General features: G+C 50.0%; 7 protein-coding genes across 7 annotated transcripts; 4 read left to right on the forward strand and 3 right to left on the reverse strand.

The window, feature by feature from the left end:
* Nucleotides 1-5,252: 5,252 nt before the first annotated feature.
* On the forward strand, nucleotides 5,253-6,757 carry LOC128728883 (E3 ubiquitin-protein ligase ZNRF2). Its single transcript, XM_053822534.1, has 5 exons — nucleotides 5,253-5,352; nucleotides 5,664-5,801; nucleotides 5,982-6,077; nucleotides 6,160-6,265; nucleotides 6,354-6,757. Exons 1-5 carry the CDS (start codon nucleotides 5,253-5,255, stop codon nucleotides 6,409-6,411), a joined length of 498 nt encoding a protein of 165 aa, XP_053678509.1. The 3' UTR covers nucleotides 6,412-6,757.
* Nucleotides 6,758-14,963: 8,206 nt separating this feature from the next.
* Nucleotides 14,964-16,516, reverse strand: LOC128728463 (E3 ubiquitin-protein ligase makorin-2-like). Its single transcript, XM_053822090.1, has 3 exons — nucleotides 15,534-16,516; nucleotides 15,180-15,465; nucleotides 14,964-15,104 (listed from the first exon to the last, which is right to left on the reverse strand). The coding sequence occupies exons 1-3, from the start codon at nucleotides 16,514-16,516 to the stop codon at nucleotides 14,964-14,966; spliced, it is 1,410 nt and encodes a 469-aa protein (XP_053678065.1).
* A 4,891-nt stretch (nucleotides 16,517-21,407) lies between these two features.
* On the forward strand, nucleotides 21,408-22,596 carry LOC128728464 (antigen 5 like allergen Cul n 1-like). Its single transcript, XM_053822091.1, has 3 exons — nucleotides 21,408-21,953; nucleotides 22,023-22,258; nucleotides 22,326-22,596. The coding sequence occupies exons 1-3, from the start codon at nucleotides 21,408-21,410 to the stop codon at nucleotides 22,594-22,596; spliced, it is 1,053 nt and encodes a 350-aa protein (XP_053678066.1).
* Nucleotides 22,543-23,516, reverse strand: LOC128728465 (antigen 5 like allergen Cul n 1-like). The gene is made up of 2 exons (XM_053822092.1): nucleotides 22,963-23,516; nucleotides 22,543-22,896 (listed from the first exon to the last, which is right to left on the reverse strand). The coding sequence occupies exons 1-2, from the start codon at nucleotides 23,514-23,516 to the stop codon at nucleotides 22,653-22,655; spliced, it is 798 nt and encodes a 265-aa protein (XP_053678067.1). The 3' UTR covers nucleotides 22,543-22,652.
* Nucleotides 23,517-24,178: 662 nt separating this feature from the next.
* Nucleotides 24,179-25,218, forward strand: LOC128728741 (selenoprotein K-like). The gene is made up of 3 exons (XM_053822385.1): nucleotides 24,179-24,296; nucleotides 24,367-24,451; nucleotides 24,517-25,218. The coding sequence occupies exons 1-3, from the start codon at nucleotides 24,278-24,280 to the stop codon at nucleotides 24,683-24,685; spliced, it is 273 nt and encodes a 90-aa protein (XP_053678360.1). The 5' UTR covers nucleotides 24,179-24,277; the 3' UTR covers nucleotides 24,686-25,218.
* A 340-nt stretch (nucleotides 25,219-25,558) lies between these two features.
* Nucleotides 25,559-45,114, reverse strand: LOC128729309 (chitin deacetylase 1). The gene is made up of 7 exons (XM_053822980.1): nucleotides 44,987-45,114; nucleotides 33,407-33,501; nucleotides 30,302-30,413; nucleotides 30,065-30,192; nucleotides 29,014-29,156; nucleotides 26,390-26,995; nucleotides 25,559-26,301 (listed from the first exon to the last, which is right to left on the reverse strand). The coding sequence occupies exons 1-7, from the start codon at nucleotides 45,036-45,038 to the stop codon at nucleotides 25,953-25,955; spliced, it is 1,485 nt and encodes a 494-aa protein (XP_053678955.1). The 5' UTR covers nucleotides 45,039-45,114; the 3' UTR covers nucleotides 25,559-25,952.
* Nucleotides 45,115-111,352: 66,238 nt separating this feature from the next.
* On the forward strand, nucleotides 111,353-119,425 carry LOC128728468 (protein artichoke). The gene is made up of 5 exons (XM_053822094.1): nucleotides 111,353-111,620; nucleotides 113,352-113,662; nucleotides 113,735-116,705; nucleotides 117,984-118,273; nucleotides 118,706-119,425. Exons 1-5 carry the CDS (start codon nucleotides 111,353-111,355, stop codon nucleotides 119,423-119,425), a joined length of 4,560 nt encoding a protein of 1,519 aa, XP_053678069.1.
* The last annotated feature ends 21,903 nt before the right edge of the window (nucleotides 119,426-141,328 follow it).

Genomic DNA, 141,328 nt, shown 5'->3' on the forward strand with positions numbered 1-141,328 from the left:
AATATTTACCTTTATTTTCATTTTGAATGAGGACAATTTATATTAAAAAAATATGGTTCCATTATTTGACCATTACTATCGTATCAGTAGCGCTGATGTGTACCTTAACTGCTTGTGGTTGTGGCTTGGTTTGTTTTGCTGTTACAACATAAACGGTAAATTGATCGATTGATTGATGCTTCGGAACAAAAAAAATTATTCATCGGATGATCAAAAAAGTTTTGATGTGTCTTTTCAATTACTCGATAAGAAACAAGGCACGAATGAGCTCGATGGTATTTCTTTATTTAGCAGTAGCTTTATTTGATAAATGAAAGTTCATTCCAATTTTTGAATAGAGAACTACAAAATAAATGGCTTTAAATCTATTTTATTCAAATATTTTTATTTAATTATTTATGCAATGAATGTTGTGTAAAGGATTCCCGTAAGGAAGTTATAAAATTAGTCTCAGAACAGCAAAGATATTTCGCAATTGGAGCAAATAAGTTTCTACACCACCTCTTCTCGTTCTGATTGCGTGCGAGTGAACACATGACAGCTGTCACGGCGCACGGCGTAATGAATGAACCACTCATGAGTGTTCGTGCCCTGCGCAGCTACCGAAATGAACCCACCAGCAACAACAACAAAAGCGCCCACCACGGCAGTCAAGCACCACTCAAAGTCATCGCCTCGCGCACACAAACGCCACTCAATCGCTGTTAGTTGGGGCTGCGTCTGCTTCTCTACACCCGTGCAGGAGCGCGAAGAATAGCAGCACCGCAGGGCTGAACGCAAGTGTGTGGTGTGTGGCGAACGAGACAAACCGTCGTTGGGCGACAGGAAAAAGGCGACTCCATTCAACGGCATCAGTGAACCTGGAAGGTAAGTCAGGGCTCGGGCGCAACACCCGTGATCCTTTGGGCCGCGTTCAGAACAACACAAAAAAAGCCCTCCCACACGCTACACGGATATTCTTTCGCAAGTAGCGACCAACCTCAGCAGGGTGTGCGCGCGCGTGTGTGTGTGTGTGTATGACTTGGTTTCATCCCCTCGCCCTTCCTGGGGGTGTTGGTTCGTTTCCTTGCCTCCACGCTGCCTATCGCGCACCGTCGCTTTGTTCGTCCATCAGCGCCATCGAGACGACGGCGACGTCGAGGGATTTCAGCAAAAACGCAATAGTAAGTGGCGCTGCGCTCCGATTCTTCGCCTTCGGTGGCGTCGTGTACGCGGAAACCCGTCAAAAGTGATACCGTGTGTGAGTGCGTGCGTTGCGGGCGCGTGTGTGCAGGGTTGCGCGCATCCACCAGCGGAACCACGGCCGTTCGCAATAACGTGAAGGAAAGGCAAAAAAAGAAAAAAAAACTCACCCCCTCCCTTCCCAAACACACACACACACACTCAGCTAGGGAGCTGAGAACAAAAAAAAATCCGTAGGTCGTCAGGAAACAGCCAACAGGGTAAGAAAAACCACAACCACTCGAAGCCAGTTTAGTGTAGGAGTAGGTACAGGGGAAGCAGAAGAACGCACGCACAAAGCAACACTTCGGACATCGGCGAACGCCGCGTACGTGTGTGTTTGTCCCCGCTGTACGTGTGACCGAGTAGGGGTCGTTTCATCCCCACCCTGTGAAAAGATCGTCTGGTGCGTGATCTGCTTCATTGTTGTTCTTCTCAATACCGTGGGGCTTTGGGCTCGATTTCTGTGTGGGTGCGTGTTAGTGGGCTTTTCGTTCATCCCCACGGGTCTGAAGCTTTCTTCTGTCCTTACGAAGGGCCATGCGTCTTGAGTCATGCCCGCTGGTAGCCAGCTTTCGTGTGGCTCAGTTTCCCAATCGACAACACACGCATACACACGCGCTGGGCACTGGATTTTGTGTTGAAATCCTGTTGTTCTCCCCCACCACCCCGTGGGGGAAGAGGGGTGCCGGGGGGGGGGGGGGGTATGGCACAAAAAATGCAAAGCTGAAATGAGATTACAGCCCCCAGGAACGAGATGTTCCACGAAATTGAGTCTAATAAAGCCGCTCGAAGGACCGGAAGGACAACCGGGTTGTGTTGCAAAGGTCCTAACCCAACATGCCCATGGGCGCAAAGCTCAAACGAAAGCCCCCTCCGGGAAAGGAAACCTCGCTTTTTTGCGGGTTTCCCCTGCCATCTCATGGGCCGACACAAACAACAAGAAACGCACACCACCAACACCGCGACTGGGACGGGCATTCGTAATTGTGTGCCTTCTGATTTGGACGGTGATTATTTAGAGCTTCCGCAAAATAGCCAATCGTCGGCCAACAACAGGCGGACCGTGAAGTGGTTGTTGCCTCAAGTTGTGGGCGGGATGGGGTGGAGGGGGGGGGGGGGGGAGCATCTTTATCTTCCGCCAACGCGCCCCACATCCGTCGGCTGCGACATTATCAAGAGCAAACAAAAACATCAACATGGTTGTTTGGCCCAAGGGACGAGGGGCATGGGAGTGTTGGGAGGAGGAGGAGACGATTGAATGGCGTAACATTATCAGCACCGGGATGAAGGGGCGGGTGGGGGGGACACCCCTCACCGCCTGCTGCAATTGAGAGCAAGAAAAGCAAGACCTGAGAAGAACTGCGCTTCAGATGACGAAAGCGCATCAAGTGCGGAACCAAGGCCTATAAACAAAGCTAATTAAACACAAAACCCGCTGACCCGTAGGACCGTGTTTGCTCGCTCCGGATACGGTCGGTCGATTCGATCGATTCGGTTTGGCTGGCGACACGCGCGAGACCGCAATACTCCCTCCCCAACCCCTCTCCCGATCTCCACCATCACGTTCCCGGCCGTGTCCTGGCCCGAGCTGTCATCCCGGTGCACCAGCTGTCAAATCCCGGTGCGGTTGGCTTTTGTCCAGCAGGCCTACATTCGGTCTGGTTTCCTGCAACGGCCCTTACACAGAAGAAGGGGGGGGGGGGGCGGGGAGAAGGGATTCCGAGGGACGAGGACAGGATCGTAACCGGATCAAGGCGCCCACATCCGGCGATCGCGGCCGCATAATCCTCAACCGCATCTTATAATTAGAACAGCTTGTTTTGCCACAAAAGGAAAAAGGGGGAGATGGAGGGGGCTGTCGACACCATATCCCGAATATAGTGGGTGTGCGTGTGTGTGGGGAGCTGATATGAGCCGCCCAGCAGTCAGTGATTAGGGTGGGTTTGAGTGGTTTGTTTTGGTGGTTTTCGTTTGGCCTGCTCGTCCGTGTTTGTTGATGACCTCTCGGTGAAGGCGAACTTGACATTTCCGCGGATGACGGAGCGATTTCGTTTCTGGTGTCGTTGTTTTTCTTTTCGAACACACACGCACACACCGCAAGGCCGGGGGTGGACGAGGCGACTTAACGGGGTTCCTGTTGTGCTTTAAATATGTCTTTCCGCTGGTAAACAAAGCAACAATTAATCTATTTTCCTTTCCCGTTCTCTCTCACTCTCTCTCTCTCTCTCTCTCTCTCTTTCTGTCTCTGTCTGTCTGTCTCTTTGTTTCTTTCGTTCAACTGTCCTGCCAACATGCACAGCCGCCTCTCGAACCCTTCGTTGTTGGCACATCTTCCGCACGCCGAGAGCTGAGCGAAACAAAACCCTTCAAGGCAACAGCGGCAGCAGCAGCAGTAGTAGCAGCTAGTGTGTGTGTCCCTCCCCCCCATTGCGGGCGTGTGTTTGCGCCGCCTGTATGTGAGCACTTTGCTCCCATATTGGACCCGCGTGCGCCTGTCAGTCGACCCATCGAGTCGCCGTTTTGCCCGCGAGCGATGCGAAATTTGCACTTAATCTGACCAGATCGCATCGCCGGCTGTGTGTTGCGTGGGTTTTTGTACGTGTGCCAGCTCACACGGTGCGTGTGCGTGCATTCGTCCTCCAGGCTCGTTCGCTCTGGGGTGGTGTGTCACAGGGACGTGAGAAGAACGGACGATGGCAACCGCAGTGGCTCACTAGTGCGAGCTCGAGGACCTACCACCCGGGAGTCCTAGTGGTGAGTGAGCGTGTGTGTGGGTGTGTCTATGTGGACAGGAACACGGTGGTGTATGTGTAAAGTTTGTGTGCCGAAACCAGTGCATGAAAGCGGCCACTGTTGTTCGTGAGACAAAAGTGAGCCGTTACCGTGAGAGCGAGCTTTTTCTATTCGGTCAGTGGTGAGCAGTGAGCAGTGAGTGGCCCAAAACGTCAGCTCGTCGCATTTTACGTGCTGTCAGTGTTTGCGAGTCCCGTCAGCGTACACACAAAAACGCACTCGGAGCATTTCTTTTTTTTGGGTGAGCTTCTTGTGAAATCGTTTCGTTAAGGGCTTTTCAGGCGCCCTTTTGGCCCAGCCCAGCCTGCTCGCTCGCTTCCCTTCCGTACCTGTGCGCTCCCATCAACGCTTTCTCCCCCATCGGTGAGACCGATCAACATCAACATATCGACACAACAACGTTCAACCTCTCGGTGGCGCAGAAACCCATCGTTCAACCGAGTCCCTTTAGGGGGGGGGATGGGAAATTGACTTCCACCCCACGTCATGGCCTGTCGTCCGTTTTAGCAGGGCTCAGGATCCATCCCGCGAGAAGGTGTTGAAGGGCCAACCCACCCCCAGTGAGAGGGGTGTGTATGGTTTTATGGCAGTACCAGTTTGCTCTGGTCTGGTAGCTCGCGCCCGCCAGATATCGTCGTTGTACGGATTTATATATATACACACGTATAAAGACGGCGTTGGTGTCAAGGCAAACTGCGCTTTCGTACACCCTCGCGTTGATCAGCAGCTGCATCTTGCGCGATAGTCTGCAAATCGCGACAACGGGAGAGGGTTGTTTGCCCTACGAAGACGTACGAGCGCGCCCTTTGTTGTCTAGGGGTAGCTGGTTCGCCGTCCGACCTTGGGTGGTGAAATTGCATCTCCACCCGGCTCAGGAGCTGCCGGCAATTTTCAAACACCCTCAACGATTCCTTCACCTTTCGGTTCACCAATGAAACAGCGTCACTCCTCCATCAACACTTCCCGTGGGAGCGAGAAGGAGCCGCACAGAAAGAGAGACAGAGAGCGATCCTTTTGCAACGAGTCATTCCCCGATGAGCTTCTGATTGGCGGGGGGATTTTTCTCTAATTAGTTTATTTTAACCTCCTCTTTCCGTTTTGCAGATTGGCACGCGAAACCCTTCTTCGGCATCCGAACCCCCCGCACAGGGCAAAGAAGCGCGAAACCAGCCGCGGGGGCAGGCGCAGAGCGATCACCAGATTCGTCCAACTTCCGCTTTGAATGAACAAAGGCAATGGGAATAAAAGCGAGCACCGCGAATGGAGGACAGCAGAGTCCTAGAGCACGCACCTTCTCCACCAGCAGTAGCAGCGATGTAGTCTCCGGTACCGCAGGTAAGGTGGCCAACATCCTCGGACGGCCTGCGGGATGTTTGAGAATGGCTTTTCGCGATGGGAAAAAATGCTTTCTCGCGGTGTAATGCTCGACGTTTTCCACCACGGTGACGGTCCACGAGCTTCCGCAGCTGTTGGGGGGGGTTTTTATTCGTTCATCGCTAAGGGTTTTTCTTCCCCTGCTTGGTTGCTTCATTTCCTCGCTACCTCCATCCAGCATCCCGTGTGGAGCTGTCCCTCCTTCCTACCTACGTTCACAAATGCTCCGCTCCGTGTATCATATGCGTACCAACTATGTTTGTTTCTCGCAGGCGCACCGTACGAAATCTCGTCCGCTAGTCCCGATCCCGATAGTAGCTCGGCGGAAGAAAATGCCGCGGCTAGTGCTTCACTTGCTTTGGGAAGAGTTTACGCAACATCACTACCTACTCATATCTGGACGTTGAATGGTGAGTGCGCATCCTTTACGTAGGGATGCGTGTTAAGGGTTGGCGGGAAAATCTCGCTTCCAAGCGCCCGATACCGATACCGCGTGGTCGGGACATGTGCGATGTCCTTGCAAGCTCCGGGACCCATCGAGACTGTGGTACAAATATCCCATTTTCTTCTTTTCCTCCAAACCCGCACAGGTATCAAATGCCCAGTATGTAGCAAATTCGTGAGTTCTGACGACATTGAGTGTCATTTAGTAATGTGCCTAACGAAGCCTCGTTTATCATACAACGGTTAGTAGCAGTAGGTCTTCACCCCATACCCGAAGTGGTTCTGATATGCGTTTTCTCGTTTTTCTCTTCACATTTACCACAGAGGACTGTTTAGCCGACGCGAAAGGCGAGTGTGTCATTTGCTTAGATGATCTACGTCCTGGTGATATAATTGCTAGATTACCATGTTTATGCATCTACCACAAAGGGTGCGTACGGGGCCGTTCCGGGCTGACAGGACGGGAGCTTCTTTAATTGATTAATTTCACGCTTTCCTTATTCGCTCGCCTTTTGCAGGTGCATCGACAAATGGTTTGAGGTGAATCGTAGCTGTCCCGAGCACCCCGGTGATTAGTGGCATTCGAAGTAGCGTGCATAAGAGTAAACTTAAACGAAAACAAAAAAAACACCTTAGAAGCATCGCTTTAGGATCGCGCAGAAGGAGAGCGAGGCTTGGAAGCAGAAGGAAGCATGGCCATACGATGATTGGTAGCGGAGTCGGGGTGGCAGGCGGCGGAACGGCGAACGACTGGACTGAAATCGATTTGAGCCTGCACACGTGGAGATGGGAGTGTTTAGTTTTAGGCCATCGGCGACCTGATCCTGACCCACCGCCTGCGAGAGTGAGGATCTCGTTGCCTTTGGCGTCTTTTACGTCTACGTCTGCGTATTATAGCTAAGTCTGGGCGCTGTTGCATAGGTCAACCGAAGAAGCAGGCGCCGATAAAAGTGGTGCCTAGTCCGCGAAGCGAACAGGCACGCCTACCCTTTTATAAACTTAGAATACTTCTTTCGATCACTCCTGCCATCACTACCAGCGACCGACGCTTGCAACCCGTTTGCTGCGAAATCCTGGATATCATTTTCACTTATGCATGTAATTTGTTTATTTTATTTTACTTTCTTGATTATTATATTGTTATCCATTTTATTGATTCGACAATACGTTGCTTTCATTCAGCTTTCTAAATTATACAGAACGAGTTTTTATAAAACACTGACAGTTTTCCTTTTTCTACATTAAAATATGCATAACTTTTTTTATGATTATTACTGTTTGAGCAACAAGTGCGAGAGGCTCCACGGGGGTGTGTTGCACTGAGTGTCTTTTGCTAGAAGCGCGCGCAGCTGTTTCAAACTTTAGAAAGGGCATCAGAAGAAGAAAAATAGCCAGAATTAGGACAAGATCTCTTCTTTGTAATAGAGCTAATCAATGGAGAGAAGAAAACAAAAAACAAAAGTGAAAACAAACAAAAAATAACGCTACTTGTACACGAGAAGATGCTCACGAGAGTGCAGGGGAGCAAAATCGGTAAAACATGGAGGAAAACAAAACATAGCACTATAAAAGGGAATCAGAATAGTTAGTGACATATGTCAAAACCTCTTTATAAATGTATATAAGGCTAATTAAAATATGCAAAGCCAGGAAACAACAGGCAGGGTGTTGTGGCGCCTTTACACCCATCAGCAAAGGCACATTCACCCACACATGCAGGTACACACCGATGGAGACCGAAACAGTGTTGCGTTGGATGATAAATTGTAGCAAACGTGCCTCACAGAGCGATTGGCTGAATTTATCACAGAGTGAAACAGAATAGCTAAACGCAAGTTTACGCGGCAGTTAGGTACGCAGAAAAGGTGAAACCAGTTCACAAGCTACAACAATAAAAAAAGAAATAATATTAAAACTAAAAAGGGTTGAAATGGGTAGCACAGGGTGTGAAACGCAGATGAAACGCTCCGCCGTGCTGCGGAAATGCTATATTAGAGATTCGAGTACGGTACGCCAAGAAGAGAGCGACGGAAAACAAGGGTGTAAGGCTCAACGAACAGCCCGGGCCATGTACATAGTTGTTAGTGGGAAATTGCGGCGGACGGAAAAACCCGGAGAAGGTGCTAAAACAAACGAATACACAGAACACTCACGGCTGTTGGGGGAACTAACGCATATAGCAATACAATAGCAGGGACAAGATGAAACCAAGCAAACGGAGCTAGAGGCAGGCAACAGAACTGTTTTTGTTTGCTGAATGTTTTTGGCGCTAAGTGTGATACCGAAGGCTCGAACGCAGGCTGCCCAATCGCGAATATACCTACCTTGTTTTGTGTTTGTGGCTACAAACATATTTCAGTAACTAGCGGAAACAAGGCGCTCCGGACCTCCACCTGAGCTAACGCTGGAGGAGCCGTTCAGGAGCTGGGTGATGCATGTATGGCAATCTGAAAATTATAATCAAACCGCGTGTTTAGCGTACCCGAGATATATAGCTTTAGTGACCCGCCGGAAAGGAACGACCGAGCCTGCAGCGTTGGGTCGACGATTAGGCAACGAGCTAGGAGAGCCTTCGTCGAGAAATGCTCCAGGCGCTCCCGGTTTGTAGGACCCGCCAAGTTCCACCTTAGCAAAATTGTCGTACTCCAGTTTGACGACACTGCTGAGTACCGGATACTGAACGTAACACAGAACTACGTACACTTTACTACACGTTTGCTTAAATAGAGGGAGAGTGTGGAAATTAACTTTCTGCTAGCAGCGAACTGCGGAAGACAACCTTTTTTTAGCGTAATTTAAATCGAGACCCCCTCAAAATTGTGACTGGATGTGCAAAGTGGTCTGTAGTTTAATTTTCGAAGGAGTCGCGACTACCGAAAAGGGATGTTGTTTATTTGAATTGTTTCTGAAAGAGAGAGATAGAGAGAATGATGAAAGCGCGGGAAAAATCGGATATGATACAGTGACGGAGGGAACGGAGCGAGAGTAAAGAGTATACAGGAAGAAAGGATGACGAGATCTGCTGTAAATAAACATTAAAAGTTGGAGCTAAAACATGTTACGTTGTCGTGTTTTTGCATAACACAAAAACCCACACCCGCGAAGCAGGAAGTAGAGGGTAGATGAGCATGTTTTATAAAAGTTGAGGAAAGGAAGTTGAGCCAGACCAGGGAACCCGCGAATAAGGAACAGAATATTTCAGGGTGACGTGAGCTTCAGCTCGATAAGGAAATGTCGTCCCGATTGCGGGAACGCTTGATAGGGCAGGATTAATCAAGCTTGCGGTAATCCAAACACACACTCACCCACACACAAAACCACAGCTCATTAATTACCACGTATAGTTAAAACGAATTAGGAGCAAACAACGAAACTGGGAAGGTGAGACGGCGTCAAGCAACACTAGGGACGGCACCCAAGGCAGGCGCTAGACAGAGGTAGGTTTGGGAGCGCCAAAAACAAAAATAAGAAACATTAGACGTTAAGTAACCATAGCTAATTATGAACACTAATGGTAATAGTAGCGGTAGTTAATGAAAACCCGAGCGTAAGAGGGAAGGAATAGAAGAAGATAAAAAGAAAAAAATACTGTGTAGCTTGCGGCGAAGCAAACACGTAGCTATTATACCTAGCGAATAGGAGATTTATGAATATGGTGAAGTTGTAAAGGAGAAAACACGAAGAGCTGAGAGGATGAAACAAAAAGAGGGAAGCGGAAATCATTCATTAGTTGCAGAAAACAAGTGAATGGTAAACGGGACACGTGTGCCCTTCGTTATAAACGAAAAGTAAAACACATTAAAGGTGTTAGCAAAATAGGAGTGGGCACAGGAGGTTGCAACACCTTAAATGAAAAGTCAGCCCACTAGGAGGCCCCAGGGTTTAGGATCCGACAGGGCAGCGAGGCACATTCAGCGGGAAGGGTGATGCGATAGTGTGTATGCAATGAATCGTGGGTGGGGAGGGGGAGGGTGGGAAGGGGAAGGAGAGTGAAGAAATCTTTAACTGTGATTACTATTGAGACAATTTAATGATGAAGAAGGTGAAGAAAAAAACGAGAAAATCGTGCAGGTTATGCGAAATAACGAGATAAATAGGGAAATAGAGCAGAGAGGGAGAGAGAGAGACAGAGAGAGGGGGGAGAGAGAGAGAGAGAGAGAGGAAGTGGACGAAACTGGAACCGGAACCCATTTTGTTAAGCCGTCAAAAGATGGCAGAGATGGAGCTGAGTATTGCTTTTCTTTCTGTATCAATCCAATCTTCTAAACGTCGTCGGTGTGTCGCTGTTTTCTTATCCTTGCCAGGCTGCTTGCCGACTTTCAACACTTCCCTGTCTCTTGCCCTTTCTTTGGAACAGTGCTTGCGGGTAGATGAAGCGTAGGTCACCGAGGAGGGGACAGAAAAGAGAACAGTGAAAAGGAAAACGAACCGCAGCAGCTAGTGTCCCAGGCTCGACATATCTTGTTCGTTTTGCAGTTAGCAGAGCTCATCGGCGCACCCATGGTGAAGGGGAAGGGTGGGCACGAAAACTTTAGAGTACGCAAAAATGCAGCATACGAAAAAAAAAACAAAAAAAATTTGAAAAAGCAAACAAAAAAACTACTAGTGAAAACAAGATTTGAAAATAAAACCTTACAAAAGGAATGGGCAAAAAGCAGCAAAAAAAAAAAAGAAACACATGAGCAACAGAACACGACAAAACCCGCAAAATTGTAAACTAAGAAAAATACAAAAAAAGAATGTCACGGAAAGTAGCAAGTTTGGTGTATATGAGAAGAGAAAACAAACATGAAAATCAAACAAAAAAAGAACAAAATGGAACAATGCAACAGATACTGTGTAGCAAAAAAGAGACAAGATCAAGGAGCAAAGTAAGAAGAGAATGTGAAAAGAACCCCCTCCCCTACACAAACACACAGCAACACATCAATTATCCATGTATGTATATGTATGTAAACATATAAAATTTTACCAATAACCGAAAATAAACCAGTCGAAAATTTGAAAGTGATGTGTGACGAATATTCTTTGAATGATAGCTATTTTAGGCAATTCGTGAGGTTGCCAAGAATTTCACATTGAGACGGTAACCATATAAGTGATATCCGAATTGATTTACCAAATAGGGACCCTAGAATTTCTAGTATATTTCGGGCGGAGTGGTACTCAGAGTTGTTTCTTTAAACGAGGCGAAATCTGGAACAAGTCATGCAGAAACAAAGTGAACATTTTCCACGAACACCATAGCCAGCAGAGAAACAATTCAGATATGTCAACACAGTTTTATGTATATAGGTTTATTTCGTTTTTTTACGACTGGTTTTTCGCTCCACCTCTTTGTATCCTGCAACTGCTTCGGTTCTGTTAGTACTGTGCCGAAGTTTCAGGTTCGGCGCTGTTTTGGAGAGCGCATGAATGTGAGTTAGTGACCGCCTACGGGAACCGGAAGCTTTATTCCTGCTCCTGCCGAACTGACGTACGTGTACAGAGGCTCTGGCCCACGAATCCCCACCTCAACGACGCCTCGTTTTAGCTTGCTTTTGTGTGTGTGAGTGTAAATAGACAACTATTACTCAGATATACGATAGGATAATTTCTACACCGCAAACGGGGATGCGAGGAGCCGTAACAATTGCAAGGAACATAGAACAGAGTGGGAAAAGCGACAAAGGGAGGGAAAATGGCCATTTTCCATCGTTCGCCAAACTCCCTAATTCTCTTCTCGCTTTTAAAAGCCATGGGTTCTCTTTTCCTTCGCCACTCCACGTTACGGTGTTGTAGTATGTTTTTACTGCTGCTCTGTTCGTTTTTATGTATCCTTTTCTGTGTTCTCCCTTTCTCTCTCTTGTTTTACTCTTTTCATATAATCTCCCACATTCATGTTTCGTGAATTCCTTTGGATTTTGTTATATACTGCTTTTTCTTTGTGTTCTTAAGTTCGTTTTATGCCAGAGGGTACAGCGCGGGAACAGAACGTACAAGTTAAACGCAAACCGATTCAAAGATTCGCGATGTATGGTGCGCTGGGCACGATTACCCAACGACATTTTGCAGTTTGTTTGCTCGCTTGCGCTTTGGCTCACACTCTAAAGTCAGTTGCAGCCCCTTACGTCGAGGTTGTGTGTTTTTTCTTCCATCTTTTCCCCCACACCGTACGTGCTCTCCTGCTTAATTGCTCCGTTTTACTCTTAAACATAAACCTTAAGGCATCTATGCTCTCCGCTTTCTTCCCACGTGCACGCATCTAGCCACATGGACCACCGCATAGATCTGATCTCGCAGAGTGAACCACTTCCCAACGTAGTACCGATCAGAAAAGAAGGGAAAACCGAAAGCGGCGACAGTCGATGTGTGGTTGTTGCATTTGTCCGTGTGTCTTCGTGCGTCTCCTAAAACACCTTCCGTGTGCCAGCCCACCCACACGACCCAAAACTGTCGCTTTGTATCTCTTTTTTTTCGTGTTCCCTGTAAAGAGTGATTTTGAAAATTTTGCAGCGACTCTACAACGGTCAACATAACTTCCTAACTCTCACTCTTAAACTCCTTCCTCTGACTTCATCCTTCTTTAACCGCCACACGCAAATCACAATCATTATATCCCTCCCGGCGTTCCTGCCCTAAAATGCGTGTGGGTGAGCTCTCCCCCTTTCGTCCTTAATCCCTTATACTGCTTTTTGATGAAGCTTCGTACGTATATGTATATATACTTTTCTCTGCGCATTCAGCCCAACGCGAACGGTGCTCTCTAGCGCTCAATATCTTATTCTTATTGGTAGGATCTATGTATATATATAAACTTTTTTTTCTATCATAAACGCGAGTGTACCAAGGGTTGGCCTAATCGAACGAATCAAACGTAACAGGCGCGCGCATGTGTGTATGTGTGTGAAATGTAACAGGTTTTTGATTTTATTTTTTAATCATCTTCCTCCCAACCCTGGTTGTGATGCTTTTTCCGAAACCATAACGACACAGGAACGGAGGGGGAAAATGAGGCACATTTTTTCAGGAGAATAACAACAAAAAAAACGAAATTTTATCTGACACATCGTCGTTGGAGTAAAAAAAACAGGCATCATAGGCCCAGTGGTTTGAAGGTTTCTCTTCGCTACCACTCTATCACTCTACCGTTTGTACGTATAAAAAAACGAAGTACTTATAATAAAGAGGCAAATATATGTATATATATGTATCGCATACAGTAAACAATATATAGAAGAATCCGTATAATTGTATCACAAAAAAAGAGAACAAAAATAATTGTATTTAGATATTATAGTATGATTATGAATCAAATTTGGTGGGCCGCGATGGCTAATCTTTGTTTCTTGCTACTCTCGGCGCCTGGCAATACTTCAGACAAACGCGGTTGTTCAGCTCTACCTGCATCTGAATAGCAAAAAACCACTTTACGGCTTAACGATACGCTACCGCTCCCGGGAGGGTTGTGTGTACGAGACGGAGATTACGCTCCTTGCAGCCTAGTGCTAGGAAATGTCTTAAAGAGTATCGTAACGCACGCGGTTTCCTGTTCCTACCGCCGTGTGGCGTGCCTTCACGTATACTAAACACGCCTATCTACCATGCCTGACTGTCTAAATTCCATTTCTTGGCCTACTGCAGCTGGGCATCCGATTGCGAAAAATTCCAAAACCAAAAGAGAACCCGCGAAAAGGGGAATCAAAGTAAGCGGCTTCGTTCGCCGTTTTTTTTTGTTGCTAATTGAGAAAATTCGAAATTCGAGTCCAAATAGAAATCGATGTTCATTTCTGCGATTGCTAAAACATTCAAAGGTGAAATATAATTGATTCCCGCGTGAGTATGCAGGTGGTGAGTGTTATTGTAGCGATTTTTTTTGCGTTTCCCTCCGAAAAGTACACTTTTGTACGATGAAAAGCAGTACCGGAAAGAGTCCGTGTTGTTTTTTTTTTAAAGAAAAAAGTAAATTTGAAAAATAGTAATATAAATAAAGAAAAAAATGAGCTTTGGTTTTCTAGCTCGCATGCGCTTTTGCATAAACAAAGAGAATTCGCTCCGGCACCGCTACATGGAAAGGAGGAGAAGGGAAGGGAGGAGGAGGAGGAAATGTATCGCCAATACGTGTATGTGTGGGATTATGAGTGTGTCTGTGCATACGCAATGAGGTAGATTAGTTGATGCAAAAGCAACGATCGAAAGACTATCTTTCGATCGCGTTTCCATCGAAATTTCCTAATGAAAGCAATCTTCAGCCCTCTGCCTTTTCCCCTATTCCACATACTTCCGTCTTCTATCTGCTAACCTCTTACCGCATGCCTAACCACTTATGGCTTGCCTTTTCCGGAAGCTTCCATACTAGGACGTTGGCTAAACTAAAACGAACAGCATAAGACAAATGTGAGTGTTTTCTCGCAGGGCGCACAAACGATGCGCTTGGGTTGCGATCGTTTGGGTTGCTTCCGTTTCCGATCCCCTCAGCATCTCCGCTCCATCGTCCTTTTCCATCCTGCGAGTTGTTGCGTTTGACATACGAGCGCTGCAGCGAATGGTGACCACCGGTGAGGTTGAGGATGGCAGGCGCCTGGTTTCGGGTTGATTGACAGACACCAACACGTGGCTGGATTGTGTGGGCATGCGTGTATGTGTGTATGCTGGCGTTGATTGGTTGATGTAGCCGGAAGTGACGACTGATGAGATGCCCTCCATTTGGGGCAACACGTTGGATGGAATGCATTTTCCCTTCGCGACCATCTCTCCGTCCAGGTCATAACAGTTCCTCTTGCTTTTCTGCCTTCCCTCCTTCCGCAATTCATCACCCTTACTCGCTTACTTGCAGTGTGCAGAACGTTTTCCTCTTCCTATGGCATCCGCTCCCTCGACCGGTGAAGCAGTTCAGCAGCGGAACCCTTCCTCATGCTTCCATCGGTCTCTTAAGCGCTCCCTTCTCTGTTCCGACTTCCGTGGCTTCAACAACACCTTCAAACTTCGGAGCTTGCCCCCGCGTCCAGTCACACAAACAGATCAACACTAACTTTAATATAATGAACTAAACCAAGCCAGGAGCCGGAAGGAAAAGCAAACGGATGTAACAGGCTTCTCCGGAAGGGCGCCAGAGGGGCGGAATGGTGCGCTTTGGGTTCGCGCCGAACTTAGAACAAATTGTCGTCACTGCCGTCGGTCGAGTACTCGATGTGTAAGCCGTACTCATGCATGAACAAGTTGGCTTCGTCCTCCGAATCACCGTCGAAATCGGAGTGCACCGAGCTCATCAGCAGGGCGTCGACGATGGACTGTGAGGGTGACCAGAAAATAGGCAAAGACTACAGCGTGCGTGATAATAACCTGTTAGGTTTCGTGCGACGTACCTGGATCACCTGCACCCGCTCTTCGTACTCGCGGTTGCGCCGTCCCAGATTGCGGCGCCGGGAAGGTGCTCCCAGATCGACCAGCTCGCCGGAAGGCAGCGCGTGGCGATAGAAGCACTTGTTGCCGAATGGACACGAGGCGGCACCGCGCTTGAAGTGCATGCAGTCGGTGTTGTTGCACGCCTTCTTGTAGTTCTCGATCAGCTGGTCTTTCTCCGCACCGCATTCGACCCATACGAAGCTTGGGCACACAAAATCCGACGGTACACGGCACGTCGGACAGCCTCTGGAAGAGAGAAACAAAAAGAACATATGAAAAAAAAAAGCCACTCCAACTCCCCAGCCGTATCCTACCGTTTGATTTTGTTGGCAAAGTTAGTGGCCTTACGCCAGGTGCGGATGCAACTGAGACAGAAGGTGTGCTTGCAGTTGGGCAGAATGCCGAAGCGCTGCTCGCGAACTCGCTTTTCCATCACCACCTCGAGGCAGATGCCGCAGGTCTTGTCGGTCGACCGCTGAACCGCGAACGCGTGCTCCATCTCGCGCTCATGCTGCTTGATGCAATCGGCGTGATGCTGCCGCTGCTGTTCTCTGTCGCTTGGAAGCAGACAGTACTTGTGGCACAGCTCGCACAGTTCCCCGTGCAGGTACACGCAGTTCTCGTGCGGGCACTGACCATGTATCTCATAGTATGAGCAGAGACACGCAAAACATTGCGTTCGATCTCCCAAAGGATCAGGCTCTCCCTCATGCCCGTTGTGGTTGTTGTTCATCGTGACAACGTTGGCGTATGAGAGTGGCGATGCCACGTGCCCAACTGCACCCGCCTCCTCTCCATCTTCATCATTTGCCTCGTTGTTCTGATCATCGTCTTCTTCATCGTCCGCCTCGTTTGCCTCATCCGCCTCATCTGCCTCTTCCGCTTCGTCTGCCTCATCCGCTTCGTCATCTTCGTCCTCCGGCATCCCATCATCGAACTGGGCCGGAATGTTCGGCTTATCGACCAACCGAGACTGGGGCACGAAAACGGGCGCATTGACGCACTTGGACAGGTCGAATACGGATGGCTCCAGCCCAGGCGCCATGTCGTTGATTGGGTCCTTTACCCGAACTAGCTCACAGCCACCGCCGCCACCACCACCATCATCACCATCATCGTCTAGCGGGTTGCTGCCGTGACTACTGCCACCCGTTTCATCGCCCGGCGAGGCGTTTGGATGAATGAATCGGCAGGCATTGCCGAACCGGCACACACCGAGGCGGTAAAACCGGCAGACGATCTGTGCAGCGGTCGCATTGTCCAGTGGTGCGACCGGTGTTGCCTTGCCCAACTCCATGGCGGGCAGGATTTGGGGCGCGTGGGAGCCTATTTTGCTCAGCGGTAAAGATCTCGAAGCAGGGAATAACAACACTAGCCAAAACCGGCACAATGAACACTCCGCGTGGATTGCTTTTTTTAGTGTATGCTTTTCGTTTTCAACGACCGGCTGCAAAGAGACAAAAGAGAAGGACACGATTAGGTCTTGAATATTTATCCGTTAGGAGGTGACACTTCCAACCAGTGCGATTGTATTGACACTTGGTTTGACGCCTGTTGCGCGTACCGGAACTGCCCTTCCGTCGTCCGTAATTCACATGCACTAAAAGGCCCTTACAACCTCACAAATCAAGAAGCAACCATGAAATGAAGCCCTTAACGACCTGGCAACCGAATCCTATTGTTCAATCAAGCACCAGCTGGAAGTTGACGTTGAGCACGCGTAACTGACGTTTGTCTGACAGACTGCAATGGAATGTCATGCAGCAATGAAAAAAAAAATAACACACATCTACATTCTGCATTTTTCGCACATCGTCGCCATGCATTTCGCTGATTCATTTTCTCTTTTTTTTTATCTCCGTCCCTCAAGCGTGGGCTTACGCGAGCATAACTGATGAACGGCGTATTGCTTTCGTTATTGCAACACCCGGCAAAACATGGCGTCGTTAGCCCTTCCACTGCAGCAACAGGGCGCACTTATATGCACCCACCAACACGCAGACGGCATGAGACACCCATTTATTGACATTCGCACAACCCCGTTGTAAATCCTTCGCTGGCCTACTTCCGTGGAAGGTACCTAAATTTTGCATTTGCTCGCGTGATAGAGCAGTTACAAAATGGCGAATATACGTTGCATTGCGACAAATGCGACATAATTTTATCAACCTTTCGCTTTTGCCATACAAAGTGCAATTGCGCTGAAGGGACGACCGGGACGTGAAGAAAAGAGCACGAGACGCAGACAGTATCACGCCGAATTGCGACGCATCAAAACGCGATGCTAACAATAACAAAAAACAGACCCTTTGGAAATGTTCTGTCCTAAAAAGGGTGTTCACAAACCAGGAGCAACTTACGCACTCACCATGGAACAGGATGCCAATGAACACTAGCCCTGCGGAACTGAACCTTTCTCCCTTATAAGCTATCTTTCGCTCACTTCCGCCTTGCTGCTTAAAAGACCAAATATTCCACTTAAGCTCATGAGATGCTGTGACGGTTTTTTTTATCTCCAAACGCTTTATCACCCGGAGGTTTGATAGAAGAAAACAAATATGTTTCGTTTGGGGCCCCTATCGTTTGCCGGAGGCGAGTATTTTTTTCATCGTATGCACTTTTCATCCTTTAGAAGCGTCGCGTGTCGTATGACCGGAAGGAAATGATTCACGCCGGGCAAGACACTCAACTGGCAACAGTGTAACCCGACGCGCATTTTCCATCAGCGAAATCGTAAATTGGTAATACGTAGCAACTGACAGCAGATGTTCCGGGAAAAAGGAGAGGAATACGACATACAGAAGTAAAACACCACCAGTCACTATCGCTAGGAACGCGATTCTTTTTCCTCACTTTCATTATCCATCCCCAACACATCCATCTAGGGTTCCGGTTTCGTGAAGGGCTCGCTTACACCAACAACGAACAAGGGTTGCGCGTCACAGAACGACTTTCTCAAGAATTTGGCAAGAAAATGTGCGTTTCGTTCGCGCAACTATGGAAATTTACCAAAGAAAAGGGCAAAACCAGGCGCCCAGCACTTTTGTGTTCCACGAATGGCATTATTAATGTTAAACCAGCAAAATCTTCCCCCCTCCGGATGAATTCAATACCTGACGCTTAACCAGGTACGGATTGCTGTAATTCGGCGGAGAACAAAGAAAAGCACGCGTCGTGCTATTACTCACCACTTACAGGCAATGCTGACACTGGTCACCAATTATGCGACCGGGGAGATTTTTGGCCACTCTTTCTAACGGACAAAACACACAATTTCACTTTCTAACGACTGCACAGCACTTCCGCAACAAGGAAAATGGCACAACGAAGCTGTTCGCACACTGATCGTGCCGACCTTTTTCTTGCTATTGTTGCTCTTTTTTCCCTGTCAAGGGATTTTGACTCACAACAATGGATGCTGTTTCTTGAAACTTCCTTTGACACTTGGTGGAATTCGCAAGATTACAGCTTCCGGCACACCACTATTGGTAGAAAAATCCCGACAGTTAAACTAAAACTAGAAATTTTCAAGAAATTTCCATCATCTTCCGTAAATACAAACCGAAACAATCCAGCACGTAAACACGTTTGACTGCAAAACCGTCACTTGCGATTTTATTCGTATTTAGCTGTCAAATTCATGAGAGAGCTCTCAATGAACCCTAGATTCAAAATGCATGAACATTAAGCTTACTTTATGCTGGCTAATACCTGAACAATAAAAGTATTTAGTTTACGTTTAATCACAGAGCCTACCGTGTAAGCATAAAATGTGAGAACATTACAACATATATTTCATTTTTTTTACCTAAAACTTCAAACGATTGATCAGTATGAACATTGATTTTAGTATCTAGAAATATGACCGAAATGGCTATCCATCCAACATTTGAGCTTTTTTTTGAATAATACATATTTCAAAGCATTTTGTCCAGTAATTGATTGAATTCCAGTAATTGATTTGGTAAACTAATTACAGGCTCAATTGAAAGTTTGATACGTATTCTCATTAAAAAATATATGAAATCTTATTTTAGTTCATGAATGACCATCACTGTGTCACGTAATTCATTACACTTTATTGTTTATCACATTGGGTTCATTTCGCTATTGAAATCAAAAAGTATTCGTTAAAATTAGTTGTGCAAATTTGCAAGCTTATATGACTGGTAAATTGCTGCTCAATTTATTCGCCAGTCTCCTTTTGGATATTAGAGATTTGATTCAAATCAATTTCACAGAAATCTTCGATTCTTTATGATGTGCAAATTTAATCTCTCGCATCCGTTTAACGTTTCAAATCCGTTCATGACAGCTGCACATGTGTTGATTTCAAATTGACCTGTTGCATTCTAAATCCGTTGGCGAATGAAAACGTTTTTTTTAATTAATAATACGATGTTTTATACTATCGCATGCCAGCTTCGACAATGGATAAGTGAAGGTCACACCGTGCTGAGTCAAATCAGTACTAAGCTTCACAAAAGATCTACGATCAAATCTGTACACCACGCGAGCTAAAGCAACACCACGATTATAATCACGAGAATAACACTACGGCATGAAAACACAGCTTATCCCAGAAACTAGTTGCAAGACGAACATCTATCTTCGAAGCACTGCTCTGGTATATTCATGCTAAATAACCTGCCAGTGGGAATCATCGTCCACCTTATGGATACGAACGACTCCCACCCGTTTTGAACGACTCCCACCCGTAGCTCTAACTCGTTGCGACACCCGTCCGAGGATTACCTGAGCACAGGAATGAGTGATGAGCCACCGGGAGCCTGTTCTGCCACCTTCGTACGAATGCACTATGAATGCATTCGACCCAGTCCCGGAAATCAATTGGCATCCCCTGGGCGAAGAAAAAAAAACCAGTTACATTAGCACCAGGCAATACGTGATGATACACCAGTATCATCACGTCGCATGGCATTTGTCTTTGCTCCTCTCGCTCCCGAGATCATCGATGTAATTTTATTGCCGCACAAAACAATCACCTGGGGCCTTCTCCTTCGAGCTGGCCAACGGACCCTGGCCGGAGCACTTAAACTTTGCCCTACAACCCGTCCCGGGACGCACGACTTGGACTCTAGCTCACGTGCCACATGGCTCCCAGCCTCAGGAGGCGTGGCTGGTTCCAACTACCTACTAGCATTATGCGAACGGTTTCGGTCACGTTTGGCACGGTTGGCATTGGCTGCGCACCGGAGGTCAAGCGATTGGTTCCGGGTGGCTGGGGAGTTGGACCTCCAGACCGGACACCATCGGTTGGCACGCGCCCTAACGCGATTTTAGCGGCCATTGGCGATTTTTTGCGCGCAATCTCATCAGTCCCACCTGGCTGACTGCTAATGGGACACCTAGCCGAGCACGTTCCAAACGGAGGATGCTCCATCGAGTGGGGAAGCGTCTCAGACCCACTCGTCCCTAATCGGCTCGTACTTCCGTTTACCCGACCCATGAACACAAGCGCAAGCGCCTGCTGATGCCCGTTGAGGTTGTTAAAATTGGAAAGGAGTCGGGATCGGGTATATAAAGGCGGCTCGGATGGGTGCTTCGGGGCAGATTGGTTGTAAAAATCGTAACCGGTGGTGAGTTGCGTGAGAGGAGACCCTGTCGACAGTCGGGGTGCTTATCCTGCAGCAGTACCGGCGTGGCGCCACACGTCAATTTGGGGTTTGATAGTGCAAAAACGAATTTCAATTAGCAGCGGAATGTACGGTAAGGGTTGTAAGGTGTGCGAGAGTGATGAGAGGAAACCCATCGAGAGGTGGAGATCTGTGAAGATGAGGGCGCCTTGTTTGTGAAGGGTGTAACCAACGAGAGCCGTTATTGTTTGCCTATCGATTGGTTGGAGTGCAAATATTACGTCTCCCTGCTGAGAGCTTCATCGCGATCCCGCGATCAGCAACATAAAAGTGAAGGGCTATCAGAAAACGCCAGTGATGAACCATTCGTTTCTCACGGGTGGTGCCCATCGTTTCGAAGGCCACCATCGGGAAGATGATGAATGATTCGACAGTTTTCTCTTACATTTTTTTTGCAACCCTTCGCCGGAGAACGAACGGTACTCGGTGCAAGCGCGAATTCTTCAAGTTCAAGTTCGTCAGTTTCGCAGTCTTCTCTTCTTGGGGTGGTGGGCTTATAGGCTCGTTTCGTTGGTTTCAATTAGCTGTCTAATGATCTGTTGCTACCGGTTGATATTAGGTGTAGGGTGTATTGAGGCTCGAGTGGTGCTGTTGCTTGCTGTGCAGCTGTTGCCCACGATCGTGGATGGAACGAGCGTGGAAGTAACTACTCCATGGTATGATGTGACTTTTGGTGACTGGGAAACAACCACTGAGACAGCAACTGAGTCTACCGTCGACGCTGACCTGACCACAGTTCCTTGGAGCGAGTCTACGGAACCTTCTACCACGGCAGACAACATTCAGTTTGAGGATCTCGTTGAATGGACCGATGCGAATGCCTACTCTGTCTACTGTCGACCTGAGCTGTGTCTGCGATATAACCGACTCGGAGAGCTGGTACCCAAAAAACATGTGGCTTGTGGTTTTAATGGATCGTTCGCCGAAGAATGTCCACCAGGTCGGATGATTCTGAGGGTAGACACGCAACTTCGGAACTTCATACTACACCTCCACAACGACGCCCGTGCAAAGCTGGCTCGGGGAGAAGAGCATGGAAGGACGAAGTTCGCATCCGCTGTTAGAATGCCTACCGTGGTAAGATGAGATTTTCGTAGGAAGTAAACCCTCATGGTGGTCATTAAACGTACCGTGTGTTATTCGCAGATCTGGGACGATGAGTTGGCGAATTTAGCCGAAATCAACGTGCGTAGCTGTAGGTTTGAGCATGACGAATGCCGCAGTACGTATCAGTTTCTGCACGCGGGCCAGAATTTGGCCGTTGGCTCTTACTACCTTGAGACGGATATTTTTGAGATCGTGAACAATCTGACCATGCTGTGGTATCACGAGTATCTGGAGACGACACAGGAGGTGTTGGATGCGTACACCACCGAGTACAAGTAGGTTACCGTGTGTGGAGAAGACATGGGAAATGGTTGTCTCTAGCAGATTCTGATTTATTTCTAGCGCTACAATCGGACACTACACGCAAATGGTTTCCGATCGAACGACTGCTGTCGGTTGCGGTATTGTTATCTACCCGAAAAAGCTAGGAGGGTTTGTATTTGAGATGGTGCTGTACGCCTGTAACTACGCGATCACGAGCATAGTAGGACAACCGGTGTACCTGAAGGGTGAATCTGCCAGTCGCTGTTCAACCGGTTCCAATCCCGATTATAACGGACTGTGTAATGTCGAAGAAAACCAATTCATTAAACCTATACCTGCGTACGTTTGAGACGTGCTTTTAATAGTCAATGTGTCCTTTATTGCGAACAACCCTAACATCCGACACTAAAAGGAGCAGTTCTTGCACAAACCAGGGAACTGCTTATGCTTGGCACAAGTCGATTTTTTGTTATTCACTCTGCAGATTGGACGACCGACAATGTTGATGTAGGAGTAGTTGCAGCACATAATGTACGTATCGCAAATATCCTTCTTGTGGTACTCTCGGTAGGACAGTAGCGAGCAGCCCATGCTGCAAACGTTGCAATTGATCAGCTGTAGAAAATGGCCGATTTGATACTTTCGAGCACTGGAAAGAAGGATATTCATTAGCAAAAGGGAACACTTCTGCACGGAGAGCCACTAAAACACTTACGATGATTTCTTAGAGTAGAGCTGAACGTCCGACGGTTTCGTCAACAGGTACTCTTCGTACCAACGGTCGATCAGGTGCAGAATGACGTGCTGCAGGAGATGTATCTCGAGATCTTCTACTCTATTCGCCGGAACGCACTTGGTTAGCTTGGCTAGTGTTTGCCCACTGTATGGAAATCGTAACGTACCGCGACACTTGTCGTGCGAGAACTTACATTTGATGAGGTTCATCCGGCATAGATCTGCCATTTCCGGGTCCCAAGTTACCGTGTGCATTGGGCCATATGTGTCGTTGAAGTCGTGCAAATGCCCAGTTGCGAACTTTTCTCGCAAATGATTCACGTGCCATATTATAGCGTGCGCGTGCTTATTGAGCAGCGTTAGGCTAACGTTGGCGTACTTCAAGCAGTTTCCTTGAAGTTGATCCTCGGTTCCGCAGGCCACGTGATTGCTGCAGATGTTGCAATATTGTTCGTCCTTGTAGGCCCAGCTTCGACCAAGTGAAATTAGCAAGCAGCCGAGGCTGAGCAACGATGTTATCGACACCACATTCATCACGCAATTGAGCCATTTTGACTGACTGGTAAATGTATTTATTGAAGCTATGCCTAAAATGTATGGTCGAGCGCACGAAACACATAAAATAGATTGATCACGAATTGCCATAATTTTTGTTCCATATAGTTAAATGAAATCGCTATAGTACGATGTTTAATGTGATTTTTTATGACTTTTGTGATACGTTCTGAGTCATCAAGTAAATAAGCTTATATAAACTAAAGTTTTATTCTAGTCTACCTTGGAAAGAAATGGAACGAAAAGTGAAGTAAATGAAATGGGTGAAATACTAAACATACAAAGTAATACTATCATTTGTTGTGAATTGAATAAAAAACTAAATTTCAGGCTCTACCAATAATTTAAATTTTCAAAATAAGCCACGTGGTAAGGGTATTGATATCAAAGCAATATTGTCTAAAATATGTACCGGTTGAAAGAGGCTCTTGACAATGATAAAAATGTAGGAAATCTTAAACGATTTGTTAGAATTCCATGTTTTAGTCAGCGAATTTGTAAAGAAAATTCAAATCATTTCAAAATGTTATCTAATGCATTCAAAATGAACATTTCTCTAAGAACTGAACCTAGCGTCATAAACGAAGCTCATGATTCATGACGTGTTTTTCATCATGACCAGCTGAAAACGTGATTGTCATGAAAATAGAATTAGAATTAATATAGTAAAGCAAGTGCATCGAAATTTTGCCCTGTTAAATAAATAGAACAGCTTCTACGCTGTAGGCCGTTTCTTGAAAATGGTGTACATTTCAAGAGGTGAGTGGTCGAAGCTCTGTTTGCCTTAGTACAGTAGTTATCATACAATTTTGCTCTATTCCTCCATCAGACGGCACTGTGCACCAATCCCAGCCATGGGGTATGGAACGCATCAAGGGTCTCTTCATGGGGATCATCAACTTCGTGCTGATGTTGTAAGTTCACCAACACGTGCTTTTTTATGCTCGCAATATGCTTATGATGTCTTTGTTGTCCTTAGCTTCCGTACGATGCTCGATTTCCAGGGCGGAGGAGGAGCAGCGGGTTCCAGCACAAGCCGTAGCTCGGGAAGTAACGACGGTGGCGGTCCACCGGGAAGTGGACCACGTAGACGGCCAATCGGTCGGCCAATGACACTCGCCGACTGCACCATTCCTGGGGGCGGATGAGCGCGGTAAAGTGTCAAACGCAAACTAACCTCCCCGGTTAGCGTTTGGCACCGCCAATCTTCTCATCTCGTGGAACCGTGCGACCTGTAGGGATTCTCCTACGTATGACGGGTGCATCCTAAACCTATGCTGCCAAACAGGCGGATGCATCCCGAAGAATGGGCCGCACGGTTCGCGAAACCCTGCCCGCGTGCTGGTGGCGGGAACGTTTTTTTTTTAATTTTTGATTTCTTTTCATTTCGCTTCTGCTGGCGGACTTGAGTATCGATGTAGGACACTTGCAATAGGAATCGATTTCGTACAGCTCCTATCAAAACTCAGCAATTCAATCGAGCCAACGATCCGTTTCAGCAGAGCATTGTTTTTGGGTCCTAAATGCTTTAATCTAATCCACGGCAAATCCTTATTGATCAAAAATTGCGTTATATTGTGTAAATTATACCGTGTAAATTGTAATTATACTCGTTTGGCTGGTACTACAGCGAACGAATTACAATCTATCGTTATTAAAATCATTTTTCTGTAATACGACAGCTTTTGTCGCATGTTTGCGGTTGTGCTCTGTCCGAAAGTACCAGAAACCATTGATTCAATCAAACAATATCATCGATATCCACCATCAGCTATCAATCTGTTGGGGAGAGAAACTTCACCCAAGAATTTGAAGTTAATTAAACGACGTAAGCATTATCTGTGGCATTAACTTTCGAAATAACCGAATGGGTCCATCAGTCGTAAATTCCCTTTCCACTATTGCTCTACATACCATGTTGAATGCACATAAAGTAAGCTCTAATCGTAAAGCGAGCTGCTTGCCCTTTCTTTTCCCCTTTCGGAAGCAAAAATCAACCATGTCGGTACTTTTGTGTGAGTTTATTCAACGTTTTTTTTTCTGTATGTTTGGGAAGTCTCAACCATAAATATCCGAGAAAGCGTACGCTGAATATCGACGCGCTCTGTGTGCCAGGATCGCGCTCGGAAAAGGGATACTGTGGTCAAACGAATGCACTTCAAAACGACGCACACCACGCATGATGCGGTCACCTACCAATCTGCAATGTCGGGGTTGTTCTCGTGGCCATCGGGTTTGATTTTTGAGCGCATAATTTGCCCTCTCAATAACACCCGGTCCACTGACAACGTCCTCGAGAAAGCCAACGATCGTCCGGTAGGAAAGATTTAAAACAAACCTCAAGCTCGAATATTACTGTTAAAAAAAAACGTTACATCTAAAATAGGGCATGCAGAAGACGGCTCAGATAGCGATCTACTTCTGCTCCTCTTCCTCGCCCTGGTCACGTCCAGCACTACCACCACCGCCCTCCGACTGATCGATGTAGTTATCGCGACCAGGAATGCCGGAACCGTGCGAATCTCCCAGCCACGGATAGACGGCCGGACAGTCGAAGCAGGTCTCCATATAGCGGGTATCGCTGATGTTCGAGGTTGGCTCCTTAAACGCGAGTGCACACTTGTTGGAGATGTTGCACGGTTTCGGCGTTTGGGTGGTTTTGCTCTTGCAGTTCCACGGCTCATATCCAGCTAGCTGCTTGTTCGTCTTCGGGTCGGTGATCCACGTGAGCGCTTGCGTGATGGTGACGAACCACACATCGGGCCTGTGAAGAGAACACGTGTCCCAGGCATAAAAGACAAGAAGTTATCAACGGCTGGTTCAAGGAGCAACACAAAACCCACTACACCTACATTGTCTGTGTCCAGTCGAGGAATTTGTGCAGTCCATGCTCGAGTTCTTTGATCTGGAACCAGTTCGTGTGGAACGGCATCATGTACGGGGCCTTGTTCTGATAGTAGTACCGCTCGAAGTCCTCCTGCAGCCAGGCGAACACCTCCTCCGCATCGTGATTGTGCAGAACGCACTGATCCATGTATGGACAGTGACCACCTTCGTAACTCTCGACGAAGTGAGCATTCAGCGGAACCTCCCAGATACCGGGGAAGGATTTCGTCGGACATGTGCCAGATTTGCACTCATGCGGGATCTTGTAATCGAGCGTATATGGCCACACCGGCACCGGGCTTGGTGGGACACTGATCGAGCTGTCGTAGATGAAACCAAAGTCCTCGATCACCTTGTATTGTGTGTTGCGGCCAGGCTTCAGGAAGGGCGCTCGCATGCCGTTGATCTCGTTGGCGGACACGTTCGAGAAGTGCTTCAGGATCGAGCGCATGCCGATCATCTCACCGACCCACTCTTCGTAGCCCTTATCCTGCAGGCCCATCTGGAGCGAGATCGTCTCGACTGCGATCTCGTGACCGTCGTTGGCGAGCGTCTGGATCTGCTGGTAGTTGCTGTGGTGGAGGCAAGAAAACAACAGACACGTGGAGGATGAGCAAAAAAAAAAATGGCGGACATTCCCCGTTCCCGGATGACGGATGTAATATGACTTCCGGTGTGCATCTCCATCGCCATCGATTGCATCATCGACGTTTCGAAGCGATTTTCCCCCGGGTGATGCACGGCCTTGGAGGCTTTGCCCTACCATCCATCATACCACCGGAAACGTGCTCTCGCTCGCCCGGAAATGGGCACGGCAGCGTGCCCGATCCTGGCGTCGTTTCGATTAGATGTAATGAAATTTCCCATCAATTCCTGTCACGGGTACCTACACCACCGGGGTTCAGCCAGGAATGGTGAGTGAGATGCAGCAAAGAGCGAGAAAGAGAGAAAAAAAAGCGCCAAAGAAGGGAATGTAATCATAAAAATTGATTATGACGTTCCCAGGGCGTGGGGATTTTGGGCGAAAGGACCGTCCAGGATGCACGAGATGTAGCCAGAATGCTGAGGATCCGGCGCAGGTTGCATATGCGGCCAGGATCTCAATCGCAACGACGGGCAGCATTTAATACCGTCAATGGGAAAAAGGGCTGCGTAGGGTTGGAGAAAAAAAAAGGGGCCAAAAGGGCGGCTCACAACTCACCCTTTCCCTCACTTTGGTGGGTGGCACATGTGGGCGGGCCGAGCGTACGATGATGGACGAAAATTGAACCACGCGTGGGTTTTCCACCCTTCCGCCTTCCCCCTCTCCTCGCCGGCCATCACTAAAGCGGAAAATGCGACCGGACGAGATGAGACGATCCTCACAAAGACAATTTCCACTGGCCCACGTCGCAGGTAGGGGTACCATTAGCCCAGCTTTCCCTGTGCCGAGGCAGGTGGAAGGAATGGGAAAGAAAAACGGAACTATCAAAAGTACGCCGGGTGGGGTGGGGTGGAGGTTGGGTGGGCGGTAGGGCAGCTCGCCGGAAGAATTTATTGCACAATTTTTCATTTTTAATGGTGAAGTAATGCTCGCGTTCAAGAGGGCGGTGGATGGCGTTGGCGGAACATTCGCGTTTGCATTTCCCATTTTCCCACCGCGCACCACCCCCCTCTCCCCTTTTCTCCTAAAGGGACGTTCTCGGGCCCGCCTGCTAACAACCCGTCCTCGGTAGGTTTTTCAGGTAGGCGGGATACCGTTCGTCGCCAGGGATGGAGGAGAGAGAGAGAGAGAGAGGGAGAGAACGAGAGAGAACGAGAGAGAGAAAAATAAACGACTGCCACTGGGGTGATGTGTTTCTTGTTCTACCTCGTCCCGGTGGTTGGCTTGGCATCCCTGAACGATTACGGCCACTATCATCCCTAGCCATGGTGGGGTGGTTCGGCGAGGTAGGATGGGGGGTTTGCATTTCCCATCCACCCTCCGCCCCCTTCCTCCCCCTCTCTACCCCACCCCTCACGCGCAAGGGTGATGATGAAAAATCGGCCCAAATCTGCACTCACCGCTAAGTAATGCTTCTTTCGCAAGGGCCCGCGTTTGGTTTTGTGCCGCCTCGGGACCATAATCCTGCCATCCTGCCATCCTGCCAGGCTAGGGTAAGGCTGAATTGCCATCCGCTGACGCGCTTGCCTTCGCGGTTTTATCGCGGCACATTAGCTAGATTGCCCCGCTCGCACACGGACCCCCCGGGTTCAGCCTCAGGACGCCAGGTGGAGGAGGTGTAATAAAATGTAACATTTCACCGAGCATTCAGCGGCTCCCAAGGACTACACCGCGTGCAGAGGGATGAAAGTCACTAACACACACACTCACACACACACACGCGCCATCAATAACCGAGCGGACAGCGGACATAAGCGGCGTACAAGAGCAGCAGCGAGTCGGAATTAAAACTAAAACACGAGTGCGCCCTCTTAACGGCTGCTGCCACGTGGTTTTGGACGCGCCATTTTGGATCGCTTCCCGCCCCCCGCGTGTTGACGGATTAAAATGGCGCCCTTACCCTGCCTGGGATAAGCCTCCTTTTACCGTAATGAATTCCGGCCTCACCTGTACTCGTGCGAGATGAAGAAGGTACCCTTGATGTCGCACCCGTTCGGGTTCTTGCGCTTGCCGTTGAACACCTTCCGGTAGTGGTCGTAGTTGTTGAGATTAACGGCTCCATCGAAGGTGAGCAGGATGATCTGGGGTGTCTGGTGGGGTGAATGGGGTGTGGGAGCCATGAAAAAAAAAACACACACAAAAAGAACGACACACGAGAATTGGTTAGTTGCGGGCGAAGAAGACAGCCGGACCTGAGCCGATAAAACCTTGGCTTGGGTCCATGTTCTTTCTTCTTCTGTGTGCCCTGTTGTCATGCAGGCTTCGTCTGGCTGTTATCGCAGATGCTGCTGCAAGCAACAAGCCGGAAATCGGGCTGGAAATTTGTGCAGCAACATTGTTACCATCCCGCCCCGAGTGTACGACTGTAAACACGTTGGGTTTACGCCGCCGATGCAAACGAGTTGATAACCGCCGGTTAGCCGCTTCAGGTATCTGTTCGCTGTCATCAAGCGATGCGAGCTGCCACTTCCGGGTGGAAAGGAGGGCGCAACCGGAAGCACGCGAGCGAATATTGAACTCTGCCTCCTTTGTTTGGGATGCTGAGAGATGAGGCCAGATTATCGGACCTTCTTTCGGTGATGCAGGTTCGATGCAGGCTCGATGCAGGCTCGAGGTAGATAAGCATGAAGCCGGATTGTGTTTGCTGCTGTAGTTACGCTGATTCCGGTGGAGCGGTCGGTGTGTAATGAAGCTACCATGAAGGTGGCCAAATCCCAACCGAACGGTGTTCGGTGATGGAATCCGTTGATATTCATTTTTCAACTACCGATTTTGCATTTTATTTTTAGCTCCATTGCCAGCAGAGTGCTCGCTGCACGTGCTTGTCCTGTCGTTGCCAGTTTTAGCAGGCTCCAGAAAGGAGACGCACGTCCTTTCCGGCCTCAGACATTGGGCACCGTTCGTGTTGATCCTGCATTACGAGCTCACCAAACTCGGGCTGAAAACCTGATGAAAAGAAGCAGAGCAAAGGCAGCGGTACAACCCCGCACCGACCTACCTCTTCCGGGTCCAGCCCCTTCGGGATGAGGGTGCCATCCTTGTTGCAGTAGCAGTACGGCAGTTGACACTCGGAATGGTCACACTTTCTCGCCAGATCGATGGGTGATTCGGTCGTCGCTGTCGGTGCTGCGTCCAGAAGAAGCGAATGGTGGAAAACATATTAGCATGTAAGGAAATTGTATCTGGCAGTGCCCGTCCAGCACACACACACACGCGCGCTCTCTCAACCACTTACTTGACGCGAGTGGGCCACATTTTGCCTCCGCCTTGAATGTGCAGTACTTCTGGATGTCGTCGAAGTAGAGACCGGATGGGCAGCGATTTAGGTACGGAAATCCATCAACGCACTGGTGCCGGTGTTGGTGGGAGAAAGAACGATGTCGAACGCGTTAGTATGGGGGAGTAAAGTTTTCTTAATTGTGTTACCACGCCACGCAAACACGTGAGGGGATTGACGTGTCCTTGCGGGCACCCTCATGACCGGATATGGAGTAATTCACGTTTCCATCTTAGCTTTCCTGCAGACTGCAGACAACCTGATAATCGTGCGTCCTGGTTTGCTTTGATTCGGCCTTGTTTTTTGAGAGGGGTTTTACCAAAAAACTACAATCAACCTCGACTGGTGAACGTCCAAAGTCGTATAGGTTTAGGGATTATGCTGCTCTTTGATAGGGAAAACAAAGCAATCCACCGTTGGGCTGGGCCTGGGCCACATAAACTACTTTAGTGGGAGCCTTTTTTAATCGCTAGCTGAAAATGGAATACACACACAAACGCAACAGAGCGAGGAGATTGGCTCAACAGGGCCAGTTTTCGGGTTTAGCCTGTGGGTAGGTCCAATTCAAGCCTCCTAGCTCTGTCTGGTTTGCAGGTGTTTCTCGTAAGTAGAGAACAAAACGAACGCTTCTGAAAAAGGCGCCCCCCGAGGGAGATGAGCAAGAGCAAAAAAAAACCCTCAAAATGGTACGGGGGAAAATCGGACCAACTTTACGGTTAGCTTTAAAATAGAGAAAAGCCGAGTTTTCCCAGCACATGCGAGCATGCAGAATCGTTTCGGAGGTGGGTAAAATGTGACCGAAAGCCGAGACGACGTAAGGAAGCCATTTTAAAGCCGAAAAAGAAAGCGAAAAATTGTCTCACGAGACGTACGAAAAGCTAGAGTAGTTGGTACTTCCACACGATGGAAGTACTTTGGCCTCAGTTGCAGTAGGAGATCGTTATGAAATATCCGATTAGATTGAACGGACTTCTCTCGTACGCTGTGGCTCTCGTCTGTTCTCTTCTCTAGGCTAAATATCGTCACAGAAGCTTCCAAATTGATGTTGCAATACGCTCTTGCTGACGTTGGGAGATGGGTTTTATACGCTAGCCTATCTGATACAACAGAGCATAAGCTCCGTGCGTCCGGGAAGGGTTTTTTCCCTCCTGTAAGTTACGAAACAAAAAGCACAAAAAAAGGGACTGCCCACTAACAAAAGTCGTGCGGCCCACTCGGACGGGTTGTGCAGATTGTTCAAGGAAGCCGAACAGAAGAACGGGAACAGGGTGGTTGGATAAATTGCCCACCCTTCCTTCTCTGCAAAGAAGACCCGCTTTCACACACAAAAAAAAAACCAAAACTGTAAAGAAAAAGTAATAACACCCGCCTATTCTTAGACCCAGCCAGTTCTTCCGGTCGAGCGAGAGAAGAAAAGATCTTCTTAAACAGCAAACGATGGCAAACGTTTGCTGGAAACCGGGAACACCTCTGTGGGGGTGGGATTGGACAGAAACACAAGGACATCAAGGACACAAGGACGCGAGGGCGAGTGAGAACAAACACACCCACACACACACACACACACAAAGCGACACGAAACATACCCCGCGAACAGAGAGAAAGTACGCGGATAGTAATAAAAGTTTTCTGAATGTAATTATTATCATTCTTGCTGCCGGGCGTGACGAAGTGTGCTCGGCCGGTGTCCTGCTCGCAGGACGAAAGCAGACAGGGCCCAAGGGCAGGCTCGGAACGCGACGATAATATACGAATATAATAGGCATTTCCCTTTTTTTTCGCTTCGTTTTCTTCACCTTTCTGTTGTCTCGCTGGCTACTCTTCTTCCTGCGCATTTTTTCTCTCGTTTTTGGGACAGTCCTCTCGCATTTCCCGCGGTTCGAGGTGGTTTGAGCAGTGCGCGTAATTGCGATACGTCGTCGGCTAACTTTCTGTTTGTGTTCGTCCCACCGGACAGCCCGCATCGTGCTGCCGATCGGGAAGCGAATGTCCTGTCATCCTGCGACTCTTCACACCCGGAAGGGATGGGATCAGACGGTGGAATTTATGTTGATTACATTTGCAACGCCAACGGTTTGGCCCCGTTTTGGGCTAGCTGCCCGTGAGGACATTTGACGCTACCTGACTCTTCAGTGGGCAGAGGTGCCATTTTTTGATGTTGTTCCGGAAGCGCAGAGCGCGGGGAATTACAGCTAGCTAAGCTACAGTTTAAGAATTCATCGTTGGGTTTGTGTGCGTTTTTTGGGTGCATTTATTTTCACGACCCAACGAAGACCTGCAGGTGTAGAAGCGTGCTTTATCGACGGTTAGTACATCTCTACGGTTCTGTTTCAGGTCGGAACGGTCGCTTGAATGTTTTTGCGCTGCTGTTTGACGCCCGAGGCTATGAAGTTCCTCGAAATTTGAGCTTCTCGGAAAACACTGTCGCAAAGCATGTTCCATTGGGGCCTGCTCACAGACGCCTGTCAGGCGGACTCGACATTGTCGACATTGGCAAATCGCGCAATCCCGTCGGCCATGTCTCCGTTTTAAGCTGTTAAATGTCACAGCAAGACGCGCACAGGTCAACGCCTATTTCGGGGGCTAATGGGCGGTACCGCCCGGTCCGGTTTTCTCGCATATGCCGACGTATGTTCGAGTGTAGCAAAAGAAAAAAAAATGTTCCAAAAACCCAGGATGCACCCCGATTAACGCGTTGAAACCAGTCCAAGCTCAGCCACTCAAGGTCGCCAACAGACCGGCCGGTTTTGTGGCGCAAAGTTCACGCGAATACTCGCCGGCGTTTTGGTTGGCCAAAAAACCGGTAACCAAGGACGATGACTGGTTCGTCTGGGACGCCCGAGGACGGCCTTGTGGCGGGAGAAATAGGCCATCCGGTCTTGTGCGGGGTGCTGGTTAAGGTTTAGAGACCACACCCCGAAAGAGCGCTGCTGGCTACAAAGGTGCTTCCAATTCAGCACCGGATATTAAGGTCGTTCCCTACCCACGCTTCTTGTAGAGGACGAGCTGAGGTTCTTGCCGTACTCCACGCTCCAGATCGACGAGATGCGCTGCTTTACATACCTGATAAAACCGGCGGCATGTGACCGGGTCGGCGAAGTTACCGTTGCCCTGCTCAGTCGGGCACTTGAACTCCTTCTCCTCCTTGTTCTGCTGACCTGTGGATGGGGAAGAGAACACCCGGGAATGAGTGGTGGAGGTCGCGCTAGGTCTTACTCTACTGCTATGCAAATCCACGACCGGATGGGCAGATGGAACGAACGAGATCCCGAGGTTCCTCTGCTGAAAACCCTCAGGAACCACAAAAAAAAAAGCGCTCCCCCAAAGAAACCGACGGGTCTTCGAAGCCCTCGGACCGGAGGCGGCGAATCTGCTGCAAAATATTGTTCCCACCGCTCGCTGATAATCAAAACCGACCGGAGCAATCAAGATCTGTTGCCGATAGCGAACCCGGGTGCTGTCATCCGACCGTACCAGTACTTGGATGTCGGTCGCTCGGTTTTGCTTGCCGTTGTTCTGCGCCTGCTCTGCGAGCTGATCGGGAGGCCCGGAGGAGCTAATTAAAAAGTTTACCCCCCTGCTGCCCTTCGTAACACCAGAAGCAGGTCTTTTTCCCCCTGCTCGAAGCACGCCACTGTATAAGTGGAGTCGAGTAATGCTACGCCGAAACCGAAAGCAGGCACAGCTTGGTGTTGAAGTCACCCTCTCTGTTTTTTTCTTGCTTTCTTTCTCCATTCGCCCTTCTTTTCGACGCACCTCGTTGCAGTTTGTGCATCCGATGCAACTTTCACTCCGTGTTTTCTGCGCCCCCCCTTCTCTCCCTCTCTCTCCGAGACACCCCTTACTCGGCGTTGCGCCTGGCAGATAGGCAATCGTGTTGCACAATGCACCGCTGGCAATGCACCAATGAGAACCACCGAAAGAAATGCCAAGCGTCCTTTTGCGTCCTGGAGGAGGGAAGAAGAGGCAGAGGCCAAGGGGAAAGTTTGGGCTCAACGTCCGAGAACAAACTGGGACCGGGTCAGGGGGGGGGGGATTAGATAATGGAAGTGATATAAATAATTTCGCAGCCACAAGGCGCGAGGGATGGTTGAAGCCGCTGGCGTGTAGTTTCGATAAACTGACGTCCTTCACACACACATACACACACACACGTACGTGTGTGACTATTGGCGCGCATGCAGGGGTCTCTTCTTTTTTGCAACAAACCCCCCTCATAAACCAGACGACCTCTCCGCTAGGGATCGCTTTTACGGAGGATGGCGCAAATCTCCAAAAAAGAAGCTGCCAGACGTCCCAGGGCCACTGGAAAAAAAGAAGCCCGAAAAAAAAAACGGCACCCGTACGTGAACCGGTGACAGAACCGGTAGAGGAGGCATGGAAGGAGGGGGGGAGGGGGGGAGCAAATATCTAGCCCGAAAGTGGTCCCCGGAATAAATTATGCTAATACTACGACGTGGTTTTTCGTGTGATTGGTGTTGTTTACTATTTATGCAAATGTAGGCGAAACCCCGACTGGCCCGGCATCGAATGCATCGATTTTTTTTCTCACACCCCTCCAGGGTCTAGAGATGCGGGAGCAGAGGGAAGGGAGGGGGGGGGGGGATCGGTTTTTTCGGGCAACCGCCAGGACGCGACCGCTAAAGGCTCCGGTGTGCTCCTCAGAGACGCGCCTAGTCGTTAAAGCCCTCTTTCCGTGGCGTGTTGAGCAAAGGAGGATTACGCGACCCTCCACCATTCGGGGGTGGGGGTAGTTTTGAGTGTGTGTATGAGTGTGTCTTCCCTTTTTTCTCTCTTAAAGCCCCCGCCCCCCCCCCCCCCCCCCTCCCCGAAAAAACCGTGAACGAACGTTCGATGCAAATTGAAGCCTCAAATAGCCGGAATGGAAATTTCGGAGCCGGTTGAACGGGGTGCGAATTGCAGCCTCGCTTTATGTCTCGTTTTTTTTTTATTTTTTTTTAGCTCGAACGGAAGCCAAATGTCACTGCGAGGCGGTGGTGTGGCTGAGATGTAGATTACCTAACGCCTGCGATGGTGAAAGCGGCCACACGCCTTCAACCGATGTGTGCTTTATGTTGCGTTTTGCTTCGAATTAATTGAATATCAGCAGGGTGCGCTTCTTAAGGGGTGAGATTTTCGCCCCAAAAGGGGCCCCTAGAGGTAGACGTACAAAAACCCACAACCAGAACGCTTTCGGAACCGACGAGCTCAATGGAAACCGCTCAGGATAATGAGCTAATATGGGGCGGGTCAGCTGGGCAGGATTGCGTGAGCGAAGAGAAGAATGTCTGCCGTTTATGAACCCTTCGCGCTCGGATAGGTCCGGTTTCATTACGGGCCTGGGAATCGACTGTGGGATGATGTAATATGGTTATTTTGTTCGGCAAGGAACACAAAATGGGCTTGCCAGGAAAATGAAGAGCCCCAAAAAGGCTGTGCGTAGTGCCGGTCTTATCATCGCACTGCCAGCTCTACTACCCTGATTAACCCTTATGTGTCGTTGGAGAAGTCCACGAACTGAGAGGCTTTCTGGGGTGATTTTGTGCTGATTTTCTCATCCCATTTTCCACGCCAAAGGACGGGTTTTCTTTTCTCCCATTTTTTCTCGAAACCATCTGCCATCTCGAGGGTTTGGTGTCATATTTTGTGGCGTATTTCGTTCGTCCTTTGGATGCGTCGAGACGACTCCTCTGCTGTTCGGTACGATCGAACGCACGCACGCCAAATTGCATTCACCTATGGGTAGAGCAAAAAGGGAAACAGCCTATGGGTTGAAGCGAGATGGATGCGAGAGACGGAACCACCAGAAAAGGTCATCCCGAGGTGGCGCTTTCTCCCGCACTCTCGCCAGCTGAGGACCGTTTTCGCACGAGGGAAATTGTGCGCTGAGTTCGCGGGCAACTTTCGCTTTCGCCCGGCCAAGGTTTTCGCCCATCCAGCCGTTCCCTAAGGGGACCATCATCCACGGGAGGATGCGTGCGGAGATCGAGTTGCAAACACACACAACGCTCGAGTTGGTTCGTTTTGAGGGTGGACATTAATCCTGGGTGGTTTGGAGGTCCTCTTAGGCCAGCCTGGAGGTCACAAGGGGGCGAATGACAGATGGTGTTGTGCGGGAAATTTGCACGAAACGCGCCACCAGTACATTCATTCTACTTTTGACAGCTGCTAGCGGCGAGGAGGCGTTTGATGGACGTTAGTGAGCGGACGTTAATTATTAGTCTAAACACTAGAGCGGTCACGAGACAAATGACAGATCCAAGGATGCAATGGGCGAATGGGTTTAGACAGACGCGGGAAGGACTCACTATGGCTGTTAATTGGTGCCAGCAAACAATGCAAATATTGACGGTTTAGCTCAAGTAGTTGACATATAATGTTATGTTTTTTTTGTCTACCCGTTGAAGTAGTTTACCGGACAAAATCAATACTTCAGAGTGGAGAATTCTCAATAGGAAACTGGGTGTTGAAAGCTTTATTCGAACGTGCTATAGGTTATAAGTTTGCTGAGTTGTGGATCCTGACGAGGGAGTCCTTCTAGATGATGTAAAATTGTTTCGCAAAAACCTTGAACGGTCAGAGATTTTAGGTAGGTAAGGTAAGAGATTTTCAGAAGGTAAGAGATTGTCAGAAAACATGTTTCAGATTTTCATACCTCTTTCACCTTTTCTCTGACATGATGTTTAAATCGATACGAATTCTAGTTCTTCTAACTGATGTTATGTCAAGTACACCCAATGTCTAACTCGAAATGTGAACACCTTTTAAGGAATTATTACATCAACCATCCAGGTCCTGGAAGGTCCCAGAGCTGTGGCGAGATTCGTGGAAGACCACGACAGAACTTAAGCCCAAGAACATAAACCAATCGTCTCGGGACATCATTGTGGAACGCAAAAATGCGCCCCAACGTGGGGGTGAACTCAACGTTTGTCACCTCGCACCAGCAGAACGACCATCGGGGCCCATGTCGCGTGCTTTCAGGCTTCAACAGAGCCCAAAGAAGATGACGGAAGGAAAATTACAAAACGGCAAGCGAAAGTGAAGCAATAAAGGTGAACGAAAACTGAAAGTGGTTCCATTCCGTGGTTGCCTTCTTTCGCCGAACCGGGCGAGTTTTGCTCTCTTTCACTCTCTTTCTCTTTCGTGATCTTGCTCATCCGTGCCTTCTTTGGCTCGCTCTTCGCTTCTTATCGATTCGCCGTTCGAAAGAAAGACCGTTAATAGGTCTTCGTGACATTCCGGTCCGCTTCCCGGGGCCATTTCACTTTCGTCCAAATCATCGCCGGCGCCATGCAGAAGTGAAAATACAAAACCGGTCAGGGTCTCCTTTTTGCTCCGTCTCCTTCTAGCTGGACGTGTGGGTTTCTTGATATATTGTTGCCCGGGGTGTGTTTTTTTCCTTTGCTCCTCTCAACCCTTCATACTTCCTTGGGTGAACTCGCCGTGGTTTGACCCGCGCGGGTTTTCCTGAGACCATTGCTCCAAAACCGGCTTCTTCGCCACGTTTGGGAAGGCTGTTTTTTTAATGCTTTTTTTCTGCCTCATTCTTGCCGGTGGAAGAATTCGCTGGCTAGCGCAAGGACGAAATAGCCCTACAAGGCCGAATTGGGCCCCCAGGAGGAGAGCATTCAATCTGTGCGTGTAAACCTCCTTCTTCGCTTCCCTCCCAGCCCACTCCACCCGGGGCTCAACCCCACGCGCGAGAAAGGATTTATGTGATTACAATTTTTATGTCGCCAGGCATCGCGCGCCGATGTTTATCTCCCTGACGACGGCGCACTTAAATCTTCGCGATAAACTTCACCACCGACACGTATACAATCCGATCCGGTTGGGGGTGAAGGTGGGGTGGGCCACTTTCCACCTCCCACCCACCCACCTTCCTAACAAGTCCCCACCCTTAGTCCCTCCCCCCCCCCCCCCCCCCCCCAAGGGGACGTTTTGCTTTTCCCGCACTACAACTTTGTTTCTGGTTACCGGCTCGCGTCTACCGCGTTTAGCACCCTCTTTCGAGCCCTTCAGAGACCCCGGTCTGGGCGCGAAGTGTAACAACGGCCATGCCCTGGTCGCGTGCATCGTCAGCCCTTCACAGTGCACAGGTGTGGCGGCTTGTGGGGAGTGTGCTTGCGTAAAACTGCAGCAAAATGAAGCCTTCCGGTGCCAGAGACGGAGATGGAAAGCAATAAACCCTTAGGGGAAAAGGAGGGTGGGGGTGGGTGTGCCCTTATTGATTTCGTCTGCATCTTCGGGAGGGTTGTCCGACGTTGCGTTTCGATTGCGAGCTTCAATCGCGCGCTCGGGAGGTTCGTAAAAATTGAATAACCCAAACCATCTCAAGCGTTCTGTCACGGACTGGATCCGTTGGCATTTTTGGGCCCGAGATAGGACGGAAAGGGTATGTGGAGGTAACGTGGAGGTGCACACCCGCTTACAAGATCGAAGAACGGATTGAAATGGACCACAAGCGTTTTGTTCCGTTTGTAGAAAATTCTGCATCTCAGAAAAGTCATTTCGTTCAAACTATGTTGCTTCCAACTGTGGGCAGTTTTTCCTCAAAATTTTCCATATATTTTCACATGGGAAAGTAACTCATGAAAGTTTACGTCACAATAGCTTTCAGTTTCAATAATTTCAACACACGAATGTAATCGAGCAATCAGTTCGAGGTCAAACAGTTATGGAAAATGGACACGAGAAACAATATATCAAATGACGATTTAATGGCTTGCGGCTGTTTTTTTCCATTCCAACCGTTGTATTTCAGTAGTTGAAAAGCACATATTTCAAGAGGCCTTGCTATTGTTTTCCATCGAGTTGAAGGTGCAATAAACCTTAATCTATATCCTATCGTCAAGGCCCAAGCAAGACTGGCATCGAAACGATAAACCAAAAGCGATAGTTTCGACCAGCCAGTGGAAAAAAAGGCCCACTCTAGACGCACATGACGAATGTGTCCCTTCGCAAAATGTATCAATAATTGTAAAGCTCCATTAAGGGGTGGTTTTGCGATAGCCGAAGCCGGTCGGTTGGTGAAGTAAATTGATTCCGTAGCCGGTTTCCTGCCCACTCGCCCCAAAAGGGCACTCGCTTTATGGTTGGACCGCGTGAACGCGACCTGGTCGTGATTTGCGTGTTTCGCTTGCTCAAGGACCGATTTGCGTGACCATTTCTCCCCCACGGCGGGTGGCTTTTAAGCCCGTCTCGCGTGCCATAGCAACCCTTAACCTGTGATGGAGGACCAAGAGGAGAGGAGAGAGAGAGAGAGAGTGAGAGAACGAGAAAGTCTGAAACCCCTGGGCGGTTTTGCTGGGCGACGTATTGTTTTCTTGATCTCCGGAACGTGACCTACGGCCGGTTCGTGTGGCTCGCCGGCTCGCCGGGTTTCGTTTTCCCATCCTCCCGTGGAGCGTTTCACAAAAACGTGATGAAACTAATGAAATATTAAGTCCATCCGCTCGACCTTCTCGCCACTGCTTCACAGGTGGTGTCTCGCAGCGCTTTCGCGGTAGTTGCGTTTTTCGGCCACACGTGGCAACTGATTGGGGGTGGAGGAGTGCGAGGGAGAGAGAGAGAGCGAGAGAATGGTGGAGTGTGAGGTAAAGAAGAGGCGGCACGAAACTGTTACGATTTATTTCGCCCAGCCGCATCGGGCGTGATTTGCAGGCACCGCTTTCAAGAATTCATGGCATCCGAAATGGCGGATTTTGCGCCCGAAAGGTAGGCACACTGCACGACAAACCCCCTCCCCAAAAAAAAACCAAACATTCAAGTGGCGCTGGGTGGCTATTCACGGGTCACTGCCCAGTCCACTCACTTCCGGGCCTTGGGACGAACTCTCTCAGCCAAATTCACCGTCAAATGGTTTCGGCGTCCCTCAAGGTTCGTCGCCTTTTTGGTCGAAAGCGCGCGCGAACCGTGACGGGATGTGTTGACAGCGGATCCACCCAACGCCACACCCCGAGAGTGTCCTTCCCGTAATGAACGCCACTTGGTTAGCTCGAACCATCCCATCTCCTTTCCTTCCCACACGTTTGCAAGTCGTACGCTTCAAGGATCCTCTTGGTGGGCAGATCTTTTGTGCCGCGTGCAGTTTGGGGCGTGTGTACCCATTAGGCTCCGATAAGAGTAGTGCTGGCGGTGGTTTGTGCTAGTTTTATTTGCTCACTCCCCGAGGGGACCCAGAGTGGTTCGCTGTTTGCTCGCCTATTTGCTCGGTTCGGCTGTTTGACTGCATGTTTGTTGCTGTAAGTCAACAGAGTAGGAAAGATGAAATCCTGCGAAACACGGAACCTTTGGCTTTACGGGATGGCGAAGAAAAATGGGAAAAACACGCACACATACACACGCGCCGGAAAGATGAAGACTTGCCGAAAATGTTCCACTCCCGGGAGGGATGGTTCCGGGTCCAGGCATCCGGGTTTGTTTTATGTATTCGCGCATCGCAAAAGGTTAGCCGAAAAGCCAAACCATGCGCCAGGAGTTGAGGGCCCCGGGTCGGCGCCCCACCATCCCTGGAGGATCCTTGCAAAGGGGGAAGAAACACATTCGATGCTCGTTGGAAAAAGGGGAGGAAAAAACCGACAGGAAGAAGAACGAGCCGACCTGTGAAATGGCGGGACCGGAAGCGAGAACGATTCCGTTTATTTGCTCGCCCCGAAACGAGGCTCGATGGGGTTCCCAGTTTTTCCGCGACTTTTTCCCTTTTTTATTTTTGCACCGTCCCCGTTTGCCAGGGATATCTTGCGAGTGTCCGTTTCGCTTCCCGTTCCATCCACCACCGGCACGGGATTTTGGGGCTCTCGAGTCCCACGATTATCGGTAAATTATCCCACATTTAATGGCGGCCTAAAGCAGCCCCGAGCGAAATGGTTTACACCATCGCGTCGAGGAGTTTTGACGCGCAACATCCTGCACCCTTTCCGTTGGGGTGGCGTTTGAGCGTGTGCTTCTGATTGCATCGGGGTTTAGCCGCTGAATGATGTCGGGTTGGGGTGTGCCTAATCACACGGGATGCATTATTCAGCGGCCGGTTTTATGGTCGCGTTATCGCGAGCCGCCATTTTGGGAAGTGGTGATTTTCCCGCGCGCGCTGTATGTTTTGCCGGGGTGATGGTAGTGGGGAAAAAAAAAGTTATGAGTCGCCCTTACGTGCCCAAAGCGTGCAAGTGGCTTTTGCGATGCGTCACGAAGGGGTGGCTGTTGGAAAAATAATATATTTCCCGGCTGACCGTGGCTCTCGGCAAACACAAAACGTGCGCGCGATATGTCGCATATGGAGGCACGCGTGTCGCCGAGTTGAATTTTCCGCGTGGGGCGCAGGATAAAAGGCTGTTGCCTCTCGTGCACCCGTTAGGGGTGGCTTTTATCGGGTGCCGGCTTATCGAGATGAAAATTATCGGCAAACAAATTACGGCAACGATTCCCCGCGGCCGCGCAGAGGCCTCACAATCGCATCCGTACCGGAAACCCGACCCGAATGGGGGGAGGGTTCCGGGCTTTTTCCCGGTTTGCGGAAAGTTCGCGCTCTATTTTCGACACTATTTATCGCGCTCGCAAACCACGAACGGACGGTTTAACTGGCGGGCAAAACCCCGGAAGTGGCCGCTTTCGAATCGCCGGACATTCGGTTCTAATTGATTCAACTCCGGTCTCTGCCGATTTCCAACGGAACCCGCTTTCACTATACCGCACACACATACACACACACACACACGTGGGCGTGCAAAATTGCAGCAAGGAAGCGAGCGCAACCCGTTGCCGCCTTGGTTCGCCAATTTTCCGGCCCCGCGCTAACCCCGGAAAAAGCGGGCGCTAATGCGAAGGTGGGTGGGAAATGGAAAATGTACACACTTTTAAGGTGTCGGAAAGCCTCCACGGTACGTCCGGCGTGACCCAGGGGTGAACCGGAAATAAATATTCTAAATGAGCACGGTTGCGCGTGCGAAAAGTGGAAAACAATTTCGCACCCATTTGGTGGCGCTGGTGGCTGCCGGAAGTGACGCACGAAGATGATGCACGGGCGCTGCTGGGGCGCCAAAAGTGGCCGGTTGCCGAATGCGGAAAAACTCAGCGCGGTGGCGAAGAAAAGCGCAGCCACCGTAAGCCGCCATCAGCGGGAAAGCGCACAATTGGTCGAATGATGGGGTGGGTTTCTTTTTTTGTGCCGAGAAAATTATGTAAAGAAGCGAAGAGGGAAGTACGATTCGCGGCTGCGTTGGTGTTGGCTGTTATCTGTTACGCGAGCTTAGGAGGCACGTGTTTCTAATAAGCGTTCGATGTTGGGGAAGTTTTCGAGTTGACGATGCCGAGTGATTGTGGTTTGGAGATCGATTTAGGTATTTGTGGACGTGGAAAGTCTCACGTAGCCATTTTTGGCCAGCGATAATCATTTCAAACGGGAAGAAAGAGCTTTGTCTATTCAGCAACATTCATGATGAGTCATATTTGAGTATCATTTGTTCTTCTGCCATGTATCGAACATTCGAATCGACATGCTCCTTGATAAGTACATATGTTAAAGTTTACGCTGCCTTCTGTTCTGGAGCAACCTGCCGAAGACTAATTCTTATTGCAACGAACCAAAGAGTAAGAGAAGCAGCTTTGTTGGCTTTAAATTGAATGCTCAAAAGACGCCATCGAAATTCGTAAAACCGTCAAGGCGTCACGGAAGTGACTTGGCCCCGAAGTCGTTTCCTCCAGTGGACAACCGGATGCACTGAAGTTCACCGGCATCGCAAAAGAAGCAGAAAACATATCAGCGCCAAAATGGCCCATCGGCGACGGGGCAGAAAAGAGAAATGCGCGAAAAATAACAAAAACGAAGAGGAGAAAAGAAAAAAGGGAAAAAAAGAGCTACCAACGAAACGAAAGCGAAACGGCAAACAAAGCAAAAAGGCAGCCAAGCAACGAATAGAAGGAAGGAAGAAAAGGTGCCAAAGCGGAAAGAAATCGCTCCAAGCCCAAGTGGCCAGGCCACGGAACACGAAATGAGCGAAAAAAAAAAAACAATTACAGGCTCGGGGTCGGAAAAACGGTAACAAAGCAGGCAAAATCGAAAGCCACCCAGCGGGGCGGGTGGGGCGCTAATGTCCAAAACAAACAAATAACGGGCCGCAACAATAATGGCGGCCCAGCAACACACCACTCTACCACCCCCAATGGCCGCCAAAGCAACCCTGCACGCTTACGTCGAAACTCTGAAAGGCGGCTCCGGAAGGCGGCCCGTTGCAGTTGCGTTTCTGCTTCGACGTATGAAGTAATGGAAACCGGCTCGAAGTGTGTGTGTGTGTGTGTTTCTTCCTCTCCCCTCCGTACCCCCCCCGCCACTCCCTCTCGAGGCCCCTCAAGCGAACAATCAGCGCTAATGGCGGATAGGGTGGCCGATGGTGATGCAAACCGCGCCAAAGAGCCGCCACCTTGGCAGGGCAGCATTTCTTGGACGCGAGCGACATTTTACCGCAACCGTGTGTCGTCCGGGTTACGTGTGGTGCGAGCGACAACCCGCCTCCTGTGACCATAACCGGACGGAGGAGTTCCGGAGAAATTATGGCCCGAGAAAGCTCGCAGGCGCCATCGCTTCGGGGTTTGGTGGGATTGAAAGCACATTGAGTCGAGTCTTTGGCGATGGGGGGATCTCAGTCTTGGGGCTTACGGTCACGAGCTGTCACGGTAAGAAGAGGAGAAAGTAAGTCGACAACAACACACCGACACACACACTCATACGAGCGCATAATTGCAGCAGCAATCACGAACGAAGGCGCCGCAATGCAACGCAAACCCGTCGTGAGGAAATGCGCGCGGAAATAATTTCTACATTATCGAAAACCCCTGCAATGAAGCCGGAACCGGTGGTGGTGATCAGCGAAAGCGCGAAAAACGTCCAAAACTCGTGCATCAGTGACAGAGGGGGTGGAATCTGACCCGTGCAGATTGATGCAAGCGTTTCCGTCTGTGTAGCTCGTTGGAGAAAGGCTGGTGATCTGTGGGAAGGTGTTGGAGAGGTCTCATATCTTGAGTAGAACAGCGTGATACAGAGAGCGACACTATCTGTCACTTGGTGACAGAAACAATGGCGGATCTTTAGGTTCTTTGGGAGCGGAAGTTGCAAAAATGTCGGTAGGAAAAGAGCGGCAGATGCGATCAGGTCGACGTCTTCTCCTATTTGGGGGGATTCGACCCAACAAGAAGGTCTCAGACACAGGTACTCCTTCGTTCTCTTCGTCCGCATTCCCAAATGAGGGAATGCTGAACCCGCTGAAGGCCACCATCGCCACGCGTGGTTTGAAAGTGAATGTCAAACGTGAAATTGATCTGAAAGGGAAGCCTGCTCAGCAGTCAGGTTGTCGGGGCTATGATTTATGCGTCGTGAAACCACAAACAGGTTCCCTGTGGGGTGATACGTGCGGGGTTTCTCATGGAAGAGACGCAAAGCAACCTCAAGAGTGGAGTCGTTCTCTTTTTTCCTCGGTGCCGTATTGTTCCAAGTTCCAGCAAACGGGAGTTATAATAAGGCAGGAAAAGAATGCTACCGCTCCACTAGAGTGTCCTCTTAAACCCCTAGTATACCTCTGTAGCTAGAGTTTCCTCGCTGCCAGACTGGCGTCTGACGCAGGTGCTATAATGATTTAATATGTCATTTACCGTTCACTAGACACACGGCAGCTCCGAAGAGCGCCACGGTGAGGGCTCGCATGATGAGCTGCTAGAGCTGACGGCTGGAGCTGGGGGATGGTTAGACGATTTTGGTCCGGGAACGCACTTACACTCACAAACACACACGCGCACACACGCACTGTCGGCACTTCCGGTGCTGTCCGGGGCACTCCAACGAGCTATACACACGTTCCAGGCACTGAACTGCTTGCACTTTGCGCTCAAGACGTCTGCTTGAGGGGCATTCGGAGTTAAAGGAGTTATAAGGGAGAGGAAGCTGCCCTGATGCCGCAACGGGGGCTGTTTTTCGGCAGGACGCGGCCAGCTGGAGTAGGGCTATTGATCGCAGCGGCGCACCTGAACCCCTATTTCGTGAGGTGGTTGATTGGAGACCGAGCTGTGGAGGCTGTGACCTGCTGTCACTGCTGCTACTACTGCTGCTGCCAGTCTCGATAGCGTTCGGATCCACACTGGTGCTGGGGTCTGGGGTCACTTTGTACGCGTACCCCTCGAAATGGCTCTGGGTATTACACTTGGAGCCCCAACAGGCACGCACACGCACACCACACCGGCAAGATTTACGTGCTGCGATGGAAAGCGAAGCATGCGAGAGGGAGAGATAGATAGGGAGAGCGAAAGAGAGCTGCAGCTTGCATGGGTATGTGTGTGTGTTTATGGTGTGAGTGGGAGAGAGGCCCCAAGCACGAAGCATGTCCCACCAAAGAAGCGTGTCCGGTTGGTTGCATGTCCACTGGATGTCGATCGCATTGTTGCAGGACAACCTGGTGATCTCTTGTGGAGGTTACCTCAGTAAGATCATGTTCGCTGAACCTGTTTTTGAAGCTAATCTCTGATGATCGATGTCAAAAAGTGTGATCATCTAACGATCTCGATCGTGATATCGATAAGTGATATGCCAACCTTGCGAGACCTTGTAACTCTCTACTACTACGATCATCAGTGATCCCAGCTCTGGAAGAGGCTTGGTTAAGCTGAGATCAAGGCACATTGCAAGAAGTCGTTGGGGGTGAACCAAAAAAAAAACGACGAACAAGACCGGATTGTCTCGAGCCGGTGTCTAGTGTATGCCTGACCGATCGTACGATCGAGCTCTCTTTCGCTCTCGGCTGTTCTCATTCGATTCGCACCGTTTCTATTTCTCCTCGCATGGTGATCTTGCTGCGGGCTAACCAACGACCCGGTTCAGATGGCATTCGCCCCTACCACTTATGTCTGATTGTCTGTCGGGTTCGCTTTCTTCGTTTCTTTAGTGCCTTCTTCTCGACTTTGCCACCAGCGGGTGGTGGGAACCGTAGCAAAGAAGGAGACCTAGGGAATGGCGATTGCAAGGTACCACCGTTGGGTGAAGCGAGTTTAACTACCGCCAGATTCGTAGACCGCAAAGAGACCGCAGAGGTACCAGGGGGTCTACTTTATGTACATACATGCAATTCCGGATGCTGCCAGATGGAACGTGAGAGATGGCACTCGCAGATGCAGCTGCTACGTACGGTTTCTTGTGGTGTTGCTCCGGCGATGTGCATCCTCTCCAGCAAAAAAAACCGTCTGCACCCGAGCGGTGAGATGGCAGACAGATTGGAAATTTCATTTAGTTCTACAATATTTTCGCGTTCTGGCCCACATTCGCAGTTTTCGCCGTCAATCAAAAGCGGCCGAGCGGCACCGCGGTTCGAACTGTTATCAGGCATCCTATTTTTTTTTGCTTCTTCCGGGTACACCCGCAATATATTGTAAAGTACATGGCCAGGCAATAGACCTCCGGGTACTGCCCGTGTATCCTAGCAATCGGGGCCGTGTGAAGCAGCAGAGGAGAAGAGCACATACACACATACACACTGACGCAACTCCCCAAAAACCTCTCAATGTTTCAATCCCAGTAACGCGATGACAACCGCACGGCGCCATCTTGCTTCAGCTTGTGACGCTGCGAAACCTCCAAACGCGGTACCGATGTTGCCATGTCGTTCAGAATCCGATCCCGGGGTATCAACAATCTCGCGTGCAGGTGGATGGGGTTGGGGATACTGAGGTAGAAAACGGATTGCGCCTTCCCCTTCGCTTCCCGGACGTCTCCATTCGGCTTCCATTTATTGAACGAACGGCCGCAAACGGAGGGATATATGATGCTGCGACCGAAGGACGCAGATAATATAAAAAAAGAAGCGAAGAATGACGCCACGGGAAAAAGGGGGTTGATAGGGGTGGCGGTTCAGGAGGGCATCGTAACCGGTGGTTGTTCAGGTTTACCTCGTTCGCCCTCTGGCCTGTTACAGTGGCAAAATAACGTCGAAAAAAAAAAAATAGGGGCCTCCACCAAAGCGGCATCCTGGCGTCCAATTCGAGATGGATCCATCACCAAATCTAGCGCTTTCGCAATCGTTTCGATATGAAAAGCGCAGTATTTGTTTAGTACGCCCATAACCTCACATACGGGGCAGGTGCTCGTTGCTCGCCCAGAGGGTTTAAGGATACCAAAATTGAGGTTTTCGGACGGTGCGCGTCCAGTGCCTGGTAGAAGGTTGTTATTCAAAGGCGTTGTAAGGCGGAACAGGGCAGCGAGCAACGTTTTGGGCGGTGGTACGGCCCCCAAAAAGTTCTACGTCAATCGGGTTTGAGGTGGAGATGGAAAAAAGGAAGAAATGAACGCAAAGGCATAAACGTGCGGCCGGTACGAGGGGATAGATAGAACGTCAGCGTTGCCGTGCTGCAGCAATAACATCCACATCAGACGGTCGGCACATGCGAGTCGGTTGTGGCTTCGGAGTTTCGGCCGGTTGACTTTCCCGGTTGACCTGCCTACTCCACGTCGGTGGTCCTTTCCCCCCCCCCCCCTCCACAGACGTACAGATGCCGGTAGCTCCCCAAACTCGCTCGCAATTGACGAAATTTGTGGCGTCCTTTCGCTGTTTAAACTCGGCTTCCGGAGGCTGGCTTCTGCCGGTGTTGAACCGATTGTGGTGCTCTAATTGCGCCCGGCGATGGACCGGGAATGGGTGCGAATGGACCGGTGAGCAGGTCGGTAGGTGGCCAGCACCCGAAAGTGCACTCACTCGAAGGCGACTGTCACCAGGACACGGAGCTGAAGGACCTACGGTAGGACGGAAACATTGACGATGAAAGCGAATTGCCAGCCGTAGCGAAAGAAATAGAGCGATAGTGAAGGTGCAAAAGTGCACCGAAGGGCATAGATGGGAGGAACAAAAGCGAGAGAGGGATAGGGAGGGGAGGGGAATACAGAACACACACACACACACACGCATACACAGTCGAACGCAAAGGCAAATATGGTGGGAGCTTCCGACTGCAGTCATCCCCCGGAGGGCCGGCTTTGGCATCGTTGAGCGCAGGGAAGAAATTGCAGGATTAGGGCTTCCGAGAATGCTTCTAGCAACTTATGGCTCATAATTGCCATTGCCTCACTCCACCTAAATCCTTCTCTCTCTCTCTCTTCCTCGATCCTTGGGTGGCGAGATTTCTTCTTTTCTACTTGCTGCCCACGCTGGAGTAGACGCCCAGCTTCCCGACGTCTGGTAGATTCGTTCCGGAATCGACAGTTTTGGGCTCGTTACCACCCGTGAGTGTGTGTGTATATGAACCTAGGACGCAGGACGAAATGCACATATTAAGGCAAGCAGGGTTGAAATGCATCAGCGTTCGATCTGTCAGCAAAAATTTGCGAACGAAAGTAGCGAACACCGGGCATTTAGGGTCTTATTGGGTGGGAATTGGGGTTTTTTTTGATGGCCAGACCGTATGCGCCTGCTGGGCTGCAATCTGCACAACACGGATGCACCCGTTGACTATGGTGACATGTTGGCGGAGTTTCTTGCAGCAAGTGTTTTATCCCCGTACTCGTTAATGCCCGGCTAAAGCACGGTAGCTTACGAGCCACGAAACGAAACGGTACGGCACCGGTTGGAATGAAAAGTCCGAAACAATTCCCCAGCTGCGGGTTGCGTCTGAGTGTTTGCAACCGTTTCACGTGTACCGAGCCGTACGCAGGAAATCGTTATCCCCGATGGGTTCTAGTTGGAAAACATTAAGCTTCCGAGGATTAACACCGCCTGGGATGGTGGCTGGGCCTGGGATGGAGCTGTTGGAAAGAAATTCTTTTTAAAGAGCACACGTGCTTTCTCCTGCCAGGACACCACCCGCCTGTGTGTGTATTTCGCACTAGCGGAAATTAGCTTAGCAGGTTGCCTTATCCCTCTCGGTTCCCGCTCGAGAACAGGGGTACTCAACACCATGGACCACCGAACGGTCGTGAGCAGAATGCACAAGAAGCAGAAACAGGGCAGCAAAAAAAAAAGAAGGTATAAATATGGTCTCAAAACTTCTCAGCACCGACAACACTAATCTGCGTCGCTTTTTTTTTTCGTCGTCCTGCGCACGTCCACGGTGCGGGGAAAAGCTCTGATTTTCTTGCCAAACAATGGACCGTCGTGGCCGGAAAGCGAAACCGGAGGGCTTGAAGCGTGAGAGGTGGCTCGCGCTAGATTAGGGGCTCGGCTGAACGGCTGGCGAAAAAATATCAATAGAAAAAAAAACGGTTACATGCAAGAAAGCCCCGAGGAATCGAAGCGCGTGAGAAGGACGAAAAAAAATAAAGAAAGAGACCGTCACCATTTCCCAGGGGGCGACTACACCGACGGTCGATACGGGCGTCCAGTGTGAAGTGAATCCGCCGTAGCTGCCAAACTCCCGGGAGCCTCCAGAGTTCGCCCTTCTCATCTATAAAGCTATTAGCTCGCTCAAGAATGAAGATCTTTATCGTGCGAACGGTGAGGTCGGGGCGTTCTATTTTTGAGGACGATGCTTCCTCGGTTCCATGCACGCACGGTGTACCAGGAGGTTGGGAGGTGGGCACTTGAGTAACGAAAAAAAAAGCAGCTAGGAGGCGGAGGAAGGAAAAAAACGTCAAGGAACACCGACTGAGCAGTGGCAAGGGAAGAACTCGCACACCCGGTCAATTTTTTTTCGAATAGTGGCAGCTTTTCGGAGGTTCGTAGAATCGAAACTGGCTTCACTTTGTTTGGGGAGGAGGATTTAAAAATTGACACTCACTGCCCGTCCCAGACATTTGAGGTGTGGCAGAGAATTTTGGGAAATGGTAGGGATTTCGAGTGGAAACACACCTGGCAGGCGTTGGCGAATAATTTTTACGAAGCACTTGTTATGCTAGCGATATTGAAGGCTAAAGATTGAAGATTTCGAGCTTCCGAGAATTCCCCAGAACAATGGTGCTGACATTCATTTGTTTACTGCACGCAAGATCCATGCAACGGACTGGACATGATGCTCACAAGAAGATGGATGACTGCAAATCGCCGAGTAGCTAATTTAGACGTCACAATTCCGATCCCAACACAAAAATAGCAATCCTAGTTCTTTATGCCACGCACATTTCCACGAGACGATGAGTTTGGAGAACAGAGAGCATATTTTCGAGCGCAAGTAGTTTTCCCCCCAGAGCACCGACAGCAGCAGTTAGCACCCGTGGTTGGAATGTGAACGCTCCTCGGTGACGTAGAGAGAAAGCCATACAGCGTCTTACCGCAGCTAAACAACCGAAGCATCGAGACCAGGCATAATGTGCGTGGCGTAAAGAGCGAAGCATACGAGCGGAATACATAATCGCGTTGGTTTTAAAACAACACCACCGATCGCACGGCATTCGGAGGGTGTCGATATTTTTTTTTCATTTGTTTCGTACTCCGCTACTCCCCGAACACGAGAATGGTTTCGGTTCAACTGCGTCTGTATGGGCTTTGCTTCATTCACGTTTGCTTGATCTTCGCCTCCTAATACCTCCCAATGTACTGTCATTTCTGAACCACGGTTCGAGCACCCAGTTGCTGCCTGCGAGGCAGCAGATTGTGGTTTTTGGTTTCTTTTGAGCAAACAGCGTGGTGAATCTTCAGCGGGCAAGTTCACCCTCGCATTTCGACTGCAGGTGGTGGACGACCGCAAGAACAAGCGCATGTAACGCGAGATGCATGCGGGAGAAAAGACGGCCGTTCGTGGATAGGGAAAGTGCGAATGTGAAAGCATGTTGTAGTTGTCGATCTCCAATCGTTCCGTTGGGTTTCGGTGCAACCAGCCATGCTTGGTTGGTGGTGAACAACACGCAAAACCCCGCAGAGACACATGCTACATCGTGCAAGATTGTATATGCGAGCTTTGGCGTGGAATGTCGGCGTTTAGACACCTCGTAGGGGTTAGCTAGCAGTTTGAGCCATCCGGCTGATTTAGGGTATCTTTATGCGTGGCTCCGTACACTCTCGTTCAACTACAGGTAAGGTCTTCGGACAGCGAAAGAGTAGCGAAAAGGTATGAGATATCAGCGGGTCAATTGCTTGTGAATGTTGCCAGACCTCGGGTGTTAGGTCACGCGAGAACCCGCAAAGCCGTAGGTCAGCGAACCTGCACTAGCTGCTGCTGAACGGCTACATTGGGTTCGAAAGGGCCATGGTATAAGGGCCACAGCCAAGTAGCGTCCGGTTGGTGAATCCATTAGCACATTCCGCAGATTCCCAAGCTCAGAAAGTACCGCCAATCGGCAGAAGGATGCGTTTCTCAGCGTCACGACCACATCTGGATGCACCAGCGACAGGCGAACGAATGCGCTGAGAGGCAAAGTGCAGTTTGGGTTGAAGTTTAATCGCTGGTTCGGAGGTCAGCAGTCCAGCAGGGCTTGGACTCTACGTCCAAGAGCTGGTGGATGGAGCAGACGAGCGTGCGGCGTGATAAATAATCCCCCTTTAATGGACATTCATACGACGTCCTTACGGGCCGTAATGCGTGCACACTCACGTGCCACTAGCGAGGATAATACAATTTACCCGACGCCTGTTCACGGGAATACCGAGCAGGGTGAAGGCACCAGGCTGGTTGATCGATAAGCCCCATCAAGGACCCGCTGATGATGATTGCTTCGCGTTTGTGGGGACGCACCTTTGTCCTTTCCGATGCCCAAGCTTCGGGCAGGTGAATGATAAATGATATAATTAATTGGTTTATTATCGTCAATTGTGGATGCAGTATTTCTTTTTTTGCTTCTTCTTCTTCTCTCCATTCCGTTGTTGATGCTTCATGCTCACCTACATGGTGGAGGTTTTCTTGGAGGAAGTCATCCTGCAGAGCGCGCACGAAGGGCCGCAACAGCGATAGGCGGTTCCGGGGGTAATATCGATGGCTGTAAATTGATTAGAGAATGACCCGAGCCGGTCCGGGAATGGTCCGGGTGGAGCTAAGGAACGGGTGTGGCCGAAGTGGGGCGATTTATGTGTCACCGGCGAAATGAGCAAGAGGATAACGCTCGCCGTTGCACCCGCTAGCGCCCTCTGGCGGATGAAACCATCCAAGCAAATGATGCCGATAATCCTCGGTAATCGGGTGTAATTAATTAAGGAGACACTTGCCGGATGCAAAACTTCGAGCCCAACAGCGGGTTTCCTTTGCGGTTGGGAATGCCGGTAGGGTGGAGGACCGTGGCGTAGGGAACGAAGCATGTGTTAATATGAAATGAAATCGGTTTCGGGGATTGATTGAACTTTGCCAATTCGCTAGGCAAACAGTGTTTGCTTGGAATGAGCATCCGGTGTGCCAGGTGGAGCGAGTTGAAAAGCGTAAATCTGATAGGAGAAGGCAACATTGACACCCGGGTGTGGTTAGAGCTAGCTCCCGGTTTTGGTTACATCTCAACCCGGTGGAGGCGTACACGCCTTTGGGATGTTTTTGTTTCGCTTTTATCGGCACCGAACCACTTCCCGGTAATCCCAGGGCAGCATCCGGGCAGGTGGCAAAGTGTTCGCCATTTAACCAAGCCCAGATCGATCCCATCTCGGGCGCGAACGATAAGCCAAACCGAAGCGGCAGTTTAGGTGGCATTAGTACGCGCTGCTTGAATGCGGGCGTTTATCTATCGGGGCGCTTTACCTCGGGCTGTTTTCCCGTCGCTTTCACGCGGCCAGCTTCTGTCACGTTATCGGTATTAATCGCACACCACACCACGTACCTCAGCGAGCGCGGAAAATCGCTCCATCGAGACGCTCGGTGTATGGTGCCACGCGCGTTGCATACCTTCAGGCGCCTACCAGGATGCTGGCAGCGAAATGCGTGGCAAAGACAAAGCATGAAGGGGGCGAACTATGTCGAACCAGCGAGGGAACGAAACGTGTGCGAGTCGAGCAGGTATGCGGGGTTCTAGGCAAGATATGGATGTGCGTTTAATGCGATAATGCATTATGCGTTTTTTCATTCCTACACGCCACTCCCTAACGACTTCGATGACAGAAAAAGTGTTCCATAGGAGGAGCGAAAAAAAATCTTTATCAACGGATGAGAAAAGCAAAACTTCAATACCTTAAGGCCTGAAGAACGAGGAAAAGAGAGAGAGAGAGAGAGAGAGAGAGAGGCAGAAAAAAAGGACACGTGTATCTTGACGTTCTCTTGTCGCTTTTTCCCGTTCCTTTCCATCTTTCGTATGCGCTTGCAGCTTCCGTTCCTGCGGGACGTTTTCACCGATGTTTGCGTTTGCCACGTTCATTTTCCTCGTGCCACATCCTGTTCGTCTGTTTTTCTCTCTCTCCTTGCTCGTCGGTCGTAATTTTCACTTATGCGTTTCCCGCAGCCATCCCAGACTCCCCGGGAAAGTGGGTGAGAACGGATGCAAAGCAGCACACGGGCCGTGAAGATGCACTTGGGAATGTTTGGCTCTGCGTTTTTTTTGGTTCTCTTTCATCCGCCTTTCCGGGCACAAATCACTCAAGTGTGCAGGCTTGTGTGGTTCTTCCCGCACCACAGCAGGCGTCATCTTCTGAGCCTTTTGCCAGCACCTTTTGGTCGAACCATCCATGCAGGTGGCCCACTGTTCGTGGCGTGAACAAGGGCTGGGCATTCGCAGCAACAGCGCCGAACCCGGCTCTCTAGCGGGCTCGTTTCGCTCACGCCATTTAGGAAAATCAAAACATGCCACATGATTTTCCACCGATGCCCGTTGAGCCCGCCGGATGGTAGTGAGGCGCCCAGGCACGAACGCGCGCAACCGGAACAGAACTTCGGGATGGCTTCGGGTTTCACTTCGGCAAGCCGAATAAGGTGCCGTTATTTCTCACTATGTCACCAATTATGGCGCTCGGCTCGTGAATCCTTTTCTCACGCTCGCATTCGCGGTCTGGATGCGGCATCCCGCACACAGCATCCCGGCCGTGTCAGGTCGGGTGCATGTACAAAGAAAGAAAAAAACACCGCATCCGTTACGGTACGCTTCCGTTCGCGTAACGGAAGTGCAACGAGCGAAACACCCGCACGCAGCTGCAAACCATCCGTGCACGCGTACACGCACGGGTGCACGGCTCTTGGGATGCAATTATTGGTGGAGGACGTTCGTGAAGAGGCTGGCCGGAAATTTGATTCCCGCCTCGTGCTCGAATGCTTGGGGGTATTTTGGGAGGAAGGTACGAACGGGGCGACTTTTTTTTTGGCTGGGGAACTTGCGGAAAAATCATCTGGCGAAATGGCGATAGGAACGTGTCTTAAGACCGTGAAGCAACGTGTGTAAATTCTAGTTGATGCCTGAACTCGAATCCCAAATCGACACGAATTCAATTTTCTGTCGACTATGGTTGGGGAAGGATATTTGACTTTACGGTAATAAAACATTGGAAAACTGCAAACGAACTCAAACTAATTAGCTGAGGCTGCACATTGAAGGAAAACAACATTTGGTAAACATAATAGTATTGTTTATTAAACATACAAAAACACACAAGTAAAATATGTAAAAGTGGAAAATCGAAAATGAAAGTATTCTTTAAAAATCGAAAAGAGATTTGATACGGCAAAAAAAAACGAAAGAAAGAGAAAATATAGTAAAATAAAGCCAAATAGATAGATCAAGAGAGTGGACAATGAATTAGAAAAATAAGTGATTGAACTCACTGAGATTATATTTCAAAGCAGATTATTTTCGTTTAACCAAATAAACAAAACGCCGTCGTGTTAGCACTCCAGGTTAATTGTAATAATTTGTTTCGTATGCCACCCGAAACGCATATCCCATTGGCCCAAATTGGGGCGGATGGTTTCCCGCTGTTCCGTCAATTTACATCAAGCTCGCCGTTCGCGATCGTTCGTTCGTGAGCACGCGGTCGCGCTCATCTGTTCGCCAGCTCACGATCGAATGGGGAGTTTGTTCGTTTCATTTTCCACCCGAAACCAGGCTCCAAATATCCCAGCGAGCCGCACCCGGCATGAGATGCCCGTACGCATTCTCCGCTCCGACGGCGTGAGGTGAAATGTGCTGAAAAAGAAAATGAAAAAAGGAAAAATCTAGTCCGCTCCAAGAACCGAACTCCAAACACGCCTGGCGCTCTCGCACGACAGCTCACGCGTGCGGCTCATCATCATCTCACGCCGAACGATGTTCACTGGGAGAGTCGAATCCCTGAAACCGATGCCGGTCCACGCTCACGATGCGAGACCAACTGCTGCGCTGCAGCAGCGCATCGTACACCGAGGTGCGGTTAGTTTTTCGCTAGCTTCCGTCCGGTGCGGTTCGAGACGGGGTTCTGTTCCTTCCGGTTTTTTAGCGCCACGCTACCGAAACCGAGTACCGCGTAGTGAGACGCGCGCGTGACCGAACGTGTGCGAGATATACGAGGTTAGTGTGGACTGATATGGAGCCGTTGGATGAGGTTTTATTCGTGCTCCTGTCTGGACAGTCGAATCGCGGTCGGTAGACTCTCCCAGTGCGTCTGGTTTTTTGTTCCAAGTGACGAAGACGTTCTCGAGGAATAAAAACCCAACAAAACAGTGAACTTTGGTCCACATCCACCAGCAGTTCTAGCAGGTCTCAGTTATCTCAGAAACTGGCTCACTCCACCCAACAAAAACTCGATGTTGCCTGCAGCTGTGCCTAAAAGAGGTGCAGCTGTACGAGAAACAATCCCGTGGACCAGTTGGTGCGGTTTCAATTCGCAATCTAATTACCGGTAATAGTGAACGTGCGTGCATCGCCTCCTGTAGGTGGGTGGGTTCTTAACCTCACTCGAGCAGGCCCTGCTGCGGTCGACCTGTAGCGCGTGCCATCTCGCAACGGTTTCGGAACGATCTAAGGACGTTATTATCCTTATTGTATTATCCCGCCGGGCGTTTGGGCTCGGTCTCGTAGGCAATAAAAAGGATTTCTCTCCTGGGGCGGTGGAGTAGGACACCGGTCGCGTGAGACAAGGGTACCAGGCGGTAACGTCTGGAAGGTTTGACCGAGATGTTGGGGCGTATTTTTAGCCTGCCCTTTTCTCGGCCAGCGCCTCGGTGAAGGTACCTGATCGAGCTCGTCCGATTGCGAGCCCAAAATTGGCAGCGGGACTTTGGACATTAGAAAAGCCCGCTGCGATGTCGTTCTCCACAACTCCACACACTAGCTTGTGGGTTGCGTTCGGTGTTCGAGGTGGTCGTTTTTTTACCGGGCTTTCATTCAGCCGGTGGCTGGGGAAATTCCACCATCAATGGAGCTAAAGATACTGCCTCGGATTAGCCGATGCAAAGACCAGGTGTATGTGTTTGGCTGTGTGCTCCGGGGATGTTGTGTCTCACCCTTTTTCTCCCGTCAGCTCATCCTCCGACATGCGAGAACTAGGTCGAGCCAGCCGCCACTGAACCGTGGCCAAAGTGACAGTGAAGCAAATTCGATTACCGACCGATAGCGCGTTCTCAAGTCTGAGCTACTGGTGGGTAAGGCTGACCACGTCCCGCGGGACATCCCTCGTCGAGGATGGGAGAACATCACCCCTTTTTTTGTGTGTGCCCACCTCCACATCGTTCTGGAGCTTCGATGGCCGTTTTGCTCCCGGACTTTACCGTCCAGTCTCTGACGATGTCTCGGGAATCTCTGGAGCACCTCAGCTAAGTGGGCCCTTCACAGGAGTGGAACCTGAAAGTTGACCGCGGTGGGGTGTACCTTGTCGCTAGCATTGCGTAACACCGGCAATTGAGGGATGTTTGTGGTGAGGGAAAAAAAACCACCCGCGAGGTGCTAGAGTTGCGTGAATTCTGAGATATTTTGGAGGACTTGTGAGCGCTCGTCAAAAAAAAAAATAATAATCGCGTGTCCATTCGTGGCCCCAAAAAAGCACTAACCTGAGCGCTTCGTTTTTCAAGCTTCCTATCAATCAACCGCGCACCTATCAACCTACCGCACACACCCGTGGGAATCCCTCATGGCGGGCTGGCTCTTGATTGGCTTCTCTTTCGATGTCTTCCCCAGTGCCAGGCCCGCCTTCGGTACGTGCCTAAGGATTGCTTATCCAAGTGCATCACCCAGTGGCGGAAGCGACCGCTCGTGAACTCCGAGTGCCTGTGTGTGTGTGTGTGTGCGCGTGTGTGTATGTGTCCCCTCGTGTAGCTGTGTGAGTGTGTGTGTGTGTTTTTGCGTGTCAGAAAGTGTAAAATTCCAGTGTCACTTCCCAACGCCGGGAAGGCCAGGCGCGGCCGAATCCCCTCAAAATTTGGCGCCGTGACGTGAAGCGGACATTCCTTGCCTTAGGCTTGTTTCACGCCAGGCTCACGCCACCAACTGCTGGTAAGTGATGTGTCCCACCCGAGCTGGATTGTCTGGGCTCTTGTCTGCCCCGATTGGCTGGTTGCGATAAGACCTGCCGCAGTGTAGAGGGCGAAGGTGTTGCGTGTCAGTGTTTCTTTCTCGGTAAATCGATGATCTGCTAATTAGAGGCCGCACAGTCAGCCGCCAAGCGGAAACCCTCCGCTGTGGAGCCTGGAGAACACGCACTCGCCTGAAGCAGGCTGGCACGCGAATTGAAGCTGCTTGCTCAAGGCGACGGACGCTCGGATAATCGAATTATGGCGCCTCGAGGGTCTGCGTGAGATGATGAACTCCTCCACCTCTACGTTGGTGTGTTACGAAACGAATTGGGTGGCTGAAATTTGATGCCCTTCCCCACGGTCGGGAAATTGGCGCTTGGCGATTGATTGGTGCGTAGCGTTTCGGGATTAGAAGCTGCAGAGCTTTTATGCGTCTAATTAGCGCCTAGCCTGATGGGCACAAAGCATGATGGGCACGTACACCCTACTCCTCCACCGTGGCTCGATATCTGTTTACATTCGGCGTTCATTTCCCGAACCCATTTTGGGATTGGGATTAACTTTTTTTCGCTCTTTCTCTGCCTCCTTCTCTTTCCACTCTCCGTTTCTATTTAAATACTGCACGTCTCGCGGAGCCGGTTCGTGCGTGCGCCATTTCCGGTTCCTGCCGACCATATGGGCACCACATTCGGGTTTCGTGTTTCGCTCGCGCCTCGAGCAGCATACGGTTTTAATTGCTTGCTTCCTTCTTTTTTTATTCGTTGCCGAACCCGCGCTAGGACGATGGAGGAGAAAGACAAGCGAATTAGGGGGAAAAAACCCAATGAGACCTCAAAACGTAGGGGGAAAACTATGAACACCTCCGCGAGCCTTCCGGAGAGCAGGCGAAGCCAGATCGGAGTGCGTTTTTCCCTCCCGAGTTCGAGCGGTTCCTGTGCCTGCGAACGACGTCACAAAAAGACACAGTTAATTTTCCCGCGTCGGGATGGAAGTGTACCATCGGTAGGGATCCCGAAAAAAGGGGACCGATTTCAAGCGCGCGCGAGAGAGAGAGAGAAAGGGGGAAAAAAGGAAAAACGACGTCACGCACTCGCGTACCTTGAAGGCAGCCAAAGAACCGGCTTAATGGGCGGCAGCTTGAGATCATCGCGATCATCAAACGGGCCACGCCAGCTTCCGTCGGTCTTAGGATGCTTGAAGTAAATAAATAAACCACGCCGAAGGAAGGGAAACGACGCTGGGTTGGGTAATCCAACGGGCGCGGGATTAGTGACGTGGTGGTGGAAAATTCGACACCCGATAGGGCGCGAGTAAAGGGCGACCCGAAACCAGACCGGCGGTAAGCTGTTCCGTAATGGTAGTAAAGGATTACGGGCGGGCTTTGGAAGGATGAGTTTTCCGCTGTCGTCAATGTCGCGCGTAGTCTATCGGGAAGTTTTCAGCGATTGTGGATTGCTCGGAACATAAAACAATGCTGACTTTGGGGCGCTAATGAACTGCGTTGTGAAGGGGGAAAGAATGAAGAAAGTATGTGAAAATGATTTAAAAAAAGAAGCGAAATGATTAAGCAACTTGATTGGCTTTGGATCTCAAAAGTTGGGAATTCTTTCGATTCTAGAGCGCTCGAAAAAGATCCTTTTTAGCATTACCTAGGCTAAAAGCGAAACGCCATTTGTAGGTGGCTTATTTCAACAAAACAAAAGAACGAACGTTCACAAAGGTAAACATTTGAACAAATTCCCTAAAAGCGTTCTACGACAACTGGAGCACTGTGTCACGCGACTGCTGAACGCCATCTGGTGGCACAAAAACGCACCAAAAACTCCCCCGAGAGACTCGTGCAGACATAGCGCAAATATGTCGCAATTCGCGCCCCATGATCCGGGATAATGTTTTGTAAAATAATAACATTATTGCACACGCAAACCGAAAGGGCATCCGTGCCGTCACCTGCCGCGTGTTGGCCTCGAGCAAAACACAGGGTGGCAATAAAGCCCCGAGGACCAACGAGTTACGGTGTCGGGTGGAGCTGAGACCACCCCATTATCTACCATCCGCCCTAAAAGGGCGCGTTTTCGAAGGGTCCTCCCTACAAAAATAAAAAAAAAAACACCCCAGAACGGTTTGCCCGAAACGGATGAGGGCAGATTTTCGCTTTCTTTCTTCCCGCACGCCGTCATTCCTTTGTGACTCTTTTACGAGCGTTTTCCACGGTTCCACGCACCACCAAACCGATGCAGACGCGGACGACATCATTAAAGCGAGATCGAGCTGCCGGTTGCTCGGTTTTGGATGCATTTCGCTTCCCCATTGCACCGGTGGCAGCTGCCCTTGGGCCCTTTCCCGGGCGTTTCCCGGGCTCGCGGTTCCAGGGCTGCCGATCGATCTCGACAGACTTGTCAGCGTGTGTGCGGAGGCTAATTGCGGTGCAAGTGGATTTATTTTTGTCAATCAGCACCCTCCCGTGTTCGTCGAAGCATCGACGTAATATGGTTCCGTTCTGGGGCTCACGTTTCGGGGGGATTTTTTCGCCCGTTTCGTCGATGGTGTTTTGCTTTTAATGCCCGCCGTAAATTCCCGCTGGCGGCTTGATCGGTTCGATGAAGCGATGTGGGGAGGAAAAATCGCGAGGAAAAACTCACCTCAGGTAGTTCTCGGGAAGACCGCGAGAGTAGTGTTTGGCAATAAAAATAAGCCAACGAATTGTGTCCTGGAAGCAGATTTGGAGCGGTTCTTGTTCTCAGATCGACTATTACCAGTTTAACGACACCCAGACATCCATTAAACGAGCTGGTGGAAGTGTTAAATTGGACAAAACAGTGACAATGTTGACGCATCCGTCAATGCTGACAACCTGTCAAGACATTCATTGTCGTAGCTCGCTTTATGCTTTATTTTTTCGTCTAATAACTCTCTCGCTCTTCACGTGCGGGTGGGTGTTTGGGTTACAGTGGTAAGTTTAAAGCTGCAACAACACCCCGGCTTGATTTAATTACACATTCGCACATTCTGAATTGCGTCTGAGCGTTGCAATTAACTTATTTTCCCGATCTCGTCGCTCTGCGCCGCTTTGTACCAGCGGTTTTAGACCAACGAGCTGGCCAAGGTGATTGCCCGCCGTCAATCGCGTCAATCAATCGGTCCCCGGCATCGCCCATTGACCGCAGCACAGTTTGCTTTTAACGCCACATGGGGTGGGAAAATTCCGTGCATTTTCCCCCGACCCGCGGCTTTTCCGGGCTTTCCCCTCCACACGTCATTTGCCAGTCGAATGATTTACTGACGCGAGCCGGGCTTCTCACGCTCCAAGACAAAGGGCGTTCGAAATAAAAGCCAACAAGCAACGCGAACCGAGAATCGATCTCTGTCGAGTTAATCCCCCACAAGAAGGGCACGCGAGCTCTGTGCGGAGATGGGCGCTGAGGGTTTGGGTCAAAAATCCCTTTTACGAACTCAAACCTCCATCCACCATCGTCTCGGTACAAAAAGGGTCCTCCCGAAACAGCGTGCGGTGTTTGGCATTTGTTTTTATTAGCCCAAGCCTGTTCGCCGGCAGGCGGAAAGAAATTGCCTTATTTGCACCGGTTAAGGACGAATTAGGCGCCACCTCTCCGCTTCTAAATGAGAAACGAACACGGGGCACCTTTTTTCACGCGGGCATATTTCTAGGGCCTGCGTTTAGACTCACCATGGGCCAGGTTTTATCGCCGGTTTTCGTTTGGAAATGGGGAACCGCTCAATCAAGCGTTTTGTAAAGCGTTCTTCTTGCTCAAACCCCTCGGGAGGGGGAAGGCTTTGGGCTATTTATCTCGCTCTTTATGACCGCCATCACTCGTACTGGCCGAGGGGCAAAAAAAAAAAGAAACCGGGCAGCCATCGCTTCGTTTGGGTTTTCCCCCCATCCGCCAGCTCGACGACAAATCGCAACGGTGCCACATTAGAGCCGGTTAGTGGTTGTTTTAGACACTCTAATAGGGCACGCGAAGTCGAAAGCTAACTGCCCTGTTATTAACCTTCACGCCACGTGGAAAAGGCAAGTCGCCGTTGCCACGGGTCAAAGGTCTAATGCCGGTGGCATTGGGCGATTGCTGCAAAGTGCATCCGGTAAAGTTCGATGCCGTTCTAATCGGATTATGGTACGTTTGGGTGATGGGAAAAGGAACTTTATAGGGTCCTTTTTCACCCCCCCCCCACCCCTAGCCCCCCACTCTAAAACCAATTCCTCTGCTACCGTTTCAACTCTCCAACCGGCAGGTCTAAACTGGTACATCATTCGCTACCTCATCCCGAGGGTGGAATTATGAAACAAATTTACTAATCCGAGATTAGCCACCGAACTTGCGAAACCTTTTTCGGAAAACGCGCAAAATGCCCTCCATCGTGCTTGCTAGCAAAAGAAAATAAAAAAAGGGAAAAAGAAAAGAGAAACATAACCGCGCCTGGGCCCTAATACAGGCCAATATAGCCGGGGGTTGGAGCTGTTTCAGCGCAGCGCACGTATATGTAGACGTCGCGTTTTAATGCTCCCCCTCTCGCGAAGGGCATCCCCACCTCCACGAAGGCCCTTTTCTCGAGCCAGGGTCTGAGATGAGCTGAAAGGCTTCTGCGTAACGGCCCGGTGCGATGATGCGTAGCGTGACGACGCTCGTTCGCGTGCCGCCAGCATCGGTGGCGAAGAAGGGCACAGGGTTGGTTTGTTTTGCTTTTGTTTTCGTATCCCCCCCCCCGTCTCCATCCCTCTCTTCTGCTCGTTTTCCTCTCATCATACAACCACTACCCCTTGGCTTCTTTTCAAATTTTCCAATTTTGTATGTTTTGCTACCGTTTCGCGAGCGTGCCGGATCGCAGTTTCACTGTCGGTACGTTTGTTTAATGTGTGTACATGCGAGAATCTCTCTGTGTGTGTGTGTGTGTGTGTATGTCCATGTGTGGTCAAACACACATGCTCACTTTCATTGGGGGTGGTACAACGAGAGTGAGTTTTCTTTTTATGTTACGATGTGTGTTTTTTTTTCTCATGGGTGATTTCTGCTCGCGTAAGACTTTCGCTTGTGGAAATGATACAAAACCATGTTCTTTTGTCAGATCGAAATGGCGCCCGAGCAAATGGTGGCGCTTGTCCGACGAAAGGCTCATGTTTGCAAGCCGCTCAACCCTGTTTGGTGAAATCGAAGCCCGCTTCGAATAATGAGCCGATAAAACGCTTCACTAGAGACGCTTCACTTAGAGTCGCTTTAATGAAGCGTTTGTCCTTTTTTTTGCATCTCTCATGCTCTAGGCTTTAAAGGTCTCTGTTGGGTGAATTAAATACGAGTGCTCTCGATGTGACCTCCTCCTCATCATCATCGTTCAGCAGGTGCTTGGTCTCGTATCGTTCGGTTCGATCTTCAGCGCTGTCGCACCTGTTAGCTCGGCACGTCCTGTCGTCTATCGGTGTACAGTTTTTGCTCTCCTGACGTCGACCACCGAATCGCGGGCTGAGCACAGGTGAAGCGTTTCCATAGGTCAGGCTGATCGGCGAATTAAAATGCGGCTTAAAATGGAGCAACGAAAATTATAAATCACGTCCACTGGCGTTTTAAAGTGCCTTTTAAAGCCGGGTCTCCATGCGAAGGGTCCTTACGTGGAGCTCTCGTGGGCATCGAAAATAAAACCCCTGCAACGTGAGGCTGTCCCTTTGCTGTGCATTAAAAATTAACGATTATTTGTGACAGCGCATAAGGACACAAGGGAGCAAGGCCGCGGTTGTGACGTAATAATGCCAGGATAAAGGCCTCTGGCGGTGTTCTGGCGCCCCCCAGCGTAATGATGAGCCACACAGCACTCTAGATCGCCTTTTCCATTGTTCGTGCACGGTGAAGTAGGAAGAGGTAATACTTTGTGGAGCGAAGGAGATTAAAACCCAATTGGATTCGTGGACGACGGCGTGATTCAAGGATGCTCCCACGGGACACCTATCCTTCGTGGTAGGACGTTAGATGGTCGATGTTGAGGCACCTTTACAAACACACCCTGGGGCTAGAGCGAAACCTTGATGTCGGTGGACTTAGTCGGGTTTTTAATTTAGCGAATTTGTGCGTGTCTCTCAGTAACAATTCCAATCGCCAAGCCGGCTGCCTTCCCGATGAGTGACATCTCAATCGATGACACGGTTGGACATTTCACCCCATAAATGATGGAACGAAGCAAAAAGAACACACCCGAGTCCAGAAGTCAGCCCGGTTCGGTGGTTTTATTGCGCGTCAGATTGGAGAAGCCGAGAGAAGGCCAAAATTTATGGTCCGCTTTTGACGTCCGTTAAGCAAACGCGGGTAAAGGAAGCCGTCAATGGGAAAGGAGACCTTTCGCCGGGAAGTGGGCTTTTGATGAGCGCGAGCGTGCTCGCTTTATGATGGGGGATGATTTTCTTCACTTTTTTTCGCTTCTTTTTTCTTCCGCTAGTTTCACCGCCGTTCCGTTGATGGCTCGTTATGTCGACCGACTCCGCGTGCGTGTCGACATTACCGCACCGTTATCGTCGCTGACCATTTTCCTAATAAAACTTGTGCTATTTATACATATTTGCTGCTCTCCACTTAATCTGCTCTGCTGATGGTTGCCCTTCACTCAACCAGTTGCGGTTCTGTTAGCGCGACGGGGGTGAAATTGGACAATTTTCTGACGGCTTAATCAATGCCTAAGCCTGATGGATTGCGGCTGGCATGAACGTGGATTAGAATCGAGTGCTTGCGTTCCAGATTCTTGTGGCACGAGATTTTATTTGCTCGTAAAAAAAAGAGTAAACGATGAGGTCATCCACAAACGCATTAGGTCATCGAGAAAAAGGGCGACTATTGCAATATACATTCCAGAAGTACAGGGGTTTGTCCGAAACATATGTTTCTCGAGAGGTGAAAAATGTTAGGTTGCTTACTCCATGCAACATTCTTGCCGTTCACTCACACATTTCAAATTGCGATTCAACACGCTTTTTTGGGTGGTGAATTGGGACCACTGTTAGAGATCGGCTTGAAATAGCTAGATTGAACGGGGTGTTTGTAACAAATAAAGAACAACCGAGCTAAAATCGATTCACCACGCGAAAGAGCAGAGTTTAGAGTACACGCCCCCATTTGAACGGGGTGGCGTAAACACATTTTCTGCATTTGCTGTCCCGAAGTGTCATTACTTCGCTTACTTTATGGAGCGTACATCGAGCTACATGCTACATTGTGTTATGGTTCCATGCTGCATCGATTATTGATGCCAATCTCCTGTGTGCCTCGTGGAAATGCGAGTGGAAAAGCGAGCAAGATGTGAGAGGCAGTGCTATCAATAAACGATCGAACAGTTGCTGATGCTGGGTGACATGATTTGCTGGAATAACCTGAAGCGGTCTGGTAGCGTCATGTCTATTTTTAATAAGCTACTTTGGGGTCGGAAGCGCCAGGAAGTGGGTGTTTTAAAGCGTAGAAAATTGATGACGTGCGAGGAATTCTTGGTTGGCGATGCCTGATAAATGTATGAATGAAGCAAATACAGGCGTTTGTAAAAACTTGTAGAACATGACATTCTGAGAGTAGCATCCGTTAACATCTAGCACAACATCTCGTGATAGAAAAAGAATTAAAATTATTCTGTAAAATATGGAGCGATGTGTCGTAATAAAAATTTTTAAACAAAAGTTTATGCTGAAAATAAGATACCTAAAAAAAAATACTTTGATAATGACTGTTGTGAACTCACTCAGTACGATCAGTATAAAATTAAAATAATTTCTCGGCTTCTTTCACAGCTCATCTAAGGTGATTAGGACTTTGAAAATAGATCTCGTAGGACTCTAGGATTCGCTTAACAGATACGTGTGTCATCACGGATGCTTCCAGTCGTAAAAATGCAAGCTCACAATGAAAAAGAGTCTAGATACAATGTAAACGAGATTATGAACATTGAAGCTTGTCCGTGGGAAGCGTGTAGTTTAAATATTAACCAAAAGGGGACCGTTTTTCTACTATTATTTAAATGGAGGATCACTCATTTGCCGGTTAGTCAACACCCCCGTTAATCCGATTAACACCAGAATGCGCCTTTCGGTAACCGTATCTGCAGTAGGGTAGGCTAGGGCTGAGACCAATTGCAGCTCTTTACACGAAGGGCACCAAGAGCCATGTGAATGCAACATTATGCAGCTGCACCAGTGGCAAGACCCTCACATGACATATGCTCCAGTCCTCCATGTAATGCAGAATGACAGCCCACCCGTGACGTGAAGGTACCTGCGGACACATTTACCACTTGCAGATGGGTTTCGGTGCAGATGTTTCGAATTGAGGCCAGCGGTGGGAGGTTCTGACAAGCGAGAAAAAGGAGGTTCCGGGTGTTCAAGCGAAGGTTGACCGCATTGTCAAGTCATTCACCCTTGCCCTGGAAGGGAACCGGTAATATCGCGCCTTCGCGGATATGATCGTTATTTATAGACCTTCGCGAAGGTGGCGAAAAGCGAACGTACGAGCATAGAACGGAAGATACAACGCTAGTTGGGGGCGTGCCACATTTCCGCGTTGTTGTTGTTGTTCCAGTAACTCCACAAAGTGTCCATAACGCAGACCTTTGATCGGGACGCGCCTTTGAAGTAGCTGGCTGAACAAATAGTGGTTCTGATTGAAATTCATCCTTGTGCGATCCCGAACCTGTGTTTGCGTGCCTCGGGTTCTTCACCTGTACACATGAATGTCAGACATCCGCGTGCTCAGTGGCCGCGGGTATGGACATCATACCATTATTAGGACAGCTGCCCCTTTGATATCCTCTCGCCAGTGGTGTTGTTCCAATGTGGACTGATTCGCCAGCTCTTCCGCTTTACTCCCAGCTCGCAGCAGGTGTTGGAAGTAAACCAGACAGTTGTTTTTGTGCCCCATTTACCGCCCACTCGTCGATTGACTTCCGACCCCCGAGGTTCACCAAACATGCTCAGAGATCAGGTTACGGATCGTTCGCTTAATTAATCTCAAGAAACCCGAGCGACAATGTTGCATGGAATCGGCCGTAATGTATTCCTCAAATTAATTTCCCGCCAGCGGTGAATACCGCGTCACTTGTCACCCAGAATATCGATCGCATCCTCACCGCTGGGGCTTTAAGATGATACAGTGGCAGTGTGTGTGCAGGATGGGGAGTCTTTTGCTCCTCGGTTCTACGTGAGGTTCATTTAATTTGAGCCAGCACCCATAGAAACCGTTCGGGCTGTTGTTTCCAAATTGAAACCGAAAGCCCACTCGGGGTGGAGAATAGTCGGAAAGCGAAAGTAATCCGGCGGGTATCCGGTCCGGTGGGTGGGAAAATGGGTGAAAACGCTGCCGGACGCTGGAAACCATGCGCTTCGAGACCCAGCACCACGACGAACGAAAGCTGTTTGCTTGGGCGGTAATCGAAAGCTATCAGATTATAAAAAACATACGACCGTTTTAACAAGGCCCTGTGCGAGTACTTTACTTGCCCGTTTGGTGGGTGGGTCATCATGAAGTATGCGCCAGAGCACGAGCAGGGAAAGCGGAGATGTCTGGAAAACTAGAAAGTGGAACGAGTACGAGATGAGCAGAAAAATCAACAATAGCGGTTCACCCTTGTTCTGGCTCCGATGGAGCTCGAATGGAGCTCCATAATGGTGGATAAAGCTGCTCATGGAGAGATTAGTAGGTCGTGGTATTTTTTTTTTCACGTCACCGAAGGAACCTCCCATCTTTAGTCCAGTCGGTTGGAAATAAATCCGCTTCCCACCATTGACTTGGCACCGGGAGTAATTAACGAATTTGCAAGCTTCAGAGCGCTCCATGACAGCAGAGGAATCGCCACCGGACGTCACTTCCGTAACTGCGGCGAGACACACAACCACACGGTCGGGTCATGTGCCTATCGATCGGTTGGTCCGATTTGAGCACCAACCGATCGATCCTGTGAAGGCACCCGAGTTAGCCCTGAGGTCCCGGTTAATTACCCAGACCGGACGTTGGAGTTGTCGCCAAAGCGTGTGCCGGTTCGGAGACAATGATCCATCGCTGGAGAAACGGTACGGGAAGTAGGCAAACTCCCGGGGTTTTTCCCTCCATTTGCAGTCAACGGCTCTCCGAGCACCGAGGGTGGGCCTGGGTCCCAATGAATGATAATGAAGGGCCTCGCCGGCGGGTGCTGGTGCTTTCTGCACTTACGCTAATTATCCGCAGCCGGTCCACCAGGCGGACCTTGGCCGCAAGAAGAAAATGTCGCCCGTCGTTCCCGTCCGTTCAAGCAATGATGCGGAAGATAATGCGCATACGGCGTGTGGGCGCAAGATGGCCGCCCTCGGGGTACAGGCTCGAAGTGGAGACAGTTTGTCTCGGAACTGCGACAACGACGACGGCGGCGGCGGCGAGTTCGTAATCAGATATCGAGCATGATGGGTGAGTGATGCGTAGTTCGCCATTTCCGACCGTCTGTACGTCTGTGCCCCTCGGCTACGGCCAATTGGCGTGGGGATGAGATAAAATTGTCCGAACTCCTCAAAACGGACGGTCACGGTCGGTCGGAGCGAATTAAGAGTCGTCGGGTTCGCCTGTCAATAGCGCTCTGAGCAGTGACGGGGTCATGCGCGGGTCGGTCACTGAGCACTTGACAGATGGATCATAGCGAGAATGTTCGGGAGATAGTTTGCAAAACACACGCATGCACACATACACACGCAGCGAAACACTCGGTAGATCAATAACAGGATCGGTTGCCGTTCATCAACCCACGAGCAATCACTGCGGTTTGCAAATCCTCCCGATGGAACGATGGATCTCTGAGGGACGTTTAGTGCTTCAGTGTTGAAATATTTCTCACCACCGAAAGTGAAAGTGGCGAGCGAACCATCGAGCGGAGGGAACGAAGTGGCGGCTGCAGTAAAGTCGGAATCAAAACCGACCATTCTAGGGATGGGATGCTGGCCCCATGATGGCGTACCGAACTTTACGTCTGTTTGATGGGTCATTCTGCTGCTGCTGGGATTAATTGCGCGTCTGGGTAGAACGAGAGGACGAACTTACGATACACGCAAACGGAGCACACAATCACGAGCAACCGGCCGGTCTTCCGAGCGTGAATCTGAAACCCAGACGTGCAGGACGTAGCCGAGAGCGGTGTAAAACGAGCTGATGAGATTTTGCACCTATAAAAAGCCCTATAGACGGGTGCCAGCAGCAGCAGTTGTGGGTGGAAACGCGCTCGTTCCTGGCCGATTAAAACGGACCCTTGTGACTCTTGTGTAACCGTTCGCTGAAGCACAAGACAACCGTGGCTGCTGTGTGAGGATGGAGCAGAAAGTATAAACTCCATGCCAGGTCCACATTTAGGCAGCCCAGAGATGTACAGCTGCGAAGAAATGGGGGGTAAAGGAAAAACGAAAACGAAAAAAATGAAAATGAAACTCGGACCAAACCCCTTGCTCTATCCTTTATCGATGGATACCGCACGTGGTGTGAGTCCGAATGAACGCGTCCGTTTGATCAAGCAGACCGTTGTGCGTGTCGGGTAAGAGAACTCGAACCCGTCAAGGACGAGTGATATTCGGCAATCGATAGTGGTGTTGGCAGCTCACGCCAGCTTGTGGTCACAGGCGGACCCATTGTCGTGGTTGCGTGTGCACCCGAGCCTCGGCTCAAGTGGTCTCGCAAATCTCTGCACACGCACACGCACAAGCACACGCACACGCACGCGATAAAAATATATTACACCAATCAGGGGATAAATAAAAATTAATCGCCTCTCGTGCTGGGCTCTGGGGAAAGAGCCTTGCTGGGGTTTTTCTTTCTCTCTTTCTCTCTCTCTCTCTCTCTCTCTCTCTCTCTCTCTCGCTTCCTCGAGGCAGCTGACTCGGTCCAACCCACTGCGTCTGTCTGGAACTGCGTGCAGTACTTCAATGGAGGACAAATTGATATGACATACGATACGATTGCGGACCGATTGCCGCCCCAAGGGTCGGTGCGAGTTAATTTAGTGCCCTCCAACCACCCTACCCCTCCCTCGGCCCTTCCCATCAGACAGACCTGATGTGATCGTGGGGAAGGAGTCGATTTGTTTGCTTCTTGCGTTTCCCGTTCCGGTGACCGATTGATGGCGCCATCGTTCGAAAAGCAAAAAAAAAGAGTGCCCCACATCAACCCATTCGGTGGTCCGATTCAGCTCGCTTTGGACGCTTCGGTTTACGGCTCGTGATGTGGGGCAAACACGGGTGAATAAAACCCAAAACCAGCCACAAACAGCGAGACGCGATCCTTTGCCCTCTGTTAGTGTGTGTCAATCGTGTATTTTTTTTTTGGTCCGTCAAGGGTATTTGAAGGGAAGCCGTGGAATTTTCCACGAGAGTCGAGGATCCAATCATTTTCCCTGGCTCGCACTTTGCCAAACTCGGACCATTCCCGCCAGCGCCAGGCAGTTAATTCCAGCGTACTGGGAAACGCCACTCGACACACCCACCCTGTGGAACCACCCTGTGCCATCAGAGAGCCATCGCTGTACGCACCAAATGGGCCTTGTGGATGGGTTTTACGGCTCAAGAGGCCACACACTCGGGTGCAGAGGGTGTGCAAGGATGATGGATGAAAAAAAAATAAAAAACAAGCCCCATAACGATCGGAACAGAAGCGGAAAAGCGAAACTATCGCTCGCTGTGCGAGATGTGCTCGATGTGTGCTTCAAGTGGAACGAACTGTCAAAAATCGATGGACTCATTTACACATTGCTTTACACCGATCGGGGAGACGGTTCCAAGCGGCCCGGCAAACGAGCTGCTGATGAGGTGTATCAGTGTTTGGGGAGGACTTCCACACTCGAGCGTAGAGGAGCTCTCGCAAACTCGCATCGAACTCCTCGAGCTGGCGATGTTTGTGTGAGCGTCGCTGAACTGCAGGTACTACCGTAAGTGGTACTCAAAAAACCGGCGCAAAATGGTGGCCCCGGATGCGGGCCGTTTGCTGGTCAGGATCAAAGTAAAACAGGCACATGAAAGGCGCATCCTGCCAGACCTGATCTGCGCAGGTTCTACATACGTACTCACGCGCAGACCACGAGACCCGCTCACTGGCGTACGAAGAATTGACTAAACGAACGGCAGACTAAATCAACTCCAGCGTCTTGTGTAAACTGCAGCTTGACAAGCGTCTGGGAGTGTGTGTTCCAGAGTTCCTGCGTTTGCTCCCTATTAAATCTTAGCCAACCCAAACGTCCCACTCTACGGCAGGTCGGCGTTTCTTTCTGGTTTGCTGGAGGAAGGTTGTTGTTTTTATCTCACCCGCCGATCAACGTTTCTCGCGCCTCCCAGCTCGGGGGAGCGTTTTTTTTTATTTATAATACATCACTCGCCGGTGCGGCCGACTCGCCACCACTCATCATCAATCTCAAGTGGTGGAACTACTTCAGTAAATAAAAAGGGGTGCAAGCAGGCTAAGCAGGATGTCTCGAGCAACTGCTGCAGCACGGGCTGCGGCTTATTTGTTCAACGTTCAGCGTGGAAAGGGGCTCGCTCCCGTTTGGTTTGTTGATTCGTGTCTCGTTTTCATGTTGATCTTCACGCCGAATTTTACGCCACACACACACACACAACATGCTCGGTGGTGGATTGCTTTTTATTCTCTCTCTTCTCTCCTTCTTCCTTATAAAAACGCAACCCCTCATGATTGAAATTGACTTTAATTCGGCTTGACATCTGACTGCGCGCACTGCAGCTGATGGCCGCTAATTGTGGCCCCCTGTTGGGTTTCCATCGCACTGGAAGGGCACAATGAATAAGTCGATTATGTGACTCCCGGTGGCCGTGGTGCATTCCAGGGCGTCGTCACACGCTTCACGGCTTCACCCGCACGTGCTGCGATTCCGCATTCTGGCGACACATTCTTTCCGAGCCCTCCGAATCGCCCTATCTCGTACGTGGCCATCTCTTTTCCCGCTCTATTCACTCCGTTCGAAGAGCAACTCCGTTTGGCGGTGCGCAACGCCCTCTGGTGGGGCATCTTCATACTGCGAAAGTCGTACGCATGCCATGGAGGTGGCGACGGTTTATCTGATTGCCGTCCGGGGAGGACGATGGGTCTTACAATTGCGAGCACGCAAGTCCCGGGTGGAATGTAGGCCAGCGTTTCCGGGAAGCTACCGGATGTGCAACGCACCGTAGTCGTGACTCAACGGAGCGCACCCGATTAGGCGGCTACGATAGAAGACGCCAGGCGATAATTAGGGAAGAATGAGTCCAAAGTTGGCGCCTTTTCACGAAAAATTTGGTGAAGCATCCCGGCACGCCACTTGCCTAATGGGTGAATGCTAATTTCGGTGGACAGTGGTGACCGTTTTCGGGCGACCGTAACGGTACAGCTGGTTAATTAATTTTGACCAGCGCCATATAAATCGGTGGCTCCATAAAACATCAATTAGGGTACTTTTAGGCATCTCGCAACGGTTCATTTGAAGTCACTTTGTTTGGCTGTTCTTTGTGCGGCGCGTGCCTGTTTGTTGAATGTTTGTTTTAGTCACGGATTGATGCCCTTTGGTTTTAATAGGCCTTTCATGAGCTTGAGATAGAGACGTGCTAAAAAGAACAGACAGACAGAATATTATTCCGCAATAATCGTCTTCCATGAATTTCACGTAAAAAAAAAAGCTCCTTTCTAGTGAGAAATTAATAACCATTCGGTTCTCTCGTCGGATTGCAGTCGGATTGCGTAGAAATAACAACTCCTCACGTTCACTGCGTAAATAATCGCCCGAAGTAGCGGCAATCGATGGCAAATGTGCTCATAAATTCTAGATCCTTCTTCCGGGCGGCAAAACCCCGCTAGAAAGCCACCCCCTTCAGTAGAGGTTGGGTTTGAGGTGTGCGGGGGATGCTTCTTTACTTCTCATCCCCCAACCCCTAACACTCACCACCCTGCCAACCCTTCTAGGGGGCAGAAAGTGCGCTTGGGCGTGCGTGCGCGCCGTTTAATGAAGTTTTTATTATGCATGACTATTATGCGGCCATTTTCTTGCACCCACACAGTCACAACGCTCCCCGTGCCGACGATCACCGATCTAGTACAGCTTCCCCTCTCCCTTCCGATCTCCTCCTCTCTTGCAGCAACCCGCGCGACCCTTTACGGGACGTGATAGTATGCGAACAGCCGGCCCTGCCCCGTAGGGATAAATAATGCATTAAACAAAGCGGCTAAGCATCGCTTCCGGTGTGGCCGCGATGGTATCATAATGCAACATTAGTACCACCGTACCGCCGCACCTTCTGCCAAGTTCGGACTGCATAATGAGCGAGGCCCGCTGCAGTGGTCGGTCATAATTTAATGAGGGCGTGATTGGAGCGGCGTGCCGGCTCGCACGAGAGCCCTTTTACGCTACGGGGTGGTTTAGGGTGCGCTTTTCCGGAGCAATTTGTCGCTTCGCGTACGTTCGTGCGCGCGTGGAGCACCACCTTGCTTGGCGAAATGCTTTTTCGCTCCTTTCTTTCGTACGTGCCCGTGCTTCTTTACGCGGGTTGGCGTTTTCATAAATTTCCCCGTGTGCTTGTGTGTTTGGCCTTTTTTCTTTGTTTTGTTTTTCCACCGATTCGGGGGTGTTTATTCGGGGGCCATAAACACTTCGGCGGTGGTGCCGTTTGCGAAGGGAATTGAAATTTATCGGCAATCGGCGTGCTTTCGGCGGCGAAATGCCGCCATTCGTGATAAGTCAATCAGCGGCGTTGCAGCGCGTGTGCAGCTGGGCTGGAGTTTTCTTTGCTGAGGCCGCTTTTCCGACCCGACCGGCTCGAAGTGGTTCGTGACGTTGGCTTATCGGTGTGATGATTTGGCATATCTTTGGGGTGCCTTTACTTCATGGGGTTTGATTGGGTTCGAAGCGTTATATTGGGAAATAAAGGGTAAATTTTCACTTTCGGTTTGTTCTCGTTTCGTTGAAGGAAACTCCCTTTTCGTAGGGGGGTATATAAAGCCCGGTTTTTTGAACTATTTAACTCAATTTAATCGAACTTTAACGGCAAAATGAAATGGGTTTTAATGGCTGCCATGATCGTTTGAATGACATACTTTGAATTTTCCATTTATTTGTTGAAATCTCGTAGAGAAATATGTTGACCTTTTTTCCTCTAGAAACCGAAACACACAACCTCCTTTGGATTCTCTTGCTCTAATGAAGCAATAATAGCAGCGTGCCCTTCGTTCACCCCTCCAAACACCCATCGGCTACCCTCCCCCCCACCCCCAGTGCGGGATGCACGGGAAATAAACAGGAAATGGACACGAAATAAAACCGATTGTTTTGCGGGCCCTTTTGCTGCTGTAATTGCCACAAAACCAGCGGTAGCCCGGTGTTCCGTTGTGGCGCGCCCTATTTCGACACTTCCGCCCAAGTGCCACTGAGCGCTAGGCGTTCCATAACTTCGCGGGTAGTCTCGATCGTTCTGCACCACCCGCATTCATCTAAAAAATTAAAACGATCACCGTGCTGATGATTTGAGCGTTCGTGCGTCACTGAAGGGCCGGAAATCGCACCCATTCGCTGATGTTGCTTTTGCTGCTGCAGCTCACTTAGCACTCGGTGTGACGTGGTAGCGATCTTGCCCATTTATGGCGCATTATCGGGCGCTAAATCAAAGCCTGTGGAGTGAGAGATACAGAGAAGAGAAGAAGAAAAAAAACGACAACCCAAAAATCCCATTCGGAGTGGGATTGTGGGCGCATTTTTCGGTCGCTGTACGAGAGCGCGTGTTTATCTTCGCGTTGACGTGGTTGTTGCGGTGTTGTCGCGGTGCTGTTTCTTCTGCCAGCATCAGGGAGCGAGGTGCCGCATAAATAACGTCCCAAAACGCGCCTCTCGAGCAGCGACCGATACGCTGGTTTTTGTTTATTTGTATGCCATTGTTTACGGGTTTGCCTTCGCGCACGGGCTGTAAAGGGCCACGCGGGAGAGTTAGTTGAAGGGTTAGAAGGGTTTTTTTTTGGTTCGGTGTCGTTTCTTGTTGCCGTCGTCTTTCGCTGCCCTTGTTTGGGATGGTGACGAAGACATTCCGGTGGGGGATCCATCGTCCGGATCCAATCACCGAAGAGGGCTACGCTTTTCTCAACGGAGCTTCCCGGGCTCGCCTGACCCGGTTCTGTCCGTCAAACCGTCTGGCTTGCTGCTGATCTTGACAGAACACCCGAAACATCGCGCATCTTGCTTCTCCCACCGTGGTGTGAGCGGTGTAAAAAGAAATTAGCCGAACAAATTCCCAACCGAAAACTGACGCACAGCGTGACTTCGTCGTGTGGAAGACGCCCAGGAAAGGGCCCAGAACGAAGCGGCTGGATTGAGCAGTTAATAAAGGTGTTGTTCATAGATAATTAACGCTACCGACATGGTCGCTGTTTCGGATGTTAACCAGCCCATTTTCGGGTTGAAACATGCAACCCGGACGTCCCGCTGGAACATGTGGCGAGGCGTGAAAGTGAAAGCCGTGAAACGATGAATAATGCGTCTGCCAGCAGGGGTTGCGATCGGGCGAAGTTACCCCGAGTGTGGCTCTTAGCTGGTTAGGGGAAGACGTATCGTGATAATTTTATGCGTCAACTTCTTTCCGAGTGTTGTTTTACACTGACATTAGTGATATGTTTGGGTTTATCAGCTATTTGGTGGAACTTTTTAGATAAAATGTAGGCTTAGAAAGGATCAAGGAAGGTGTTTAAGATTTTTACAGAACTTTTGAGGAAATTTGGAACTAAAGAACTGCTTTTGCAGGTATCTGAGTGCTATAGATTTAAATTCTGATCTCAAATTCAAACGAAAAAACCCATTTTGTGCTTCTGCTCATCTCTCAAATGCCTTCTTTGTGCATAGCCTAGGGCTCTCCGAATTTCTTTAAAAGATCTTAGCAACATTACACACAAAAAAACTTACTCCTCCAGCTCTTGCACGATGCTGTCGAATCGGTTTACGATTTGCGGAAACTTTTCCCGATCACCATCGACGCGGGCGTCTGGTCCGTTTTCGCCGCGTGATGTTCGTAATTTGCCGGCCCTATTACAATGCCATTAGATAAATGGTCGCCCCGGTAATGGTGACGGTGGCGCGTGATGGAGCGAATCAGATGAAGTCTAATTTATTTCATCAACCCTCTGGACACCTCACCAGCTCCCGGTTCATCCACGCCGTAATTATTATTAGCATCGTAATCGCGCCCGGGCTCCCCCGAAAAACAACAGCTTTTACAGCCAATCCCTGGCGTGGATGGGTTTCCGCGTCCATCGCTGCCCACGATGGCTGCGTGGTGGTAAATTTCGCGTATCGATTTCCCGATTTGTGCGCGCCCGCAACAGCCGGTCCTGGCGCTCGCGCGCGTCCTGCTCATTAACGGCCCCGGCACTTTGTTCTTAACCACGCACATCATCGTTAATCATGTTTATCAAACAAACAACCGTGGCTTATGCGACGGCAGAACTCGTCAGCTCGGCCCTTCGGGCGGACAGGCGCCGATAATCGGCTAAACAGTTTCGGAAAATGCCCGCTCGCCCTTCAACACCGGCAGCCAAGCTTCACCGAAACGCGGCGTAACGCGACGGATGGACAGCGGATCCGGCTGATATTGGCTCGAGCCAATATGCCTCACTATTCCGCAGGTCAATCGGCACGGATGAGTAGGCAGCATTGCGCCCCAAAAACCGAGGGTTTCATCTCGCGTGGCAGCGCGCTGGCGGGAAATCGGGTGGAAAATGTGTTTTTCCCGAAACTCCCCACCCGCCGGATCCACCTGTCAAATCCATGCACCGAATGGGGCGAATTTCCTGCCACTCGCTGTAGAAGCGGCTGACAGCGAACTGAAGGGTGGCTTTCGATCGAACGGCAGCGTTCGGTAACTTTTGATAGGTTTCGCGCGCGAAAACGGCAGCCCGAGCGGGTCTTTCCCGTTGGGTGATGCGAACGTCGATTAGTGGAGCGCGAATCGAGGCGCAACTTTCCCGGGAACGTGCTTTAATCTGAAGCTTCCGGGAAACGCGAACGCCCGTTTGCTGCTTTATCTTCCGTGCTACCCTTATCGCAACCCTTTGACAACTTTATCCGACTTCCGAGTTGGCGCTTCACTCGTAGCTTTTATCATGTTTAATTCGAAGTGTACGCAGGGAGGATTCTTGCTATTTCTTTTTTTTGTGATGTATCGGGAACACGGTGTCGCTGGAATTTAGTGGAACTAATTTTGACTAAATACACTGGGACGACATTTCACCGGAATCCTTCGCTGGATCCCGGATGGTGACAATTTTGCTGCCCCGGCTTGTGTTAATCTGTAACCGTAACGAGCATCAGCCACCGCTGGCCGCTTGTGTGCCGGAAAGTTTGCGCTGGAAATAAGATTTAAATGAAACTGCACCAAAACCCCAGCGCACGCTCCGACCACCGGATGTACGCTTCGGGCGTGTGTCCTGGAGCCGCGCGCTCGCTGGCTGGTACGGGAAAATTTGCAAAATTTAATCAACAGTAAGTTTGGCGCTGCAACGGTTCCGTTTGATGGCTGCCGCACGGGAATCCGGTACCTTTCGGGCGCTACCCCAAGGCCGGACGTGGCGTGGCTTTAATTTGATTTGTCAACTCGCCGGCTCGTCGTCCGGTGTTTGTCCGGCTTTTCCCGAAACAGGCTCACCCACGTACCAGTTGCGCACCACTACATGCTCAATGGTGGTGGCAGGAGTTCTCGCTCGCGTCAGGACGAAAGAGAAACACAATGGGAACGCATCGCGAATGTTATCCGGCCTAGTTTAACCTGAAGCGCGTGGTGATTTTTTGCTGTTTGCCTCACGCAAAAAGGAGAAGAGAAAAAAAAAACTATGCAGCCGTTCAACCGTTCGCGTTCGCGTGAGCGATAGATTTCAATTTGGGAATGTTTTATTTAAGTTTCACAGTTGATTTTTGACTCGTAACTGTACCGATGCTAATACCGGGAAGGCCGTCGAAAAGGCCGGCAGGGCGCTAGGGTTCGCTGCAATTCCGAATTCATTTGTTGGCGCTTTATTTACATTTTTTTTTCTCACCATTTTGTTTTCTTCCTTCCCTTTTCGATTGCACCGATCTATGCACACGAGAGCTCTTTTTTTTTGTCACGACAACCCACGCCGGTGCCATTTGCTGCGCGATTGTACAGCCGTTTTTAATTTATTGGCATATTTTCGCTCTAACCCGCAGCACTGGAATGGAATGCGTGGGGTCACATTTCTGCCTGCCCGGGAGCTACAAAATGAGAAACATGTAGAAAATGTAGAAATATAGCAATTAAAATTGAATGAGAGAAATCTGCCGGCTCGGTGGAATGTGGAAAGCGCGGCTCGAACGGGCTCTTCGCTTCGAGCGCATGGTTCGGTTATTTTCCCGAGCATTTTCCCTCATTTTCAAGAACCTCAAAAGCAGCTGAGAACCAAAACCACCCGTAAGAACACAGTTTTTCTTCCACTTTTCAGCGCAACACCAAGCCGCCTGGGGTGGGAAAATCGAACGTCAACCCCATATTGTGACACGCTCACGATGCGTGTTTTATTTCCGCCCCGTCGGCTGCTGTTGGCGTTCCTTTCCGGAGCGTATTGTTTCCCGGGTGCTTTTCTGCTTTCTTCATTCGCCGCTTTTGTTCAACGCACCCTCCCACCCGAACTTGAAAGTGATCTCGAGAGTGGTTAGATAAATTCGAAAAACGAAGCCGTAACGCTGACACCCGCCCGGTCAGGTAGCGTTTTTCGGTTTATTTAGCGCCCCCACGCTCGCTAGATTGGCGAGCGGGCTTAAGTGAGGGGCTCCGGGCTCGCTAATAAACTAGAAAGTTGAAGGAAAATATATGGCGCCAGCTCCCAATCGTGTGTTTTTTTTCTCTGTTGCTTCCCTACCGCGCTTTCTTCCATAATGACAACTCGCTGCCCTTTTTACAGCCGCAGGTGCCTGGGGAATGGAATTGAAAGTGAAGAAAAAAGGCACCATGCCGAACTCGAATGCTCATAATTTTTACAAAAATATAAACTGATAGAACACACCGGGGCGGGTGGCGCAGGGATAAAGGTCGGCACTGCAGGAGCTACCTGCCGGTGGGGTGCGATGGAGCGAAAGAAAAGCTCATCGCCTCGCTTCGGAGTGGTCGGAATTTATTGAAATGGGTTTTCGCGGTTGTTAAGATAGAGTACAGCAGCCGGGAGCACGCGCGAGGGAAGGAAGAAAAAATACGCACGCATCCTGTTAGGGGGGCGAGAGGTGGCGATCTCGGAAAGGGCAGAAACCTGGCAGCACGGAACGATTCTAAATAAATGAAAGGCGGCTTATTTATGGGCGAGAGTTACGCGGTTCGCGCTGCCCGAAATCCCACCTTTTTTTTTGTTTCCACCCGAAAAGCCTCCGCTGCGCGAGCGCAATAAAGGTGAAAGATGAATAAAATGGCTCATATTTAAACGCAACGTCAGTTGCAGACTAGTTCAACTGTCTGCGCCCGATGGCGGCACTTATTTCCCGCCCTTTGGTGGGTGGAAAATCCCCGTGCGTCGCGGGTTATGCTTTTTCTTTTTTGCTTTTCTCTCCACCCGCTCGTTCGTTCGTTATCTTCTGCCGCTTCCGCGCGTGCTTCTTCAAATTTCATGCACCGAACCACGGGCTGCCGAGTGTTTTTTTCCCTTCACGGGGAAAATTGGAAAGGCTATCGGTTAATGATGGGTTTTTGTTCACCAGCCCCAGGTGGGGGGGGGGGGGCAAAAAAAAAAAGAAAGAAAGAAAAACAGCGTACCGTGCGAGTTTCCTCATGAGCGGCGAGCGCGCGGGTTCGGGTTTTGCGGTAGCGCAATGAATCGGAGGTCCTTTTATGATGAAGTTTGAATGTGGCACCGGGCAAGCACCGGCAGGATACGCGAGCCTGCGTTCTCGCGCTGGTTCCACTCCCGGTGGGTTGTGCAGGCGCAAAAGTTGAGCGAACTTTTTCCGCTCCAGCAGCTAATCAACTCCCCCACGGCAGGGAGTGGGAGAGGAGGAGGAGTATCGGTTGAACGCGCATTTTCCGCTCCGGCGAGTGGACGGGCACAGTGCCTAGCCACCTGGCCGGTTTAACGGTTGACCGGATCGGTTCACTGGCTTCGATTTGCCCGATATAACATTAGCCTGGCAGTTATGCCTTATTTTTGACAAGGAATGGGGGTGGTGTTGGTGAGGAGCGGGGGGGGAGGGGGAGGGGGTGGTTAAAGGAAGGAGGAGGAAATTACTTGCACACACACACACATATACACACTGGGTCGTGGACGGAAAAAGGAAAAGGGCCAGCAAAGGGACGGTGATCTTCACAGGTGAGAGCAAATCTGCCCAGCGGCACATGCTAACGGGACCGATCCGGTTCCGAAGGACGAAGTTTTTCCGGTCTCACCGTCTGTTTCGATCGCGACCACGCGTGTGTGTGTGTGGACGGGTGTGTGTGTGCCTTTTTTCTGCGAGAGTTTTTCATGAATGGGCACCTGAAGCTGGCCGAGAACCATTCCGATGAGCAAACCCCCTATTCGCCCGGAAAAGTTTCTCGGTTGGTTGAATCAATGACTTCGCTTTCGGCACTTCCGCATGAAACGAAGGGCTAGGTAGACGTGAGCTGAAACCCGGAAGCCAAAAGGCCACGCAGCAGAAGGTTCGCTGCGCGTGCAACGTCACGAGACATTCGGCGATATCATTTGCTCGAGTGACTTTTTCCGCTTGGAAAGCGTGCGGGTTCGGTTCGGGCTTGCAGCTCGAGCCACAAAAGAACGTTAGCGACAGCAGTGTCCTTCGCACAGGGCTCGGCTCGCGTGCGGGCTGGCTGAGATGCTTCACTGGTTTAAGGGGTTTGCCTGCGAGGAATCGGAATGAGGCCGTATCCTTGTTTCGTTGTCCTTCAGCAAGCGAGTGTCAAAGTTGGGGTGCGATGTTTTGGCCACAATTTAGGGGAGTTTTGTGTACACCACAGCGTGTTGCTCAGCGGTCGATGCCCATTTTGATATTGAAATCATTAAATTAATCATCACCACCGCGAGCTACAGCCCAAAAACCCCAAAAGCGCCAGATGCTGCTGTTTCCATCGCTTGCGAATCGCTTCCCATGAGCTTTCACGAGCGCTTTCGAGGCGAATCTTCAAATGTCCAAAACCAAATCGTCAACCACAAACCCGCACTCCAAATGTATTGATTTGTTCACCGGAAAAGCCTAGCGTAGAGTGAAATAAATGGCTGCTAATTGCTTCTCGTGGCTGGCAGGCTGCGTGGGGTGATAATTTCCTACCACAACTGTGCGTGAATGGGGTTGCTAAACCCTCCGGGTGGTGAGCTTTATTGAAGGGGGTTAATATCGGAAAGTTCTACCCTCGGCGATAGAGTAATCTGTTTACACTTGAAGAAACCGCACCCAGCTCCACGTTGGATGTTTCTGATGACAAAACCACTCTCCTAGCCCGGATTGGGTGGTTGATAAATGGCAGTGGAGAATTTAACGGCATCATTGCATTCTGGAATATCCTTCTAACTTGTTTGAACCGATATGGCCCACTGAAACCGCGTGAAAGTGAGCTGATTTGGGATCATTTTTCTATGATAAGACCGGTACGTGGTTTGTCGCCGGGTTGTTGTTTGATGATAGGTGTGACAGCTCCTGTTCAAGATGAGTATCACGTGTAATTTTTAGGTTTATTTAAAAGAGTCCTGTGAACGTAGAAATCATACATACACGAGCTTTTTTACTTAAAAGATTTTAAGAATTTTAGTTTCCTGCAAAATACTACCTTCTGAGATTGTCGTGATTGTGACCTGTTTGTGAATATATACCTTCAATTGAACAAAAGACAGCAACATGTGCAAAGGCGAGGAACCTGATTATCTTTACATGATCGTGCTGGAGATCTTTGTGATGTTTCTTAGTAAACGTTCTTAGAACACATTTAATAACTCCAAGTTTTCTAAAGGGATTGTAAATGAGTGTAGAATGTTACGATGCACAATAGAAAAAGTTAGATGAAGCTCAGTTTGGAAGCTGAAGAATTTCTCGTTTTGCTCCTTAGTAGAAATAGTTGAGATGCACATTTTTCCGAATGCTTTCACTCTCTCCCGTTTCGGAAACGCTTCATCAGCAGCGGGGTTTTTATTCCACGTGCTTTTAGGCGTTCAAAATTGACGGGGTGTTCATGAGGATAAAATTGAACCAACTTAGCGTAGGGCCTGGTAGATGGCAAAAATTCAACATCGAGCGCTTTCCTCTGCCGTCATCGTTCATTCAACTAAAACGAAAAAGCAAAAAAGACTCAAAAAAAAAACTCTCTCTCGATGCTCGTTCGCTGCCGTCGTCATCGCTGCACCCGAAAGTCGTGCGCTGCCGGCGGCGGAAATGTTATCGTTTCGGATTATTAGCATAAAGCTTGCCCCATCACTCGTTCCTCGGTTTCGCTGCCAGCAAACCAGGACGGGTTGGCGGCCGGTTTGATTTTATTATTTCAGTCCCGTTTGCGATTACACACTGGTCGAGGAAGCCGTGCGACATTCGGCGTGTTCGCTGACGGGCTCCTTCCGACTAGGTTTTCGATTTTCCACCACACTTCTTGTGGCTCGGCTGGAAAGAGGAAATGGAAGGGAAATTGGCCTAAATGGGGCGGTGCACCACAAAGCGGAGGGGGATGACGGAAAAGAGGAAAGCGGGGGCAAAAAATCTTCCGAACGCAAGCCTTCGCAGCATATACGGTACGTGTTCGGTTCATTCTAGCCTGCTTGCTCACACTCGCTTTTCGTCCCATTTCCGAGACGCCAAGAGTTTCTTTCTCTCTTGTTTTTCGGTCAGGCCATGTTTTCCCAAAGCCAGAGCTTGTTGTCGACTTTCGACACCCGGCTGGAAAAGCGTGGAAAAGGAGTGGAAACCGGGTTGGGAAGGCACTACGTGCAGCTAGCCTCGATCTGCCGATTCATTTCGATGACGAGCGTACGGCGTACGTGTCGCCGGGAGCGCTTTCCGCTTCCTATTTTTCCCGCCTCAATCGCACCCCTGGAAAACGGAGCTCGAGCCTTTTCCACCGCATCAGAAACGGCCGGTCACTTGGGCTCTTGGTCGACGCCGTGCGATAAGTGAGCGCCTGATGAATGTGCTGCGGAATGTTCCCGGAAAAGCGGCCCGAAAAACGGAACCTGCCGAACGCGTTTTGCAGGTGTGAATGGGTGGAAAATCTAATTTAGTGTTCTTGCTGCTTCGCGTGAAGCCTGAAATCATCGGCTGGGGGGTTCTGTCCGGTTACAAATTGCAATGCCGATGTCTCGGTTTGGGTTCGCGTGAAGGCAAGCACTCATTAGCTTCTGCTTGATTGCGCATATGTGTCAATCAGTTGTGTGGCTAGTGAAAGCTTTCAAAGGTCGCCTAAAATAGGGTCACCGAACGATGAACATGTTAGCGGAAATTCATCACCGGTTACTACATTGACCATAACTAAGCAATTTGAGGATTTGACATAACATTTGTCTGTATAAAATGTACTCGTCAGATGTCACGAATGATCTGACGTTTTAGAACGACCTGCCATGTTTGTTTTTTTTTTGCAAATATCGCGAAAATAAATCGACGTGTTCCAGCTGTAAAAGCTACAACCCGATCCAGCGGCTAGAGGTAAACCACATTTTGTTGATACAGCATCCTTATCACGTGCTGTCATTATTGACGTTTATTCCCGCACACACAGGACAGAACGATGCGTGCATTTGATGGGTAGCCGTATACTACGCTGAAGCTGCGCCCTCGTTTCTCGGAAGATCCAGCTCGAAAACAAATCTGTCAAACATGACAGCTCGCTAGCACTCCAGAACAATCAATAATCTACTAAAGCGATTTATTTGCTCACGAAAAGAACCGGAATCGTTAAAACTACACAAAAAAAAACACAATCGCTACAAATTTGAAACTTTCCAGCGGCGCCAATCATCGCTTTTTGTACCACGCAACATAAGCGTTTAATGAACCGTTTGCGCTCATTTACTAATTGCGAACTTCTTGCGCCTTTCACTAATGATGAGCGAAAAGGAGCTTTCTCGCGCTTTTGCTGCCATTTTCCCGGCTGGGAAACCGGGCGGGCGCATTTGCGCGACCCACGAAACTTTAATTCGTAACAAATGAAGCCAGAATGAGTCGTCGGAATTCGTCGAACGCAACTAATCATTCGCATGACTTCGGGTCGTCCGGATGGGAAGGAGCAGGAAATAAAAGTGCGATCGCAGGCCGAAAATAGCACGAAAGTGGCAGCCGGGGGTCGTTTATTTATTTTGTTTCATTTTGTGAGTGTGTTTTTCTTTTCAGCCAGCTTTCAGCCATCACTTGGCACTCTTCTACTGCTAGCGTTCCCGAGCGATCACCCAACTGCCAGGGAAGGTCGGGCGTACGAGCGGAGTATTTAATTTTCCAACCAATTCCTGTAATTTGTATCCGTCAGCGGGATGTGCATAAAGTTTGCTTTCCTCTCGACTCCTTTTTCCGGTCTGGCCATGGCTCGCTTCTGTCAGCAAACGATCGCCGGGCGCGCTATAATCGATAAACTACTCCTAGCACCGAGATTGGGCAAAACGGACGACGCCAAGTGCCGCCGGACCGTGAGAAGCGCTTGGTGTGTTGGTCCTTCGAAGCTGAGCTTTATATCTTCCAACTCCCTCAGTCTCCCTCGCGCTGTCTTCTACTCTTTCTTTTTTCTTTTTGTGCCCTGCTCGCGCCACTCTATCAACCGAATGTAATTTTATCGTTCGTGTTTGGGAAAATTTTCGCACCGAAAATCCTTAGTCACGGTACGGATTTTAATTTCCTCCAGCCACCGAGGGCGAGTAAAAAGTCAAGAGATGAAGCGAAAAAGAATCGTCCACCCTAAAACAAAACAACGCGTGCCTTGGAAAAGATGGGCAAGCGTTAAGCAAACTAGAAAGTCGCAGCCAACGCGCCGTAATGGTGATCCTTTCCGGCAAAGTGGTGTGTATTTTTTGCTGTATTTTTATGCGACTGAGAGGTGGGAAAACTTTCGGCTTGTGCTGTTTCATCCAACCATACCGGCGATTTTAAGGGTTTGGGAGCACTTTTACTTGAATTCGAATTTGTATGTGTAGCTCCCGGGAGTTTGTTTTCCCCGATTTGGTGTTCTCGAGCGGGTTGGATGGCCACTAATGGAGAGAATAACATTTGAGGCATACCATCACATGTATTCAAATAGATTTGAGGGTGTTTTTTCATCGACCAGATAACTCTTTAATTTTCCCTTCTCTTACCATGCTTGCCACTTTCAGGACCAGCTACAATCAAAAATATCACGCATCGTCGAGGAAAAGTGTGATTAGGTCCTGATTTAGGCCCGTGAAGCCACGGTTGGATGCACCCACGTAAGTACAATTGATCCGCCAAATCCCGGTGCTAATGCCCGAAGCCCAATTTTCAACAGCCCATTCGCGCTTCACGCCGAGGGTTTTTCTGGTCTGCAGGACCGGAAGAGGTAGTGCTTTTGGGGTTTTGTGTCGTAACACAACTAAGTTTGCGTGGGTAAGGATTAGTTTAGGGAACCGCTGAAGTTTCCATGGGCTGATTACGCCGAGTGGGTGCCAGGATGGTGCCAAATCAGGAGCGTTTCGAATGTCCTGTGCTTGCGCTGTAGGTGGTGTGGGATAAATGGATTTGTGAGTTGGCATGAACACGCACAAATCCCGATCGGGGGTCCGATTGGAGCTGGTGGATTGTAGGGAAAGAAGCTCAAAAATAAACAGCCTTACGCACATCGACCGGTCCGAGGACAATCACCTGTGAATGTTCAAATAATGGAGATAGCCCCAGACAGAGAGAAAGAGAGAGAGCGAGAGCGAGTGAGAAAGGGAGAGAGAGAAGAAGAAGAAAGGTGACAGAGTGAATAAAAAGAGAGGCTAACTTTCTTGATCCTGTTAGCAGGATAAATACGATATATTTGTTTTCGAGCTTCAATTACGACAAACGAGCTGAGCGAGACCCGCCGTTTACGCCCATATGAGTGTGTGTGGGTGCTGGTGAAGGAGGTGGTAACAGGGGAGAGGGTAATGTGAGTATGGTAAGAAGACAAGCAAAAGGGCATGCGTACCGAAGCGTCAGCAAGGACCCAGGCAAGTGACTGTACGGAGCGTGTTGGAACGGAAACGGCGTTAACCGGGGCGCGTGACGGCACTCAAGGACGGCTGGAAGTGGCGCACAAGTAGTGGAAGGGGGATGGGGGCTAAGGATGGTGACAACATTTCCCCAGCGCTCCTTTTCTCCGACCCACGCGCGAATGGTCGTCGTTACAGCGAGTTTTGCGGGCAAACGACGTGCATCGGCGCCTTCTCGTCGGTGTTTCGAGAGAAGTTGAGGGACTGGGGTGGAAGGCGGGCTGAAGAGAATTATCCCCATCCCTAAAACATCCCCCACGATGGTAACCCTTTACCGGCAGCCATTCCGATAATCGGCGCTTACCGGGCGCGGTGCGAGGTTTTGTTACATCTGCACTTAAAGCAAGTAATCTGTAAACAAGATTGGTAACTGCTTACCAGTATTAACATTTTCTAGGGATTGGGAGCTACCCGAGGGGAACGTGAGGAACAGGCGAAAAGGGAGCAGGAAAAGCTCAAGATCCAGCTAGTTCGGTTGGCGCTTTTCCGGCTCAATCAACGTTGGTAGCAAGCGAGCCCTTAACGAGTGGCGACCAAGCAGGTGTTTTTGCGCCTGAAACTATGCAGTACACCGAATGAAGTGTAGCGGGGTGATTGGGGAGGGGGTGGGGGTGGGGGGGAGGTGAGGATCCAAAACGAAACGAACCAATCGTGGCAGAGTGTCAAAGCAGCCGGTGCGGGGACACATTTTTAACACACCGGAATTGGATTCCAAGTGACGAAGCAATTCGCACGCTGATTGTACGTAATTTATGTGCCCGCGTCCCGCGAACGCTTGTCGCTTGTGAGAGGAAGGGGAAAAGAGAGGGAGGTGGGGAGGGGGGGGGGAAAAGCGCGCGAGAAAAAAGATGTACACGCGCTCGAAGAAAATAAAACACATCCAACGGGGGGCCGAGAAATCCCCCCAGAGGGCAGACAGAAAAAGATCCTCCAATCGGCGTGACGGGCGAAAAGGAGAGCTAAAAATGAAAAAAAAAAATGAGAAAAAGCAACAGCGAAAAAAAAAATGGCGCACAGATGTCAGACCGTATCGTGAGCATCATCTAATTTCATTACTTGATACAATTTTCACCGGGCAAACCGAAGCGTTCGCGAGGGTTTTGCTTCCAGGACGAACAGACACACCGGGCGGATGAGAGGCCTGATACGATTACATCCAATATTGAAGCAATTACTCCCGAAAATCGAAAAACCCTCCCCCGGGATGCTGCTGCCGCACGGTGTCGTCCTTGCGCGGGGTGTAGGAGTGAGTGAGAAAAAAAATACGCTGGAGCAACAACAAAAAAAAAGGGGAGAAGAAAAAACCCACCCAACCGAGCATCCTGAGCACGCCCGGTTTCGGTCGGTTGTTTGCCTTATGGTTGCTGCTGCCGGGCGTGATTTTCTTTCCCTTCGCATGCCACGCCGGTGCTCCTTTTTTGTGTGTGCTCTCCCTCTCTCTCACACAGCTTTCGTGGGTGGTTTGCGAATTAGTTCAAAAATTCCCCACCAGGCGGACGGCGGGTTAGGGATCGCAACCGATTTGATTTATCGCGAAATCGAAAACCACTTAAAACCCTCAACCGAATCGATTTTATTTAGCACCCTTCCCCCGACGAAGGTCCACGCTGCAGTTGGGTCTTGTGCTCTGTCTCGTTCACACTACGCACGCTGAATTGCGCACGCAAAGTCAACCTCACCAGTCTCGAGAGCCACGAGTTGCAGATGTCCCGGATCTCAGGTGGGAGCGTGAATTACAAAACAATCCATCATTTATCACCAACGCAGCGAATGGGTTGTGGTCTGGTCCGGTAACACCTTCACCAGAGCAGGTAGCTGGCGTGTCCGATGGGGGTTTTAGCATGGTGAATTGGATTTCATGGCTCCACTCTTCAGCGGCGAACGCGAGCGCGCGTGTCACCAGTCACGTCAGCAGTTCATAAATCAAATCTCCACTCTGTTGGGTCCGTTGGGGCTCCGCTGGCTTCAACGAAAAGGTCTTGCGGACCTGAATGAGAGGTGCGCTATACCTGTACGGGAAGACGCTCGCTGGACCTCGTTCTCTGAGCCACTCCCGGGACGATGTCAACCACCTCGGGGTGCTTCTCGATTTTGCGCGTGTGCTCTAAACGCTTAAACTGCTCACCGAAACGCAAGCAAGACTGCTTGAAGGAACCCGATCCAGGGGGTTTTGGCGGGGTTACGGGACGGGCGCAATCAATTGTGGTATGCAAATTTGCTTCCGGTGGACGGTTCGTCTTCGTTCCGAGTGCGAGAGCGCGTCTATCTGATTGGCCCCGGCGAGGACGTGCCGTTTGCGCTCGGACGGCATCTTACGGAGATTGAGCGTTTGGATCGATCGCGGGGTATTTGCCTGCGGTGGGGACGCACGGGGGCTGGGGGTGTATGTGTGTGTGTGTGTGTGTGTGTGTGTGTGTGTGTGTGTGTTGAAAAACAATAACACCAGCATGTGCCTGGCATCGAAAGAGCCCCCACACCATCGACAAGAGGCGGACTCCGGACTTTTGATTCGCTCCGAATCCGACATTGGGGACGTTGCAGTGCAAAAGTTCTCCGCCAGGGGGAGCTGCGCCGGGTGTGGGTACGCGCCTGTGGGACACCGGCAGCTGGTGCTGTCAGTGGCTCCGTGGCTTCTGGTCAAAGTCCTTTTCGGTCCTGTGTGTCCTTTTTGCGCCACTCACACCGACTGCATGTGCGACTGATTTATCCAATTTCTCCGACCGTACCGCGCCGAGGACGTCAAAGTTTTCCGTTTTCGCCGCACGGCAACTTCGCCGACGTCCCATTCTCCCCGCTCTTTCCTTCTTCGCTTCCATCCCTTCTCCCGCTCCGCCCCCAAAAACCTTCTCGACCTTAAGCTCGGTGCTTGTTTTAATATATTTGTTTATGTTTATTCGCCAAATCTTGAAGCTGCAAGCAGCGTTCCAAGCGTTTCGGGACGTCGCAGGTCCTCCCGGTCTCGCCGACCGCTCGAACGGCGTTAACTACATGTGTTCTAGCCCGTTTTGGGTCGCTCGTGAAACGATCCGTGCCTTGGAGCCGGAGCAGGTCCTTGCGGCACGGAGCACCCAAAAAATGCCCCAGCGAGACAAGATGCGAACCGATATTCCACGATGCGAGGCGCGCATCTAGAGCAGGGTGGCCGTGCAGCAAATGGATTGCATACTTTCGGTGGCGGGAGCTCCGAACCACACACACACACACATACGCAGTTTTGGTGCCATGCAAATGGGTTTGCATACTTTCAGGGGCGCGATGGGGGCAAGCGGAGTGTCGTGGTTTAAATTCGTGTGCTTCCAAAAGCGCTCTCTAGCCTGCTTGAGCTACTTGAGCTGGAGCACCATAACTTTGCTTTTCTTTCCACCTCTTCCAGCACTACCACCCCCCTTCCTTCCCCTTTTACTACCCCACACCCGATGGCGCTCGTATTCTATTCGTTAACTCAATTTTGTTTTACGAACAATGGCTCGAGTTTTGGCAACTTTTGCACTTTATTATTATTATTTCTTTTTTTTTCCTCCTCTCTCTCTCTCCCTCTCTCTCGCGCGCTCTCTCACCCCCATGGGCCACTCTTCTTTAGAGCAATTGTCAATCCTAAGCCCGCCCCGTTTGGGAGGGGTTGGGAAGAAAAACAACTCCGATCTGAGTGGCATGTGTGGCAAAGCGAGAAGCGTCCGAAAGGATGAAAAAAAAAAACGGAACCGAACCGGCAAGAAAAGTGAAAAAAAAAACGGCAGCGTTCTAAGGCTCCCTTCGATGCACGCCATCAAGATCGTGTTCGAGCACGCGCGCATTTAGAGCAGGTCATGGGGAAAAGGATGAGATGGAGGGCCACCCGGTCGCCACTTAGGGGTTGTTAGATGTACGACTTCGTCCTTCGCCGTGGGGAGGTTTTGACGCTCGAAATTACTTAGTCAGCTTTTAGCGTCCCAACCGGCCGCTTGCTTCAGGCCCTTTTCCACCTCTGCCTATGTCCTCGAGCACTCCACCGCTTTTCCCGCCTCACCACAAAAAGGAAACACCTCACAGGACACTCGCATGCGGCGCAGGACGCTTGGCTTCTGCCCTATCGGAGAGATTTTACTGAATTAATTGTGTTTGAGCTGTGAGTCTGTGTTGCTTGCAGTACGGTCCGATTTGCTCCTTTCACCCTCCCCACTTTCCTATATCCTCTCCTCATATCCTTACTCCTGAAATGACGGCATGTGACCACATTCGCCCAAGAGGAAAAGCCACCCTCGCTGCACTTCGGTGGAAAGTGTCGCTCGGAATGTTTCACTCTCGATCCTGACGGTCTCACTCCCGCATGCACGGCATCCGATGTTGAGGCGATTTTATTTGCCCCACCCTTCCACCCTGCCCCCTGCCAAACCCTCCCCCTCCCTTACCGACCACCGCCATTTTTCGCTTCGGATCAGGACGAGTTCTCGGCCCGTTTCGGGCGAGTTTATGTTTGGATCGAGGTTTTCTTCGTCTCCACCGACGCCGTTCCTAGCTATTCTGAGCTTTTCACCCACCGCAAGCCTCCCCATCGGTTTTCCACATTCTCTTCTCCGCCAACTCCTCCCCCCCAGCATGGAATGGCGGCACCGGAATCGAGGCGACGGTCCGGTTGACGTTGGCTAAAACTGTCAATAAATGTGATGAAAGATTGTGCGCCGCAACGTGGTGGCGTGCCCTTTCCTTTTCCTCGTATTTTTTCCTTTCTAACACCCTTGCCCTTTCTTTCTTCCCTCTCCCACGAGGTCCTGATTCAACGTGCGACTCGACGTGGCGTGATGTGGGGTTGACTTTCCCGTCACAGAGGGGCAATTTTTTGTTCCTCTATTTTATTTTGCTCCACCGAGCGATTTGAACTCCTTTTTTTTGGTTCATTCGAACGACTGCGTTTTCTACTTTCGCTTCCATCGTGCTGCTTGCGGGAGGAAGCCATTCTCGCCCGGCCGGATCGGATCGTGAATGATTTTTGTTTAAATTGAATGCCGCAAAAGTTTAGCAACATGCAGCGGTTGCCGGGCGGGGTGAGCTAGTGGTCGGGTTTTTCGAACGATTTCCTTCATCGCCACGTTCGAGCCGTCGGTGCACTCGCTGCCCTTCTTCTCCTTCACACCTTCCCGTGTACGTGTGCACATTCTTGCGTTATGACAGACGAGCGGAGCCGTTGAAGGGTGGCGGAATATGACAGCTTTTGACAGATGTAGACGGTTTAACGGGCAATGGGGGGGGAGAAACGCTCGGTTGGTTTTGAGGTTAGGTGTGTGTGACTTTTTTTTTGGTTGTTGTTGGGTTTTCTCCGTTCCATCCACACCCGATCCTTCTTCACGCGACGACAGCTTCAGGTCAACGCAATTAGGGCCAGTCTCGGTCTCGTAATCACACAAACACACACACACTCACACCCACAGAGAGATGGCCTGATTGAGCATCATCCCCACCCAACCACCAACGTGCCGTGTGAAAAGTTAACCGATCGAAGGGTTTCGTGGTTTCTTGAGCTGGACGTGTTTTATTTTTTTTTTTTTCGCTGGTTTTCGGGTTTTTCCGGCCCCCGGGATTGTGTGACAGGTTTTCAAAAACAAAAGCGCACACACACACACACATACACGCGAGCGCATTGACAGAAGGGGACGGGGAAAAAACTAGCAAAAAACACGCCCCAAACTCAGCACAGCTATAGTGGATTAGAAAATCACTCTCACTTCATCGGGCCGATGGAGGCGCCTGGTGGTTTTCGAGTGAGCCGGTCTTTTCGCTCCCACCATTTGCACCCTTGTTCCCGGGGATGGTGGTGGGAGCGTTTTTTTTTTCATCTGTTGTTATACAGGATTTCATCCCCTCGACATGCATACCCCACCCCGATCATGCTCGTTTCGGGTTGTTGAACATTTCGGACCTGTCGGATTCGTCAGCTTCTGGGGTTGGTTTTTTTGTGTGTGCCTTTTTTTTTTGGGGGAAGAAAGAATTCACATGCTCACACACCAACACACGAGCGCACGTGTCAAGCGACGTGGTGGCACCGAAATTCCGCTCAATTTAATCGAGCCCACCCGCCGGGAAAAGGGCCGAGCGATAATTAATTGAAATATGCGCCCTCGCGTACGTGCGGGCCGAGGCCTTGGCTGCAATTAAATGAGGTGACAAAACACAAAAAAAACAGTGTATATAAAGAACGCAAGCCAGAGGCGAGGTCACCCGCAGGGAGGTCGCCCGATGGCGCGTAAAGGGTACCGGCTACGTGATGTGGCGTTTGCAAAAAAAAAAGATTAAAATAAAATAGAATGAAAAGCAGAGAGTGAGGAGCGTGGGCTGGAAGCTGAACGTTGGAAACGGGAGATAATCCACGCTGGGCCGTACTCTGGGCTACCGCTAGGCGCTTCCAAGCCGGAGCCGAACGGAATACTAATTTATCTTGTCACTTTCTCGTCATTTTCCATTTTGGCCCTCCGTGGCACACAAAAACGCAACCCCTACCCGGGGTCGCTTTGGGTGGGAGGGAAAATTTACGGGAAAAGGAAAAAAACATGAGCGGCGAAAGCAGAAAAAAAAGTAACGCAAAAACGCGACATCGAAACCGGGCCGGGAATTGGATTAAAGCTAACGAGGATAAATTTAATGTTCCTCGAGCTCCAGTGCTGGAGGGTGGTTGGGTTGGCCGAGTGGGTGGATGGATGTCGTTACTTGCACCCGACCCGAAGGGCCGCCCGGTTTCGAGGGCTCTCATTTAAATGGCGTCGAGAACCGTTTAGGGCCAGCGGCTCCACTCCGGCTCGCCGTTCCTTATCGCCGTTGTTTCGGCGATTGAAATTAAGGGAGCCGTTTTTCAGCTCGTTCCGGTTGGGCTTTTTCTGGACACTCGAGAACTCCCACCCTTTTTGGCGTGGGGTGGGTGTCGTTGGTGAAATTGAAATATATTTTTCATCGTCCATTCACAGCCGCGCAATGATGAACGTGGGTTTCGGTTCGAGGCTGGGAAGCTGCTCGATGCTTTAAAGCGAGCTGAATCCGATTGGACTTAAAGAATCCGCGAGCCCGCGGCTGTTAAGGGATGAAAGGAGTGTTGGCTCGCGTGCTTCTCGATGTGCACGTAATCCGCTTCTTAAACGTGTCGAACAGGGATTCATTCGCTCGAGCCAGCCAGGACTCAACCTTGACTTATTGACCGCTCAAGCGGGCGCTGGTGGCGTCGTCGTTCAGAATATAAAGCAGAGCTGCTACCCTTTCTAGGGGGTGAGTTTTATTTTTTTTTGTTTCGCGTACCCCGAAAAGTCCCCATTCCCCATCGTGCGTTTTTGTGACAAATCATTAGCGACGCTACCGAAACTGCTCGAAAGGGCCCAGCAGCAAAGAGATGAAGAATGAGGCTGGAAAGCGATGAAGCGGGAAGCGTGAGGAAAACCCCTAAGAAGCAAAGGGGTGAACTGGTTGGGTATGGGCGCGTTAGAAGCCGGAGCCTGCCCTGGAATTGAACGTTGATGAATATTCAAAAGCCTCAAGCCGTCGGTATAATTTTAGCAAAAGTGTGTTGTTTTTCCAACCCTAACGCGGTCGGAAAAGCGGGGTACCATTGAAGGGGATGCTGCCGGATAAAGGGCAGAATGGCGGAGGGTGCAGAAAACCCATCGAAACCATTGGTGGCGTGCGGGAGCTCGAAGAAACCGTGCTTTTTTGTGTGTAGCGGCACCAAAAAGAGATAAGCAAGCCGATTGGGGGTGGCAGGATAACTGAGAAAAGCAATGGAGGAGCTCGAGCCCCCATGCTTTATCTTCATCATTCACTCGGAAAAGCCCGGAAAAGGCCGGCACGCTTCGCAAGCCGCACGCAGTTGACAGAAAATGACATTCATTTTAGGTGTGGCAGAAGGACGCTCGTCGGGATGGGGTTGACATTTATTTTCCCTTTCGTTTTCCATTTTCGTGGGCCCGCGTGGGTGGGCTAACGCAGGGAAAAAAGCAAAACAACCGGCCATCGAAGGGTAGGGTTTCGAATGGAATTCAGATCGAGCAATCGAACCGAATAATAAGATAGAAATTCAATCAATGATGTTTTATTGTTTATACGGTTCGCTGTCGTAATCTTTTTTTTTTGCTTTTCCGTTTTGTCTCATCCGCTCGCCATCTTGCTTTTCTCCCATTTCGCCACCGGTCGCGCGGCTTTGCATCTCTCTATCGCCGGTGCCATTAATTTCGGGTGCTTTTTATCCACTCGCTCTTCAAGATATTGATTCGTAGCCACCGGCCACCGCGGACTGTCGCGTTTTTGGCTTATTCGTGACAAATTAAGGGTCCGGGTTTTTCCTTCCTTTTTCGCTGGTGCGTGGGTTATTTTCCCGGCCCGCTTGGGAAGTGTTTTGCTCACATTTCATTATCATCGGGACTACGAGTTTTGCATCGCTCAGTCACTTTTGCCGAGCTGGTCGCCGGCATCTCGATTTTCCGGCACCAATAATTTTTGTGGGTTTTTCTTCGTTACTTTTCGATGACGTTTTCGCTTTTCGCGGCATCTCGCTGCGGTTATCGGGAGAGGTTCGATCGCTCGGCAGCCGCCGTTGGTACATAATTCAGTTTTTATGTCCCTTCCCGTCTGCGGAAAGAACTTGACAATTGCCGGGAAGTCGCTTGATTCGTTTTTCGGTTGGGTTTTGTTTTACTGGGTCGTGGGTTGCAATTATCAACGTTCGATGGTGGAGCGTCCTTAATCTTGCTTTGGTAATTTATTGTTCGTCTTGGAGACCCAACGAAACCCAACGAAAGGGGGGCAAAAACCCGCCCGAAAGAATATAAATGAACTAACCATGCTTCATTATTGAAATAGTCTATTTTTATTGCCTTCGTTGGGTTGATGGGTGAAGGAATGGATGATACTTTTTTCTGTGTTTTTAATTGTCTTGTCCCAACGGGGTTTAATTTATATTGGCACTTGAAGCGGTTAGCTTCAGCACGTAATGGTTGATGAAGTCGGACCGATTTGCTCATTTATTTATTGTTTTAATTTAGTTAGCAATAAAAAAGACGACCGTGTATGAGAGCTTAATCTCATGCTGTTTTGCGTGTGTGACCATTATTTAATTGATTATGCTAAGCCTTAGAGCGGAACGTGTGCTCGTGTGGAGGTTGCATATATATCAACTGACTACTCAGCAGCTCGTGAAGCTATCTCTCGTACAAGATAAAGCCTCTTACAAATCGATCATCAATTCCATTCCCCAAACGTCATCGTGCTGTCACCATCGTCCCATTCGCACACTCCCTTCCATTCGCACCAATTACTGCTCGCACGCAATGCCGTTAGAATGGACAATTCCTTTCGGAACCCCGTTTCCAGCGGCTCGGTTGACAATATTCTGCGTGTCATGCCGTTTGTCACGTACTGTGCATTGTGCAAAATGAAGAGAAAAAAAAAGACACGAACCACCTCACACTGCACGGTTTACCCCCGAAACCGGGCACATAAACGCGTGCCACCACGCGAGCGTCTTGCTTCACCATGGTTTGAACCGGACGACCGGGCGACGAGTTTTTATTTGCCATTCGACGCTTTTCCTATCCTTTCTCGCCCATCGCTAAGCGTCCTGTTTTCGCTTGTTGTTTTTCCTGTTCCCTCCCCCCCGCCTCCTATCATCCCCCCGGCACTAGTGCCCTTCAACCCGATGGCGATGAATTTATTTCACCATTGCGCAACCCCGCCCGCGGGAAAACGGTTTGGTTGAGCGGCAGGACGAACACAGGAATCGCCACAAACGATGTTATACATCAACCGTAATGGCCGTTTAATGCGCTGCTCTTTCTTCGGGTTCAGCGATGATGGATATTTGGCAGGCCCCTGGCCGGAAAAGCCTCCGGGTCCCAGCCAGGGGTTCCGTCTGGTGACAAGGATTTTCCCGAAGAAGGTGCGCATGGGGGTGGAAGTTTTTTTTTCCCCGGACGCCACCGTTCGATCACGGTCCGCTTGTGCCGCGTGGCACGGTTTTAATGCCATTTCCTGAGTTATTAGTCCTGTTTGTCCTGTTCCTTGTCGGTCGGGGTGAGTGTGTTGGGGGGTTTTTTTTCTATCTACTCACACCAGCCACCATTCTTTCTCGTGCCAGTAGGCTCGCTTGCTTGCTTTTTGTTGCCGAATTTTCCACGTACGCCTCCGGTATCGGTGCCTCGTTTTTTGCGATCTGTTTCGCGCTTAATTTTCCTTGTGTTTTTCCCCCGCTTGCTGGCGCCAGGAGTGAGTGTGTGTGAGCAAGCAGCATGATGTATGCGTTATATTTCGGGTGGATTTTATGCTCGTTCTCTTTCTCCCATCGCTCGTGGGGTCAAGACGTGTCCGACACTCCATCGTCGATCGATTCGCTGGATGGGGGAATAGAATTAGAATATTTTAGAGTGTTCCCTAGCGTTGTTCTCCCTTTTTCAAGGCCCTGAAAAAAACCACGCTTGAATCCTCGAAACGCCAGAAGCTTACGAGGTGGGGCGTTGAAAATAAATTGCGAAACGTGGCACGCGAAATCCTTCCCCGGTCGTTCTTCTACGGTTCCAGCTCGTCACCGCAGGGGATTTAACGAACCCGGTGCGATCGATTTTGCACGGCCCGACGCGAAGCTCACTGTGAGCGTCGTGTTCCGGCCCCTTTGCATCCGGTCCGGCCTAAGGGATGGGACGAGCGATAATCGGGATGAACCGTTTCCGCTTCCGACGACCGGGTCCCGGGTGGGTGGCTCCATTTTCCCGCTGGCAGGACGATTTTCACCGGTCGGTGTGGGCTTTTTCTCTGCCGAGGCAGCTCACCGGATGGATGGGAATTTTACCGTCCGTAGGGAGTCCGGAACCGTGGCGTTTGGAATCCGGGGCAGCGCCATGATCTAGGAAGGGCTGCCTCGGTAATGAGCCTCTCTGTACGATGAAACCCGCTCGAGTGATAGGTTCTATATGTTTTGCCATTCAAGCTGAAGGTGCTGGGGGTTACGCAAATATTTTCGCTAGCAAATTTAAACACGGAGGAGTTTGTGGATGTAAACAGAGAGCTGTCAAGTGCTCAAACGTCAACACATCAGTAGCTCATACGGTGTTTAGATGATCATCGAGAAAGGATGATTTCTGCTTCCAGCAGAACGGCACAACCCCAGCATTCTTACATCCGCACACAACCCTCAGCTTCTCTAACATCGATTCGACGGCTATAAATTCATAAAACTTTAAAAAACGAACGTAAAATACAAAAAGAAATTCAGCTCAGCGGTATTGAACCAAATCCTCGCCTTTCGACCTCAGCAAACGCGAATGGCATCTCGAACACGGACAGATAAAGCCCCTCGGGGCAAGTTCTGCCAAGGGGAAAACTTTCTCCCCCTTGCAGGGCATGCCTGCCTCGCCCACCATCACCCATTCCGCTGCCTCAACAGCATGCGGCAACGCAAAAGGCGCCCCAAAAGCCAACCGCCGTCAAACGGTTCGCTTTGGCAGCGGTCCAGCCGGCTGTCCTCGGGCTGCTGCAACCGATGGGCAAGTGGCCAGCATCCTTTCCTTCCCTTTCTGGCCCTTTTTTCCTCCATCCCACTCGAAACGCTAAATGGCTCGAAGCTTCGAGGTCGGTTGGTCGAGGTTTCGGTGCTTTTCGTCGCGGTCCTCGCAAAAGGTCACCAGCGGCACCGTGTGTGTGTGTGTGTTTATCAACGTGTTTGTGTGCGTGCGTGCTGAAGGCACGTTACTGTTCCCAGCCCGTTCCACCCCGAGCATAGAAGCAACGTTTAATTTCGCTACCGGGACCATTATCGCCGGCTGGCATCGGTCGCCGACGGAAAGGTTCAGATTTTAAGTGGCCGCCACTAATTGCAACCAATTCCTGGGGACGCGCCACCCAAAAACCGGCACTCGGCTTAGCGCCCACAGTGTGACCACGTGTGTGTGTTTGTGTGTGTGTGTGTGCTTGTTTTTAAATTTCCCTAAACGCACGCCAACCGACGGCTCTTCCGGTCACCTGCTTCCGTGGGCATCGGTTGCGTTTTAGCAGAGACAAAAATCAATCCCTTGCTCTAACCACCCCCCCCCCCCTCCCCACCCCGTTTCTCTTGTCCTACGACCAACCGATAAGCCACCGTCACGTTCCGGTGGCAAGGACGTTCCGAGAAACTCGTCCTTGCTTGTCCTGGCGGCGGTTGGTTCCGTGCCCAATTATTGCCCTAACCTCCTTTGAGGGTTGTGGATTGGCTTACACAGTCACCGGTGGGTTTGGGCACCTACTTTCGGGATCATCTCACACGGTGGACCTTTTCCCTGGTGCGAAAATATAAGCGAAAAGTGGAGGGAGGAAAAAAAACCTCCGTGAAAATGGACCGATGTTAGAGAAACGGCGGCACACTTGGCTGCGGGTCGATAATGGAGAAATTTTGTCCTTTTTTCATCGCTCCCCTCTCCACGTCCCTCGCACGCGTCCCACTCTTCTAGTCGGTACAATTATCCTTGCCGCGGGACGGGAAATTGTCCCGCTGGCGTAGCGGCGTTTCTAAGAAGCAGGAATGGTGAGGGCCGGTAAACGGAAATGAGTCATTTACTGCAGAAGATTCGCTGCGTTGACTGCTCCTCGAGCACGCCAGGATGCGGGCTGCGGTCTCTCGCCCTGGTGTGTGATGGAATGTCCTTTCGTGCGCGTGCTCTTCTCGTAAGGGAAGCCAGGCAAACGAGAAGGGCTTCCGTTCTATCGTTCGTAATCACCCGAGTCCCTGCGAGTCCTTTTTCGTGTGAACGTGTGCGTGCGACTTGGGGTAGGGGCGACATCCGGCGGGTGTTGGTGTGATTATTATCCCCTCTGTTCATCCCATCCCGCTAGCTCATCCTCACACTCACAGCCACACATCGCCGGAGCGGTGTCGATGCCCATAAACGTGCCCATTCGCTTTTACGACGACTGTCACGAGGACGAGGCCGACGAAGCTGATGGTGATGATGATGATTATGATTGGAAAAGACCATCCGGAAAAGGTCGTGTCCGGTGGTTTGATGCTGCATACAATTGCTACTTTCATCGCCCATTCCCCCTGCGCCTCCCTGAATTTTCCTCTCCCGCCGCTTGTTTGCTGCTGCTGATGGTCCGTGGGAATTATGAGAACAGCAAGACGTTTCGTCTTCGGCATAAGAATGCGTTGAATCGGTGGATAACGCGAGGATCTGAGGAGATGATGGACAGGGAGAAAGAGAGGGAAAGCGAGAGAAGAAGGAGACTGGTGTTCGGAAGCAATCTGCACCCTTTCATGGTTTGGGCTACCTGTTTCCCAGGCACTGGAAGTGGGTTTTCGCAAATTTTCAACTGACGAACGTTCGATTTAACCTACAAGCGAGGGGTGAGTTTTCCCACCCTTGTTTGCGCTCCACCATACCGATGGGTTAGCTTGATCCCGAGGACCATTAGCGATAAGATTCGACCCGATCCGATAATCGGCCGTAAAGCGAAATGCGAATGCGTTAAGACTCTGCGGCAAGCCTTACGAGAGAGCGCGTTTAAGGAATAGAGAAAGAGATAAAGAGCGAGAGCGATGATGAAAAGGCCCAACCAGCCATCGCCATTATGCCGAGCAAAAAAAAAGGGTTTTCCCATTGGACCCCCGGGGACCGGATGTATTGTTTTCACTCCCACGTTGGTCTCGGGAGGTCCTCCGAAGGGCTGGCGAGGATTCCGGCCGAGAGTGTGCCGGGAAAATGGCACCCGGGGGCTAACGGACGGGTAGGTGCGAATCACCATTACACGAAAACATAACCGGAATGGAAAAACACGAGCCAGCTTACAACGGCAACATCAGGGGGGAAAAAAAGGCCCGCTCAATGTCCGATAACGGGCCGGTTGCGTTACCGAATCGCTTCGGGTGTTGCGTACGTGCTAGCTTTTCGTGAGCTTTTCCTTAGTTTGCTTCTCGGTTTTTTGTTATTGTCACCTCCCGCAGGGTGGGTGGGTTTCGTTTCTTGGAGTGTTTGTTGCCCAACCCCCACCAAAAACCAACCGATCGAGGGGATCGAAAACGAAATTGGACAGTTTTTACACGCAAGGAAAGGCCCGCCGGGAGGATGGGAAACTCATTCTTCCGCACCTCGGAATGAATCTGAAAATTGGACCTAATGAAGGCGAATATAATATGAGGGACCTTTTCCGAGCGAATTGGAAGCGCAACATAAAAACACATTCAACGGACGAAACGAGCGCCCATCGGGTGGAAATTGTAGCTCCTGCAGTGCTACCTTGGAAAAAAAAAGATGCGAGAAAAGCAAGAGTAAAACGAAAACAGCAAATATCGGCAAACAAACAAGCCCTCGCGTGTGCGCTGCTCGTGCGATTTCAATAAAGCGTTTGAAAACAAAGCACGTCTGGTGTGCGCGTGAGGCTGGGCTGGTGTTGAGGGTGGGAAATGAAATGAAGTGTACAAAATAGAGGCACGAAGCACGGGGTGGGGACAAGCGGTGAAAGGGACAAAGCAGAGAAAAAAAAGTGTCTAAAGGGATTCGGTTTCGTCATTCACCCGGGAAGAGATGGCGTGAATATCGAACTCGACAAAGCGTTTCCCAGTTGATGGGCAAGAAGATGGGTGGAAAAAGGAAAAATGAAGGGGTGGCGCGGGTGGCGGGTGAGGAAAACTAGCGGACGGCCCGTTACGGTTGGCAGTTAATCGAATCAACTTCGTTTTTCCTTCGTATTCCTTTTTTAATCCTGTTTTCCTTCGGTTTTTGGGCAGGATTTTGGTGACACTTTTCCGCTTTTCCACTGCACACGGACGGGGTGGTTGGTGAGGACACCTGCGTGAAGGAGCACGATGGGTGTTGTGATCTGCCGGTTGGATTACGGGCGGGTCGGCAATGTAAAGCAACACCGGTTTCCATTTCCCGAACCCCATGCGGAACGATCGGTGGGATTTTCCTTCCTTCGTGTTGTGTCGATTTTTCCCTCCACATTCTTAGGCCGTGTCCATGTGAGGTCCTGCTAAAAGGGACGAAGGGATGAAGCTGCCTTTTTTTTCTGCCCTGCCTACTTCGGGCGCCTTCAGCGTGGAGTTTGGGCTTTGTTTTTCGAGCTGATTGGATGTTTGTTGCCCGAGCTTTTGCTGCTCGTTGGTGAATTAAATTACTTGATATTTTGAGACCGTTACCTGGGTTGAAGGGACAACGGACCTGCAGGCCTGCAGACCCATGTGACGATTACTGGACGTCCGCAAAACGAGTGTTGCTTCTACACGCCGTACTCCCATTCACCCAGGTATCGATGACAACCCGTTACGAAGCGGTGTCGTGAAGGTTGACGTGTCTGTGTAATGGTGAAGCCTGCTGGAGAGTCGACAGGGACGTCCACCGTTGTTATGAAAGTCATGCCATCGATCCCAGGCCACCAATACCCGGATCTTTGCACGCTCGAGCGAGCTGTCAACGTTGCTGGACCTCAGAATGGTGTGAACTCCGGCTACAGGTGTGGTGGAATGCGTACCTGGCTTTGTTCGCTGTTACGTAGCACTGTGGAACTAATTGATTTCCTCAGAAACCATCCACCCAGGGTGGACGCTCTCAAGTGACAGCTCCTGGAAGATGGATCTCACGAGGGTTGGCTGCTCGGTGCCGTTACTTGAAGGTAATAAACGGATCCTGACAGCCAGTAGCGTTTGCTTCGAGTGGAAAGGTTTACACACACTACTGCTTGAAGCTGGGGATGCAATTAAATAGAACAAAGTGACAGTTCTTTCGGAGTTTCGTAATTCTGAGCTCCACCGTGTACTTCGGTGGCTCATTTCGATGTCGGGATTTCCTATTTCCGTGCTTCTCAGCATTCGGCCCTTTTTGGTAGTCCATCAGGATATTGCATTATGTTCGAGATTATGTTCGTTAGTTTGCAATTTCGCCTACTCTAGATTCACACACATCCGCAAGCATGTGAGTGAGGCATTGGGCTTATCTGATTCAATTAATTTTTCTCTTCCGGATTCCGAACGGATCATCTCCCAGATGTGGCCCCGTTCTGGCAGTGGTTGTTTGAATTGTGCAGAATATTTTTAGACCCACCTTCCGCTAGGCTCGAAGAAGTAATGCTTTGGTGAAGCGTCATTGCTCGAAGATTGGTGTCATTGCTGGCGCAGTGCGGCTCGCTTGGGGCAGCTGATCCTAATGATGCTCCGATGAAGCTGGGATGGCTTTTTTTCCACGTTTCATTAAATGGGGATTAAATTTTCACCCATAATAGCATTCCCGGGCAGCTAAGAGGGATGGTGGCACATAAAAAAATGAAATGGAAATAGCACATGAGGGTGAGCTATCCTTACGCAATCACTTTTTTCGCGTGCTCGCTTTCCAAGTCTGCATCGTGGAAGTGATGAATTTCTTTTCCTGGTGTCTCGTTTTTGCTTCACATTGCTGTGACGTCGTTGAAATTTGGTCGCGTAACCTGTAAAGGTGCTGTACCGATGGCGCAATTACCCTGACTGCTCACATTCTTTTCCCTTTTCCCATCAGAATATGCCTTCGATCGCGCCTCATGTGTATGTACTTCGTGAAAAATGGGCTGGAAAATAGACTACGCAAGAATGGGGAATGGAAAAAAAAAACGTATCTAAATTAAGCTGAGCTCGCGCTCGGGAGCAAAAAAAAGAAGCACATTTGGTGGTTAATGAGCCGTGGGAGCCTTTTGCCACTCTCTCGCGCAGTCCGATCTCTTAAAGCGCGTAAAGAAAGCAATAATAATAAACCAAAGCAGGACCAGGGCCTTGGTGACAAAGTGTTTCCTCGCATTTCGCACCGCGAAATGAGATTCGGGATTTTGGCCACTAGTTGGCGGTCGACCCGAGCCGGTGAGATAATAAATTTTACACCCCAGCAGCCTCTTGCCCTCACACCGCGACCTCGCGGTAATGGCGGAAACCGGCACAATTTCCACGCGACGCTCACACGCTTTTCTTGCCGTCAAGCCGGCGAGACGGGAAAATCTGCGCAACCGCGCGAAAGAGTTATGGTGCGCGATTTGTGCAAGATTTCCAGTTTTTCCAGTCAGACTCTTTCTGCTTTGCTCTTAAGTCTTTTCCTCATCTTGCCTCACACTTGCCCGTCACTTCCTGCTCTAGCCTGGGAAAACGCAATCCTTTTCTGACAGTATGTTGCCGCCGTGAACGGGTGGGATGAACTTTAAATTAGAAAATTCGTTTCCCAGCTATTGTCTTAGGAATTTCAATGTCCTTCTTGCACCTTTAGCGCCAAATAAATTCAACAGTAAGCCCTCGGAAAAGTGCGTTCGAAAGCAACGTTTCCATTTCGCTGGATCTCTTAAAGCGGGGCGCATTAAAGAGTGTATTGCTGGCTGGATAACGCCCCAAGGCGGAACGAGTGAAAACATTCCATCATTGATGTCCCACCACGTAACACACACGCCATCGTCCCGTTTGGTCCCCCAGCGGACAGCAAACAGGAAGCATGACGCTGCGGGCCGCACCGAAAGCTGCATCGGGTTGATAAATGTCCCCGGGCACAAATTTATTGGGGCAAAACCGCACAGCGCCACCGGACGGCGATCGCTGGAATGCTGTCGTCGTACGAAGCGGCACGGAGGACAGCGAAATAAAAAAAAGAAAACGGAAAGCAAGAAAGAGATCTCCCCAGAAAGAGGAGCTTTGTGTATGGGATTCTGTATTCGTGCGCATTTCCCTTCGGGGGGCACACACGCTGCGTTTCTCGCATCGTTCGTATGGGATGGCCCTTCATGATGCGGTTGCGGGCCGCGGCATCTGCATCTTGAGCAATTTGTTTGTTGCTAAATTTTGATGGGATAATATTGCAGTTCATTTTTCGGACTGCTTCATAAGCCCAACAACAGCGTGAGAGAGTGAGAAAGCAAGCAAAAGGGGTGGGTTAAGGCGGAGAAAACAAAGCCAACATCTCAGGAAAACAATTCGTTCCGGACTAACCGTACCTTTAAAGCACTCTGGTCCGCAAAATACATTCGAGCGCCATTTGTCAGCGGGCTTCAGCGGTGCTGCTGGCAAATGTAACGCAACGGAAGCCTTTTGGGGAGGAGCGTGAAGAAGGCATGTCCTGAAGCGCATCCTGCCAGCAATGCATCGTCTGGATGCCTTCGGAAAATTCCGGGCATGCAACGTCAAAGCGAAAGTGCAGAAATATTTCAATATAGCACTCCCGGGCAGTAACACAATACTTCCCGTGAGCTGCCAAAAGGAAACGAAAGGGTTATTGAAGTTATGTTGGATAGTAGGAGCGGGGTGGGGGGGGGGGAAGGAAGGAAGATGGGAGGGCGGTCTGTTCCGCAGCATCCCTCTTTGGGGAGGAAAAATATTGAAAAGCGCTCTCGAGCAAAACCGATGAGACGGTTCGGAAGGATGCGGCTCAAGCAGCGTGGTCATTCCGTTTACCTGCTGAGTGGAGTGGAACGATTTTCCCTTTTAAATATTCACACCCTTTTATGAAAAAATAAAATCTAAGGGTAGCAGAATCAATAAGGGTGATCCAAGCTCACCTGCAGCAGTTGCGCCCCGTGACTGGGATTGAGCGAGATTTTCGAATCCCTGGTTCGATTCCAGCGAACTGCACTATTGTGGAGTGTAACTGTTCTTTCCAGAGAGGGGGCTGCCTTTTTCCCCCTTCCTTTACTCCCTCAACCCCTGTCCACAAGCCCCTCATTTGCTTAACGCCACTGTTCTGCTCGCCGTGCCATTTGTCAACGAGGAAAATGAAAACATAATTTATTTATCCATTTCCATTTGTCCGGCACCATCAGCCTCACCGTGTGTGTGTGTGTGTGTTTTCCACCCCCTCTCTCTTGCCATTCACCACCATTCGTTTTCGGCCTTCCAAGGCCACTGCGCAAGTTCCGATGGCATTTTCCGCCCCTTCTTTCGGTCGAAAGAGTCGTTTGTTGTGTTTTTTTGTGCGTTTCGTTTTTGCTTTTGTTTTGTTTTCCTCCGCTCGCTCAAATGTTTTCACACGCACGCTCCGAACTGAAAGCCGGGCTGTATAATCAGAGAAACCGGCAGCCCCATCCTACTTCCCTGCACCACACTCACCACCCTCCCGCACACTTAGATGCAGCCGCTTGAACCGATCGCTCGAACACTCCTTTTTATCCATTCCGTTTGTTCTTTTCGGTGTTCGGTGTGTTCCGTTTGAAGTCCTTGCAAATACGGTGATGAAGTTTATTCCTCCAGCCTTACCGGCGTCCTTGCAGCTTCCATCATTTCCTTTCCGTTCCTCCCGTTCCGTTTTCCCCCTGGAAGCGAGTCGGCGTTTTTCGCTGCCCCGTTTTGCTCGCTCATCTCGCCTTTTTTTGCTTCTCACGCTCGCCTGGGCATCCGAGGGTGGCCCGGATTCATTCGTTATAAATTTCTTGCTGCTTGGCGAGCATTTTCCTTTCACCTCCGCCGGTGTGTGTGTGAGTGTGGTGTGAGCAGCTCACAAGAAGAGGGCGCGACCGTACGATCGGAGCGCTCACGAGCGTGCGATTATCAACCAAATCAAGCAGGAACCGGCCTTCGATTCAGGTGGGCTCTGGTTGAGCGTGAAAAAGGACGAGAAGTTTTCATGAAGGCGGTAAGCGGGAAGAGCGGGCTTTTCATTAGTGGCCACAGCCAGGTGTGGGCGCTTCCCGTGGACGGAGGTGCATTTGCGGGACGTTTTGTTTGCGCTGATTCTTCTGCAGCACTTTCCTTATCATGGCCGGTGTTTTCCTCAGGATCTCGAGTGTTCTCACCCCATTCTGGGTTTCCTTCGCCGGGGGAAGTTTTTGTGCGGGTCCCAGTGGAGAAATATTTGTGTTTTTCATTTCAATTTGGAGCGAAGAAGGTGGATTGCTTCGATTCAGGTGTGGCTTGTCTAAGCTTTTTATATCACAGCGATATGTACGACACACATTCCGGGCTGGGTCAGCAGAAAAAAGGATCCTTTAAGCTCGCGCCCTCATGCCTTAATCTTCTCCGCTCCCTTATCATTATCCGTGTTTTCGTTGACGTGTTTTCAACGCACACTCTCATCACACTCTCACTCAAATACGCGATGATAAGGATGATTCTTAAAACGTCAAGGACGAGTAAAAAAAAGGAAATCGCGTGACCCAGCTCCCAGATGACAAACGCACACACTCAGACGAGCGTTTCCGATCGATCATGTCGGTTCCGGTGGAATCGTAATGGAACGTCGATTACACCCTCATCCTTCCGGAGGCCCTCTGGGCCGGATATCTGGGCGCTGGGATCACCTTAATCGGATAAGCACCCGTGAAGGGCTTGTGTAGGGCTTGGTGAAGAGAGAAGCGCAGCCGTTGATTGATTGTTCAACGTCTACGCGAGCGGTTCGAGCCCGGTTCAGGGCTTTTCCTTTTTATGGTGACATTTTTCGGAGCTTTTTGCTTGGGCGAATATGCTGGCGAATCTCACACCCACTCGAACCGACGATGGTTAGCACTCGGGCTGATGGATTTGAGACAGGTCTTTGGATGCGTTCGTTCGCAGATTCACTTGTCTATTTTATGCCATCTTCGAGTGAGAGAAAAGGATAACAAATACAATAACAGTGCGCCTGATTAGTTGATGCGTTTCGGCGTGCTTTAAGCTTTGCGGGAATTGGATGAAAGGAAAAGCGTAGCAGAGCCTCACTAATGCGTTGGTAAGAACCTGCTTCGGATTTCGGTTTCAGATTATCATCAATTACATTAATTAATTATTTGCGGCCAAACCAGACAAATCGCGATCGCTGAATTAAGCTGGTTGGATGGAGAAAGGAGAGTCGAGGATGACAGGGGAAGTGGGTGAGTGGGTGGGAAAATTGGCAACAAAACGATGAAATGCCATTGTCTTTTCCATCGGCAGTCTGTTTCATCTGCGTTGGTGAAAATCGCTAATCCTATTTCCTTCGTGTGCATCTAGACCGGGGGGGGGGGGGGTGAATCGTAGCAGGCTCTGAGGCGGTAGTTCAGGCAGATGGGAAATGGAGGGGTAGCGTGGAAACCGCCTTTTCCAGCTGACAGGTGAAAACTCTTCCACCAGCAAGCTTACCTCCCCGTGGGACGCTTTCTTTAATGAGTTTCCATTGATCTAATGAGGAGCCCTTTTGCCTATTTGAAGCTCTTTTCGCTTCTTTCGAAAGGACCCGTTAGAAGGTGAAAGGTCTGTCGCAAATTGCGGCTCGATTCGATTATTTGTGTGGTTTCAGCCATGCTGGGTGTGGTGGGTTTTTATTTTGTGTATCTGTTGATTTGAGGTTCACTCGGGCTGAATTTGTTCACTGATTTGGACGTCATTGAATTTGATGGTTTTATTAATCAACGACAATTTTCTTTGATTATGTTTGTACTTGTTATAAAACATGCGATTTGTTTAATATTTTATGCACAACAAGTATAGCTTCTTTTCGAATGCAACTCTGATACGTGTAAAAATATTATGCCGACATTTTGTCGCATAAAGTGATATGAAACATGTTTCCTAAATACGTTGGGTATTATATTTGTTTGCTCTTTCAACGCTAAATGGCTCAATTTTGTTCACTAGTTCTTGAGCAGCTTAGTATATGTTAGTATCAGTCTCTACACAAAAAAAAGCCTAAGAACCGAAGCAAGCACGCCGGTTGAATTCAGCAAGAAACGGCGAGTTGTATTTATCGACGAACGGCGAGAGAGAGAAAAAAAAAGAAACCTCAACCCGCTGATTCCAGCTCATTGATAACATCATCGCCCTGGTTCGATCGTGTTGCAGGTTTCGTTGCCAGCCGGGTCGACGAAATGCTTGCTCCTTTCTCGCCTGCAGCCGTTCCAAGCGGGCCTGGTACGGCAAAACGTCATCACAAGCGGCATAAAGCAAGCAACAGCGGGTTTGCACACTCCCAGAAAAAAGAAGAGCGAAAAAGAAAAACAGCCGCACGAAAGAAGACCACACAAAATGCGAACAACGGCTCGGGCGTGGGGAAAAAAAAGAACGGGAAAAACCCGCATACTTACCGCGCTGCACTTGATGTAGTGCGAGAACAGCGGAAGGAAGCGGCTTTTTTTTTTGCTCGCTTCTTTGGCGAATAAATCGGGCTCGTTCGAGAGAAAGCAAAAAAGAAGGGGCTGCTCGGAAAGCGAACATAAAAAATGCAACAAAAAAATGCTCCGAAAGTCAGTGCAAGACATTTGCGAAGTGGTTCGAACCGCAGGAGAGCAGACACAAACCCGGCAGGCGAACGCAAAGCAGGTCAAGAGATAAAATATCGCTTCCCAGGACCCTCGGAGGGCGATTCCTTGCGCTGCAGTGTCATCCATAATGGCGGCAGAACGGCACGCAGGTGACGCAGCAGGAGGATGCTCTTCCGTCAGTTTTATTTGCACCGCTCCACCTCCACTCCCTGCGGTCCCTTCCGGTTGCTCGTAAAACGAGAAGGCAAAGCAAGAACACAGAAAAAAAAAGCCAAATGGAACGCTCTCTCTCTCTCTCTCTCTCTCTCTCTTGGTGGCCTTCGGAAGCAAATTTTTAAACGAACGCCCAAACCGTCACAGATCGCGATGGCGCTCGAGTGCCGCTGGGCCGGTTGGTTCCTGCTCCCACGGTCCCCTTCTCCATATCCTTTTCCTTCACCCACCCCCCCCCACCCCCCCACTCCACGAAACCGTACCCGAGGGGTGCGTGTTTTGCTAGACAAATGGGTTTTATTAAAATTTACAACATCTTAAGCGAAGCGCGCTGCCTTGATGGTTGAGCTCACGATTGAGGACTTTTTCCCGCTCGGTGACGGTGTGGAGCGAATTTTTTCTTCTTCTTTCCGTTTCATCTTCCCCTATCCCCCCCCCCTCCACCCCCATCACAGTGTAAGAGCCCGCGTGCGTGATAAGTTCTGTGTGAGCGCTGCGCTGCGAAATGATATGCATATTTGATGAAATGTGGCAACGTGCGCCTGTCGGTGTTTTTTGGCGAGTGTTGGCTGTTTATTTATTTAGCGGTTTCCCGTGCGCAAAGAAGGATGCGCCTGCGATGGAAAGAAACTGTACCACGGGCTCCCTTTAACCAGTTTCAGGTGGCGTTTTCTGTTGACTTTAATGTGCCTCCTACTTGACCGGTTGGAGTAACTCGAAAATTGAACCGGAAATCGATTACGTACGGCTTCGTTAGGAGCCACACACAAGTCAGCTGATCATTGCGATCCGCCAAGCTCCAAGGTTTTGGAGGTCGTTTCTGAGAGCGCTGTGGCAGGGGGCGTGAAAAAGGAAAAATCACCCCACGGGCACAAAACGAGCGGTAAATTCCCTCCGTGTGGCGTGGGAGCTTGAGACCCACCGGAACATCTTCTCCATCGCTCATGGCATGCGGGCGGTTATTCAATTGCCCCACAATGGCCGCTATTCATGGGCGTGTGCCGGTTCGGCTCGTGGTACATAAATAAAAAGAAGCCCAGCAAAACGAGCGTGAAGCGGCGAACGTCCCGAAGGTCCTGTCCCAATTTCGTCCGCCTGCTCACTGGCTCGCTTGAAGAACGGGAAAAAAATGCAGTAAAAAAATTCGTTGACTTGCACGCCGGCCGCTAACTTCACCGACAAGCGGCACGTAGCTCGGCGAAAGTTCGAGCGGAAACTCCACCCACAAACAATTTGCGCGATGAAGAGAGCTGCGTGATGGCGGGCGTGCGAGGAAGAAGCACCATCACAGCTTGCCTTACGATGGGAGGAACAGGGCGGGTCGTTTTTGGTGAAATTGGCATAATTTATTGAAAACTTGCCGCGCCATGGAAGAGATTACATTTTCCAATAACGGCAAACAATGCGACCCCGGGCTAATCACCTCGCGCGTGGCCAAACGAAGCCGAGAGAGCGCTTTATCTGTTGCCATTTTCGTAATGAAATGCTTGAGTTGTATTTCCCTTCGCTCGGTCCGGCGCGGTTACTCGACCACTGAAAAGCACCAGGCGCCTCCATCACGCTCCAATGGGAACGTGTGCAATCGTACTGGTACCGTTTTGTTCGTAGCGTGTGCCACCACAACCGTGCTGCCATATTCATGCACCTTTTCCATGATGCATGAATTGTGCAGAGATTAATCTGAAACGTTTGTGGTTTTGTGGAGCCCGAAATTTCTACAAAGTACCAGGCGTCTCCATTTGGCTGGGAGAGTGGAATTTCCTTCCCGGACCGGGCGCGAGGTGGAATTAATTGGAATACGCTCGTTTCCCGGGTGCAGATTTCGCTGTCCGTACAGACATTCTAACCTCGAAAAATGGCACCTTACAAGCGGGCTGGTTTACTTGTTGCCGTTTCGCAAAGTTCGCTTGATGGGCAAATGCCAACGATGGAGGCAGTCGTATGGAGGGTTTCCAGAGGGGTAGACAAAATGGTAACCTTGCCTGCTTGGAGCTCGTTTTGTTTGCGTTACATTCTCATCTCTTTTTCATTTTTCGGGGTTTGAAACATTCACCTGAATGATCAGAAAATAAAACCGAAAAAAGAATGGCAGACAGCCGATTTTCCTCCGTCCGTCTCTCGAGCATGTGCGAGCATAAAAAATGCATCGAAATGAAAATTGTTTCCAAAGCGTTTGGCACTCCCGAAGCGCTATCTTGAATCTCGTCCACCCGGCCGGGTGAGTTTAATGGCGGCTCGCGTCTCGGGGGCGAACGAATTGATGAAACTCGTGTGCCGTGGTTCATTTTCCCAGCCAACGCCCGGAACGAGAAGCCCATTTTGCGTTTCCCTGCCAAAAGACGCATTGGTGGAAAGGGTGGAAAACAACATAAAAAAATCCACCCCCCAACAACGACCGCAACCCGAAAGCAGCGGAAAAGCGAACCAATGGAAAAAACGCCAGTAGAGGGCAATGGAGCGCGAGTGTGGCGCAGAGTGACCGGTTTTCCGTGGTGCATCGGGGTGGAAAATAGTGCGGTTACCGTTTTGATGCACCTCACGAGGGAGGTTAGGTTGGGTTGAGCGATAGCCACTACCGGAGTAGTACGGGCTGGTGGCATGATAATGATGATGATGGCCACAACGTCGCACAGGACGCGGAACTAATTGTCTGGGGCTCCTGTGACCGGTTTGCCTGGTTACCCATCTTGTTTTCTGAAGGGTGAAGCTTTTGAAAAATTCAACTCAATCAAAACGATGCTGAGGGTTTTTCCGAGCAAACTAGAAGCTTTCAGTTCTTCCCGGTGAATGAAATCAACATGAAAATGAAGAGCACAAGATAGAAGCCTCGTTTAAATGTTCTGATGATGTCTTATTTTATGGATGAGCAAGTTTGAAAGTTGTTCGTTTGGACTTTGCAACTCACGGTAAAGTTTATCTTCTAACCTTTTCTCTTCCATTTTCTTTTGCAGGTGTTGCGTTGATGGGTGCCATTGCGGAGCTGTTCGCTTCAATTAAGTCGTGCTTCGACTGAGCGTCACGTGAGCTGTCAGAAAGGGAGTGCGTGCGTGTGATCAGTTCTCGCCCCTTTCGCGAAGTTCGTGCCCTTCCGGTACCAACGACTAACGCGCTTGGGATCCCCACCCTACTCCCTGCTCGCTTGCCCGGAATGCCCGGCCATCACAGGCCCATCCGCCGAAGCTCCCCGGATCAGTTACGCGCGCATTGCGGCGTTGAGCAGAGCAGCGGTCGTGGAAACACGTGCTTGAGCGTGTGAGTGATGCAACGTGGGACCAATGGAGCTGGGGCCCGTGGGTGGCTGTTGGTGGTGTGCGTGCTGCTCGTACAGCTTGTCAGCCTCGGTCAGATGGAGGAGTTGCAGTTGCGCAGCTCCGGTGGAGGCACAACTCGGTTCCGAGGTGGTGCTTCTGATTCGTCGTCAAAAGGTCGGCAACAGAATGGTCCTGCCTCGCTGTACGCTGTCAACGATATCGAGTGTCCTAGCTTTGCGGAAAATTCCGCCTGCCCGTGCTACAAGTTCGAGGATGGTAAGTGAGCTGTTCATTTTGTTGGTTTTTCATTTCGTTGGATGCAATTATTCCTCTTAATGTTGGCACACGCACGAAGCGAAAGATCATGAGAGCCTCCTTTTCAGAGCTTTTCTACTAAATCATCACCATTAAGCAGCTTGTTTCAATGTTTGAATGTTTAAGTAGGAGTTAAGGGTGCAGTATCTTCTGAAGAATCCGCAGAAACTCTCCACTGGCTGTATGAATAGGTAAAGGACCAAAGCATCGACATGCCAAGTCGATTGAACGCATCTCTCGTGTTTGTCTGGTTGATATGTTGCTTTGTGACAAGCGAAAAAGTGCTCCTCCAGCTGCCACGTCAGCCATCGGCTCGGAAAATGGTGGCGAGTCATCTTAAAGGACCTCTTCGATTTGTGTGAGCGCAAACAGTTCCCTTTCCCGCTTTTCAAGCCTTCATCATCGCAACAAAATGCTGCCCCTCAACAAGCACGATCCGAAACACCAGAGCAAAGAGAGTGCAACGTACAAGATGAACACTGACGCGAGCAAATTACTCCTCGCCAACGGCAGCTTAAGCTCCCCCCAGCAAACCCCAGACAGGGTTGAGGCTCAATCCGGGCGTCTGCGGTGGCACGGAAACATAACAATTCCAGGATTATTCGTTCGTTGCTTGTTTCAATTTTCAAAAAGCAACACAAAGCACCGGATGTATGTTGACCGGAAAATCCCGGCGCCTCAACAGGCACCCTTACGTGCACCCTGCGGCAGTGATCAGTCCAACGCACGCAGCACCGAGATTATGAGCACCCGACGAACCGGTAATGGGTGTGTGATGTCGATGTTGTACCGTGTCCTACGGCCTGGTTTGCTGGGGATTTTTTCTTCTTTCGCTTCTACTCTTCGCTTTCGTCCTACCAGCCGGTTTCGTGCACTCTGCTGCTGGGACCGAACATGAGGTCGTGTACGTCATAGTTCATCCTTGACTGATTCCGAGAACGGGTGGGCTGGGATAGGGATGAGCATCTAAATGTTGAACAAGCAACATTGCTGAAATCTTGCGCTTCGGTCTCGTTATCAAGCCTCCAAGGGGCGGCTTTCAAGACGTTTGCCAGTTCGAAAGGCCATACCCAGGCATATCCGATGTATCCTGCAACCTTTCTATCTCTCTCTCTTTCTCTCGTGGCACAGAAACGTTTGCTAATCCCAGGTCGAGGCATTCTTCCTTCTGCTTCGACCCGTTCCAGCCATGAACCGTCACGTAATAATTTCATCCCGAGTTCGGACAACGTACAGTCTAAGGTCCGAATGGGAATGAGGAAACGGATATGCATGATGTTGAAGAAGAGAAGAGCGCAGTGTGTGTGTGTGTGTATCTCATGCGTAGTCAGGTTCCACGGGTCTGAGCCTGGGTTATTTATTTTTTATGACTCTTCGAGTGGTACGCTAGCTGTGCGTTTGCCGGTTGCATACACACCAGCGTTGGATGAGCCGCCACGCGTATCCGATGGGTAATATTCGCCATAATCGCCAGCTGTGGCCGGAAAATGCGTTCGTTCACGATAAAATGGCTCGGTTGCTCGTAACCACAGCCCACCCGTGGTAGAAGGTAATTTTGGGTATTCCTCCAGCCGCCAATGGAAGGGATTCGAATTCGTGCGTGTATGCAATTAGAGGCTTTCCAGTGTTTTTCGTACCCCGAGATTTGAACGGGAGCTTCCATTAATGCGTCCTTGTCGCTTTTCCTCGTAGGCATTTTTCTGGAGTGCCCTGGAATCACGTTCGCTGCCCTTCGTTCGACGCTGCAGGTTATCTCGTCGCCTATCCAGTCGCTGTCGGTGTATGACTTCGATCGGACGGTGAAGTCGCTCACTGTTGACCTGTTTCAGGGAGCCACGTTGTCGGGAAGCGTTCCAAGTGCAGAGTCCGTTGTTGGCGCCAATGTTAGTATTCGGCATCTGCAATTCTCCCACTCGAGTTTGCAGCAGCTCAAGCAGAACAGTCTGTTACCGCTACGTGCTCATCTCGAGAGCTTGAGCATCATCAACGGGAAGCTCACACAGGTAGGTTGACGAGGGTTGCTCCGAGTGATGGGAGATATTCATTGTTTCGTTGTGACTTTTTCTGTAACGCAGGTGCCTTCAAAGGCGCTCATGGGATTGAAGAAGCTGATGGTGTTAGATCTCGACTCGAACGAGATCGGAGCGCTCGAGGAGTACGCGTTTCACGGCCTACACCTGGTGAAGCTGAATCTGAAAAGTAACCAGATCGAGCGGGTTCCAACGCATGCTCTTGCTGGTCTGGAAGAGTCACTTGCTGAGCTAGACCTGTCCGAGAATCGGTTGCGTCAGTTCCCGACACTGGCACTACGTCGACTCGATAACCTACGGCTGGTGCGGTTGTCGATGAATGAAATCGCCTCGCTCGAACCAGACGATACCTACACTCGTTTTGGATCACTGTCGTTCCTTGACTTGAGCCTCAATAATTTCGTCGAACTGTATGCAGACATCTTTGGGGCGTTTCCGCACCTAAAAACGCTCTCTCTGTACAACAACTTCCTCGAAACACTGCACCGAGACGCGTTTGTGTCCCTGCACGAGCTGCAGTCGTTGGATCTGAGTCACAATCGGATTGTTTATCTCGATCCAGCGTTGTTTGCCGCAAATCGACGTCTGCACACGGTAGACCTGAGTCGGAATCATGTACACTACGTGAGTGGGGTGTTTGCAAACCTTCCGGTATTGCGTGAGGTGTTCTTGAGCGAGAACAACTTGCTGGAGTTGACGGACGACTGTTTCGCGAACTCCACCGGTGTTAAGGTGCTGTACCTAGAGCACAATGCGCTCCAGAGGTTAGATGGTGATGCACTTGCTTCACTAAACGGGCTTGAGCAGCTGTACCTTAGCCATAATCTACTCGAGAAGATACCGACGCGTTTCTTCGAAGCAACGCCTGAGTTGACTTCGCTCGCTCTGGACGCGAACGCACTGGTTGAGCTGGATGAGCGACTATTCGCACGACAGGCGAAGTTACAGGACTTACGTCTCAATGGCAACCGTTTGCGGCAAATTCATGCAGCACTGTTCGCACCAGCCGCTGACCTGATGGAGCTACACCTTCAAGACAACGAACTACGGGTGATCGAACGAGGAGCACTTCGAGGTTGTTCACAATTGCAGTACGTAAATCTGCAGGATAATGAGCTGGATGAGCTGGACGCGGTGTTTGCTGGTGGTCCTCATTCACCAGCTCATTCACCACTCATGGCCGTCACTACACACGGGAAGGTGATCAGTACGAAGGGTGATGGACCTGACGAGCTGAGTTCAGGACCTAGTGAGTCAGCGTTACTCTCGATTCAGCTGAGCGGGAACGCGCTTAAACACCTGCACCCGAACGCCTTCCGTGGTCAGACGAGTGTGCAGATGGTGTGGCTTGAGCACAACCAACTACGTTCGCTGGATCGAGCCCTCTTCTCTGAGACGGTGCACCTGGAGAAGCTACACCTGCGCAACAACTCGCTACTGGCCCTCGAACCTGGAACGTTCGACGCGCTTGGGCGCCTCGAGATGCTGGATCTCTCGCGGAATCGGCTCAGCGATCTTCAGCCGGACCTGTTCCGTGGACTTGCAGGACTGGAGGAGTTGTACCTTGCGTATAACCTGCTTGGAGCTTTGAGAGCCAACGTGTTCGGTGCTCTGCGTGCTCTTCGCACGCTTGATCTTAGCCACAATAATTTGCAGGTGCTTGGAGCTGATGCACTACAGCCGGGACTGCCAGTCACGAACGTTAACTTGCGAGGTTGCAACCTCACTCGCATCGAACCGGGTGCGTTCCGAGGACTTGCCAACTTGGCTGAGTTGACGTTGGAAGAGAACGAACTGCCAGCGAGTGAACTGCGTCAGCTCGATGCCAGTCCTGTTCGGACACTGAGGCTAAGCGCCAACAACCTGTCAGCAGTACGAGAAGGTCTACTGGAGCGGCTTGCCTCACTGCAAGTACTTGAGCTAGCACGGTGCGCCATCAGTGATCTACCAGCTGGACTTTTGCAGCGAAATGTCAATCTCGCCCGACTCGATCTTAGCGATAACGAACTGCGAGCGCTGCGTCGTGGTGCATTTGCTGGACTGCATGTATTCAAAGAACTTCGTCTTCATGGTAACCGACTGGTGGATTTTCCTCACCTAGCACTTCTAAACGTGTCCACACTGGAGGTGTTGGCTCTTTCGCGGAACCAACTCACGGTAATCGACTTCTACAAGCTTTCGGGGCTTCCTAACCTGCGTACGTTAGATCTGCACGCTAACAGCATCACGACTGTGGGTGGATTTACAGCTGGTACACTGCCACACCTGGATACACTCGACCTGAGTGGCAACCTGCTACTGGCACTACCAGAGAATTTCTTCAAGCACTCAGTTAGCTTGCAGCGAGTCGACCTTGCACTGAACCGATTTGGACGCATCCCGAACCTCGCATTATCAGAGGCGTCACTCGCTCGCTTAGCTTGGCTGAACCTCACTGGAAACCCACTACAACGCATCTCAGCTGATGCCGACCAGCAACGTTTTCCCCACCTGCGAGAGCTCGTCATCTGCCGTACAAACCTGTCAATCGTGACCAGCAAAGACTTTGAATTGTACCCGGCCGTCCAACGGCTGCATCTCTCGCACAACCGCATCAACCGGATCTCACCAGGCGCGTTTGTAGCACTTGCCAACTTGCAGCTACTCGACCTGAGCGTCAATGAGCTGGAGTTGCTGCCGAAGGAGCGACTTCAGGGGCTGCGTTTGCTTGAGACGCTCAACCTGTCGACAAACAGCATCCGTGAGCTAGATGAGTTCGCACAAGACTTGCAGAAGCTACGCGTGCTGGACGCATCCGCGAACCAGCTCGAACGAATCCACAAGAATGCGCTGCGGCACCTTGGCGCCTTGCAGGAGCTGTATCTTAACGGAAACCGGCTGGTAGCAGTCGCATCAGATGCCTTCCGGACGTTGCGCGCACTTACAACGCTTGATCTGCGCAAGAACTACTTTGAATATGCACCGCTGAGAGCGCTAAAGCCACTGGAGACGCATCTTCAGCAGCTGAGACTCGAGGGTAAGTACAAGGGCTGCTGGTTTAGGTATCTTCTTGGGAGCACTGTCAAAAGCGAAACTCTTGAGAGGATATAGAACAGGTTTTTGAGGGTATAAACTATTTTGAGTTATGAAAGAAATATCGAAAAGTTTCAAAGAGAATTGTCATTTTCTGATACTGACATCAACTCTAAATTTCATAGATCTTTATGAAACAGGTTTCAGATTTATTTGTTGCTCAATTTGTTTCAAGAGTCCTCCAAGTGATTGTATGTTCCAGTACAAGTTTCATACCAGAGTTCCATTTCCCTAGCGTAATTTCCCAGCAAGGTGATTGCTCATCTTTGCCTACCTTCAAAACGAACGGCCAAGCTATGCCATTCTCGATCGCGCTTGACAAACTTCCATCCTTCCACGAGCCGTTTTTCGTCTTCACCAGACCGCAGAGGTAGACCTCTTAATCGATTTTATTGCCCCATTGGAACTCTCGCTCGGTTCCCTAGGGAGCAGATGATTTTTACACACCCCAATCGAGCCCGTAGCTCAACAAGTCGGTGGACAATCGCCCTACTGGTGCTTTTGCCTGGTCAGAGCAAAAGTTTTCCTATCACCTATTCCCGGTGTGGCTTCCGCCTTCGCCAAAGCATTTCGGACGATGCCTCTGCGACCTGTTGTATGCCGTGGTGACCGCAAAGAAATCGCCGAAATAGTTTTCGCCCTTCTTTCAACCCTGGAGTGGGTCACCCTAAGGGGGTGTTTAACCAGCCGCTTTGGCACGTGGCATTACATCCGTTCTTACTTCCGTTCGGAATGTAGCACCGGCAGTGAGATAGAGTAAAGTAAAATAAATGAATTGATGGCTTATCATAAATATTTATTGTCCACCTTATTGCCATGGCATTTTGCTCGCTCGTCCTTGGGGTTTTCAGCTCCTGGGGCTCGGATTTACGTGCCTCGGCAGTTGATTGGACGTTCGTCGAAGGATTTCGATTGGCCAGCTGACGCTAATACCGACGGACATTTTGATTTTTCGATTTCCGCTAACGATTACGGTTATGAGCCGTTCATTAGTGGAAATGATGGCCATGCTGAAAGGATACCAGGATGCCGTCGCTGCATTTCTTGCTTTTTCTTCATCGCCAGCGTGGGCCCGTGTGGGCAAAAGTTTTCATTTGGCTGGCAGCTCTTCGACAGCTCGGGACACGCGGGAAGTTCGTGAAACTCGTGAAAGCTAGGGTGGAAGTTTCTTCAAGATGTCTGCGCCTTAACCTCACTTTCTTTTCTCTTTCTCCTTCGACAGACAACCCGCTCGTCTGCTCGTGCGATACGCAGGAGCTATGGGAATGGCTGAGCGACCACCGGAAGTGGGCCCGTGGCTACGACAACGTGCGGTGTGAGCAACCGGCTGAGGCGCAAGGCAAGCTGCTGCTGACGATGGAACCGCAGGAGTTCTGTGACGTACCGCTCATCCTCAAGATCGCCATCCAGGACATCCAACCGTACTCGGTGCTGGTTTCGTGGCAGAGCCGGGAACACTCCGGCCTTCATGGTTACCACATCATCTACCATTCGCTGGACGCGGTGGAGGACGTAAGTGACACAGCGCCCTCTGGTGGGGATTGGGATTCACGTTGGAACGCGAATGGGGAACGATTTCCAGGAATGGCGTCATTTGTCTCCATTGGCCTGGTGGCTCAGGGTGGGAGACATATGAATTGGATACATTTTTCTTTCTTTAATAGATGGTTCAATTCGTAAAGACTCATTGTACCGACAACTCACATTCCAAGCATCACCCTAGGACCATAGTTTGGGTAGTGTTTTATCATGTGTTTTTTTTCGTGGTTTTTTGGATCTCTAGAATTATGTTTCCTTTTCCAAATGGTTAATGCATTTCAAATATTACTATCACTTTCGTATCTTTCTGTTCGATAACTTGACCTTGGCAGTTACAAGATCTTGCTCTTTCATTGCTCAATTTTCTCTGTTTGTGCACTTTACTTTTCATTCCATATACTGCAGATTCGCGGCAAAACAATGAACCGCTCGTCGAACTCAGCAAAGCTGAATTGGTTGTCGTCGAATACGCGCTACCTAATCTGCGTGCTCGGACTCGGCAGTTGGCTGACCTACCATAGCGACATCAACAGCTTGCTGAACCAGTCTAATCAGCTGCAGAACCAGATCCTGAACAGCGGCTCGGCCGTACACAGTGGCTACGCGAATGGTGACTTGGACGCATCCCTTTCGAACACGCTGCTTTCCCTGATGATGGACACACCGACATCTCGCTGTACTGAGGTGCGCACCCTCGACTCAATCGGACCAAACCCACTAGCAGAAGCTGACGGAATGTCCGGACGCAGCATCATCCATTCGATCCTAACGCGTCGGCTCGGGTTGATCGTGGGTTGTTGCCTCGGGATCGTTGTCTTCATCGTGTTGATCTCTGTGTTGGGCTGGCTCAAGATCAAGAAGCAACGGCTCGAGGCGGCTAAACGTCAGCAGCAACCACACCAGCCCGAGTTCATCTCGTACCGGCACTTCTCGATCCCGAATGACGAGCATGGCCGGGATGGGGTGGCCGGTGGTGGTGGCGGAGGGGCAGGAGGTGGGGTGGCCTTGTTGGATGGACATCCGTCGTTCATTTCGGGAGCCATCCTTGGTACGACGACAACGATGAATGGAGGCGGTGGTGGTGGCCCGGACGAGCATAAGAAGCTTTTCCTCACCGACAGTTGAAACATGCGGCGGGTTGGTGTGGGAGGGATGGTTGGAGGGGGTCAATTACAGCCGGGGAGCGGGTGGGATCCGGTCCCGGTGGAGTAGCGGCCGCGGGGAGAGGGTTTTTCTAAACGATGAATCAAAAAATGCCCGGCTCGAAAAACAAATTCTAGAACTAATCAAAAGTGAAGCTACGAGCTCGTGAAAAATGGCGGAATGGCGTGGAAAATGGCCAGAAAGTAGAACGAAGTGGTAGAAAGCCGCCGAGCTGGGAGTAGGAAGATGACGAAAAATCAAAAGAAAACGAAATATCAAAAAAACCGGAAACCATCCACAGGGGAGTAACGCTAATCAAAATGAACAATGAGCAAGCCCTCGAAAAGGAGAGATATTCCCAATGGGCGCCGGGGATCTGCTGGGCGCGTTCGAAGATAGATCATTTTCCGGTTGGGAGGGGTAGAATATTTAAAAAGAATAGCCTACAGAACGAAATATTCGTGAATTGTTTCCAAACGAGGAAGCTACGCATCGAAAAACACGGTGAAGAAGTGAACCACGGGATGTAAACGGCACGTTTGCAGGAGTACGATTTTCCGCTTCCCAGGATGAGCTGGCGCAACCAGCCGTAGTAGAACGATGTTAAGGTGACATGACAACGTGAATGACATCGAACAAGAGCTCAATTCGGCCTTATACCCAAACGTCTCGCGTGAATCACTCTGGGGGCAATTATTGTACCGAATCGCTCGTCCCAAAGTGTTCCGTGTTCCTGTCCGCTCATGCCGCACGTCGCGTTTCGCAGCCCGTCTCGCAACGGTCATCATCTCGTGCCGCTGCGAATGCCTTCAAGCCTCTCCCACCATGCCGCAAGGTGCGGGAATTCTGAGTGAAGTTACTTCCCCCGACAGCTGGTAAACTCTGAGGTCTGGGGAAATATTTGCACCGTTGGTTAATTTAAGCCTTCCAGGAAGGCGTCACTGAGCGGGTGGCTTTAACCAGAAATGTTTGCTCACCGGGAACGGGTGGAAAGCTGGCACTGGGGAGGTAGTATACTACGCGATGACGCACCAGCTTCCAGCTGTCATTAGTGTCATTTCGCTTTCAAATTTACTCCATGGTTCGGGCGATGATTCTGCGTTTCTCCACGCGAGTCGCGCTGCAACTAGCGAATGGGTGGAGCTGTTGACGTTCTACTAACAGGACATTCGTGTCCTTCGTCCTTTCCAAGCCTCCCCTCCCCCCCCCCTCTTCCATTCCCCACGAAATGAGTGTAAGGGTGGCATGTTGAAACAAGGCCAACACTCGTTTGTAAATATTTTGTAGAGGACATGATGGAAAACTTTCCACGCTGTGTAAGGACGTTGCAACTCGTCTGCAGTTGAATCCAAGCGCGGAAACCCGAACAATGGCGACTGGGTGGTGCAGAAGTGGCCATGACCGTGAGGAGGTGGAAGAAATTGATGAAAGCAGCTTCCCTTTTATTGAGCAGGACGAAAGCGACCAGGACGTGCGCGACAATGCCGAACCATGGTTGATTCGCGTGTCCAAGTGTTGTGATCGGAAAGGGCTTTACTCGTGTTCCGGTTTCAGCTTGGAAGAGCGAGAAACACACAGAAAATGAAAGCAGACCACAGGAATGGAGGATGAAGCCCGACGACAAACTCCCTCGGATGGTGTATCGATGGTTTGAGGCGAATGCTGGTTCATGTCCTTCGTCCCTTTTCTGTTTCCTTGCGCGCGAAATCGAACGTTGATTGACAAAAGGATTACGGGACGAGCGCGCGATGAAGATTAAGCAAATACGGTTTCACCCGGAGCGGTGGTTTTTCCGATGTGTTTCCGTGTTCGCCGGAGTTTATTTTCTCTCCTGCATCGCCCTGTTTCGCTTCCGCTCGCATTTAATGCGACCATTCTTTGGAAGCGTGGAGTTTTTTTGTTGTTGTTCCGGTTCAAATCAGAACGAGGACGGGTTTCATTTCGTGGCCACGATTGAAGACGCACGCTTCTGTTCGAGGCTTCTCTCGAGCTTCTTTCGTCCGTGGCTCGCAGCACCGGAAGGGCAACCGAAATCGCGTCGCGGCACGCCTTTCTCGGCCCGAAGCATTCAACCGGACGGGCGATTATTTATTTTATTTATGCGGCATATGCGCTCGAGCGCTTGTTACCCCAGCTGCCTGGTGGAAACCGTTGTTGTGTGTTCTGTCCCGGTGGTCGTCCTGTTCGGACTCTTGTGCTATCGCACGGACAATGGAAGTCAACGCCGGTGAAGCGCGATGTTCCGCGATGCCGGCGTCCTTAAGGAATGCCATTAGTGGACTTGCGGTAAGGACGGAGTTTTGTGTGTGTATTTTTTTTTTTGTTGTTGTTGCTCGATTTTCCCTCCCAAGAGCCATCGAGTGGATCTAATCCTAGATTTGTTCCAAACCATTGTCCCTTCTACCGGTAGCGTGCTACCGATCGTACGGCCTGTGGGTGTTCATTAAGCGAAGGAGAGACCATTCTACTGCTGCGGAAGCGACTTCTGGCCATCTGTAGCAACGATGCAGACGGTTGGAACGAAAACAAGCGCACCATCGATTCCACGGTGCTGTTGCTCGGTCTTGAGAAAATGGAGAGAAAAATTGAAGGAGAAAAACAGAGAAAAAAAGCACACACTCAATAAACCATCCTGGAAGCGCTTGTTGGCCTCCTTCAGGAAGCTAGCGCTCAGAAGACTCACGGTCTGGCACGGGGAGAGTGTCGAAATGGGACAGGAAGCGGATGAATTTAATGATGGGAAAGTTGCCCCTCAACCGGAAGCCAACCGTTCGTTTTCTTCTTCGGGGGGATCTTCAACCACGCTTCATGCAGCATTGATGCCCACCGGATACAAATTTCCGTCCGCCCGGTCCACGTGTTTGTGGCGGAGTTCCCGATTTCATAATTCATAATTAACTTCGGCAGGCCTCTCGTCGGTTGGCCGCATCCTGGACTGATTCTTGCGATCGATTTCGTGCGCCTCGAGTGGTTGGATGAAATTTGTTTTGTCAACCGCGCTGTCAAAACCTCCCCCAGCAAAGTGGAAGAAAATTCACGGCTTCTTCGTGGTTTACGAAACCAGCAGGAAGAAAAATTAATCCCCGTTGACCATTCGCTTCGTTCCGGCTTCCTTCAGCGTACCCGCAGCGAGAGCCTCCGCAACCGTTGAGTTACGATAGCGCGTTTGTTACGTTACGAGAATTGGCTCCTTTTTTTATAAATCAAAAAAAGCACAGCAAGGGCTGAAGTGAAAGAAAACGAAAAGTAAATAAATATTTGTTAGCGAAAAGTTGCCGCGATATTGCAGGATTTTTATCGTCGAGTTCGACGCGATTGGGTGCTAGCTAGTTCCGTTAGGGTTGGTTATGTTTAAAACAAATTAAATTACGCTAAAAAGAAAGCTAAGAATCCGCACGTTGTCGGGTGGGCGCACCAAGGGTAGCGCATCCAAACTCCGCCCCACAGCGCACGTTAGGGTAAAGTTTGGGAAAATAGGGATAGGCAAGAGGGGGAAAAGAATTGTCGTTTTTTAGAATTCTTACCGTTAAAATATCATCCACAAAATCAAACGAACCGTGGCCGTGAAGTGGGAGAAGCAAATTGAACGAGAATTAACTAAATAAACACTTGTATAAAATGATACTAAAACAAGGAAGCGTGATTAAAACCCATCTCTTCTGCCCACGTGAAACCCAAACCGAGTGGGGGGGGGGGGGGGGGAAACGCAGGAAAAACCAGCTCAATTTGCTCAGTTCGCTGGCGCTTTCAACCACCCCACGCGATGGCTGTACAGTAGCGAAACCGGCACGTCTGTAGCGTACGCAAAATGCGACTGTTTTGTAAGCTTAAGTTTCGTAACGAAAGATCTTTGCTGTTTAGTTAATGTTGAGACCCTTTTTACGAATCGTTTGTAGTTCGCTGATACGGCAGTTTTAGCCTTACCCCGCTGGTGGTTGCCCCGCTCCGTATCGGGGCGCCGGAAAGGGAGCGTTACAATGTATAAGTAAATATACATATATACATATATACATAGATACATAAAACCAATGAAAAAAAGAAAAAACAAAACAAATGGAAACACATTTAAAGTGAAGGACACGTGCGCACCAGGTTTGTGTATAGATTGTCCTGACGCGAACGTGGAGCTAGTGCGTGCACGTGGTGCGATCTAGTAGATAAGCAGGATAAGCAAACTAAGTAGGTATGTAAGTGAACCAGAAACAAAATGGAAACCAGAAGAACACACCCACACAAACCAACCCAAACCAACTAACAATGAAATGTAATGTTACTGCTAATGTAATTCGTAACCGTAAGCGGAAAAGGTGCGTCGGGCGTGGGTGAAAGGACGAGAAGAGCGCAGAGCCGACTCACATGTTACGCGGATAGAATATCGGTTTAGTTTTGCAAAGAAAAGCACTCCATACCAAAACCAAAAAAAAGAAGAAGAAGAAGAAGAAGAAAACAAAACGAACAAGTAACAGAAACCCTTCCAAAGATGTACGTGAGATGGACTTGGGCTCGAATTTCGGGTGTGTGATGTTCCGGTGCGATTGTGGAGCTTCGTAGTGGTAGAGACTGAGCCAGAAGGATTCGGATTTCCTACATACCGAGCATACCCAGCGGGACGAGCTCACCGACAAGTATCTCTCATCGAAAATCAAACCAAATAGCGCCGAGTAGGTCGAAGAGAGCGTCAGCGACGCCTGGATTCGGGGTGGAATCAAAACCCAGCTAATCAAGAATGCAAGCCCTAACCGGTTCGGTTGGGGTGTGAAAATGGTGTGAGAAAGAGAAAAAGAGAGAGAGAGGGAGAGAAACAGAGATACGAAGCCGCGGTATTGCTGTAATCCCAAATTCAACACTCAATTACCGAAAAGCGCCACACGGTGAAGGCGAACCAGGCCCCGGGGTGGGCTTGGTTGCAGGGAAACTTTTGGCGCGAGCCCATTCCCAACCGTGTGGAAATCGAGCCCGGAGGGTAGGGGTGATGCGAGCGCTGAACGAAAATGGGCATCAAAATGTCTGCGGTGACGGGGAATGTGCGAGGCGAGTGAGAGATTCTGGAAGGAAGGCGTCCAGAGCAAAACTTAGCAAATAAAATTGTATTTATTCAGATGTTGTGTTTGAACTTATGGGAAAGGGGATGAGGAAGGATACAGCAAGTGAGAAGAAGAAAGGGAGAGAGGTGTCGAGTCGGGGTTTTGCGGGGATTCGGTGGTGTAAAACATCGCAGGAGGAAAAATGAAAAGAAAAACCCCATCCCAAATTGGGCTCCGAGAAATGGCTGCGTTGGTGAAAATTAAATCCGTATCCGATATTTCGTGCGTGGTCAGGTGGGTGGTGTTTGTGGGCAAGCGGAAGTGGAAGGAGATGGGTGAAAGAAGGGAGAGGGATTTTAATCCTCTCGACTACCGTCGATTCGAGCTCCGGAAAAGCAAGCTCCCTGATGTGGTTGTGGACAATTAGGACATTTAAATTGGGCCGTTAGACTAGCCCCGGGCGTAGGAAGCGTGCGTGGGTTGGGTGGGGGGGAGGGAGGGGGTGATGAGGGAAAGCGGAAGGGTGAAAGGATGGAAAGGCTGCACCGATCCAGACACACAATAAAATCCATAAACAATAACCTGCCCGCCTGGTGTTCATTCCGTCCCTTGGATCATCCGAATTGTTCGCTCGCGTGGAAATGAATTTCCTTCTAAAAAGCTCCTGCTTGTGTCGTTTCTTGGGAAAAAGTAAAATCTGCCTCGAGTGTTGCTGTTGCCGGAACGGTGCCGCGGGTAATTGATTTCAATACGCACCTGCACGCAATTGGTGAGTGTTTGCGATTCAGGTTCTGGTGAACTTTGAACGTCGGAAAAGTAGACAAAGTAGCAGCCTTGGAAAGGACGGTAGCGTTTTATTTCAGTGTAAATGGCGAAGAACTCCATCGCGCAGTTAAATGAAACAAACGCAGATGATTGACGACGAGAATATGGTGGGTAAGTTACATGAAATAATCTGAATGATTTTACTTTTACGTTAAAAAAATACAAACATCATCAAAAATCATTTATAATGTTCATGAAAATTACAAGTTGATTCTAATTTGTCATTGTAGTTTTTATGCAATCAAAAACGTTATATTAACAAAAAGTTTCTTTAGTTTGTATATTCAGTGAAAATCAAATTAAATGTAAAACAATAGAGCAACCAGTTTGAAAAAAGGAGAGAAATAATCAAGGAATTAAGCACAAAGAATCTTAATTGATGCGCACATTATTGAGAAAGTATAAAAACAATAAAGCATGCTCAAAAATGCAGCTCAAAGTGGAAAATAAAAGTTGGAAAACGGTTTATAAAAGAGTTCAAAATAGAGTTGTTGATCAAAGTCATTAAAACGTAACACTACTCGCACACATACGGTAGCGCTTCAATCGCTACGTACGCGAAAGAAACACAACACCATCGCAAACCGGAACTTCGTAGAAGCCTCATGAATCCTAGCCTTTCGTTCTAGCGCTCTCGTCCTGGTTGCAGCAAGTTTATTCCACCAAATCGCGAGCCCACTCCCATCCCGCACACCATCGAACCCTGGGTTAGATAAAAATCAAGCACCCGTTCCACCAGCCTCGCTCGTTGGCCTCGCGCGAGTTTTAATTAAAAAATAATGTTTCACCTTCCGGCCGGCGGCGCGCCGGTGGAGTTTTGCTGTAAAAACTAGCGCCCAGCGTCGTCCTTGGCCGACCATATTGCGACGTTCCCAGCGTTCCTAGCTCATAATCCGCCGGTAAAGATGGCGGAAAACCGGTGGTAACCGACGACGCGGAACCGGACGATGATGAATGAAGCCGTTGGTAAGCTTTTAATTGATTCGTTTCAAAAACAACACCACCACTTTGGACCGGGTGGCACTGGGTTGGTGTGAGTGGGTGGGATTTCTGAAAAAAAAATGGCCCCATTGTGGTGAGGGCGTGCCGGTGGTGCTTTAGCGTAATTGGTCAGCAGGACGAACTGCTCGTGTGCCTTCGATGGCACGTGGCAGTCACAATCATGGTGAAGCTCTCGAAAGTACCACCATTCGAGGAAGTGGAACGCTATAATTATACCGATTCGTAGTGAATTGAAAAGGTGTGCGTTTAGTTCCGGTCGTCTTCTGCCTTGGAGGAGTCGTGATAATAAAGCTGGACGGACAAATAATATGTTGACAGCTCTGGTGGGGAAGTAAAGCGATGTTTGTCTGCAAATATTGTTGCTGTTTGGTATGGATGGCATGAAATATGAGATATGGTAGCGATTTTATACAATTCTAAAGGTTCATGAGCAATCGTTTCTTAACGTTCGTCGTAAAAGAGAAAAATTTGCGCTCAAATACAGACAACACACACAAAACGCTACTGCTCTTTCTAGTTCTTAACGGTTGCGAAGAAACGCTTCTCGTGCTGAGCCATCACATTTTCAAAGTACAAAAAAAACCACACACACACACACAATATTAATAACACTTTTCTTAGTCCATATTTCCGGTTCCCGCCGTGCGCCGTCCAATTCGACGCTCAAAGCTCATCACGTCAGGAAGCCTCGCAAACGCAAACACCCCAGGAAGTGTGTCGAGAGAAGTTGATCCTGCATTCAGCCGGCATTCGTCAACTTGCTGCACCGACCTGGGTGGGCCTGAGAAACGAGTCGGACCCATCAAAAGGGCCACAACTTCCTTCAGACGCCGGTAGCCAGGTAAGGCAGCGAGCTTCAACCGCTCGCACCAGCAAATAGGCGCTAAGGACGAAAGCCCACCCACGAACGTGGCGTGAAAACGGATCCACGCAAAGCGGTTTCGTCGATCACAATGCGGGTCTGGGTCTTGGGGAAACCTTCGTACTAGCCTGATGCACTACACCAGAGCCGACAGCCGAAGGCATCATTATCGGTGCTGCCACTTCAGAGGTTGGTGCGGGTTTGGGCGCAAGAAGCGCAAAATTAACTACCGTACACGTCTGGCGCGGGACACAGATGGGTTGGGTGGTGGACCGGGAAAGACGCTAAAGAAAAAGGAAAAACGGTGGTAAACTACAAAAGCTTGTTATCTGCGCTCCGCCAGACGGCGCTAGTGTGCGATGGCTCGCGAGTCGCAGTCCAAAGTTAGGGAAAACCCGCACAGACAGACCCGATCACGCTCCCGGGACTGGGCCGGTTTGTGAGCGAGAAATGGGACGGGATTTTCGTCTGCAATTTTCCGAAGAAACTTTCCACCCTCCCGGGGATGTGCGCCGGTATCCAATTTAAAGGCCGTAATGCATGGAGCCGAGCTAAACAGACGTCCTAGCGAGCCGTGGAATGGGCTGGAAAGTTAGCGCAGCAACTGCTTTCGGCTCGTGCGTCTGCGTGTGTACCACATTCTACTAATGCGACCTGAACCTTAAGTATAATGTCCACAGGCGCGTGCAACAGCCAGCCGGGCGTGCCGGTTCCTTACGACACTTTTGATTGTCTTTTTCCCGGCAGTTCTCTCCGCCAGCTGAAGGGTCTCCTTTTCGTTTGCTGTTGTGTTTTATCTCTTTGGGCATTTTTGTTTTTCATTTTCCACCGCTCCATTGCTCGCCTGGTGGCGGTTGCAAGCGTTTGGGAGGCCGAAATTGCGCTCGTTAGCGGCAACCGGTGTTCCCCGATTGTGTTCCCCGATAGGTGCTAACCGGTGTGAGGGATTCGAACAGCGAATCTTAACGCTAGATTAACGGGAACCGACACCGCCCGACGTGTGCTCGAAGCCGAAAACTCACTCTATTGTGGTGCTGATGGTAAAAACCGCAAAAGCGCGAGCGTGCTGATGCTAGGTAGGTAGGCTGGTTCAATTTGCCCCATAAACGCAAGCGCAAACACAAAACTGACTGTCAGCTCTGTCGGGCGCGTACGAAGTTCGCATTCGAGAGCCTGCCAAGTGGCCGCATTTTCCGCTGCCACCGAATGCTACCGAACCCCACGACCGTTCGCTTGTCCTTGCTCTTCGCTACATGAGGAAATGTGCAAGGTCTGCAACGGTATTTTTTCCTCGTACTCGCGCCCTCGCACGTTACGGTTCGGTGGGGAAATTAAGTCGTATAATGCTCTCTCGATGGGGGCTGCCCTGAACCGTACGCCCGTGTGCGAAAAGTGAGCTGGAATCTCATTACCCGCTCGTGGAAAACCCCACCCGAAAGCGGGCGGCTGCCACGCGGTCTAGGCACTCGGAAAACTGGGGGCAGATCCTGTGACCGGTTGGTCCTGCTCGCACCACTTATAGCTTTTCCGTGCGTCATTTAAGTACCGACAATGAGCGCAGGAGACGTGCGATTGCTTTTGGTTTCGAGTTTTCCATCCCTCTTCACTGGTGTGGTGTCCTTTGCCCGTGTGTGCGTGTGAGAGTGTATGCCGCACATGTCCAACTCAATCCCTTTTTCCGACTCTCTCTCTCTCTCTCTCTCTCTCACTCGCCACCTTTCACTTCATTCACAGGCAGGAAAATTCCAGTGGTGTGGGAAGAGATGTTGAGGTGAAACCCCCCCCCCCCCCCTCACTTACAAATACACACAAACGAAACTCGATGGGGAAAACAAACCGAAAACCACACACCCACGCTCGTTGCGAACAGCGTCCGCTTCTTGCTCCCTGTTTTTCATTCGAACCAGGCGGGCTGGAATGTAAAACCCGGGGCGTAAAATAAGATCATTACCACGCGCGAACATTTCCATTATTTTAAATAACAATACGCGAGCGGTCGCGCGCGGCTTGTCAGTGCAACCACGCCTGCCGTCGACAGTGTAGAGCGCACCAAAGGAGCATCCATCTTCAGTCCGGACCTTTTTCCCTTTTTTCCCTTTTTGTGGCTCCGGTCATCGAGAGAACCGAGCCATTGAGATGGGCGCGACCGGTTGATGAGCTGGATGCCGCTGGTTTCGTGATCGTTCCGTGCGCAGTCCTTCCGGGGTTTGCTCAACGTTAGTTCTGCGAGGCAGATCGCTTGCATACTGTTGGGCACTCTTGCGGAAGGCCTTCGGTGGATCGAAAACTTTTGTGCGTAGCCCAATTGGTGGGTCCGCGGTGTTTGCGTGGTGTTGTCGGGATCGTTAGGTTTTATTTTATACGTACCGTTTTACGGCCTGCTCCAGCCATAGAACGTTCCACTCCACTGTGATATAGCGTGGAATCGGGACATTGGCTGTAACAAATTAGCGGTTGAAAGGGGATTTCAATGCAGCTGCTCGATATGGGCTCTGGAAGGAATGGGATATGAGCTAAAAAAGGGTATTCCAATTTACACCTAACCATTCTAGTGATGGTCTTCATCGTTTCGGACGTTGAGTGAATAATCGATTGATTACAGACACCTCGCGATGTTTCTCAGTGGTAGCAGTTGTTGTAAAGTATCGCGTGATTGAAGCACTCATCTAACTTCAGGTTTGATGGAGTTTTTCAACTATGGGAAACGAGGGAAAAATCACAAAAAAAATCTAAGATTTTATATATATTAATTACAAATAAGATGAACGACAATGATTCGTTCGCCATAGCTATGTCTATTTTAATCTATAGTTAAGATATTACCAATAATTTGGACGCAGAAGAACATGTGTATAAGCGATTTGTGCATTCGAAACAAATTACCGGCCCGGTCTTGTTGCCAGTAGCCATGAAGAGTCAATAAAAATGAGCAGTCAAACCAGTTATCCGTGCGCAACATGTCCTGGTTTTTTGGCTTCTCTTTATACTACGTTTCGTTTAATTACAACTTATAGACTCGATACAACGAATGGACGAGCGCTGACACATGGGAAGAAAATGCGAAAACAGAAAAGTCCATGTGAAGCTCGATTCAGCAATTCACATTCCGTCACACAAGGGTGCAAGTTCAGCCACTCTTTCCCACCTTCAGCCTTTAATATAGCTGGAACACAGCATCGAAATGGTTTCGGCGGTGCACAAAATAAAAGCCGACGACTGGAAAACAAATATAAACACGCGTGAAAAACGAATTGCTCGCTAATGGGTGGCCAGCGGCACGACAAAGCATATGGGAACAGCCCGATAGAGCCAATCGAACAAAACGTAGCGCAACAAAAAGCAGCGAAATGTCGGTTCTCGAAATGAGTTCGCGACCGACGAAAAAGGAGAAAATGCAATCGTTCACAGGGCCCGAGATGAAACGAACAACAACGAGAAGCAGTGGAAGCGGGAGAGTGGAAAAAGATCGAACCCGAAGTGGATCGGAAAAGTAGACGTGCATTGCCGGTTGCCTACCCACCAGGCGCGAGAAGTGATAAAAGCAAATAAAATCGAACTATTAAGCCCCGGCACGGGCAAATTAATCGCGCACGAATGCCATGGTGGGGGAGAAGTGTGCTTATAAAAAAAACTGCACTTCCCCACCACCAGCAGGGGACTCTTGCGCTGGGTGATAACAATAATATAACGTGTTACAGTAATTGCACATTATAATTATATCGCTCACAGGCTGCAAGAGGAGTTGGCGTGTGCGAGAATGGCACCCATTATTGATGGCGCTCGAAAACGAGTGGATGGTGTTTAATTTTTTACAAGGATAATTTTGCTCTCACCAAGCGACGTTCAAATGCGCGAAAGAGATAACAGCCAGCGTATCATTACCGCAAATGCGCGAATGAAGAGAAGCCGCTTAATTGGTGGAGGAGTTGGAGTATTAAAACAAAAAAAAAAACGTCCCGCAAACCGGGATAACAATTAGAGAAACGGTAAAACCAAACCCTAGGCTGGTCGTAATTATTTCGTCACCGCCAGGCCCCTCCCCCCCCACACCAACCGCACGGTTGCCTCGTTCTTGTGTCTTGCTTTTAATGAAAGCATATGAGAAAGTTAAAACCGCACGGAGCACTTCAGCGTTTGTCGCCGTCGGGCCGTCGGGCCTTCGCCGCCCCACAGGCGACGCGTTATAAATTCGTCATCTTGCGTCCCTCCTAGCGTGCCTCAACCACTCCACTCCTTAAGCTAGGCTGCATTCAGATGCAAATCGGTCCCATAATAAGCTACTAATTACGTTACCAACCGGGGGATGGTTTGTGACCACTGGGAGGGATGTGGGAGCGTGAACAATTATTACGGGCCCACAATTCCGGTCGTGGTAGCGCGCACAGCCATTCCGGGGATAGTCCTCGTAAAGCTCTCTCACACACAGGGAGGCTAGACCGAAGCAAAAAAAAAAATGAAAGAAAAAAAAAACAAATTAAAAGTATGCAACCGTTGAAATAATGAAATGCATTCGCCGAGGCTTGGCCCATGGCGGCTCGACGGCTCACTTAAGCCATAGGGACTCGCCAATCACACACACACACACACAGTCACGTGGACACATACATTTGTGAGCGAGTGCTACATGCTGCTGGTTGCGTAAGGATCTTGATTTAGTCGAGCCACCGGTGTGGTAGTTGGATTACGAGAGACTGAGAGACTGAGGTGGAGAAGGTGCGGAAAGAAGATGGCGACAACGATGACAAATGAAAAAGCGACTCCCCCTTGCTTGATACCTCCCCCCCCCCCCCCACGAGCCACTGTCCGGTTGTAGCTGCATTTTATGCTGCGGGAGCTTTTTATTACCGCTTTGGTTTTTCCACCCCTTGCTGGTCACAGGACCTGTGAAGGGATGATGGAAGGGGTTGTACCGGGAGGCAGGGGGGGGGGGGGAGTGGAAACTCTCACCGGGCCGTTCTTGCCCTGCCGGGAGCCACGCAGTTGGTGGAGTTGGTGCGCGCGCACGGGGGTAATAAGGTGCAAATAAGGGATGGAATTTTCGTGGGAATGCGTCTGCGGTGGTTTTCCCTTTGCCCTTTGTCATGCTCTCACCCCCTCAAACCCCGCATGCAATCCACAGTAGAACGCGCCACGGTGGGGGGGGGTTGGATTTTCCTCCCGACACAGCAATTAGTCGCGCATTTTCCAGTGGCATAATCATCCGCACCCGTTCCAACTTGCCCGGCCTAGAGCCTCGTGGCCCTTGGGGAGTGTAGCGGGCAGGAAAATCGGGCGGTTTTTCTCGCACCTTCTCGGTGGATGGCGGCTGGACGTGATGCTGAGCTCCGAAAACCACGCGACGCCACTGGAAAATTGGTGGGAAGCTTTAAATTGGATTTCCTTCATTTCATCACCTCTAATTTGTCCCCCACCGGTTTGGCAATGGTGTGGCCAAATTTTCCACGTTCATCCACGTTCCACCCCAGTTTTTCCACCCGAATGCTCTTCTATTTTCCGTTATTACGTCTCTTCTTCAAGGCCATCTCGTTCGCGCACCATATTCACTCTGTTTATTCGCAATTACCTCCTTCCGTTGTCTTCTGTAAGGTGTTTTCCACGGCCCGTTTTGTCACAACCGCGATTGTTTGCTGCTCGCGCTCGTTTTCTACGTACGACCCGACCGTGTTTCGTTTAGTTTGGCTTGTTTTATGTGCACTTAGGTTGCCGGTTTGATCCCTTACCTGTTTCGAGGGCCGGTGTGCTTGTTAGAAATTTTTAAATAAGGGCCACATTAATGCGCCGCACCCCAAACACCGACGTGCTTAGCTCTCGGTTGCCAAAACGGGACGGAATAGCTGTCACTTTTCCCGCACACACCGGGTCGCACAACGACTTGTGGAGTTGCCGACAATAAAAATTCCCATCCAAAACCTTCCGAAACCCAACGCGCAAGGGCTCGAGATGCGGCAATGGCACGGAAAAGTGGAAAATTTGTCGCGCTACTTCAACAACCGACCGGCGAGTCGTCCCAAGAGACAGCCGTGAGCCTGCCGTTGCCAACTTTTGCCAATCGCGCCGCCAGGGTTGGCTCAATTTTCGCATACCTTCGCGCCCGGAACTTTTCGCGCGCGGGTTCCAACCCTGGGGTGGCTTCACCGGCTGGTGGGCGGTTGACAACAATTTAAATACCAACCAAACCCAGCTCGTAAACCCACCCAAAACCGACACTTGCGCTCGTGGTGTGGCTCGTCGCGCGCAAAGTTGCAATCGTACGGAGCGATTGCTTCGGTGCATTGCGCGAGCTTAATGTGCACCGCGGGAGTCGCGCCAGCACGCCATTCGCAGAACCGTGACGATATGCATGTGGTTTGAACGGCTTGGCGGTGGGTTTTTCCACGCGTGGTTCCCAAGGCAAGCCGATGCGCGAAAAGGGGTAAAAGTTGATCTACACCCAACGAGGCATAATCCACGCGAAAATGCAATAAAACGACGGACAATGCAGCCCGCCAGATTAATTTTCCTTCCGACGGTGCATGACCCTGTGGTGGTGGCAAACCAATTAGCAGTCGTTTTTAAGGTGCATATGTGTGGGTAGAAGGAAATTGTGGCCAATTATTAGAGCCCATTTGTAACGCAGGTTGCCTCGCCAACAGACGGTACAATTTATCCTCTCCGTAAGCGGGATTTATTACGAACAAAACGCATCATAATTGCAGAAGCTCGAAACCCGAGTATCGGATTTCCTTCGCCCTAATCGTTTTGAGATTGCAAAAGCCCTTCCTAGCCGTGTGATGCTTCCCCACCAAACAACAGCGAGTCGAGCGTGGAGGAAGTAATTTTTCACCCGTAAAAGGATTCCTTCTCGCCCCAAACACGACCCCGTGTGCGGTTGTTATGATCGATCCATTGACGGGCGCTGTCACGCGCGGGAACAAGTGACAACTAGTGCAATTGATCCTGCAACCCACACTCTCACGCCACACCGGAACCAGAACCCTCCCCAAAAAACCAAAAAAAAAAAAAAAGGATCCCAACGAACGGTGCAACGAATGCTCGCCTCCGCCCGGTGAGTGATGGCACTCGTAGGAAAATGCGTGTGAAAGTGGTGTATTTTTCGGAAGCATCCACTCGCCTCGTCCTCGTCGTCTCGGTTCGATTTGATTTGGTGTGGGGTTGGGATGAAGGAGCAAAACGAAAAAAAGCACGCCGGAAAAATTCGTCGCCCATGATCGTTCGGGAAAAACCCTCGTCACGGGAGACCATTCCGATGGAGACGGATGGTTCCCTGGTCATTGCTCCGGCAGACAGCGTGCACCTACATGACGAATGCACAAACCTGCAAGACCCAGGTGGTTGAGCGAGGCATCGAGATGGTGGTAGAGGGTTGAACGCCATCATGAATCATACGAAGACAGCAACGCTTTCGGTAGGAATGGCCCAACGAGATAGGGGTTGGCAATGGAAAGCTGGTGAGCGAGTCGAAATGAAATTGCGAGCAAGCGAGCACGCGATGAGGGAGTGAGAGAGAGAGAGAGAGAGAGAGAGAGAGAGAGAGAGAAAACAAACTACACAAAAAGGACCCTGACACATCGGAGCGTTTCGGTGTGAACGTCAGATTGTGTGACATAACCCCGGTGCAGGACTACGCGTTGGTACCCGCAGTAGTTGGAATGTTTGGTGCCTGAGTTGGGTTGTGGGTGAACTATTATCGCCTTGCGCGTGGGGACGTCCATTCACCATGTGGAAAGAGGCTTTTGCGGGTGTCACTTATGACGCCGCGTGTGTGTGCCTTTCTACCGGCATGGCATTGCAGGTTGAAACAGCGGGCGATTACTAATCCAACGCAACGGAAACGCTTCCCCAATGGGTGGTGGAACGGTGTTGGCGACCCGGCTGTAATTTGTTCACCTCGTTCGATGGCTGGCCTTTGCTCGAAGGTGTCGCTTTTGGCCACGCACGACCCGGATGTTGGATGAGGCTGATGATGGACTCGAATTATTGTGTGCAAGCTCGATGCACGACGGTTATGGGTCCCGTTTACATCGTAATGGATCGAAATGGAGTGCATTCAGGTGGGCTAAGCTGACGCTCGTGCTGGTTTTATTCTTCCCAAGGTGTTCGAAAGGTTCGCACTTAGGTTTTATCACGAACCTCGTGAACAATGTAAAGCGAGGTAAAACTGCGATTGAAGCTATGTCGCTGAAGATTTCCACCAAAAAGACGCTTCAAATGTGTTATGGAACCCAAATGTTTATCGCAGCCGTATCTCTGGAAGTACCTCTCGTTGTGAAATGGATTTTCTCCATCGGACATCGACGTATAACGCGCTTCGTGGCGCGGTGAAACCAGCATTTCCAGCTTCCAATTGGCACTCGTTGCTCGGGCGGCTGGTGTCAGCGCGATATTATCTGCACAACGCCGCCTGTCCGGTCAGGGTGACGTTTAATCAGTGATCTTTGAACTTGATGCCCTTCTCACTCGTTACCAGTACCCGGTGGTCTCTGCCCTTCCAGAAACGCAGCAACAGGGCACGGAAGGAGACCGATGATTTGGCAGTTTTACATGCGAATGCAAGTCGGTTCGTTGGCTGTGTCTGGCAAAGCACTCTCGAGAACGTGTTTCCTCCGTAGAACACCGAGAACCATGCAGAACGTTAGGTGTGGGCATGAAAAATGAAGCACACGCGGGATAATCAAACGGATTCCGACTATTGTTGATTATTTCACCATTCTTACGAGCGTTCACGTTTCATCGCTCCACCAGCGAGAGGGCAAAAACCCACTAAGGGTGTACGATGTAGCGCGAGTTGTTTGCCCTTCCAGACACTGGGCAGGTGGCGTGTTCGCCCATCGATGTTCGCCGGTCACGCAAACGTGCTGGAGTTGGGGGTGCGAACAGTTCTCGCATCATAAACAACATAATTTCGGCCCAAAATCCGGCCCGCTCGCTCGCTAATGCGCTGAACGAGACCCACGTTTAGGGTGCTCCTGTTTTATGGGCCTGCCCTTTGCGGGCCTGGAGAATGCAAAATGCGGCCCTTTTAACGATGGCCCGCGGTCGGTGTGCCTTCGCGTGCGCAAAGCCCACATTTCTCACGGTCAATCAAAGTCACCCGATGGTGGGGGCCGTTAAACGGACGGCCTGAGGCGCAACATAATCTAAAGCGACTTATCGGCTGGAATGCGATACGTCGTTATGAGCGGAATCAGGGAAGGAGTCAAGGGCGAAAAAAAAAAAACCCCGTGTCATTAAACAGCCCAACACAGTTGAACCTCTCCTGTTTGGGGAAGCTTTTGCTTCAATCGGCCAGCTTCGTCAGCAAAGTCTGAGCTTCTCCATAATGGGGGTGGGGGCTTTCTTTTTCATTTTTCTTTTGCTGCCCCGTTTTGCCCGACCCATGTTTATATCCGGTCGATTTGTTTCAACATCCTTCACGGTACATTTCCCGTGCGTGTGATGACATTTTTCCACCTCGCGCCAGGACCATTCGTCGGAAAAGTCAGCGTATTACCGTGGGGTTGCGTGATCCATCACTGCCAGGATGTGTAACCTCTCGGTTGAGCTTACCCCGAGTTATGACGCGATAGTTTTGATCGGGATGTTCGGTTTTACTTGCTTTCTGAGACATTCCGGGAGTGGGAAGACGTGGAACGGAAAACTGGACGAAACACACTCGCACGCGAGGAAATTTTATGAGCGTGGGAAATCGCGCTCTCGTGGGAAAACCCTTTGCCTCAAAGGAGCTTCGGATGTTAGAGTCATCATTTTACAGCCATCTCAGAAAAATATGTCCATTAAAACTGCTTTCTCGTTAAGCAATTCATCCGCAGATACGACATATTTTCCGTAGCAGTAAAGTTATATGTGTTTTTAAAGACGTCAATGAAAAAGTGTGAAAAATAAGATTTTCAAGATGATTTTCTATGAAAAATGTGTCCTTACGTCTTGAATTTGATCCTAAATAATTATTCTTGTTTAAAAACACTTTATATATTGCTTTGATGGATCATTTTATCTAACCATTTATTGCTTAAAGTGAAATCATATTTACAATGAATGAGATGAAACTAAACTTCTTCTTAAAACACTTTTTCTAAAAAAATCCCATCATTAGTATCCTGACTGCTTTTTATATTGCTTGAATTATCGTTTCGTAATTTAGAAACATCTTTGATGAGCTAAAATTCAATCGCTTCTTTCTTTAACGCCTTCTAAAGTAGTTTGTAAGCAGTCTTTCTAACATTTGTAAATGTTTTTCGCTCGCCTCAGCACACGCGTGTTAATTCGTTCCACTCCTCGCTACTGTCACTGCCATTAGGGACCAATCATTTTCCCGACCCGTAAAGGAGCTGTTGCTGATTCTGCGGCCAACCACAGACACTCCACGTTCCCAAGCTCCCAACAAACTGAAAGTCCTTACGAATGGAGGCACAATTGCGTCGAAGGGATGACCCAGCTCCAGGGCGGGCAGAAAATAAGCTACGGATGAGCTTTGGGTGGTGTCGCGGAGAAAGTGATTGGTTGGATTTTAGCAAATATTTCCGGCTAGCCGGCCGGATCTGACCCGCTCGAGCGAGACGGAATTTCAGGACAATGCAAATCGCTTCGTTTCCTGCTCCAGATTTCGTCTTCTCTTTCCGAAGGTCCTTCCGTCGGCGGATGCCCTCGGGCGGTTCGATCCGTTTGCCAGGGTTTTGGTGTTACTTTCAAGCAGGGTTGCTTTTCTTTTCCTTCTGTTGGTCAGCCTCTTTTGCTCCTTGTTCCTGCTTGTATATCGTGTGGAGGGTTTACGTTGCGTTTACTGTTCGCATTGGCGATCCGGGCGTACCGATACGCGATACAATTGCGCCATAAACCGGAACCGTATCTGGCCTGCGGGCTCTTTTTTTTTTCGTGCGTTCACATTCCCAACCATTTCGGGGTCCGTTTTTCTTTTCCCCGGTGGCTGTCCTCGCCAGCACTGTTTCACCGGCTCGTATCCTCCGTGCCTTACTAACGAATGAAGGAATGCCTTAGCACTCTTTGCGACCCTGCGCGGAACATCTACGATTTCTTATTCCATCGGATCTAAATTTGTTTAGGCTGAGCGTAGCCTCGGCGCATCGACTGCTAATTCCTTACGCGAAAGCCCCCCTTTATGTGCCCTTGCTGCCCGGCGTACTCCCGTTGAATGTAAAATATTTATGCAAATGTGTTTCCGGCCATCTAGTGGATCATAAAATGGAACGAAAACAAGCAAAAAAGAACGAGTGGCGTATTTTTTCACTTTCTGCTCTTTCTCGGTCGCAGCGTCTCCTTGGCCGGGATGGAAGGAGGAAGCTGAAAGTATCGAACAAGAGGCGAAAGAAATAAAAAAGTATGAAATATACGTCAAGGACACGGATCGGATTCGAAAGAAGAGGTAGCAGCACGTGGCAGGCGAAAAAGTGAAGAACCAAGCAGCACAAAAGACGCGGAGGAAAAAATTAGAAATGGATAATAAATGCCTTCACCCCGGCACGGGATGCAGGTCCCTGCCAGGAAGCGGAACAAGGAAACGGAACCGAGTAGTCGCACACGCTCCCTTGACGCGCGGTGCAAATCAAAATTCGATCAATAAAAATAGCTCCTGCTTTCCTGTCGTAAAACTAGAGCACCGCCAGAGGCGAGGCAATAAAATGTTCGAAACAATCATGGCACGGGGACTGAGACGGGTGAGCAACTGTGATAGTATGCGATGCAAATCATACAGCAACAGAAAACAACACACAAAAAGGACCAAAGACGAAGCACACGCACGGAAACGCCGTGTTGAACTCAAACGCTAACTTTTGATCCTGCTCCTTGGGTAGAGGCGGAAAATGCGAGAGGGACAATAAAATAAAAAATTCGTTGACAAAACTAACTCCTCTTCGCCTGCTCACCCTTGGGCTGTATGTGTGTGTGCGGAATAGAATGAAGTTTTGCAGAGGAATATAAAACTGGAATTATTGCTACACCAGCGGGTTTGCTTTGGTTTTAAAATTTTCCTCCAACCGCTTGCCGATGCTCGTAAAGTAGTGCGAATTGTAATTTCATTTTATGGTTGCATACGCTCGAAGCGTTTAAGCAGCTTCCGAGTCGTGCTTCGTGCGGGAAAACGACATTCCGTAGCCCGAACCGTCCACAGTTGGTGAATGGAATCGAGAGTTGCGCGTGCACAAATAAAACTGTCTGTTGCGTAAGCGGGAAGCTAAAGCAGAGCTCGTATGAGTTCGAACACGAGTCATACATGGGGAAAACCAACAAAACAAACCCCTTGGCACGATGGTGACGCGTATCAATGGCGGATTACGGGGTCCTTGTGTGTAAGCTCACGAAAACGGACGTTTGACGTAGAGTGGCGTGTCTTAGTCGTGATGGATAGCGAAAGAGAAGGACTCGTCCGAGCTTTAGAAGTATTTTCTAACGCCAAAATCCACACCGTAAAGAACGAGAACAAAGATGCTGCTGGTGTCTTGAGCCGGAAGAGTGTGAAACGTTCGCAAACTGTCGAACGTTCGTTACGCGAATCGTTCCCAAACGCCGAGCGGTTGTATGGTTTGACGAAAAATGACTGTTTTAAATTCCATCTGATCTCCCCCCAGCGTCCAGTACGCTGGCTACTTCCAACAGGTCGCCAGTCGGACGATGAGTTGTCGAAAAAAAGCGAAAAGCTCCCTATCCTTTTCCTTTACTTGGGCTTTTCCTTCGCGGGAAAACTTACGGCCCTGAGTCGGGGACGAATTCTTCCGCTAGCGAAATCGTTGGATAAATATTTTTGTTTAATACAAGGAGCATAATATTTGCTGACAACAGCACAAATCGGTTCGTACTTCCTGGGTCCTCTCGAGCTGTGTGAGAGCGCAAAGAAGCAGAAAGAGTCGCGGGAGCGATGAGAGATCGCATCCTTCCGAGAAACGTCCTTGTAGCTTTGCGGAAGGTGCAACCAGGCGGAAGGATAACGATAAGCTGGCAGCCAGTCCACTCGGTGGGGGCAGAAAATAGCTCGCAGGCAGCTAACATCGTGCCAGGCTGCCTGTTGGGGGGTGGATTCTATTTTTAACGCGCGGGATAATAATATCGCTAAGCCTCGCGCGTTGCCAGGATGCGCGGTGCAATTGTGTGTTTGCTAATTGCACTCCACTTCGGGCGGGCCTGAGTGGGTAATTTAAATATGGAAAAATTAACTAACTGGAATGTCGCGTTAATTGAAAACAGCGATGAGATCAAAAAGAGACACAATCATAAAAACCACCCGATGCCGTAGCATTAACAACCGTCAGTTTAATTACAATAATTAGCAGAACAAAAGCACGCGTAACTGCGTAACGCACAAGGCAAACTTAATTTTTGCTAGTTGGATGGAAATAATCCTCCAGCGATGGTGGAGTGTGCATAAGCTGCACGGTGTGTACCATCCAGCTGGTACCGGAGTGGGTTCGACATTAATGGAAATAATTTTCCGCCACCGCGAGTTGATTAGTGGAAAATATCGTTAATAATTCGTAACAAGGCTTTGTGTGCGGTGATCTCGATGGTCGATGGGGCGTTCTTTTTTCTCTTTATTTCACTCTCTTTCTCTTCTGCCCATCGGCTCCTTCATGAATGCAGAATGAACAATTTTCCACCGTATGCACGTTGAATGGCCTTTTCAGTTTGATTAATATGTTTCTTGTTTGGTCAGCCAGCGGCGCTAGTGTTTGCATGGGTCGAGAAGTTGAGTGCATCTGAGGCAAAGTGGTTCTGTTGACTCTTTAAAAAACTCATGGATTCTTTTCGATACGCTTAGTTTTAATAAATAAAATGTTAATTATGTCATTTAAAAGAAAAGTTTCAATACCTGACTGTCAAACAGATGTGTATTTAAGATAGCACACCTTTAGACGTAATAAATAGATAGATATCATTTAATTAAGGCCTAATTGCTAGAGATATTTTGCAACAAATTGCACCCAAACCACATTCAACCCATCCATTATCAAACCCTCCCCATCGTTTTATCAAACAATTATGCGATACATCCCTAATCATCGAATCCATCTCAAATTCCACGCAGCAACTCCCGAAGCCAACAACCGACCTCGAAGAAACATCAAGAAATCATGCATCCATTATTGCCCGAACGGGCTTGATTTACATTCGGTAGCTTTAAGCACAATAATCTCCCCGACAACAGCAGCAGCAGCAGCAGCA

This window comes from Anopheles nili, chromosome X, assembly GCF_943737925.1.
Source record: "Anopheles nili chromosome X, idAnoNiliSN_F5_01, whole genome shotgun sequence".
NCBI lineage: Eukaryota > Metazoa > Arthropoda > Insecta > Diptera > Culicidae > Anopheles > Anopheles nili.

Coding starts and splice junctions, on each gene's coding strand:
- LOC128728464 (XM_053822091.1), top strand. CDS start 21,408: ATGATCTGTTGCTACCGGTTGATATTAGGTGTAGGGTGTATTGAGGCT. Junction 21,954..22,022: donor CTGTTAGAATGCCTACCGTG/GTAAGATGAGAT, acceptor TGTTATTCGCAG/ATCTGGGACGATGAGTTGGC. Junction 22,259..22,325: donor GCGTACACCACCGAGTACAA/GTAGGTTACCGT, acceptor ATTTATTTCTAG/CGCTACAATCGGACACTACA.
- LOC128728465 (XM_053822092.1), bottom strand. CDS start 23,516: ATGAATGTGGTGTCGATAACATCGTTGCTCAGCCTCGGCTGCTTGCTA. Junction 22,897..22,962: donor CTCTACTCTAAGAAATCATC/GTAAGTGTTTTA, acceptor CCTTCTTTCCAG/TGCTCGAAAGTATCAAATCG.
- LOC128728463 (XM_053822090.1), bottom strand. CDS start 16,516: ATGGAGTTGGGCAAGGCAACACCGGTCGCACCACTGGACAATGCGACC. Junction 15,466..15,533: donor TTTGCCAACAAAATCAAACG/GTAGGATACGGC, acceptor TCTCTCTTCCAG/AGGCTGTCCGACGTGCCGTG. Junction 15,105..15,179: donor AGCGGGTGCAGGTGATCCAG/GTACGTCGCACG, acceptor TCACCCTCACAG/TCCATCGTCGACGCCCTGCT.
- LOC128728883 (XM_053822534.1), top strand. CDS start 5,253: ATGGGAATAAAAGCGAGCACCGCGAATGGAGGACAGCAGAGTCCTAGA. Junction 5,353..5,663: donor TGTAGTCTCCGGTACCGCAG/GTAAGGTGGCCA, acceptor TGTTTCTCGCAG/GCGCACCGTACGAAATCTCG. Junction 5,802..5,981: donor TCATATCTGGACGTTGAATG/GTGAGTGCGCAT, acceptor AAACCCGCACAG/GTATCAAATGCCCAGTATGT.
- LOC128729309 (XM_053822980.1), bottom strand. CDS start 45,038: ATGCGAGCCCTCACCGTGGCGCTCTTCGGAGCTGCCGTGTGTCTAGTG. Junction 30,193..30,301: donor ATGTGGCCCACTCGCGTCAA/GTAAGTGGTTGA, acceptor TTCTGGACGCAG/CACCGACAGCGACGACCGAA. Junction 29,157..30,064: donor AGGGGCTGGACCCGGAAGAG/GTAGGTCGGTGC, acceptor TCACCCCACCAG/ACACCCCAGATCATCCTGCT.
- LOC128728468 (XM_053822094.1), top strand. CDS start 111,353: ATGCAACGTGGGACCAATGGAGCTGGGGCCCGTGGGTGGCTGTTGGTG. Junction 116,706..117,983: donor TCAGCAGCTGAGACTCGAGG/GTAAGTACAAGG, acceptor CTCCTTCGACAG/ACAACCCGCTCGTCTGCTCG. Junction 118,274..118,705: donor CGCTGGACGCGGTGGAGGAC/GTAAGTGACACA, acceptor CATATACTGCAG/ATTCGCGGCAAAACAATGAA.
- LOC128728741 (XM_053822385.1), top strand. Junction 24,452..24,516: donor ATCAACTTCGTGCTGATGTT/GTAAGTTCACCA, acceptor TGTTGTCCTTAG/CTTCCGTACGATGCTCGATT.